Here is a 136131-nt window from a genome sequence, read left to right as displayed (position 1 = left end):
ATATCAGTGAACAGAATGCTAAGGAACTAGAAAACTTATTCCAATAAATAGGAAGCATATGCTCTGCCTAAAGCAAAGTCAGCTTTTGCTATATACAAATTTCATGAAGGAAAATGATGTAGGAAATTGTGGCAATATCTGACCATAAGTAGGCTACTACCACTGGCTGCAGGAGACCTGGAAGCCTGTGCAAATGGACTGGGGAAAGCAACCAGTGCGCCAAGGTGTGTGGGGCCCTTGGCCATCTTGTTATGTGGGTCTGGGATCGACCAGACTCTCAAGAGTCCTGGATGCACAGACTCCAGATGGACACCCGCCGCTACACAACCCTACTGTGCAAGGTTAGGGTGCAGGGCACTGACAATCGGAACCTCCCCTTCCATGCCTGGAAGATGTCAGTCTCAGTGGCAGAGATTCTGGGCTTTGGGATTTATGCCACAGGTTCTTCCTCTTGCAACTAGGAAAAGCAGTTTGTATTCATCTCTTTAGTGAGATGCTAGTAATTGGGGATATTAATTTTATTGCTAAACCTGACAAATATTTTACTGTCTCCTCTAGGGCGTAATCGCATTCCCAACAGCCTATCCTTCTGTGCTGCCAGATGGAAAAGATGTGTGTTTTCCATTTTCATTAATACAACCAGTACTTAGCATCTCGCCTGCTCGCTCCCTGGCTACAGGCTCCCTGGGACAGGGAAGAGAAGGGGAGACGAAGGTGGAGGCCTGCCCTGGGCTAGGCGCTGGGGCGCCCTTGCGGAGGGGCGGGCGGGAGAGCTGTTGGGAACCACAGCCGCCAGCCCGGAGCGCAGCGTGGGGAGGAGGCGCTGCCAGGAGCTAAGCCACAAAGACAGTGCCGCCGCTGACAACTGTGTGGTTAGGAAGTAATAACTCGTTAAGCTGCCTTAAACTCCCCCTGCTTCATCTCCGTCCCAGAGCAGCTCCCCACATAAAGGGCACCGCACACTTGTGGGCGCAGCTGAGACCCTCCCTCGCCGCAGCCCGACTTCGAACTCGCTGCTGCGGCCACTCCAACCCTCGCCGTCCCCATCCTGGGTTCCCATCGCCTCAAGCTCAGCCACTCCGGTGGGAGGTGCTGGAAGGCCCAAGGGATAGCAGCCTTTTCCCTTTCACTGAGGAATAGGAGCAAAAGTCCTGCTCCGGCTGCAGGGGCCTGCCTGCACGTTGATCTCTGGATCACTCCCTTCTCCATTCCCGCTCCGAAGGCTGCTAACTTTGCCAACTATTTGCTATGCTCTTCGCCCAGGCTCCTCAGTCATCACAGGACTGTGACCGGCAGACGCTCACTTCGGATCTCCCTCTCGGAGAGACGCAGGCAATGGCAGAAGTGGTGTGGTGGATGGACTTCACCTCTGTTTCCATTCCTTCCTGATGGTTCCACAGAGGAGAATTTGAGTAGAAGTGGGTCCTAATCCTGGTGGGAAACTCTGAGCTTCCTATGAACTCTCTCATTTAGGAATACTTCCTGCGTTTGGGGTTTTTGAAACAAGGGCTGCATGGCAATACGCCAGCTGATTAGCTGTTTTCCCTGGCTGGACCCGACTCGCCCTTCCTTTCCAGCATGTGACCCCACACCTTTACTATTCCAGAGAAGCTTTCCCTGAACATAGCTATGCAAGATAATCCTTCTAGGGAATGCACTACTGCTGCGTTCACTAACCAGTTGGTCAGTGCTATCCTGTGTGACTCAAAGCGAAAGGATACCTTGTCGGGACCTGTTGCAAAGCCGTTTTTTGTTTTGGATCCCACTCAAAACAGACAGTCTTATTACCTTATTATGAGTTTCCTGATAAATAGGTAGAAGGAATATATTCATAGCTGGTATCTGTTGATTCTAGAATCCAAAGAGGCTGCCCAAGCAGTATGCCTTTTTTTTTGGGGGGGGGGTATATGCAACCCGTTATTTTTTAACTTTAATTTTTTTTTTTTTTTTTGAGACAGAGTCTCGCTCTGTCACTCAGGCTGGAGTGCAGTGGTGCAATGTCAGCTCACTGCAACCTCCACCTCCCAGGTTCAAGCAATTCTCCTGCTTCAGCCTCGGGAGTACCTGGGATTACAGGTACCTGTCATCATTCCTGGCTAATTTTTGCATTTTTAGTAGAGAGGGGGTTTCACTGTGTTGGTCAGGCTGGTCTCGAACTCCAGACCTCAAGTGATCTGCCCACCTTGGCCTCCCAAAGTGCTGGGATTACAGGGATGAGCCATGGCCCCCGGCTGTTTTTTACTTTCAAAAGTATATCTTGATATGAACTAGACCTGTAGACCCTCATGAACTTCACTGATGTGGCAAGGCTTTGAACATTCTATCATGTTACCAATGTAATGGACAAGTGTGATCTTCTATAAAATATTAAGATCACCAAGGTTCTCCAGACTATACGAGGACAAAGAGCAGGGGCACTACCATAGCCCCAGGTAAGAGAGTGCTTCTGATTTCCTTTGGTGGTAGGAATGGGATGGGAGGAGGAATTTGTTAGGCTAATATCTACATACCAGCTTCTAAGGGCTGCATTGTGGCACCGCCGATTAAGTCTGTAATAATCCATAGTCATTCTCCAAAACCATCTGCCTTTTGTAAGAGCCAGGAAGGAAGCTAAGTGGAGATGAGGTTAGAATCCCACCTCTGCCTCTGTCATATCTTTGAAGGGTGGCACTAACTCTGTGGTTCCTCTGGGGTGGCAGGCTTACTTTGGGTTACGAGCTTGGCATGGGGGAATGGGTTGGGGTAGGGCAGTTCTAGGGTCTTATACTTGCTACTTGGTGCTCCCTTATGGCCACAGACCTCACTCCGTGAGTTAGGAAACAGATATGAGGATCTTGGCAGTTTTTTGGGTTTTTTTTTTTTTTTGAGACGGAGTTTCGCTCTTGTTACCCAGGCTGGAGTGCAATGGCGTGATCTCGGCTCACCGCAACCTCCGCCTCCTGGGTTCCAGCAATTCTCCTGCCTCAGCCTCCTGAGTAGCTGGGATTACAGGCATGTGCCACCATGCCCAGCTAATTTTTTGTATTTTTAGTAGAGACGGGGTTTCACCATGTTGACCAGGATGGTCTCGATCTCTTGACCTCGTGATCCACCCGCCTCAGCCTCCCAAAGTGCTGGGATTACAGGCTTGAGCCACTGTGCCCGGCTGTTTTTTGGGTTTTTTAATGTCTTTTTTTTTTTTTCTTTGAGACAGTCTCACTGTGGCCCAGGCTGGAGTGCACTGGTGTGATCTTGGCTCACTGCAGCTCAAATATGAGGGTCTTTTACTAAATATATCTATTTCAAATATACCTCCTGAGACTGGGAACCACAAAATGAATTCATGATCCCACTCGACTTAGACCAAAACTCTTTCTTTTACCTGACATCCATAAGCACATTCTGATTAGTGAAGCAAGGCTGCGTTTCAGGTTTTAGAATTAGTCAGTTTAATTTATTTCTTACTGCCTTACTGAAAGGAGTAGCCTCCAGGACCTCCTGGGGGGATATGGCTAGGGAGGGGTTAATCAAGTTGCATATAATAGATCCATTTTAGCTTTCTCATGCCTGTTCACATTTACACTTCTTCCTCTGTCTATAGTATGCCAAGAAGTTCTGGCATTTCAGCTTTACCGACTGTGGCTTGCTGTTGAGATTGACCAATCTAGCCGACTATAAACGCCACTTCCCAAGCGCTCAAACCATGACATTAAATACTGATTCCCAGTTGTGCACCCATTTCAATAAATTCAGCTTAATCAAGTCTTAAGTTACATTCTTCTTGGCCTAACAACCTTACAATCCACTTAAATAAATGTTCCCCATACTCCTGCTGATAAAAGTTAATGAAGTTCTGCAACTTTTGAGGGGGCGGGGGCTGGAAGTTGATTCTTAACGATAAAGTACAATGGAGGGAGGGCAGAGGGGCTGAGCCAAGCTGTCTGGGGTGCTGCGGTGGTGGTGGTGGGCTGGCTACACAAACTGCTGCTGCTGCTGCTTGGTGGCCGCCTTGCTGGTGAGGTCCTTGGCATTCCTGCAGCTGCCAGTGTCGTCTCCTTTGCCTTCTCCTTGGCTTCCTTGGCTGTCTCAACAAGTGTTTTGGAAGGGGCCTCGCCTTGCAGCTTCGCCAAGATATATTCAAAACCTTTCATAGTCTTGGTCAGGTTGCTTTTGAACCGGGCAAGACCAAATTCCTGGACAGCTCTGGAGACACCAGATAAGCTAGAAGAGACCCAGGCTTCACGGCGGATTTCGGTCCAGCCACTGTTGTCAGCGTTCACACAGTAAACACGTCATTCGTCCACCACCATCAGCCAGGTGTGGTTGATGTTCCAGGTGAAGGTGGTCATGGTCTCATTCTTTGGGTCGACAGTAGAGTCCTCCAGGATGTACCTCGAGTGAGCAACATTGGCAGGAAACAGTCGCTCGGCCCAGCGGGGCATCCTGTTGGTCTTGGTCAGGAGTCGCCGGGACAGCAGTTTCTGGTCAGGGGTCACCTCCTGGTGTACTGTGTCTTCCGTCAAGACATGTTTGCCTTAGGGATTCGGGAACCGCTGCCAGAAGGCGGCGAACACTTGGTCCCAGAACTCCGGAGCACACTCTGGCCCAGGAAATACTTCACCATCGACCAGGCCGGAGCACGCTAAGCACCCACGCAGCATCAGGGGTGCGGAGCCTGGGAGGCGCGCGGGGGCCGGGGCTCGGTGCACACCCGCCCCCAGGCTCCTAGCTCAGTCACCACCGCACCGAGCCCAAGCTGCTGCTGCCATGAGTTGTCCCGAAGTTCTGCAACTCTTTTGGCATGACGTCTATCTCCTCTAGGCCTAACCTCTGTACTTTGCAATCCGGACCATCCCGGCATTTTACTTTCCCTGTGGATCTAGAAGCAATGAGGGATAGTAGCAGTGGATCTTGAGGAAAGTCACTTTTGTGTGTGTGTGTGTAAGGGAACTGCCTGAGAAATAGTCGTTGAAAGGATTTTATTCAATGGAATTGGGGTTGTAGGGTATACATTTCCTCGGAGAGGTTTAGGGGGATTTTAGCATTCAGATTCTTAGTCTCATCCATGTCTGCACAAAGGTCTATATTGCATCTCTCAGGGTTCCATCTCTTTCCCGCTAGTACGCTTTGCTTATTGTAAGAAACTGAAACTGGAGGATTTGAGTATTTATTTGGTTTTGCATCTCTGCAACTATCAACGTCATTTTCTAGATGTGGTCATCTTCCATATCAGTCCATTGACTACAGGAGAAGGACTCCATCAGAGCTATCTTAGAGACTTTCTGATTTCCCATCATGTTTTCAGTTGGATAGCCAGAGCTTTCAATATCTTTTTTTCCCTGTTTACTGTTTAGAGCCATCAGAGACAGTCAGTTAACTCTACCGTCTTTATAATCACTATTGTCACCATGGTGACTAGCTACCACAGTCACTTTAGTTCTATTGCCATCCTCCTTGAATTTATTCCTTGCTACCAACAGAGTGAGTCTAGTCACTGTTATGCCACTGAAAGCCGTGGATTACCAGTATCCACTGTTCTCCTGGTAAGGAGGTTAGTTTTGTGCTTCTCAAATACAAAAGCAATAGACTATTAGAATCCTATTGCGGGGTTCTGTTTTCTCGGACCCTTCCTGGTATCTATTCTTACATTTCTCTGGACCCCAGAAGGCAACATGAGGCATCAACTAAGCTACACGCAAATGTGGCTAAGCTCTAGGTGCTAAGGTACACTCAAACAGGGATAATTGATGTGGGTTAAATAAAGGGAATATTCATAAAAAAGAAGGGAGGGTGGCAGATTAAATAATTGACTTCAATTCTTCATCCCTATCTGTATCTGTATCCTTTCATACCTTCTTGATGGGCAGACCGTGCTTCCCTGCCTTGTGTCTTTGGGCTTGGCCCTGTGATTTGTTTTAGTCAATGACATGCGGGTGGGAATGACAGCATGCCAGTTCCAAGCTTAGGCCTTCATAGGTATCACATATTCTTGTTTGTTCTTATGTGCCTCTGCCACCACCATAAGAAACATGTTTGCTAAAGAAGATGAGATACATGGAGAACAGAGTTGCTCCAACCACCCCATAGATCTACAGTGGGAAGCATAGCTGCTCTAGCTAGCAAAGCATGAAGTAAAATGCTCAACTGAGCCCAGCCTAAGTCATCTAGCTGACCTGCAGATGTATGAGGAAAAAAATAGTATTTTAAAAGACACTGGATTTTGCGGTAGCAGTTACGCAGCATTAATGTTGCAATAGGTAACTGATGCTCTGGAGTAAATAAAAACCAACAAGAGATGGGACAGAACCTCAGAGATGTTGATGGTAAGGCAAAGGATCAAGGGGAGGAAGCAGTTAGCTAGAGGAGAGGACTGTTTGATAAGAGCTGTGGGCTTTGGTTGAGGAATACAGGCAATCCATGGGAACCAAGGAGGGAGGCAGGCATGGCGAATGAATATCATCACCTCGCTCTCCTTCTACCCTATGATCTCCTTCCGGTGCCTGCCATTGTCCAACCTAGAAGGCCGGGGAGCTCACTGATGAAGGTTATTTTAAAAATCCTCCTAGTGCATAAACACAGTGAAGAATAGGTCTAGAAGGGAAAATAGAAAATATCTCAGCCACTGCATGTCTGAAAATACCTTTGTTTTACCTCATACTTGTAGGACAGTTTGGTGACATACAGAATTCTAGGTTTGAAATAATTTCCTTGGGAAGTTTGAAGACAATCCCACTACTGTGTATGTATCCAAAGGAAATAAAATCAGTACGTTGAAGAGCTATCTGCACTCCCACATTTATTATAGCATTACTCAAAATAACCAAGATATGGAATCAACCTAAGTGTCTGTCAACAGATGAATAGATAAAGAAAATGTGGTACATATACATAATGGAACACTGCTTGACCGTGAAAAAGAATGGAATCCTGTCATTCATACGAACATGAATGAACCTGGAGGACATTATGTTAAGTGAAATAAGCCAGGTACAGAAAGATGAATACGGAATGATTTCACTCATATATGGAATCGAAAACAGTTAACTTTATAGAAGTAGAAAGTAGAATGGTGATTACCAGAGGCTTGAGTAGTTGATGGGGGGATAGGGAGGTGTTGGTCAAAGGATGTACAGTCATGTGTCACATAACTACATTTTGGTCAATGGCAGACCACAGATACAATGGTGGTCTCGTGAGATTATGAGGGAGTTAGTTCGTTGAAGAAATTCCTGTAATCTAGAGATGTTGTAGCCATCCTGACCTTGTAGCACACTTATTATTATTATTTTTACAAGTTTAGTGTAGCCTAAGTGTACAGTGTTTACAGTGATGATAACGTCTACGATAGTGTATGGTAATGTCCTAGGCCTTCACATTCATGCACCACTCAACTCACTGACTCACCCAGAGCAACTTCCAGTCCTGCAAGCTCCATTTATGGTGAGTGCCCTATACAGATGTATCATTATTAATCTTTTATATTGTATTTTTACTGTACCTTTTCTATGTTTAGGTATGTTTAGATACACAAATACTAGCCATTGTGTCACAATTGCCTATAGTATTCAGTACAATAACATGCTGTACAGGTTTGTAATAGGAGCAATAGACTATCATATAGCCTAGGTGTGTAGTGGGCTGTATCATGTAAGGTTTGTGCAAGTACACTCGGATGTTTGCACAATGTTAAAATGGTCTAAAGGCAGAGTTCTCAGTATGTATCACCATCATTAAGAGATGCATAACTGCATAATTACAGGTAGGATAAATAGGTTCAAGAGATCTATTGTATAGCACAATGACTATAGTTAATGATGATATATTGTGTGCTTGAAAAATGTGGCCTGGCACAGTGGCTCATGACTGTAATCCTAGCACTTTGGGAGGCCGAGGCAGGTGGATCACTTAAATCTGGGAGTTCAAAAACAGCCTAGGCAACATGGCAAAAACCCATCCCTACTAAAATAAAAAAACTAGCCAGGCATGGTGGTGTGCACCTGTAATCCCAGCTACTTGGGAAGCTGATGTGGAAAAATCACTTAAGCCTGGGAGGCAGAGGTTGCACTGAGCCAAGATCACACCACTGTACTCCACCCTGGGTTACAGAGAAAGACTCCATCTTAAATATAAAATAATAATAAAAGAAAAGAAAAATGCAAAGGGAGTGAAACTGAGTGTTCTTATCACAAAAACAATAACCATGTGAGGCAATGCATTTGATTTAACTGTTCAGAAATGGATATATACTTCAGAACATCATATGGTACATGATGAATGCATACAATTTTATTTGTCAATTTAAAAATGTCCAGAATAGGCAAATATAGAGAGATAGAAAGTTCACAAGTGATTGCCTGGGCCTGAGGGATGCAGGGAGAGGATGGGGTCAGATAGAAACAGGGAGTGACTACTAATAATTATGGAGCTTTTTTGGGGTATTAAAAATGTTCTAAAATTGATTTTGGTGATGGCTGCACAACTGTGAACATACTAAAAACCATTTGACTGTACAATTGATTTTATTTTATTTATTTTTTGAGACAGAATTTTGCTCTTGTCACCTAGGCTGGAATGCAATGGTGCGATCTTGGCTCACTAAAACCTCTGCCTCCTGGATTCAAGCAATGCTCCCACCTCAGCCTAATGAGTAGCTGAGACTACAGGCACCCACCACCATGCCCAGCTATTTTTTGTATTTTCAGTAGAGATGGAGTTTCACCATGTTGGCCAGGGTGGTCTTGAACTCCTAATCTCAGGTGATCTACCCTGGCCTCCCAAAGTGCTGGGATTACAGCCAGGAGCCACTGTGCCTGGCCAGATTGTACACTTTAAATTGGTGCATTGTATGACATATGAATTATATCTCAATAGTTTTATTTTTTTAAAAAAGTTTGAAGGAATTTCCAGTGGACTCTACTGAGATGTTTGAAATTCTTTGGAGTTCTCACTCTTCGTGTGTGAACTGTTTTGTCTTTCTCTGTCTGTCTCTATCTGGAAACTAGTAGAAGCTTGTTTTTGCCCCAGTCAATTTTTCACAAATTTTTACCATGTGCCTTGCACTGGATTTGCTTTTATTCATTGTTCTAGACAATTATAAGTTTCTTTCCATCTGGAAACTATGCTCTTTTTCTGGAAATGTTTCTTGAATTTTCATCCATAAGTCACTCTATTTTGTTTCACTGCTCTCTTTCCCCAAATTTCTATTTTTCTCTCATCTATTCTCTCTGTCTTTTTATTCTTCTTTCTGAGACATTTCCTTAACTTTTTTTCTTCAATCCTTCTATCGAGTATTATTTTTGATAGCTATTTTTTTTTTTTTTTTTTTGAGACAGAGTCTAGGTCTGTCACCCAGGTTGGAGGGCAGTGGTGTGATCTCGGCTCACTGCAACCTCTGCCTCCTGGGTTCAAGCCATTTTCCTGCCTCAGCCACCAAAGTCGCTGGGACTACAGGCATGTACCAACGCACCTGGCTGATTTTCGTATCTTTTGGTAGAGACAGGATTTCACCATATTTGCCAGGCTGGTCTCGAACTCCAAACCTCAAGTTGATCTGCTTGCCTTGGCCTCCTAAAAATGCTGGGATTATAGGCATGAGCCACCGTACCTGGCTGAGTTTTACTTTAAAAGCATTTTAAAATTGAAATATGCTTCACATAACATAAAACTCACCATTTGAAAGTGTATGCTTCAGTGGTTTCTATTATAATTACATTGTATTTTTATTATAATTACTACTTGCATAATTGCACAAATTACATCATCCCCAAAATACTTCTATCACCCTGTACCCTATCGGCAGTTAGTCCCAATTCCCTTCTACTTCCAGCACTGAAAAACTGAAAATCACTAATTTTTTTTTTTTTTTTTTTTTTTTTTTGAGACAGAGGTTTGCTCTTGTTTCCCAGGCTGGAGTGCAATGGTGCAACCTGGGCTCACCACACCTCTGCCCACCGAGTTCAAGCATTTCTTCTGTCCCAGCCTCCCGAGTAGCTGGGATTACAGGCAGATGCCACCATGCCCAGATAATTTTGTATTTTTAGTAGAGACAGTGTTTCTTCAGGTTGGTTAGACTAGTCTTGAACTCCCAACCTCAGGTGATCCACCCACCTTGGCCTCCCAAATTGCTGGGATTACAGGCATGAGCTGCTGTGCCTGGCCTTTATTTCCTATTTCTGTATTTACCTATTCTGGACATTTTATACAAATATAATCATAAAATGTGTGGCCTTTTGTGTCTGGCTTCTTTCTTAACATAGTGTTTTGAGGTTCATCCATGTTCTAGCATGTAATAATACATATGCCATTTTTTATGGTTGAATAATATTTCGTTGTATAGATATGCTACATTTTGTTTATCTATTCATCAGTTGATGAATGTTCAAGTTGTATCTACTTTTTGGCTATTGTGAATAATGCTACCATGAACACATGTTCACTAGTTTTAGTGTAAGCATGTTCTCAATTCTCTTGGGCTATACCTAGAAGTGGAATAGCTGGGTCATATGGTAATTCCATGTCTGACTTTTTGAGGAACTGACAAATTCTATTTGGGTTTTAAAATTCTACTAATAAACTTTACATTTCTAAAAGCTCTTTTTATTCATTTCTGAATGTTTCTTTTAAAAAATTGAATGTAATATCTCTCCTTCCTCTGATATTAATAATATCAAAGTTAATTTATTTTTTTTTAAAAAAGTATTTGTTTTCCCAAATACCTCACAATTCTTGGCCAATCCAGAGTGATTGTATTCAAGAGTGGGGAACCAGAAAGTTGATTGGATCATGGTCTTGAACATGTGATATGTGTAGTCTCAACTTGGAGTTTCAAAGTTATTTGATCGGACATTTATTGAGAACTCCTAATGTCAGTAATCTTTAGGCCAGATGTTTTCAGAGAAGGACCCTCCAATCTCACATCTGGAAGGTTAAGATCTTTCTACCAGTGCTCTGGGAAGTGTATGGGAAAGACAATTGGAAGTCTCTGTACTTATGATTCAGTACACCCATGCTCACTGAATCCTCTTCCTTGGGCATGGTATTTCCATTCTCAAAAGGGCCTGGTACCTCCCAGTCTAGAGACCATTCTATTTCCTCTGAACTCTACACCTCCAAATTTCTGCCAGTATGAAGGAGGGGCAGGCTCCCAGTGGCATGGAATCTAAGGATCGAATACTTTTCAAATGGCTTTTAATCATCGTTTTTGATATTTAGCTCTCTCAACTTTTACTTCTTTTTTTTTTTTTTTTTTATAGATGGCTATCTTGCTCTGTTGCCCAGGCTGGAGTGCAATGGCACAATCTCTACTCACTGCAACCTCCATCTCCTGGGTTCAAGTGATTCTCCTGCCTCAGTCTCCCAAATAGCTTGGATTAAAGGCACGCACCACCACACACACCTTTTTTTTTTTTTTTTTTTTTTGTATTTTTAGTAGAGACAGGGTTTCTCCATGTTGGCCAGGTTGGTCTGGAACTCCTGATCTCAAGTGATCCACTCACCTCGGCTTCCCAAAGTACTGGGATCCTACTTTTACTTCTAGTTCTGGAGGTACCTGGTACTTGCTAATCCTCTGCTATTTTTGAATTTTGTGATGCAAATTGTGCTGATTCTCAGCCTTCCTCACTGTGGGTTTGGGATTTGGCTCTCACAGTCCTGCTGGATGAATTTGGTTTCCAGCTTTCAAAATGTGTTGATATTGACTCATTTCTTGTTGCCCTACCCATGTGTTAGTTAAAATCATTTGCTATTGTTTTAATGGAGTTTTTGGAAAATGCAGAATTAGCTGTATGTTTTTAGTCATCCATGTTAATCTAGAAGCCTCCAATCCACCTTTCTAAGTAAAAAAAGTCAGACCATCCAAATAAGTCATGGTCTAATCAGGAGACAGAAACCACTATACTTATTTTAACAGAATTTGATATAAAGAACTGTTAGTCAGGTATAAAGAATTGTTAACATACTGACTGAGAAAGCTCAAAGAGAAGACACAGATATTATGAAGATAGAAACTTCAAGAAGGAGCTATCACCCCTAGGCCAGAAGCTGGAATTACTAAAACTCAGAAACCTGGAGAAAGAGCCTCACAGAGCTGAAACAGTTCTCTGAGGAGGACCCTGATGGGCTGGGGCTAGTGTCTCTGGGAGAGCATGATGAGGCCGAATGCGAGTGCTGGGACACTGGATTTCACTGTGCCTGGACTGAATTGCTGCTGGGGAGTGAGGAAGAAGCAACGTGATATTGACAGGCATGGGAAGATTGTGCCACTCTCCACTTCCAGCCTTGAAGTCTCCTCTAAGGACCCCTATTGTCCAAGCCTAAGAGGGATCCACCTGGCTGGGGAGAAATGTGATTTGCAAAGCTTAACTCCAGCATCACAAAGTAACTCAAAGTGGGACTGGAAGCTGAGCAGCCACGGCTTAGTAATTGGTATGGTCTTCTTTGGCTACTTGCAATTCATATGCACCCAGCTAAACACACTTAAGTTTCCATACAACCACAAAATTGGCTGTTTCCACCTTCATACAAACAAAGGCATTTTCACTTTCCCCAATATGAGGAGACACAAAGTCCAGGCAGCAATGGTATTCATATGGGGGAGAGTCTCCTGATCTATTCTGGGCTATATATTAACTACTGGTCAAACTCAGTCATAGTCCCATCTGATATTCTGTTTCTAAACACTACCTTGGTTTTTTTTTTTTTTTTCTATAGAGATGGGGTCTTGCTCTGATGCCCGGGCTGGTCTCAAACTTCTAGCCTCAAGCCATCCTCCCACCTCAGCCTCCCAAAGTGCTGGGAATACAGGTGTGAGCCACTGGGCCTGGCCTTAACACTACCCTTTTTATTCCTGCTTTCCTCCTTAGTTTCCCTCAGTTGGTTCGGAATTTGAGTTGGGAAGAGGGGTATTATATATTGACCCTCTTAAACTCCAAGTGTACTTATCATTGTGTTGATTAGCTATTGTGCCAATTTACATTTGTAAGAGCAGAATAAGTGAGTTTCAGTCCTTCCACGTCATCCACTTAGTATTGTCAGGCTTTTGCATTTTGCCAATCTATGAATGGGAAATTACATCTCACTATTGCTTAATTTGCATTTCCCTTGTGGAGGAGGCTGAGGATCATTTTGCCATATGTTTATTGGACTTGAGTTTCTCTTCTGCTCATGTGTTTTTTTTTTGGTTTGTTTTTTTGTTTTGAGACAGGGTATGGCTCTGTTGCCCAGGCCGGAGTGTAGTGGTTCCATTATGGCTTACTGAAGCCTTGGCCTCCTGGGCTCAAGTAATACTCCCACCTCAGCCTTTCAAGTAGCTGGGACTACAGGTATGTGCTACCATGCCAGGCTATTTGTTTTTACTTTTTATTTTTAGTAGAGATGAGTCCTTGCTATGTTGCCCAGGCTGGTGTTGAATTCCTGATCTTGTGATCTTTTGCCTCAGCCTCCTAAAAGAGTTGGGATTACAGATGTGAGACACTTCTCCTGGCTGCTCATATTTTTTGTTTAATTTAAAAAATTTTGGGCATGGCGCGGTGGCTCAAGCCTGTAATCCCAGCACTTTGGGAGGCCGAGGCGGGTGGATCACGAGGTCAAGAGATCGAGACCATCCTGGTCAACATGGTGAAACCCCGTCTTTACTAAAAATACAAAAAATTAGCTGGGCATGGTGGCACGTGCCTGTAATCCCAGCTACTCAGGAGGCTGAGGCAGGAGAATTGCCTGAACCCAGGAGGCAGAGGTTGTGGTGAGCTGAGATCACACCATTGCACTCCAGTCTGGGTAACAAGAGCGAAACTCTGTCTCAAAAAAAAAAAAATTTCTTGCTGATTTGCAGGAATTCTTAAAAAATTTTTTTGGTGAAATATATTTGAAACATATAGATAAGAATAGAAGATAATTTAAGAGACATTCATATTCCCACCATCCAGCTTCATAAAATCTTAACATTGTCTTCTTTTAAAGAAATAAAACATATGTATATTTGCTGTCCTTTGGGCCTTCTTCAATCCTATTCTCCTACTGTTCCTCCCCTATGATAATCACTACCATGAATTTAGTGTTTACCATTCCTAAGCAAAGCTTTTATACTGAGTAGGAGTTTATATTCTGGATACTAATCATTTGTTAATTTTATGCATTTTGAATTGCAAATATCTCCTCGCATTCTGTGCTGTGTTTTTCACTTTGCTTATGGTGTTTTTTTGATATATGAAAGTTTTAAATTTTAATATGATCATATTTATCAGATGTTTCTTTTATGGTTTGTGCTTTTTGTGGTAAAACTTTTATGTGGATGTATGTCTTATCTCCTTGGTGAATGTCTATTTTTCCTTGAGGAAAGGACCACGATTATACTTTTTTCATCCTCTACAGTCTTAATTTTTTTTTGGAGACAGAATCTCACTCTGTCACCCAGGCTGGAGTGCAGTGGCGCAATTTCTGCTTACTTCCCAGGCTCAGGTAATCCTCCCAACTCGGCCTCTTATGTAGCCTGGAACCACAGGCACGTGGTACCATACCCGGCTAATTTTTGATATTTTTGGTAAAGATGGGGCTTCACCATGTTTTCCAGGCTGGTCTCAAACATATTTGAGGCATTTGGGCTAGATAATACTGTGTTGTGGGAGGATATGTCCTGAGGATTATAGGATGTTGGGCGTCATCCCTGGTGTCTGCCCATTAGATGCCAGCAACACTCCCCTTCTCCACTTGGAGTCATGATGATAACCAAAAATGTCTCCAGACATTGCCAATTGTCTCCTGGTGGGGAGGGGTGGTCGTGGTGGTGAAATCACCCCTGGTTGTGAAATACTATCCTAATTAAATGGTCCTAAATTATGGATTCAGAAATAATGACAGGCTGCTGAGTGATGGAAGGTGCTGACTGGCTTAAGCTAATCTAGATTTATCTCCAGTTTTGGTTCAACATTTGTTCTGGGTTGATGAATGTTCTAGAAACCAAAAAGAAAAGTTAGGTACTAGTAGAAAGGGAGAAGGTGGAAGTGGAAGTGACGCTACATAATCAAGAAATGGTTGCCCCCAGAAAATTCTGATATGAGGCTCAACGTGGCAGCTAACTGATCACTGCCACCCTTCTCCTATTTTAATATCCAATAATTAATCCTGAACCCTCACTATCGGCTTGTCCGTTCCAATTTTCTCTTCCCTTTGTCACTCCGGTATGTGCAATATAGCAAAATTAGAAAGGAATTACTATGTCAGTGGTTCAGAAAAGATGGTGAACACTGACACGGTATTAAGTTTTGTGCATATCAGGTGCTCAGTTGTTACTTATCTTGGTCTTTTTAGGATGCCATAACAAATGCCATAAGCTGGGTGACTTAACAACAGAAATTTATTTTTTCCCAGTTCTGGGGGCTGAAAGTCTGAGATCACGGTGCCAGTATGGTTGAGTTCTGGTGAGGGCTGACGTCCTGGCTTGCAGATGGCCACCTTCTCGATGTGTCCTCGCATGACCTTTCTCCTTGGTGCCTGTGTGAGTGGAGGCTGGGTGGGAGGTAAGCTGTCTGGTGTCTCTTCTTATAAAGGCACACCCTTATAAGGGACCCCACCCTGGATTAAACCTCATCTAACCCTAATTATCTCTCATAGTCCACCTCCAAATACCATCACATTAGGGGTTATAGGACTTCAACATATGAATTTTGAGAGGAACACAACTGAGCCATGGCATTACTAGTTGGGGTTTTGGTAACTGTAACTCATTTAGAGAAGAAATGTGTATTTTTTTCTGTTATAGATTAGCCCCTGACAGGCAGATATGCCCATCATTGAATTTTTATACAGGTCACATTAGAGGAAGCAAAGCGTTTTTTGTTGTTGTTGTTATTATTTAGCCTTTATTTCATAATCATAAACTTAACTCTGCAATCCAGCTAGGCATGGAAGGGAACAAGGAAAACATGGAACCCAAAGGGAACTGCAGCGAGAGCACAGATTCTAGGACACTGTGAGCAAGTGGGGTGGAGGGGAGCTCTCCTGAGCTACAGAAGGAATGGTCTGGTGGTTAAGATAAAACACAAGTCAAACTTACTAGAGTTGTCCACAGTCAGCAGTGGTTACCTTCTTGCTGGTCTTGCCATTCCTGGACCTACAGCACTCCGTGGCCTCCGCAATACTCATGCCTCTTTCACCTTGCCAACCAACCACTCAGTCTCGGCAGTGCAGATGAAAAACTGGGAACCGTTTGTGTTGGGTCCAGCATTTGCCATGGGCAAGATGCCAGGACCCGTATGCTTTAGGATGAAGTTCTCATCATCAAATTTCTCCTCGTGGATGGACTTGCCACCAGTGCCATTATGGCGTGTGAAGTCACCACCTGACATATAAACCCTGGGATAATTCTGTGAAAGCAGGAACTCTTATAACCAAATCTTTTCTCTCCAGTGCTCAGAGCACGAAAGTTTTCTGTTGTCTTTGGAAACTTGTCTGCAAAGAACTTGAAGGAGACGTGGCCCAAGGGCTTGCCGTCGACAGCAATGTTGAAGAACACGGTGGGGTTGACCACGGCTGATACTACAAGGCTCCAGGTGGTGGCTTCTGCAAAGCTGCAAAGGGTTTTAAAATGCACAAGTATGCCAGAGATTTGCAACTTAATTAGTCATAGGTCAGGTTTCTGGGGCATAGTTTTGGAGACAGACTTTGAGTATAGGTGGTTTGCTAAAGAGTACATTCAGGGTCTAAAGGCCGGGCAGCCCCGTCGCTAGGATGCCGCGTGGAAGCCGAAGCCGTACCTCCCGCATGGCCCCTCCGGCCAGCCGGGCCCCTCAGATGAGAGCTGCGCCCAGGCCAGCACCACCCGCTCAGCCACCAGCAGCGGCACCCCCCTCTGCAGTTGGCTCTCCTGCTGCTGCGCCCCGACAGCCAGGTCTGCTGTCCCAGATGGCAACCACTGCAGCTGGCGTGGCTGTGGGCTCTGCTGTGGGGCACACACTGGGCCACGCCATTACTGGGGGCTTCAGTGGAGGAAGTGGTCCTGAGCCTGCGAGGCCTGACATCACTTATCAGGAGCCTCAGGGAAGCCAGCCGGCACAGCAGCAGCAGCCTTGCTTCTATGAGATCAAACAGTTCTTGGAGTGTGCCCAGAACCAGGGTGACCTCAAGCTCTGTGAGGGTTTCAGTGAGGTGCTGAAACAGTGCCGACTTGCAAACGGATTGGCCTAATCAAGAAGTTCAAACTAGAGAAACGGAAAACCAGCTCTCATAACCAACCTAATATAAAAATTTAATTAATAGTGAAGGTGTAAAGTGTAGCCATCAGTTAAACCTCTCCTGCCATTCCTAGCTTCCTTGCTTCAGAATTGAAATGGAAGTGGGTGTTGCTACTCTGTAGAATTTGGAGCTGGTCAGATGTTTGTGTGGCCTCCTTAAACTAGCTGTTATGATTTTATTCTTTGTGAGTTAATTAGAATAAAGTGATTTTCTTCCAAGAAAAAAAAAAAAGAGTACATTCAGAAACAACACCTGGATGACAGAGATGCAAGACTGGATAGATGAGGTTAAACTGCAATAAGGTTGTGATAAAGGTTTAGTCAGTCCCTTGGGTGACAGCTGGGATGGCGCTGCAAAAGTGTCTAAATTTGAGGTGAGGGATCAGCCCTGGTATCAGATCACTGACTAGGCATTTAATGGGGGCTGCCCCCAGGGAAGGCACAACTTTAATGCTGAGGGCAATTCTTAGAAAAGAGGCAGCTTTAAGTCTTGAAAGAGTGGGGAGGAGAGGAGCAGTTCTGGGTAGCACATTACAGCATTGACTACATTACCCAAGCAATCTAAAGGCAAGTGACTCTAATCTCATTATTGGGACAACTGTACTGTAGTAATCATACTTTCCTACCAACTGCTTATTAAGGGTCCAGATGAGCATATGTTCTGTCATTTCAAGGAATTAAAAAACAAGTTTTTCTGATAGCTTCCAAAATTGGGTTTAGTACTTGGTTTATTAAACTGGACCCTACTTCTTAGTAATATAGTTTCAGTGGTGTAAGATACTACTTTTTTTTTTTTTTTTTTGAGACAGAGTTTCACTCTTGTTACCCAGGCTGGAGTGCAGTGGCGCGAATTCGGCTCACCGCAACCTTCGCCTCCTGGGTTCAGGCAATTCTCCTGCCTCAGCCTCCTGAGTAGCTGAGATTACAGGTACGCGCCACCATGCCCAACTGATTTTTTGTATTTTTAGTAGAGATGGGGTTTCACCATGTTGATCAGGATGGTCTTGATCTCTCGACCTCGTGATCCACCCGCCTCGGCCTCCCAAAGTGCTGGGATTACAGGCTTGAGCCACCGCGCCCGGCCAAGATACTACATTTTTCTTCATGAAGTCTTTGCCCATGCCTGTGTCCTGAATAATATTGCCCAGGTTTTCTTCTAGGGTTTTTATAGTTTTGGGTTTTACATTTAAGTATTTAATCCATCTTAGTTATTTTTGTATAAGATGCCATACTTTTTGTTCAGAAGCTTTCTGAGATAAGGTGTGTCTTCAGGGGTAGAAGAGTGGCAGATTCTCATACCTTCACCATTATATCTCACCCCCTTAAGGTAGTAGTTCATACAGTTTCTGTGGTGATCTGATGGTCTTGCAGTGTTGATAGTCTTTTGTCAAAGTGTGCGGTGATGAGTGTGGTGGCTCCTGAGATTTTAGTTATAATAACATTACTCCCCAGCAGGCTTTAATTTGTTGGCTCTACACAACAGAGGCTGCTTACTTTGAAGCATATTTCATTCATGAAGATAATTTCACATTCTGAAGTATTGTATTCTGCATGTACACTCTCTTCTGAGAGCATCACAGGCATAAATAATTGTCAATTCGAGTAGCTATATTTGTAAAAAGCACTTCAGATTGGAAAAATGAGTTTATCAACATCATAAATTGATACAAAATGGATTATATGTTCATTACAGATAACAAGAAAAAGAAAATAGGAATAAAAGTAGAGTCCTAGTCCTGTTTATAATGCACTCTAGAAATATCCTCAAGCAAAGAAATCTACAGGTAGGAAATTAGTACCTGGTTTCTGGATTCTCAACCCCATCCCCCTGCTGCCCACCCAATAAAACAAGAACATTGGAATAATTTTACAGGGGAAAATCCAAATTTGAAGATAATATGTTATCTGCTGAAATATATTCAAATGTTAGAAAGCTCAAGTGGAATACCTACGAATTCATCTAACTAAGGAGGTCAGAGGTCTCTAGAACTACAAAACATTGGTGAAAGAAATCAGAGATGAGGCCAGGTGCAGTGGCTCATGGCTGTAGTCCCCGCACTTTGGAAGGCTGAGGCAGGAGGATTGCTTGAGCCCAGTAGTTTGAGACCAGCCTAGGCAACATAGGAAGATCCTGTCTCTACAAAAATAAAAATAAAAAAAATTAGCCAGATGTGGTGGCATGAGCCTGTGGTCCCAGGTACTTGGGAGGCTGAGGTGGGAGTATGGCTGCAGTGAGCTGTGATAGTGCCATTGTACTCTAACTGGGGCAACAGACTAAGACGCTGTCTCAAAAAAAAGAAGAAGAAGAAGAAGAAAAAGAAGACCCCAAACAAACAAACCAAAAACAAATCAAGCAAAAATAAGCCACTTAAAAATGGGCAAAGGATATGAACAGACACTTCTCAAAAGATGATGTACAAGCAGCCAATAAACATATGAAAAAGATTTTCAACAACACTAATCATCAGAAAAATGCAAATCAAAACCACAGTGAGACAGATCTCTCACCAGCTAGAATAGCAATGATTAAAAAGTAAAAAAAGAACAGATGCTGGTGAGGCTGAGAAGAAAAGAAAATGCTTATACACTCTTGGTAGGAATGCAAACTAGTTCATCACTGTGGAAAGCACTGGAGATTTCTCAAAGAACTTAAAACAGAACTACCATTCACCCAGCAATTCCACTACTGGATACATACCAAAAGGAAAATTATTCATTCTATCAAAAAGACATGCACTCATATATCCATTGCAGTGCTGTTCCCAATAGCAAAGACATGAATCAACCTAGGTGTCCTTCAACAGTGGGTTAGATAAAGAAAATGTGGTACATATATACCATGGAATACTACATAGCCACAAAAAGGAATGCAATAATGTCCTTTGTAGCAAAATGGATGAAGCTGGAGGCCATTTTCCTAAGCAAATTAACTTAAGAACAGAAAACCAAATATTGCATGTTTTCACTTATAAGTAAGAGCTAACCACTGAATACACATAGAAATAAAAATGGGGAACAATAGACACTGGGGGCTACTAGATCAGGAGGAAAAGAGTGGAGAGTGAGCTGAAAAATCAACTATTGGGTACTATGCTCACTACTTGGGTGACAGGATCAAACCTCAGTGTCACGCAATATACCCATGTAACAAACCTGCATATGTACTCCTTAATCTGTAATAAAAGTCGGAAGTATATAAAAAGGGAAAGCTCAAGTTGTTTTGAGGTATAGAAACTGTTGAGTTAATTTTATTGAGGAATTGGGGAAATTACTGTTTAGTTTGCTTTAGAACAAAGAAAGTGAATGATGTAATAGCTTAGATAGAATGACAGCGACAATTCGAGACCTTATCCTGGGTTCATCTCGGATCACAGAGACATTGTTTGACTGAGCTTCATGTCACCATGGAACAGAGAAAAACTCCCTCCAAATTATGCTGGGTTTGTGTCTATTAAAAAGAACTGCTTGATTATCTCGACAGAAGACTCCTTCTCCATAGGTACAGTGTTCATAAGAATGTTTTATGAAAAATTCATGTTGACAAACTCTCACACTTAGCTTCCCACAGAGAAAAATTTTGCATATATTTCTAAAACAGTTCAAGTTCTCCCTCTCTTTCTCTCATGATTTTTCATATTATCCTAGACCCAAAATTCTTTCTATATAGTATATAGTCCTCTGCTCTACCAGTTGAGCTATTGAAGGGTGCACCCAAAGCTCTTTCTTTTGCTCCTTTTTGCATTGCATAGTTCCAGGAAGCACCATTAGCATTGCAATTTATGTGGCAGGCTACCCAAATTTCTACATTCCCATGTCTTGTTAACCCCTCACATGCTGTTTCATTTTTCTTCCTCTTAGTCTTGATACTTCTCTCATCTTTGGTTTTGATGAATAATTCACAAGTGCAGTGTAGTGAGAAGCCATGTGGTGATCAAAGCATTGTGGTGGATATTTGTTGGTTGACAACATTCCTCTATTTCTCTATTTCCTATAGGAGACTTCAAATTTCCTCTACTTTCAGCCAAATATTTTTGGGCAGAACTGACCTACTTCAGGGACAGGTTCTGTTAGTCACATGCATAAACTTATGAGCACATTCTTTTCCCTTGGCCTCAATAATTGATTCAAGGAGAGATGTATTACCCAATCAAAGCTAATTAGATGGAAGGAGATTTGCTAGGGCTCCTTCAACTTCTGTATGAGCCACTAGAAGTGATTCACTCCTTCCCACTGCATGTAAAAAAGGCACTAGGCGGTGAACAGAATAACAAATCTCTATCTTCATGGCATAGATTTTACTGAGGGAAGCAGGCTGTGAACAAGATATATTAGATGGTGTCCAGAACTAAGGAGATAAATAAAAAGGAGAAAGAGGAGTGCTTTTAAAAAAAGCTGTTTTAGATAGGGGGAGTGGTTCATGGAAGGTCTCACTGACTTGCTCATTGACTAAAGACGTGAAGGAATGGGGCAATGCTTGGGGAAAAGCATTCCAGGCAGAGGGAACAACATATGCAAAATCCCTGAGGCAGGAGCATGCCTGGAATATCTGATGAAGAGCTTTGAGGCCAGAGTGGCTGGAGCCAAGTGAACAAGCAATATGGAGGTCAGAGGTAACAGGAAGAAAGATCTGCAGAGGGCTTTGTAGACCATAAGGAAGACTTTTACTCTGAGTGAAATGAGGAGCCATTGAGGGTTTTAAGCAGAGGAGTGACATGATGTGACTTAAATAATAATAGGATACTCTGGCTGATGTATTGAAAAGGGGAAAAGGCATGTGAAGGTTCATTTTTTGTGACGACTGAATAAGGGATGCTCAGATAGCTGATAAAATGTTTCTGGAAGAGATTAGCATTTGAATTGGTAGACTAAGAAGGTCTGCCCTCATCAATGTGGGCACACTGACATTGAGGACCTGGGTAGAACAAAAAGGCAGAGGAAGGGTAACTTCCCTTGGGAAGGGTGCACCACACCTTTTGGCATATGGAGTTGACTATAGTCAAATTCATAGGATGTCCACAAAGTTTAAAAAAGAACTTTATTGGCAAAAGTACCAGTACCTACTAAAAGGCAGCAGAAGGGCAAATTCTCTTTTGGAGGTAGGACATCCATGTTTCTCTGCCCATGGACACCAGAGGTGCTGGTTCTTGGGCCTTGAGACTTCAAGACTCACACCAGCAGCCCCTCCCTGGTTATCAGGGCTTTTGCCTTGGACTGAGAGCTACGCCATTGGCTTCCACAGTTCTCAGGCCTTCAGATTCAGATGGAATCACACCACTGGTTTCTCTGGTTCTCTGCATGCACATAGCATATTGTTGGCCTTCTGAGCTTCCATAAGTGCACGAGCCAATTCCCATAATAAATTCCTAGTCATATATCTATATATATCCTATTGGCTCTGTTTCTCTGGAGACCCTGAGTAATATAAGGTGGAAGCTGGGAGAAGAATGGATAGTGAATGCTCAGCAGTTATGATAGAAGTCTTTATATATTGAAATATTGGTTCCAATTTTTCATTCTTAATAGTATTGGAGGGAGACACACACACACACACACACACACACACACACACACACACACAGAGAGAGAGAGAGAGAGAGAGAGAGAGAGAGAGAGAGAGACAAAGGGAGGTATGTCTTGAAAGAAATTGTGAGTGCACCACATCTTTTGGCACATGGAGTTGACTACAGTCAAATTTAAGGAAATCCATGAAGTTTAAAAAACAACTTTATTGGCAAAAGTACCAGTACCAGCTACAAGAGATTGATACTCTAGAGGATATAAACAGATTATTGGGCTCAAATTTTCTATAGGCAAAAAGCAGGTTGAAGAACCCATTTATCCACCAAAAAGGGCATATTCTCTAATGTCCTTTGCAAGTGACTAAGGAAGATGAGGGTAAAAGAATGATTCCCTAGAGTGTAGAAACAAGAACTATGGAGGATAGACTGGAAAATCATTCTTAGGGAGCAGAACCAGTGCCTAATCATGAAATGTAATTCCCTCCAATAGAGGAACCTGACAACCATTGTCCAGTGAGATTTCCTAATTGTTATGGACCAGTGGCTATGATCTGCCTCCATTTTTCTCCTTTGTGAATAAGGGTATTTTATTGTGGTTATTATCATTGCTAATCCATCATTTGTTGTATGTTTGGTATGTGAGAAAGAGATACTTGCTCTTTTAATTCATAGGTCTCTATGTCAAGAAGAGCTATGTGTGGACCTGATGTAGATGATGAGATCCTGGACTTCAAAGATGTGATGGAACTTTCAGGGGTTTTGGAATAGAAGTAGGTCTAGTTTGCATGTGGGAAAGCTATAATTATAATCAAGAAAGCAGATTAAATTACTGGTCCCAATTCTTCACTACTCTGTAGTATTAGTATGCATACACGTATTTCTTCATCCTCTTTGGGCTTCATTTGATGACTTTTTTTTTTTTTTAAATATGGGATGTCATAGTGTATTTCTTCATCCTCTTTGGGCTTCATTCGATGACTTTTTTTTTTTTTAAATATGGGATGTCAGTGGAAGTGATATTATTAGCAAAAGCTTGAAGTACTCTTGAATGCTGGGTTTTCCTGTTTGTCTTCTGTGACCAGCATGAGAAGAGCTTGTCCTGGATAACATCTTTCAGCATGCGCTCAGAATAGGACACGTGAATCAGAGGTGCTGTGCTGCAGTTGACCCATGGGCCCACAGCCTGAAGCAGACCTTCCTCTTGTCAGCCCACAAACCCAAAGTGAGTCTTGAGGTTGTAGTCCAGCCTAGCTCAGCTACATTACCACTGACCCACAGACCCAGGAGAAAAGATAACCATCTTAAAGCACTGACTTTGGAATGAGTTGTGCAGCAGTAGTGAGACAATCACTGACCAGTATAGGTTATCGCAATAAGTCACAAGGACATCATAGGAACTAGGACCAAGGTGCTAACAATGGAAGTGGTGAGAAGTAGGCAGATTTTGAATTTATTTTCTAGGTAGAGCCCACAGGTTTTGCTGATAGATTGTATACGGGGTGTGAAAGAAAGTGAAGCATTAAAGTTGAATTCAAGGTTTTTGGCCCAAGGAAATGGAAGAATGGAGCAGCCATTTTTGAATGGAAAAACTTGGGTGTGGGGAAGTTTCAGATTTGGGGACAACACCAGGAGTCATTTTTCCTATGTTACTTTTCAGATGCCTATAGACATCCAAATGGGGATGTTATATAGGCAGTTGAATATAGATATGGAAGTTCTCAGGCAGAGGAGAGAAAGGTCTGGGAGTAATCATTAAGAACAAGGATTTTAAAGCTATGAGACTGCAGGAAATCAAGTGAGTATAGAAATGGGGTCAAAAGACTGAGCCTAAGGGCACTTAGTATTTAGTGGTTGGGGAGTTGAAGAGTTACCAGGAAAGGAAATTGAGAAGGAACAGCCAGAGAGATAAGAGGAAAACCAGGTAAGTTCTAATAAAGTGTGATTCATATGTGTTGTTGTCATAATATCACATCCATTGCTCAAATTTTCCTTTTTCTCCTTCACTACAAATATCACCACCACTAGATGTATGTGTGTGTGTGTGTGTATGTGTACGGAATGCAGAGGGTTAGTTACCTTATGTGTATAACAAGAGAATTACTGAAAAAGCTAACTCATTTCTTTTTTTTTTTTTCCTGCTATATATTCACTATGGAAAAAAAATCTCTTTTTCTCTCTGGTCTCCTCTCCAGGTCAGGGAATCTAAATCTTTGCATAAATTCTGGGTCCCCCTTGATAATCCTCTAAGCAGGATGGCTTTGTTCGGGAGGGGAAGGTGTTGGAAGCTGGCGCTTTCAGTGGAATGGGAGGGATGAGCAGCTGGAATCCTGGAGGATTGATTTCTTTTCCTCTCTAAGCCAGGAGGAGAGGGTTTAAGGAGGGGAGGAAGTGGGATATTACAGACTTGTATTTAGCTAGCATGAAATTCTCTATAGTGGCAGCAAGACTTTAGAAGGAGAAAGGCCACCTGTATGAGTGGACATTAGAGAATGAATGCCATAACCTTAAAAGGGTTGGTGTGAATCAACTGTGTTTGAGTGGAGATCACTTGGGTGAACCTCTGTTGCAGTGCCTGATAAAGGCTCAGTGCCAGGAATGGGCAGTGAGGCATCTGAAATAAAACTGCTTTGGAGAAAGAGTATGTCTAAGCCTATGAAAAGGATCAAAGTGTTTGTAGAAGAGTATTTGTTATGACATAACATATACCTGGTTTTAGAAACTCCTCAGGACTGGGCCATCCCGCCTTGTTTTTGAGCTTTGGGAACAATGGCTGTGGAACTATGAATGAAGAGAGATGTAATCCTGGAACTAAATCATGGACCATCTACTATGGTGCAGGCAGGAATTGGAACCAGCCAGAGAATCACCTCAGTCTGCTGGACTATGTTACAACATTATGGTAGAAGGCAACAACATTAACTAAATGGTAAGACTGTACTTTCTACCTTTCGTATTGGGAAGAGAACTGCACGCTTTGGTCTGAGACATGAACCCTCAGTTTCCTGGACAATCAAAGGTGGAGGGGTCTCAAAAAGGAGAGACTGAACTTTCTAAAAATAAGGCGCTGGGGATTTGAATGGTTCAGTGAACCATTCAAATAAGATATAAAGCCTCTGAGTTTGTAAAATAGGCATTACCATTTGTATATTTTTTAAATATACCATTGTATATTAAAAAAAACTTGGAAAGTTTTAACTGAAGAAGACAGCATGATATGATAGCTTTTGCTTTTTCCAATGTGATGTTCTGGAGAGCAAAACAATAAAAAATTGTGTAAGTTGCATGAGTGTAAGAACAGTATTCACTACTAATTCCCAGCACATAAATAGTGCTCAATACATTTTCAATAAATAATCGAATGCATGTATGATAAATGAAAACAAGTGGGTTAAATTTAAAAGGGGGGCAGATTTTTTTTTTTTTTTTTTTTTTTTTTTTTTTTTTTTTGAGACAGAGTCTTGCTCTATCGCCCAGGCTGGAGTACAGTGGCACAATCTCAGCTCACTGCAATCTCCGCCTCCTGGGTTCAAGCAATTCTTCTGCCTCAGCCTCCTGAGTAGCTGGGATTACAGGCGCATGTCAACACATCTGGCTAATTTTTGTATTTTTAGCAGAGATGAAGTTTCACCATGTTGGCCAGGCTGAAAGAGGCAGAGTTTTGACCCAGCTTATCTTTCTAAAAATTCTAAATTTAAATGGACTATCCTTAAAAAGCAGTGAAATTCTTTATCACTAGGAGTGAAACAGGAGCTAAAGAACATCTTTAGGGGATGTGATAGCGAGGATTTATTTATTTGATAATGGTTAGACCACAGAACCTCTGAGATCTCTGTAATCTCAGATACTTCAGTTCTATAACTCTAAATCCAAGGGTCTCTATAGATAGACTTGAGACAAGTGTAAACAAACTCATGATCTCAGAGAAGTCTTCAAGTGGCATGTTTCAATGGTATGCTTATGCAACAAATGCTCATGACAGATTTTCACAATAGCAACAAATGTTATTTCACAACATCTAATCTTCCTTACTCAGGAAAAAATGACAATAACAAGAAGATTAATGGAGTTGAATTATTTTTCATGTTTCCTGGAGGTAAAAACAGTGTCCTCACTTGTTTTCCTCTTTTTCCTCATTTTCCTCATTTTCCTCATTTTGAAGACTATCTGTTTTCATTTTCTTTACCTCCTCTCTGGCTACGTGTCCCCGGAAGGCAGCTTGGATTTTGACAGCAGCAACCTCTTCTTTTTCTTTATCTTCCTCAGAAGAGTCCTTCATTGAAAGGAGAAAATGTAACAGACTCTTTAAACATGGCGTATTTTTGATGCCATAAAAATAAATGCATAAAATTTAATCAATTTAGGGAGGCAACTATCTGAGATCTGTTGCTTCCTGAGGGAGTTTCATATATTGTCACATTGTATATGCACCGAATGGCAAATGCCAAAATAGCAGGCATTTTGTTTTGTCACTCTTTAATATGTCTCAGCAACAAAAGATCATTGCCAACTTTCCTTCCCCCAGAACAGTGCCTATTTCAGTTTCCTTAAATAGGTACTATTTTGAGGGGTTGGAGGGAACAAAAAAAGAATCCTTGAGGCATGGTAAAAATGTTAAGAATAATAATAAATGTTATGTCTAAAAATAATCATAACTACATACAATAAATTAGAATAACTTCTCAATTTCTAAATGATTAGCTAATCAAAGTCATACATTTAAAGTGAAGTGCCAAAGAGAAATCCGTTTAGTCCAGTAAAGTCAGTTTTAACATGGTTTGTTGAACTTTGGCACATTATCATCTTTTTTAAAAAAATGGGTATAAATTTTTAGGTATAAATTTACAGATAGTAAAATGCATGAATCATTAGTGTACAACTGAATATATAGCTTTCAATATATCTTTAAATATGATAGAAATGATATGTATACACTTTAAAAACTCAAATGTCATTGGCAGTGAAAGCTTTCTCCCCCTATTCAAATCCTGCTCCTGGGAGATACCCATTATTATGAGTTGAGTATCTATATCCTTCCAAAATTTCTGTATATGCAAATATATTCATATGGGTATATACATGCCTTTTTATTTTAAAAATGAGATCATGCTAATCACAGAGTTCTGCAGCTACTTTTTCCATGTAACAATATATCTTGGTTCTCTTTTTCTGTGTTACTAGTCAGTGTATAACTCTGCCCCTTCTTCTTTTTTATGACATCATTGTATTATATTATACTGATATACTTTTATTTAATATTTACTCAATCTCATATTAATGGGCTATTGGGTTGCTCAAGCTCCCAGCCCCCCATTATAAACAATGAGACAAATCTGGCTCAAACTTTAAATGCAAACAGAATGGTACTAAATTCTTTGAGATGACATCCTAATACAGGCAAATGAAAATACTCAAGTTGGAAATCAATGAGATCCCTATTCAAACTCATGAAAACCTGTGTAAGAGCACCTATGAAAGATGTTAAGAAAATAAAATTCCCTTCTTCTTTAACTTTCTGTTACATCTTAATGTTAGGCTTATTGGGTTGTATTGATATAATTCTGGAATAACCTGTACATCTCATAGGGAAAAGTCACGCATTACTAGGTAGGAAGTAGGGTATTCCTTGAGGGGATATCCATTCTGGGTGCCAGTTACTGGGCAACTACCTAGGACCTGAGACATAAAAAGGAACTCAGAAGTTTGAACTTTGACATTGTAGAGAGTGAGTTCTTCTTTCTTATGAGGCCTAGTCCACAAGAGTCTGGACTATGAAGAATAGAAACATTCATGTACTGATAAGTGTTTTAACAACTGGCTCTCCAGAAAAAAACAAAGCCCAGATTTGCAGTGTTTGCCATGGTCTTAAAATTCTCATTGCAGATGATTCAAGTTATTAAAGTGACATTATTGAACACGAGCCTGGGTAGAAATGTCTCTTGTCTCTTGGGAGCTGGCTCTAGCACACCACTGAATATAGGTATCTTTGAAGGTGGACTTCTCTATGTCTTGACTGCTTGGATGTAGTACGTCAGGCACAGAGGCATTTTGTAGAGGGTTATGCATGGAAGATGAATAAGCCATATTGTTGTAAAGTCATTATTTTGGCTGTATGTAATCCCCTGTGACTTTTCTTTTGTTATCTCTGAATGTTTGCTATTGTATAGTGGTGACAGCATCAATTAGTGAGAAATTCCCAAAGTGGAAGATGAATCTGAAAGATCACAGCTGGGGCTGTGAGTTCTGTCTGCCCTTCCCCATAGGGAGATTTTCCATCCATTAACAATCTTGAAAAATAAGATTTTATTTTTAAGGGAAAAATGAGTTTTTGATCATAAGAGGCATGGCTGAAAATGATCTACCAGTTATTTTATCTGGATATTATCTTGATGTTAATCTTTATCTGGAGTTTATCTTGATGTTAATTATCTGGAAGGTAAAATCATAATTTTGACAATAAAGATAACAGACATTCATTGGAGTTCAATTTTAAATTGGGCAATATCATTCTTTGTATATGAAAATATCATTCTTCAATAGTACATGAAAAATATTACATACTAAGATGGTGACTGGTGTTTCTTCCTCCTTCCCAGATACCTGAGACTTTTCTTCTTTAGGATCACATTTCTCAGATGGTTCTTGCTTCTGGACAGATAGGAGAGAGCCAAATTAGCAATGTTTCCAAAATAGCAAAGTCTTATATAAAAATGGTTAGAAGTAATTAAATATTACTTTAAATTACTGAGAAATAGAGGGAATTAAACACTACATATTTATCTTTAATAAGAAAAATACATTAAAAACAAGAATAAATAATTAAAGCTCTTAAGGGAATATGTGTAAACAAATATTAAAGGCCAAATAATCAGCAAAGCAATTGATCTGTTGCTTTTGGAATGTGTATACCACTGTTTTATGTTAAAAGTAAACCACTGTCCTATACTAAAAGTTGATAAGATGCTATAATGAATCCTGAACAAAGTATAAAAGAGAGATTCGAACAGTTTCTAAAATAGGAATAAAATAAATGGCACTGTGTTCTATAGTGTGACGTCAAGTTGACTTTTGAGTGAGGTTTATGAATTAAAACTAGTAAAAGAAGCAAGTTTTGCTGTGGAGTTTTGCTTTATGATTTAAACATAAAAGGAGAATCCACCTCTGCCTATTTTGACATGGTTATTTAAGTCTTCCTCCCCAAACTAAAGGCATTGCTAATTCACAACTACTGAAAGAGCTTATTTAACCTATGAAACTAAAATGTAAGAAGATGTAATCTACTCAAATGAAACCTTTAGCATTAAAAAAAAGAAATACCCCAGAATTGCTATGTGACATAAGGATTTAAAATTTTCAACATTATTACTTTATTTCGATAAAACATGAATACAAATAAAACATGAACACAGAGAATCTAGTGAAATAGAAATAAGCAGAACACACCCATATCTGCAGGCACAAATGGATGGAACTTCACTTTCAAACTCATGTAATAAATGACAGCTACTTCTTTAGGAAATCCCTCAAATCTACTGGAGAACACCACCAAAACCTGAACTTTGTTAATTCTTTTCAATTCTAATATCTGCTGGTGCTTTGTGGCTAACAGTATTAACTCAGTTGTCTAGAGCAGTGTTCTTAAATTTTAATGTACCTATGAATTATTCCGGTGATCTTTTAAAAATGTAACTTCTGATTTGTAGACCTGGGGAAGACAATACTTTGAATTTCTTCTTTTTTTAAATATTTGTACAAATTTATAGAGTACATGTACAAATTTGTTATAGGCATGGATTGGTGATCAAGTCAGGGTTTTTAAGATGTCCATTATCCAAATAATGTACATTTTACCCATTAACCAATTTCTCATTATTCTGCCCCCTCCCACCTCTCCTCACTTTTTTGAGTCTCCATTATCTATTATTTCATTCTCTATGTCCATTTGAACACATTTTTTTTTTAGCACCCACTTATGAGTGTAAATATCTACTACATGTCTTTCTGTGCCTGGCTTGTTTTACTTAAGATAATGGCATCCTGTCTTATCCATGTTGCTGAAAAAGACATAACTTCTTTCTTTATTATGGCTGAATTATACTTCATTGTGTATATATCCATATTTTCTTTATTCATTCATCCATTGGACTGATATGTAGGTTGATTCCATAATTTCGCTGTTGTGAATGGTGCTGCAAACAACATAAAAATGAAGGTGTCTTTTGATGTATTAATTTATTTTCCTTTGGGTAGATACCTAATAGTGAGAATGTTGGACTGAGTAGTAGTTCTATTTTTAGTTATTTGTGAAATCTCCATACTGTTTTCCTTAAAGGCTGTACTAATTTACGTTCCTGCCGACAGTGTATAAGAGTTCTCCTTTCTCTATATCCTTGCCAATATGTTATTATTATTTTTTGTCTTTTTCAAAATAGCCATTCTGAGTGGGGTAAGATGATACTTATTGTAGTTTTGATTTGAACTTCTCTGATGATTAGTGATATTGAGCATTTAAAAATATACCTGTTGGACTTGCATGTCTTCTTCTAAAATATCTCTATTCATGTCTTTTTCCAAGTTCTTTTTTTTTTTTTTTTTTTTTGAGACGGGGTTTCGCTCTTGTTACCCAGGCTGGAGTGCAATGGCGCGATCTCGGCTCACCGCAACCTCCGCCTCCTGGGTTCAGGCAATTCTCCTGCCTCAGCCTCCTGAGTAGCTGGGATTACAGGCACGTGCCACCATGCCCAGCTAATTTTTTGTATTTTTAGTAGAGACGGGGTTTCACCATGTTGACCAGGATGGTCTCGATCTCTTGACCTTGTGATCCACCCACCTCGGCCTCCCAAAGTGCTGGGATTACAGGCTTGAGCCACCACGCCCAGCCTCCAAGTTCTTTTTACTTTTTCCTTTTCTTTTTTTTTTTTTTGAGACAGGGTCTCACTCTGTTGCCCAGGCTGGAGTGTAATGGCATGATTATGGCTCACTACAGCCTTGACTTGTGGGCTCAAGTGTTCCTTTCACCTTAGCCTCCCAAGTAGCTGGGGACTACAGGTGCACACCACCATGTATGGCCAATTTTTTGTAGAGATGGGTTTCACCATGTTGCCCATGCTAATGTCAAACTCCTGGGCTCAAACAATCTTCCTGCTTTGCCTCTCAAAGTGCTGGGATTACATGCATGAGCCACCATGCCCTGCCCTTTGCCCATTTTTAATGAGATTATTTATTTGTTGTTGTTGTTGAATTGTTTGACTCCCTTGTGTATTTTGGGTATTAGTCCCCTGGTGGATGAATAGTTTGCAAATATTTTCTCCCATTTAACAACTTGTCTTTTCACTCTGTTGATTATTTCTTTCACTGTATAGAAGCTTTTTAGCTTAATTAAGTCCTATTTGTCTATTTTTGGTTTCGTTGCCTGTGCTTTTGTTGTCATAGTCATATGTTCTTTGCCTAGGCCAATATCCAGAAAAGTTTCCCCTAGGTTTTCTTCTAGCATTTTTATACTTTTAGGTCTTATGTTTAAATCTTTAATTGATGATGAGTTGATTTTTGTATATGATGGGAGATAGGGATCCAGTTTCAGTTTTCTATATATGCGTGTCCAATTTTGCCAGCACTATTTATTGAAGAGGATGTCCTTTCCACAATGTATGTTCTTATCAGCTTTGCTAAAGATCAGTTGGTTATATGTATATGGGTTTATTTCTGACTCTTCTCTATTCCATTGATTTGTGTCTGTTTTTAATAGCAGTTCTATGCTGTTTTGGTTACTATAGCCTTGTATTCATTTGGTGCAAAAGTAATTGCAGTATTTTTCTACTGAAATAGCAAAAACCGCAATTACTTTTGCACCAACCTATAATATCATTTGAATATCATTTAATAATGTGACATCTCCAGCTTTGTTTTTCGTGCTCAGGATTGCTTTGGCTATTTGGACATTTTTTTGGTTCCATATGAATTTTAGGATTGTTTTTCCCAATTCTGTGAAAAGTGAGCTGGTATTCTGATAGGGATAGCATTGACTCTGTAGATTGTTTTGAGAAAAAGTATGGTCATTTTAAAGATATTAATTCTTCTGGTCCATGAGCCTGGGATGTTTTTCCACTTGTTTGTATCATCTTCAATTGCTTTCATCAGTATTTTATCATTTTTCTTGTACAGATTTTTCACCACCTTGCTTGCATTTACTCCTTGTTTTTTAAAGCTATTATAAATGGGATTGTCTTCTTGATTCCTTTCTCAGTCACCTTGTTATTAGTGAATAGAAATACTACTGACTTTTGTGCATTGATTTTGTATCCTGCAACTTTAATGAATTCATTTAACAAATCTAAGAGTTTTCTAGTGGAGTCTTTAGATTTTTCTAGATATAAGATTATATTGGGAGTCAGGCACGGTGGTTCATGCCTGAAATCCCAGCACTTTAGGAGGCCAAGGCAGGATGATCACTTGAGGCCAGTAGCTGGAGACCTGTCTGGACAACATGGCAAAACCCCATCTTTACAAAAGACAAAAACATTATTCAGTGTGGTGGCACACGTTTGTAGTCCTAGCAACTTGGGAGGCTAAGATGGGAGGATCCCTTGATTCCAAGAGGCCAAGGCTACAATGAACTATAATCACACCATGGCACTCCAGCCTGGATGACAGAATGAGACCTCATTTCTGAATATATATTCATCTATATATAATATAATATATCTATATCTATCTATATCAGCAATATGGATGCTTTTTATTTCTTTCCCTTGCCTCATTGTTCTGGCTAGGACTTCCAGTACTATGTTGAATAGGAGTGGTGAAAATCCTTGTCTTTTTCCTGTTCTTTGGTGAACTGCTCTTAATTTTTTCCTATTAGGTATAGTATTAGCTGTGGAATTTTTGTATATGGCATTTATTTTTGAAGTATGTTCCTTCTATGCCTACCTTGTTGAGATTTTTTATCATGAAGTGATGTTGAATTTTATCAAATGCTTTTTCTGCATATGGTTTTTGTCTTTCATTTTGTTGATGTATCACATTTATTGATTTAGAGATGTTGAACCATCCTTGTATTCCTGGTTTAAAACTGATTTTATCACAGTGTGTTACCTTTTTGATGTGCTGTTGGATTCTGTTTGCTAGTATTCTGTTGAAGATTTTTGCATCTATTCATCAGGAATATTGGTCTGCAGTTTTCTGTTTTTGTTGGGTTCTTGTCTGGTTTTGGTATCAGGGTGATATTGGCCTCATAGAATGAGTTTAGGGAGAATCCATTCTTCTCAATTTTTTGGAATAGTTTCAGGATGTGTGGTATTAGTTCTTCTTTGTATGCAGAACTGGGTAGAATTTGGCTGTGAATCCATTAAGCCTGGCCTTTTATTTTGGTGGTGATGGTGGGGGCAGATTTTTATTACTGAATCAATCTTACTACTTGTTATTGGTCTGTTTAAGTTTTCTATTTCTTCCTGATTCAATCTTGGTAGGTTGTATGTTTCCAGGAATTTATCTATTTCTTCTATGTCTTCTAGTTTGTGAGTGTATAATTGTTCATCATAGTCTCTGATGACTGTTTATGTTTCTATACCATCAGTTGTAATATCTTCTTTTTCATTTCTAATTTTGTTTATTTGGGTCTTCTCTCTTCTTGGTTAGTCTAGCTAGCCATTTATCAATTTTATTTATCTTTTCAAAGAACCAATTTTTTTGTTTTGTTAATCTTTTGTATTGTTATTTTAGTCTCCATTTAGTTTTGTTCTGATCTTTGTTCTCTCTTTTTTTCTGCCACTGTTTGGTTTGTTCTTGCTTTTCAAGTTGCTTGAGGTTCATCTTTCAATTGTTAATTTGTAATCTTTCTACATTTTTGATGTAGGCATTAATTGCTATCAACTTCTTTTAGCACTAGTTTTTCTGTATACCATAGGTATGTTGTTTCCAGTTTTAATTTGTTTCAAACTTTTAAAAAACTTTCTTCAAACTTTAAATTTATTTCAAACTTTTAAAAAATTTGTCTTGATCCAGTAGACATTCAGAAATATGTTAATTTCCATGTATTTGTACTATTTCCAAAATCTCTCTCAGTATTGATTTTTAGTTTTATTCCACTGTGGTCTGACAAGATACTTTAAACTGACTTTTAAAAATTTGTTGAGACTTGTTTTGTGCCCTAACATAATTTGGTTTATTTTTGAGAATGTTCCATGTGCTGATGAAAAGAATATATATTCTGCAGTTGCTGAATAGAATGTTCTGTAAATGCTGTTAGGTCCGTTTGTTTAAAGTCAAATTTAAGTTCAATGTTATGGCATTAGTCCGTTCTCAAACTGCTATGAAAAAATACCTGAGACTGGGTAATTTACAAAGAAAAGAAATTTAAATAACTCACAGCTCTGCATGGCTGGGGAGGCGTCAGGAAACTTACAATCATGGTGGAAAGCACCTCTTCACAGGATGGTAGGAGAGAGAATGAGAGCAGGCAAAAGGGGGAAAAGCCCCTTATAAAACCATCACACCCATGATTCAATTACCTCCATGTGGTCCCTCCCATGATATGTGGGAATTAGGAGAACAACAATTCAAGATGAGATTTGGGTGAGGACACAGCCAAAGCATATCATTTGGCCCCAGCCCCTCCAAAATCTCATGATCTCACATTTCAAACACAATCATGCCTTTCCAACAGTCCCCCAAAGTCTTAACTGATTCCAGCATTAACCCAAAAGTCCCAAGTTCAAAGTCTTATCTGAGACAAAGCAAGTTCCTTCTGCTTATAAGCCTGTAAAATCAAAAGCAAGCTAGTTACTTCCTAGATACAATGTGGGTACAGGCATTGGGTAAATATACCTGGTCCAAATGAGAGAAATTGGCCAAAACAAAGGTGGTACAGACCCTATGCAAGTCTGAAATCCAAGAGAGCCGTCATTAAACCTTAAAGTTTAAAAATGATCTCCTTAGACTCCATGTCTCATATCCACGGTGTGCTGATGCAAGAGGTGGGCTCCCATGACCTTGTCAGCTCCACCCCTGTGACTTTGCAGGGTATAGTTCCCCTCCTGGCTGCTTTCATAGGCTGGCATTGAATGTCTGCAGCTTTTCCATGTGCACAGTGCAAACTATTGGTGGGTCCACCATTGTGAGGTCTGGTGGCTAGTCACCCTCTTCTCACAGCTCCACCAGGCAGTGCCCCAGTGGGGACTCTTGTGTGGCTGCTCCGACCTCACATTTCCCTTCTACACTGCTCTAGCAGGGGTTCTCCCTGGGGGCTCTACACTTGTAGCAAACTTCTGCCTGGACATACAGGTGTTTCCATACATCCTCTGAAATCTAGGTGCAGGTTCCCAAACCTCAATTCTTGGCTTCTGTGGACCCACAGGCTCAACACCACATATAACCTGCCAATGTTTGGGGCTTGCACCCTCTTAAGCAATGACCTGAACTGTACATTGGCCCCGTTTAACCACGGCTGGAGCTGAAGCAGCTGGGACACAGGATACCATGTCCCAAGGCTGCAGAGAGCAAGACAGCCCTGGGTCTGGTCCAGGAAACCATTTTTTCTCTCCCAGGCCTCCAGGCTTGTGATGGGAGGTTCCTGTGAAGGTCTCTCACATACCCTGGAGACATTTTGCCATTGTTTTGGTGATTAACATTTGGCTCCTCATTACTTATGCAAATTTCTGCAGCCAGCTTGAATTTCTCACCAGAAAATGGAGTTTTCTTTTCTATTGTGTCATCAGGCTGCAAAATGTCTGAACTTTTATATTCTGCTTCCTCTTGAATGCTCTGCTGCTTAGAAATTTCCACCAGATACCATAAATAATCTCTCTCAAGTTCAAAGTTCCACAGATTTTTAGGGAAGGGGCAACATGCTGCCAGTCTCTTTGCATAGTAAGAGTGACCTTTACTCCAGTTCTCAACAAGTTCCTCATCTCCATCTTAGACCACCTCAGCCTGGACTTCATTGTCCATATCACTATCAGTATTTTGGTCAAACCCATTCAACAAGTCTCTAGGAAGTTCCAAACTTTCCAACATCTTCTTGCCTTCTGAATCCTCCAAATGGTTCCAACTCCTGCCTGTTACACAGTTCCAAAGTTGCTTCCATATTTTTGGGTATCTTTACAGTAGTGCCTCACTCTCTGCAGTACCAATTTTCTGTATTAGCTAGGCCACATTGGCTCATACCTGTAATCCCAGTAATTTGGGAAGGAGAGGTGGATGGATCACTTGAGGTCAGGAGTTTGAGTCCAGCCTGGCCAACGTGGTGAAAATACAAAATATAAAAATCAGCTGGGTGTGGTGGTATGTACCTATAATTCCTGCTACTTGGGAGGCTGAGGCAGGAGAATCGCTTGAACCTGGGAGGTGGAAGATGCAGTGAGCTGAGATTATGCCACTGCACTCCAGCCTGGGTGAGAGAACGAGACTCTGCCTCAAAAAAAAAAAAAATACTGTATTAGCCTGTTCTTACACTGTTATGAAGAAATCCCGAGACTGGGTAATTTATAAAGAAAAGAGGTTTAATTGATTCATACTTCTGCATGGCTGAGGAAGCCTCAGCAAACTTACGATCATGGTGGAGGGCATCTCTTTACAGAGTGGCAGGAGAGAGAATGAGAGATGAGCAAAGAAGGAAAAGCCCCTTATAAAACCATCACCCCCACAATTAAATTACCTCCCACTGCATCCCTCCCACAACATGCGGGGATTATGAGAACTACAATTCAAGATGAGATCTGGGTAGGCACACAGCCAAACTATATCAGTTACTTTGTTGATTTTCTGTCTAGATAATCTGTCTAATGTTATGAGTGGGGTGTTGAAGTCTCCCACTATTATTGTATTGCAATCTACCTCTGTCTTTACACATATTAATTTTTTAAAATGAACTGGTTGCTCCAGTGCTGAGTGTGTACATATTTACAATTGTTACAGTCTCTTGCTGAACTGATCCCTTTTTCATTATAAAGTGAACTTGTTTGTTGTTGTTTTTTACTGTTTTTGACTTAAACTGTTTTACTGAATATCACTATAGCTACTTCTGCTTGCTTTTGGTTTCTGTTGGCCTGGAATATCTTTTTCCACCTCTTTACTTGCAGTCTATATGTTTTTTTTTTTTTTTTTTTTTTTTTTTTTTTTTGAGACGGAGTTTCGCTCTTGTTACCCAGGCTGGAGTGCAATGGCGCGATCTTGGCTCACCGCAACCTCCGCCTCCTGGGTTCAGGCAATTCTCCTGCCTCAGCCTCCTGAGTAGCTGGGATTATAGGCACGCGCCACCATGCCCAGCTAATTTTTTGTATTTTTGGTAGAGACGGGGTTTCACCATGTTGACCAGGTTGGTCTCGATCTCTCGACCTTGTGATCCACCCGCCTCGGCCTCCCAAAGTGCTGGGATTACAGGCTTGAGCCACCGCGCCCGGCCCAGTCTATATGTTTTTACAGGTTAAGGTAAGTTTCTTATTAGGAGCATATAGTTGGATCATGTTTTTTTTTTTGTTGTTGTTTTTTTTTAAAGAAATCCATTCAGCCCATCTATAGCTTTTATGTTGAACATTTCATCCATATATGTTTAAAGTTATTATTGATATGTGACGTTTTGTTCCTTTTGTCATATTGTTAATTGTTTTCTGGTTATTTTATATATTATCTGTTTCTTTTTCTCTTACTATTTGTCATTGTGGATTGGTGGAATTCTGTTGTGGTGCCATTTGGTTCATTTCTCTTCCTCCTTTGTGTGATTGCTTTAACAGTGAGTTTTATACTTTCATGTGTTTTCATGATGCTAAATGCCATCTTTTGGCTTCCAAGTTGAGGATTTGTTTGAACATTTCTTGCAGGACAAGGCTAGTTTGCTTGTTTGGGAAAGACTATTTAACCTTAATTTTGAAGGTTAATTTTGCTGGATATAGAATTCTTGGCTGATAGTGTTTTCTTCCAGCACTTTGAATCATCATCCCATTCTTCCTGGCCTGTCAGGTTTCTGCTGAGAAATACAATTACCAGTCTGATGGGTTTTCCCTCAAAGTTGATGTTTTTCTCTTGCTGTTTTTAGAATTCACTCTTTGACTTTGGATAGTGCTGTAGTGAAACCTTTTTTTTTTGTTTTTGTTGTTGTTGTTGTTGTTGTTGTTTGCATTGTATTTGTTTGGGGAATCACTGTGCCTTTTATATCTGGATGTTTAAATCTCTTGCTAGACTTGCAAAGTTTTCATCTATTGTTGCATTAAATAGGTTTTCTAAACCTTCTGATCTTTATGTCCTTGGGGATACCAATAATTCAAATATTCAGTTGCTTTATGTTATCCCAAATGTCTTAAAGGCTTTGTTTATTCTTTTTTATTTTTGTCTAACTGGACTGTTTCAGACCTGTATTCAAGTTCTAAAATTTTTTTGTTCTACTTAGTCTAGTCTATTGTTAAACCTTTGAATATATTTTGCATTTCCTTCAATAAATTCTTCAATTTCAGAATTTAAGTTAGAGTTCTTTAAAAATAAAAATCTATCTCCTTGAATAATTTTTCATTTATATCCTCAATTGTTTCACTGAGTTCTTTGCATTGGTTTTCAGATTTCTCTTGCACTTCACTGACCATATTTAAAAACCAATATTTTAAATTCCTCACCTGAGACCTCAAGAATTTCATTTTGGTTATGATCTATTGCTGAAGAATTGTTGTGTTCATTCTGGGGTGTCATATTTCCTTGTTTTTTGTGTTTCCTGTGAGACTCTGAATTTCTATCAAGTTTCCAGTTGATGCCAATATTGCTGATACCACACAGCCTTTTCAACCAGGATTCATTATCTAAGTCACAGAACACAGAGAATGTTTTGAGGGCCTCTTTTCTCAATTTTCCCAAAGATGGTACACAACCAGAACCATTCTAGATACAAAGCAGGACACTGATTCCTTATATGCAATTAGTGCCTTTGATTTAGGGCTTAATCTTTTTTTGAGGAAACTTGGTTGAGAAAGCTGTCTTTGTAAAGCTGCTAAAGAGAAATATAGGCTCAGACTCTGAAAAAACTAGCTTTATAGAGAAAACTATACCATTACTATCTTTAATTATAATTAGTCTTTTGTAATATATCACTGATAATGAAATAATTGGACTAACAGTGTTTTAGTCTATGATATAGACTATTAATATAGACTATTCATAATATAGACGATGAAATAGACTGTTCACCTATTAATTCAGTAATTATTTGTTAAGTACCTGCTTCTGTTAAGCACTGTGATGCTGAAAACATTTGAAGAATAAATAATGAAATAATTATTCATAACTTTCAAGCACTTTCTTCCTGTTGATCATTGTTAAACTTAAGTGAAATATCTGTACATGACTCAGATACTTTAGAAAAAAATTCTCATAAAAAATCCCAGACCACTTAAAAAGATTTAATAAGTTATTTGTGATGTCTCCTCACATAATTCTCACAATTCTGGGGATAGCCTAATAATTGCTAGCTGTTGACAGAGGTAAGAAATAGCCAAATCCAATAGCTTCAAAAGACCATACCTCAAATGCATGATTGTTATAGAAGCGGTCGTCTACCTTACTCCCCCATTCTGCTGGATCAAAGTTGGTTTCTAAATAATAAAAATATAATAACTTCAGATTTATTTGAATGCATTAAGGTAAATAGTAGAATAGTAACACAAATATAAGTTTCTTATTTCAAATTACAGGTTCTTTACTGACAGCCCAAATGTTGACATTGTACATAGCCTAGCACTGCAGACATTACTAGTGATTATTAAATATACAATTACCAATTGAACATTGGATGAGCCTTTGGGGATATTTAGAAAAGCACTAAAAACATAATTTCTGCCTTAATAGAATTTATAATAAAATGGGAGAAAGAAAAAATGCCAGTACTTAAATATAAATGTTGACACTTAGAACATGCATTAGTAAACACAGAAAAATGTATAAAACTAAATGCTAACTTGTCAGAAAGTTTGGAAAAGTGAAGGATGAAAGAAACTTTAAAAAATAATATGTAGACAGTTGACATAGACAAAGACAGGTATTTATTTTTAAACAATTTTTTTCTTTAACTTTATAGTATGAAAAATTTCAAACTTAGAAAGTATATAGGATAATAAGCTCCCATGTGCATATTGTCTAGATTCAATGATCAACCCATGATTTACTTTGTTTCATCTATAACCCTTTCTTCTGATTATTTCTAAACCAACCCCTTGCATCCTGTTATTTTATCTGCAATTACTTATTTCAGAATGTATCTCAATATATACTTTTAAAATATAACCACACCATTATCATACTTCAAAATACTAATAATATTAATAATTCCTCAATATTATCAATTAGTTAGTCAACTATCCAAATTTCTTCCATTGTCTTATTTGTTGGTTCAAATCAGGATCCGCAAAATGGGGATGCACAGCCCTTTGTTACGTCTTTTAAATTTCTTTTAAAGATCCCTCTGTCCGATTCTTTCCTTGCAATTTATTTGTTGATGAAATTAGGTGATTTTCCCTTTGGAGTTTTTCATAGTTCAGATGTTTCTGACTATCCCCACGGTGGCCTTTAAAAAATTCTTCTGCCTTTCAATTTCCTGTAGACTGGTAGGTAGATGTATAGGTTTGATCTGATTTGGGTTTGATGGTTTGATTTTTTTCAGCCAGTATACTTGATTGGTAGTGCTGTGTAATTCTGTCATAAAATTTATAATACGTAGTTACTCTTTTATAATTTTCATGGGCCCCATGATGATCCTTGCTTAGATCATTTTTTTAGGGGTTGTGAAATGGTAATGCTCTAATTTGATCAATACTTATTTATTTTCTGGAGTACTCATTAAGGAGAACTTTTCCTCATCAACTGTTTGGTTACTCTGAAGAACAGTTCTTACAGGAAAGAAAGGTTAAAGGTTTAGTTCTTTCCTTTTATTTACCAGTTTTCAGAATAATCTGTCGAATTCCTAGAATCCTTTCAAGATGACAAATGAATGTTTTTTTTTTTTTTTAACAACCACAAATTCACAAATGTTTAAGAAAATGGATGCATTTCAATCCAATGCACATATTATTCTTATTATTGATGCTCTATTTGTTAAACATTTGTCCAGTGGTAGCTTACTCAGGTGCTCAAATGTTCCTGAGTCCCTTGGAAACACCTCTAGTAATCTTTGATAGCATCCTTCTTTTCTGGTATGGCAAGATGTTCAGCCTAATCTTGTATATTTCTTGCCAAGTTCATGAAATTAGTTTGTTCTCCAAGAAGCTTTCATTCCTGGGAATGGTATTTAGAGATGACAGCCTAGAAGCTAGGTGCTCACTGGTACTGGGTTGGTCATTGTTTTGAGGCCTTTAAGTACAAAGCCAGAAAATATTTCTTTCATTTTTCAAAGAGAGAAAACATGAGGTCACACTGATATTTTTCAACTCAAATTTAGGATTCCAGGATTTTATTAACCTCTTTCATTTTCTTACTTGAATGTCATTTTTCCTGTACTAAAAATCTTATTCCTAATAACACTAGTTTAGTTGCTAACTTGCTTTGTTCTACAATATATAATTTCATTTTGCTTTTAGAATAAAGGCACTAGGCATGCACAGTCAAATTACTGCATTTTAATATCACTTGAAATAATTCCTTTTGGTGTGTGTATGTCAGTCAATACTAGTTAGGCTCATGTTTCACTTTGCTTTTACAGTTTAGAAATTGCTTAACAATTTTTAGATTTAAAATTATAACTATGCTAAACTTTTATGACTCCAAATTAAAGATATTTTATATCATGTTCCCTCTACCGTGCTCATTTTCTCCTAAAGGTAAATGTTAAGTTTTTAAAGACTTACTTATCCATTTAAAAATATAATTGAAGCCAGGTGTGGTGGCTCACTCCTGTAATCCCAGCACTTTAGGAGGCCAAGGCTGGCTGATTGCTTGAGTTCAGGAGTTCGAGACCAGCCTGGGCAACATGGTGAAACCCTATCTCTACAAACAAAACAAAACAAAAATTAGCCCAGTGTGGTTGTGTATGCCTATAGTTGCAGCTACTTGGGAGGCTGAGGTGGGAGGACTGCTTGAGCCTGGGAGTTTGCAGTGGAGCCACAATTGTACAACTGCACGCCAGGAATTTGAGAACAGTCTGGATAATATAGTGAGATCCCCGTCTCTATTAAAAAAAAAATAGTAGCACATTAAGCACACTTTTTCTCATCTTGCTGTTTTCACTGAATATATCCTGAAAGTTACTTCATAGTATCACCTATAGTATCATCAAGCGATCTTTCTTATTTTTGAAAACAGTAATATATATTATTCAGTTGTGCAGATGTACTATAGTTTGTTCACTTAATCTCTTATTATGGATATCTGGGTTGTTTCTACAAAGAATAATGCACTGAAAAATGTAGAAGTGGAACTTCTGGGTCAAAGGTTAAATACATACATAATTTTGGTAGGTATTGCTAAGTTTCCCTCCTTGAAATTATGGCATTTTGCTTATCCAACGGCAATGTATATAAATGCTTATTATCCCACAGCATTGCCTAGAGAGTATGTTGAGTTTTTGCCAATATAATGGAGGGATTGCTATTGGTAGCTCAGTGCAGTTTTGATTTGGACTTCTATTATTATGAATTATGAATTGGTTTGAATATATTTTTGTAAGTGCCATTTGCATTCATTTTTGTGTGAATTGTTTGCTCATATCTCTTGCCAACTTTTCCTATTGGGCTCTATAAGCCTATAACACACTGTTTTGTTTTTCTTTCAAACTATTTATTAGGGATATTAACCCACTGGGATATAAACTGCAAATATTTTTTCTGTTTGTCTTTTGCAGTTTTGTTTTCCTCACAGTGCTTTTTCTCATGTAAAAGTTTGCTTCTATGTTGTCAAATTATAACAATATTTTCCCTAATTGCTTCCGAATTTTTGAAGCAACTAAAGCAATTTAGCTAGCAAAACTTTTTCTTCTCTTATAGAGAGATTCATCCATATTTATCCGTACAGTTTCTTTTAAAAAATATTTATATACTCGACTAATTTGGAATTTGTCCTTGTGTATAATATAAGAAATTGATCCAATTTTATCTTTTTCCTTTTTTATCTCAAAATAATTTAATAAGTCCATCTTTTTTTCTAGTGACCTGAAATACCACTTAAATCATATACTAACATGTTTCCTGTCACAAAAATAAAAATGAAGACTAGTAACCACCTATGATGAATGCTGGCAAGAGAATTCTTGCACTGTGTGGGAGACTGAGCTAGTGGTCTATAACGATTTTTTTTTTTTCATTTCTGAAGAGACTGAATTCTGAAACTTATATCATATAGATAATTTGCCCTTGGTTGACATGGGTGTAATTGGGTGTGGTACAATTTTTTCAAATGGTTTTACCCATTGTTTATTAGAGAGCTAATGTCCTGAGACCATTAATCTGAATCATTTGCTTTAATTACTGTGATCTGATAATAATGATGCAAATGTTTTTATGATGGGATGTTTCTGAGTTCTAAAATTAAATAAATGACTAAAGACTTTTTACTGCATGAATTTGTAGTTAATCTTGTAATAAAACTAATGTTCATTAAAATTCACCTCTTTTTCCAAAGAATTTTATTTTTTTTCCCCCTTCCAACTTTTATTTTAGTTCAAGGGATGCACATGCAGATTTGTTACACGGGTAAACTCTATGTCGAGGGGCTTTGGTGTGGAGACAATTTTTGTCACCATGGTAATCAGCATAATGATTGACAGGTAGTTTTTCAATCTTCACCCGCCTCCTACCTCTACCCTCAATAGGCCCCAGAATCTATTGCCACACAATTTCTCTTAATAACATTCCTTTTCTATATATAGTTTATCAAATGTTTTCAGTGGAAAATATTTAAAGTGTCAGATTGTGCAACAAATATTCACACTGACCGGATATGGAAAAGACCAGCAACATTCAGGAAATTGGCAGAGATTCTGAGCTCTTCCAGGGCAGGGCAAAAAAAGCAAGCGGGTGGAGCTATGAAGTGTGTATGGGAGTTGCTTTAATTCTACCCGTGTGCTAGGTTTTCTTCCACTATAAAATGATTACAATAGAATGTTTGTTTGCTTGTGCCTATTTCTAGTCACCTTTACCACTCCATTGGAATACTGTAATAAAAAGTAACGATGACAAGAGTTTACACAAAATGGATGTTCTAATCAAGAATGGCTCTCCGGGGGTTGGGGCGGGGGTCGTGGGAGTGGGGAAAGGGATTCACTTTGTTGCCCAGGATGGAGTGCAGTGGCTATTCGCAGGTGTAATCATAGCTTACTACTGTTCTGCACCCCTGGGCTCAAGTGATCCTCCTGCTTCAGCCCCTGAGTAGCTGGTACTAAAGGTGTGCACCACCATGCCTGGCTAAGGATAGGTTTTTAGAACAAAACTGGTCAAGTCCTGACAGTCATAAACCTTCATGGTTAGGGATTTAGAAATTTTATTTATGGGAGTGAAGGGACTTTGCTTTGGCTTTCAACCAAAGAGTTATTGTTAGTGGGGATCTTGGCATCTGTGCAGGATGGGACTTAGCATAAAGAATAGAAATTACCTTTCCAGGCTGGTAGTCCAGCTTTCAAAGCAGTTTGTCTGTGCCTTTGCTGCAGAACAGTTTCATATACCCCAGTGAATATCAGTTTATTTAAGGACTGCAGAATTCTTTTTGCAGCACTTATAATACTTTCAAATTAAAGGAATCAAAATGGAAAGGAAACCACAGACAACCATCTCAGGAATAATAGTCAACTGCCAGGGAGACACGGGAACAGTGTGCTGGAATGTGGTGAGGGTAGACTGATGATCTTGTGTCCCCCCCCGCCCCCCCAGATTTCGCCAGAGAAATGTATGCTCTTTTGAAGTTACCTTCCACACTGTATGTCTGTGAGAAATACAATGAAGGTCTGAATAATGAACTGGTAATCTTCCATAATGTGAAACTAATTTAAGGGAACACATCACAGAGGTACATACTGTTTCAAAGAGCAAGAACTGTTATCTGAAACTCCTTGCCTCATAAACGCTTTCTGCAGAATGGAGATGGTCTTAAGCTAGTTTTACCATAAACAAAGGCTTAGTCTCCTATTTTAAAAAGTGACTACTTTTAGAAAGCTTACTCTCTCTTTTCTCTAGAAGGCTCTCAAAATATGCTGCTGCAAAAGCTGGTATATTGTCCGGTTGTTCTCTCAGAATCTCGCGTGTCAGCCCTTCAAGAAGATTCCCAAATCCTTGCGGAATTCGATAGTGGGTGTTGGAGAATGGAATCGACATCTTCTTGGTAAGAACTGCCTATGGAACCTAAAGATTCATTAAAGAGTATTGCCTTTAAATTTGTCTGATTTTACTTATATAACCACAGCTATGCCAACGAATTATTTCTGAGACCCACATTTTTTGGACTTGAATTCTTTTTTTCCCCAACACAATCCAAGTCCATTCATTTCTTCCAAAGAGTTCTGAATTCTGCATTATGAATTAGAATAATACAAACACAGGCCCATTCACTAGGGCAAATCGTTTTTTTAAACACTACAAAAAAATCACAATTTCAATATGACTTTTTCTCTCTTTACTGTTTTGGTAATCTCAAAAGATAGGGGTAAATTTTTACTATCACACAGGAAGTTAGAATGATTGTTAAAAAGTTAAATTGAATTCATTATCAATTTCTGAGAATACCCTCTTTGAAGTGTATATATATATTTTAATTAAAGAGTAGAAATTAGTCCTGGTTCTAGAAATCAATTTGTTGAATGAAGAAGTTGCACAATCTTTCCCTTTGCTGCCACTTCTGAAGCATGACCCCATAATGCTTTGAACACCTTTGTGCTGTGGAATGGGGTTGTGTGTGCCTAGGTGTGAGGGAGGACGGGATGGGATGGGGATGTGTCATTATTTTGAAATCCCAGCCTCTAAAGTTTTGGGATTCTTATACTTTCCAGTTTCTTCTTGACCAGACTATCTCTTCCTGTCTTGGAATACAAGGGCTAGATTAAGGGTAGCTGCTAAGTAGAGGGTTGAGCTACTGAGTATGAAAAGAATCCTCAGGGACTCGGCCTGTTAATGTGAAGAATAGGGACAGAGGCCATGGTAGGGGTCCAGGTTAGGGGAACTGGACGGTTTAATGAGGCTCAGTCTATGGAGGGTTCTCGTTTCATCGTTTTTTTTTTTTTCTTTGAGACAGCGTCTCTGGCCTCGAACTCCTGGGCTCCAGCGGTGTTCCCGCCTCAGCCTCCCGAGCAACTGGGATTACAAACGCGCGCGACAACGCCGGGCTCCTCTCTTTTGCTTTTTCTGAGATAGCAGGAGATGGGGGTATTGAATCATTCTAGGGCGGTGAAAAGGGCTGGCGAGACTGTGAACCAATGTGGGCAGAGGAGGGAGGGCGGAGGGGGCAGACCCGTCTAGTCGAGGGCAAGACGTTGAGGACCCGGGATTTCAGACTCGCGCAGAATGGGCTGCCTCTAGGCTGTGTCTGGGATGCCGAGCGACTACGAGAGACCAAGGGAAAAGGCGAAGTTTTGGTGTCGGAGAGGAAGTAGGGAAGCGGCCTCACCTTTCTCTCCAAGCTGGTGCCGCTAGTTCCGGTTGTTTTTCTCGTTGCTAGGTAACCGTTTTTCCTTAAAAAAACACAAACACAAAAACTACGGCGGCCGGGAAGGGGCGAGCACGGCCCCGCCCTGCGGTCGCTGGAGGGTCGGAGGACTGCAGGGCCTAAAGAGGGTGGAGCCGGCCTCGCCTCCGCCCAGGCCCCGCCCTTCCCAGGCCCCGCCCCCGCCCCCGCCCCCGCCCCAGCCAGGAGTACGCCTTCCCAGACCCTGGCGGCGGGCAGATCCTCGCAAGTATGGTCACGCCGGGGCTTGTAGTCGGGCTGGTGCTGCAGTCAATCCTGTGGGCCGACAAAAGTGCAGGTGAGGCGGCCCGGCTCGGCCGGACCCCTGCCCCTCAGCCTGTGCGGGCTCCGAGACTCCGCGTCCCTTCCGGGACACGGAGCAGAGCCCCTTTCTCAAAGGTAGACGAAGGAACCTAGCTTGGCTAGGGACTCTCATTTCCGACCTAGGCCTGGTCTGCAGGGATCCGCTGGGTTGGACCCCGGCCTCTCCGCTTTCTCCACTCCCACTCACCATCCCTAACATACGGCCTGTGAGCAAGGAGAAAGTGCTGTGGGAGGCCCAAATGTGCCCAGAAAGAGACCTTCGGGGTCCTGGAGTAACTGCAGAGGAGCTCAGGGAAGGGGGCGAAGCTAGTTAGATAATATTTGGAAACAGGTGACTGAATCATCCAAAACATTTCAGCGCTGCCCACTCAGTGGTGCCCTTGGGGAGAGTTTGCTTCAGGCGGGGTTCCGTGGGGGAATTAAATTTTACTAGTTTAAGTGGTTATTAGGGCTGAGAAGCACAACCTCCTCACTAGCTCAGACTATTTAAGGCTCAGTTTTGATTTCTGATGCAACTTACAGATATTGGTGGTGGGATAATATGAGTGGCATAGAGGAGGAGGGTGGCTCGATTTGGCCATTGTGCAGGTTAGATCTTGCCATTGGAATACCCTAGGCTGGACACTGGGTCACAGTATGGAGGAAGCAGAAGATGGAATCTATCTGCTAATGCAAACTAAAGTGATAATGTTGGTTTTCTTCCTTTCTTTTTCAAAACACTCAAAGAGTGGACCCTGGAGATATTAAGAAATGAAAATTGGGGCAGGAGAACAGCTTGCAGAAAAATGTCTGCTGCTCTACCTGAGAGCCAGAAAAATACCTAGATTCTGACAAACTGCAGCCCATAAAAGATTGTTCAGAGTTTAACAAAAGTGCAAACTGCTGGCACTCTGTATCCCATTTGCTGACTCTTACCTCCTCTCAGTGACCTTTGAGATCCATCAAATGAGGTGGGGAGGTTTTTAGTTAAAAGCTATTTATTTTAGTGTCAGTATTTTATCTCCTCCTTTGGGTCTTACTGTTGTATCACCTTCATTAATTACATTTTTCATTCATTAGTACTCTACCTTGTTGCATATCCTGACATCTTTCCTTTAAGGCATTCCTCCTGTGCCCATGTTTATTTACCATGTAATACTTGAGGTGCATGAACTTATATGTAACAATGACACAATAAAATAAACACCCATGAGAGCAGCACCCAACTTAAGAACTAGAACATTGTCAGTCTATTCAGCCTGCCATTGTGCCCCTTGCCAGTGCATCCACAGTTCCTCACCAGAGGTAACTACTGTCCTAATTGTGTTATTCCACTTTTAATGATGGGCTCTTCTCCAAAATACTAATTCCTGTTTTTCTACTCCAGCCCTAAATGAAGGAAAAAACTGAAGACCTGAAAAATCCAAATGTTGGCTCGTGCCTGTAATCCCAGCACTTTGGGAGGCTGAGGTGGGCAGATCACTTGAGGTCAGGCGTTCAAGACCAGCCTGGCCAACATGGCGAAACTTTGTCTCTACTAAAAAAAAAAAAAAAAAAAAATTAGCCAGGTGTGGTGGTGGGTGCCTATAATCCCAGCTACTCAGGAGGCTGAGGCAGGAGAATCACTTGAACCCAGGAGGTGGAAGTTGCGGTGACCTGAGATTGGGCCACTGCATTCCAGTCTGGGCAACAGAGCAAGACTGTCTCAAACAAACAAACAAAATCAAATGTTAAATGTATGTGTCTTGTGTTTGACACAAAGAATGATCAGCCTTGCTCTCTTTCTCATTCTCTCTCTCTCTCTGTTTTTTGTCCATTGCTCAGTTCCTTGATATTCCACTGTCTACTCTAATGAGCTTAACATTTAAGCTTTTCAGGGACAAGAAATATGACTTTTCTTTGATTTGCCACGAATATCTAATTTTGGTAAAGTGGGAATTTCAAGTTTGAAATCAAGTGACTTGTTTTCTAACTTTGTCATAAGCTATGTGATTTGAGACCAAAGAACATTAATGTTTGTGGTGAGTTTAGTACCATGCCTGCCACAGGTAAAGTCTCCAGTAGAATGGAAGCTCCCTGTGGGCAAGGATTTTTGTCTGTTACTATTATTATTTTTTCATTGTTATATCCCCAGTGCTTAAAATAGTAGGCATCAATAAATATTTGTTAAATTAACTGATGAACATGCAAGCTATTTTAAAAAATCTGCTTTGGTCTCAGTTTCTTGATGAGTAATATGATACTACTACTTGATCAGTAAATAACATGTTTATACCACAACTATGAAGATCCTTTCTACCTCTAAAACTCTTTAGCCCCCACATCATCCACAAAGATGTTCACTAAGTGTATGTTGGTGAAAACGGACTGACTTGGAAAGGTATTTCCCCTAGCCTATGTGCTACTGACTGCATGCAAATATGCAAGCTGCAACCGGTTTTCTTCACTCCATTCCCCTACCCCCACCCTCACTCTGCTCAGCTCTTATTTATGTCTGTGGTTTTCCTTTTTTTGGTTCCATATGAAGCACCTACCCAAGACAAGGCCCTCCCACACATGTGCCTCCCCCTTCCCCCCAGCAGGCTGCCAACCTGCTTATGCAATTCTGGGGCGTTGTATTCTTTTCTTAGAGCATTTTGCTCATGGTAACTGTGCAACTCCAGCCCAGTAGGCCTTCTGGGTGATCTTTCATTGTCATGTAGGTTTCATGATCATACTAACTCATGAGAGAGAGCTGAGAATTTTTAGGGACTGGGCTGTTATTCCAAGAGCAGGAGAAATAGGCCACAGAGCTGTGTAGGCGACTGCATTAGCTGTGCTGCCCTGTTAAGTATAGCCGAAGGGGCCCTCATCATTTGTAGCTTCCAGTGAGGAAAATGGCAGCCTTGTGAATTCTGATTCTCTTTTCTGCCTATCATTTTTTTAAAATGCTTAAAAAATCTTAATTTAATTAATTAATTTTCTTTTAGGTATTTTGGGGTCTGTTTAGACAAATTGGGATGTAACTTGTTTTTTTCCTTGTTAAGTTTTGATGAGGAATGCACTGAGATAATTTGGATGGGTGTTTGTTATTAATAAAATACTTCTATATAGGCTGGATGTTAAAAATAGGAATGATCTCGTTAAAGTAAGTTCTTATTCAGACTTGTTAGTGACTCTCTAGAATAGAATCCAGTTTCTAGTGTGCTTTCTCTTGTCCTTTTTGTATAATTTAGGTTGCGGAATGGGTAAAATTGTGACAAAAGACCTTTGTTCAGACACATTGACCTTCTGTCTCTCACTGACCTTATTTTTATGTCTCGATTTATCTGAATTTACCTGAGAAGGAAGCTGACTTATCATGAATATTTATAAAGGCTTATTGAGAATTTTCGGTGCAGTACAGTGGGTTGTCAGAAAACCGTGATAAGGGACATTATTTGAAGGAAATTGGCATTAGTGGCATGGAAAAGGGGAGATAGAGAAGGGGGCAAAGATTAGGGAAGGCTGTTTGGAGAGGGGCATGTTGCTTTACTCCCAGCCATTAGGAGTGGGTGTGGTAATGGAAAATAGGGAAAGGCAGTAGTTTATTTTTTTCATAAACATCATCTGTAGGGTGCATGAAAGAAGCATTTTAGTGGTTTAGCGGGAGAGAGCTCAACGTTAGGGCCAAGCCTGAGAGCAAAGAAAGATCAAGAGCTCTGAAAGGGAAAGAAGACTGACGTTGGTTGCCTTGAGCTCTGAGAGTTTTCCTTAGTGGTCATTGTGTACTGTGATGCATACTGCTGGAAAGTGTTCTTGTTATGTTGCTTGCCTAATTAGGAGGAAGAAGATCTAGTTTTAGACGATCAAAAGGACTTAGCATGTTAAAATTCTCTTGCATAAAGACCGTATGTTCTTTGCTGTTTCACTCGATCTAGTTGGTGCTGAATCAGATGATGCTCCCCTCAGTGTTTGCTAAATTTTTTAGGTACTGGTTTTCGCTTTGCTTCATACATCAGTAATAACGTGGTACTGCAGAAGGAGCCTGCTGGGGCAGTGATATGGGGCTTCGGTACTCCTGGAGCCACAGTGACCGTGACCCTGTGCCAAGGTCAGGAAACCATCATGAAGAAAGTGACCAGTGTGAAAGGTAAGGCAGCCCATTTCTCTTCAGCTGTTGCCTTCTTCTGCCACCTGCTGGATTATTTGAAAATGAATGCTAATACTCCAGCTCATGTTATCCATCCCTCTGTCTGTACATCCGTCTGTCCGTTCATCCGTAAAAGTTATTTGAATATTTGCCATGTGCTGGGCACGGAGGTTACAAAGAAAAATAAGATGTATTCAAAGTTCCTGTTCTCAAGAAACTTATTGAGTAATGGATATAGATACCAAGTTATATAGGACAGTATGATGAATGCTGAGATGAAGGTACATGTGGGATGTCCTGGGGTACAGAGGAGAAACATTGAACTCAGACTGGGTGGTAAGGGAAGGTTTCCACAGAAGGTGATATTTGAGCTGAATTGTATATAAAGAAGAGACAGTGTGGAGGAAAGGGTAAGAGCCTAGGCGATGGAAGTGACTATATTCAGGTCCTGATTCTGTCATTTATATGGCTGTGTCATCTTGGATGTCTAATGTAACGTCTCCATGTCACAGTTTATATGCAAAGTGGAGGTCCTCACAATACCTACAGGATTGCTGTGAGAATGAAGTGAACTAACAGGTATAAAGTACTTGTAACAGTGCCTGGCACACAAGTGCAGAGTAGGTTTATAGCAGTCATGATTGTTACCGATACTATTATTAGTCAGTCATTCAAATATCTATTGAGAGCCTACTATGTGCTCCATACCGTACTAGGTACTGGTGATACAGTGATGAGTAAAACAGATATGGCCTCTCCCTTAATGAGGTGTGCAGGTTAGAAGGGAAGACAATAAGCAGTTACAGTTAAGTGTGGTAAGTGCCATAGTGAGGAAGAACAAGGTGCGATGGGAGTACTTCATAGAGAGTAGTCTGAGGCTCATCTCAAGAGGTGAGCAGGGCACACCGGCTAGTGAGAATAGCCTGGCAAAGGTGTGGAGGCCTGACTATGCCTGGGTCATGAGAGAGATGCCAGGCAGGTTGGTTGGTCTGGAACACTGTGGGTGTGTGGCTGGGCAGATGAGAGGAGATAGGTTGGAAAGGCTCGTTTGTCATTGTTAAGGAGCGTATGTTTTATTCTAAACTGACTGATTTTTAAACAGCAAAATAATAGGATCAGATATTTTAGAAAGCTTACTCTGGCAACCTGTGGAAGATGGATTGGAGATCAGTAAGATAGAGGTGGTGGGCCCTGTGGGCAGGCTGCTATGATATCCAAGCAGGAGATGATGAGGGCTTGACCTCATAGAGTGGTGTGAGGATGTTCAGGAAGGTGAGAATTAGCAGTTTTCATGAGCAGGGAGATCTTACAAAGGAGTATTCTTTGTCTAGAAGAGATGAAGATGTAGAAGACAGTGTGGAGGAGGTGAAGCTAGACGTTACGGGATGCAGGAAGGCATGCTCAGGGCTGGTTGTTGCAGAGAGCTCTACTACTGTGTGCACTGGAGGTGAGAATGAGACAGATGAGGAGGCTGCTCAGAGGTGGAGGTGGAGTTCAGGTACACATTGGTGGTTTGAGCAATGGCTAGCATATATATGTGACAGGGCTGCCTGTGGGAATTGTACTGGCCCCCGAAAGCAAGGATTGCCTGGTTAGTTTTATCAGTATATAGAACTGATGATTCAATCCAGAGTGATCCATACCCTGATGCAATCTGTTCAAAATTCATTTCCATTCAGCAAGCATTTAAAAATACTATGTGCCAGGCATAGATGTAAGGTAAGTGCTTCTCATTCTTGGGTTTTAAGACTTTTTAAGATAAGAATGTTGTTGGGTAAACTAAGAGACCTGAAAGTGAAGCTTCAGCCGATTGAGATGTGCTTCTCTGTTGAACTAAATGCTGTTGGTGACTTGCAGGATATCCTGAAAGTGAAGGATTCAAGGGACTCTCAGTGCTTTCTGTTTGCGCTGGGCCACCTTGGAAATGGAGCATTGTGTACAAATAATGGCACTCTCAGTAAATGATGCTGACTTAGAAATCCAAAGAACTGCTGTGATTTAAAAATAAGAAATGGGATTTACATGTTACTAACAATTAAGTTACCAATAAATATTTAGGCAACAGAGACAACATAGTGTTATAGAGATACATACAGAAAACACACAGTATTACATAGGGTTTCAGTTTTAAAAGTCCTTGTACGTTATTTTTTGAGTTTTTCTCCCTTCATGCCTGTTTCAGACCTAATATTTGAGGTGGGCAGAGATGAAGCAGGAGGCTAGGTGGAATGAAAGGTAATAAGTAGGAGAGGAGCCTCCCTTTTCCTTTACAGTGATTGTGAAACTGGTCATTTGTCTTGAGTTCAATTTGATAAGCACCGAGTGAGGGCTTGCTATGCCTAAAACACTGAACCAGAAACCCTAGGAAAGTAGAAAGAAGAATACCTATCTTTCAAATGTGCCCATCTTTCAAGAATTCACTCCCCGATTCCATCCTTTCACATTTAGTAATTTAGGCTCAGGTAATGCTCCAGCAACTTCACTGCAAAGGGATGTATTATTTGTAGTTAAAATAACCAGCAGCAACTTAACATAATTGAGTGATTCATGGATACTGATGATGATTTCACAAGAAAAGGGGTTGATGTTATTGGTGGTGGTGGTCGGGGGGACCTATTTACTAGACTTTCCTCATTTACTTGGTAGAAGAGGGCAAGGTATTTGAGTTTAGAGAGATCTGTAAAATTGCTTCAATGGGTATCCTACTTTGTTCTGCCCATGAAGCAAAACAGATGAAGTGTTAATTGGAATAAAGGAAGTAGACATGTAAGAAATTTCATAGGCAGAAAATATCTCTCAAAAGAGATACCACAGAGAATACTGGAGGGTGCATTTTTGGTTTAGATTTTAATGAGGACTCTGAGATTTTCAGCCACATTACCTCAATTTGCTGCTTTTTCTACCTCTGGTAATATTTAACTTATTACCCATAGTCCCCCAGGTACCTAGAACAAAGTAAGATATAACAGTATAAAGGCTTTTGTCTAGCAGACTGACACTTAGACATTGGGAAAATTAACGCTTGGGGGACGATTGGGGCCACGGTCAGGTGCTGGGTTGGTTCACATTTGTCAAATGATGCAAGATGATTCTTTCAGACACAAGGAATCCAATCAGGGAAAATAGGGCATATCCTCTCACTTTGACATAGGTGATAAAATGACAGTGTGTCTGTCTATATTTATCATCATGATTGAGGTAAATAGATATCTTTTCTCTAACTTAAAATAACGCAAAAGCCTAAAGCTCTCCCTGCCCCTGGTTGTCATGCATACCAATATTTTTTCTTTTCCTTTTTTTTTTTTTTTTTTTTTTTTTTAAGGATAAAGTCTTGCTCTGTCACCCAGGCTGGAGTGCAGAGGTGTGATCTCGGCTCACTGCAACCTCCACCTCCCAGGTTCAAGTGATCCTTGTGCCTCAGCCTCCTGAGTAGCTGGGGTTACAGGCACCTGCCACCATGCCTGGCTAATTTGCATACTAGTTTTCTATGCTACGTAATAAATTGCCACAAACTTAGGTGCTTGAAACAACACGCTTTTGCACTCTTACAATTTCTGCAGGTCTGAAGTCTGGTCATGGTTTAGCCGGATTCTCTATTCAGGGTCTCACAAGGTTGAAATCAAGGTGTAGGCCAGGCTGTGTTCCCATCTGGGGGAGTGAGTAGCGAGTTACCTGCTTCCAAGCTCCCTTGTGTTGCTGGCAGAATTCAGTTAGGTGTCGAGTTCATGGCAGCATCTCTGCTGTTTCAGATCTCTGACCTCTAGATCCTCTTTGAACGAGCTCACCCGATGATGTATGCCAACTCAGGAAAATCTCGATTTTTATTAAAGTCAAATGATTAGGGACTTCAATCACATCTGCAAAATCCCTTCGCCTTTTTCATAGAACAGTATCTAATCACAAGAGTGACATCTCATTCCCTTTGCCATTTTCTGTTGATTAGAAGCCAGTCACAGATTCTGCCAGCCACACAACTGTGTGACTTTGGGGTGTCACCTTAGGATGTGTCTGCTACCACAGGCTGTAGTGTAAGCAACTTGTATGAGCAGTTTTATTGATACAAAAGCATTTAAACCTTTTCCCTTTGCATTCATATTTTGTGGTGGAGATGAACTTCAGGTTACAGCAGAATAAATGTAGATTGGTAGGAGCAGTGTAGGCAGTAAGGCCTTCTTGACTTCCAAGTCAGTTCTACAAAACACTGAGCCACTTTGCAGCTAGTGAGGAACTAGAGTTCTGTTGGGTGGTTTTGTTGGAGGTGGGGAGTGAATAGGTCTGCTTTTTCCGTTTCTAGGTTATTCTTCTCAGGAAGGGAAAGGTCATGGATAATTTTCCTTTTTCTCTTCTTAGCATCTGAGATTTTGGCATAATAATAGAACAAAATAATTAACATCTGATATGAATGGTGAAAAGAAAAAGCAAGATAGCACTTTTTGACTGTGTCTCTAGACAAATTATTTTCGTTGTTTCTTTTGTTTGCTTGTTCTTCCCATTTGGAGGTGGGAGTTAACTGGGAGGTGGAGAGAAGGTGGAGGCAGAGAGTTCTTCACTGCCTTTGGCTGGAATATGAGAAGAAGAGCAACAATAAGAAATAGGCCGCCAGAGGCCAGGCACATGGTTCACACCTGTAGTCCCAGCACTTTGGGTGGCCAAGGCTGGCAGATTGACTGAGCTCAGGAGTTTGCAACCAGCTTGGTCAACACAGTGAAACCCTGTCTCTACTAAAAATGCAAAAATTTGTTGGACATGGTGGTGTGCACCTGTAATCCCAGCTACTTGGGAGGCTGAGATAGAATTGCTTGAACTTGGCAGGTGGAGGTTGCAGTGAGTTGAGATCATGCCACTGCACTCCAGCCTGGGAAACAGAGCAAGACTCTGTCTCAAAAAAAAAAAAAAGAAAGAAAGAAATAGGCTACCAGAACTGCTACCCTTTAGATATGAAAACATAAAGCCCTAGTCAATTTGCATGGCTGTCTTTTCAGTGTAACCCAGGGATGGGGTTTACTTCCTACTGTTTACTTGATGGAGTGCCTGGCACACTAAGCACTCTAAGTAGCTGTATAATGAAAAAAGGAAATTAATCTTCCTAGGTGGTACAAGAAAAAATGCAAGGTAGCAGAGACTTGAATGCACTGAAAATGAAAATTTACGGAAACCTGGGCCTGGCCTGGAATAGCTGATAGCAAGTGATTAGGGCCCAGAAGAAGGATGCTGAGCCACTTGTTCAGAAAGCTGATCTGGATCAGCAGAAGGCCAGCTGGATGGCAAACTCTTTGTGGTTAGTTGGTCGCTTATTATTTGGACTCAAGCTTATGGACTTCATGGGTCAGTACCGTTTCTAATACCTCTTAAGTGGACTTCATTTGCCTGTGGTGAGCTCCATTTCAACCAACCAGTCCTAAACTGATAAGAAACATGGTGGGTTTTCCCTTTTTAATCTCACCCTTGCTTTTGGTCTAAGAAACAGTCTTCACAGGTGCTGCCGTTCTTTGTATGTACCTACATAGGAGTAAATCCTTATTGTTTTAAATGAACTGTCTCTGAATTGGTTTAACCATTAGTAACCTCTCTGGAGTGCATCAAGTTTGCCCTGCTTTGTCTGGAAGTTAACTGTTCTTAACACTTGTTATTGTCAGAGTTTACTTTTTCTTTTCTTTTTTTTCTTTCTTTCTTTCTTTCTTTTTTTTTTTTGAGATGGAGTTTTGCTCTTGTTGCCCAGGCTGGACTGTAATGGTGTGATCTCAGCTCACTGCAACCTCTGCCTTCTGGGTTCAAGTGATTCTCCTGCCTCAGCCTCCCAAGTAGATGGGATTACAGGTGCCCACCACCATGCCCAGCTAATTTTTGTATTTTTAATAGAGATGGGGTTTCACCATGTTGTCCAGGCTAGTCTCAAACTCTTGACCTCAGGTGATACACCCAGCTTGGCCTCCCAAAGTGCTGGGATTACAGGCATGAGCCACAACGCCTGGCCAGAAGTTACTTTTCTTTTATCAAGTAGGAAAGGAAAAAAAAGCTTGAAAGTAACATCTTGAGGACTAGCACAGAAGGAAGTTTTCCAAGGTCTTTGAGGAAGTTGGAAGGAGGTTTCTCTGGGAGGGCAATCTTGGGAATAAGGCTCAGGTCTTGATGCCTAGTTTTTTCACTCCTTAGGCCCTAGAGGGAGTGCATCCTATGACTTTAGTAGGATGGTATTGCCATGTTTTGCCCAAATAGTTTGGGCATTGTCTTTTTATTACTGGGTAGCAAAAATTTTCAGAACCTCTGGTGAAGGTAGTTTTCTTCACTAGCTATGTTGCTGGATTGAGGCTAAGGGTAAATACCTAATTAATAGCAGTGAATAGGAATAAATAGTATAGCCATAGAAGGCTAAGAAATAGTCCTTGGTTTTCTGGGGGTCCTCACCATCATAAGTGAGTAACGTTGGTGGCAAAAGGACAGAGCGCCAGTAAGATGTGTCAGTGCAGGAAGCCTGGAAAGACCTTGGCAAGCCTGGAGTTGGGACAGATTGGAGTGTCTGCCTGCTCAGAAGTGTGAGCCATATGGAACACATCACACCTGTGCGACACAATCTGTCCTAGCTGCCCACTGTTTCCAAAACAGTGATTTTTCTGGTTTAGGTGAATTATACATTTAATATGTTGACTTGTAGCTATTGATGGTATAAAAACAATACCGAACATTTGGTCCAGGGTTTAATTAACCTCTTAGGCATGGGAGTAGCAAGCTTAATTGCTTATGCTTTTAAGAGGAGCAAACATGCACCCTTTCCCTGATGACTCGGGGCTTTTGGACATTTTCCCCAGAACTCTGAGCAACATTTTATGAATTGAGTTTTTGCTAGTCACCTGTTGTGCATCGGGACATCACATGCTTCTGCTTAGCTCTTGCTGATTGGAAAGAACTTTGCAGTGTCTAGCACATAGGAGGCACTTGGATGGTATATTTAGAATTATTGTTTCTCATATTGGATGTAATAATTTTAGGATGCTTCATTTCCAGTTCTTATCATTCTTTCCCTTTGAATTTAGATTGATCTGATGGGTACAAATTATAAATCAGTTCATCTTCTTTGGCAAAATGCCAAGAATATTTATTTTAAAATGTTAATATCTCATTTTTTCCCCCTATTTTCACACTCTTGTTTCATCAATGTTGTTCATGTTGCTTGGTTATCCTTGGCATAATTTTTGCCATTTTGAAGATATTTTCCTGAAGCTTCTAAGTTTGTTGATGGCAGAGGTGGTCTGGTGAGTGATGAGAGGGAGCAGGGTGGTAGGGGTGGTTCTAGGGAATATGCTTTGAATTTATGAAATTGGGTCTTGGATAGCTTTTCATCTCCCTAATTGAGTCCCAAAGACTTAGTCTTGTAGACAACTCTGTAAAAATAATTAATTGGGCATATTGGAATGTCTTTTTCACAGAGAGATTAAATTATATGCCTCCCACTACTTTTTGATGTGTCAGTTTCTCCACTCAACAGTTTGCTGTTAGGAGAACCCGGACCACTGGTAGTGTTAATCCTTGTTAGCAACGCAGGAGGAGGTGGGGAGTGAAGACAAGGCTGATACTGTTAAGCCAGGGGAAGTTCTAGATTATCAGTGATTTCCTCTACGCTGTGGTCACATTTGATTGAGTAATTGTAAGTTAGTTTGGGACATTATACTAATCTGAAAGATAAAATTATGTTAATTTTGACAGCTGGATAGTATAATAAAATTTCTTTTTTCTGTTTTCTATTAAATCTTGAATTTTAATCTGTGCATATTTTTGTCTATCCTCATTTAGGATTATAACTGGGTAACTTACTTTTTTTGTAAATGCTTCAGTTAAAAGTAAAGAGGGATTGGCACAGATTAAGGGTAAAAATGTTGCTGCTCTTGTTAGTTTTATCCTCTTGTCTGAAATTTGACCAATCTTCATAGCTTTGAATTCAGTTTATTACAGAGGCTGGGAATAGCCACAAAAGAGTATAATTGGGCTTTAATTTCATTTTAATTAATTGATTAATTCCTTGGAGTCCTGTTACTACTTCAGCTCCCTCTAATATCTGGATGGTGGTACTGGATCCTATGAAGCCTGGAGGACCTTTTGAAGTGATGGCACAACAGACTTTGGAGAGAATAAACTTCACCATGAGAGTTCATGATGTCCTGTTTGGAGATGTCTGGCTCTGTAGTGGGCAGAGTAACATGCAGATGACTGTTTTACAGGTAATTTGCAGAGTCTCAGCAATAGTACAGTGTTGGTGATGAAGGAAAAGGAGGAGGAATAAAGGGGCAACGAGGAGAAGCAGAGCTGTTTCTATTTACTGAATACCATGAGCCGAGGTCTATTCTAAGTGCTTTGAATGAATTCATTAATTTGACTTAACAATCTTAAGAGATAAGTTATTGATTAAATTGGTAGTTATTGACTGGTACTAATATATTCTACATAGGTTAAGAACTTAGAAGGTTAGGAACCTAGAAGGAGTATTGTTTTCTCTAGCACTTTTTTAAAAACTGAGAGTTTCTTCTCAAGTTGATTTTTATTTTCTTGCCCCCACCACTTTTTTTTTTTTTTTTTTTTTTTTTTTTTGGAGATGGAGTTTCTCTCTTGTTTCCCAGGCTGGAGTTCAATGGCACAGTCTCAGCTCACTGCAACCTCCGCCTCCTGGGTTCAAGTGATTCTCCTGCCTCAGCCTCCCGAGTAGCTGGGATTACAAACATGTGCCACCATACCTGGCTAATTTTTGTGTTTTTAGTAGAGATGGGGTTTCGCTGTGTTGGTCAGGCTGGTCTCGAACTCTTGACCTCAGGTGATCCACCTGCCTCGGCCTCCCAAAGTGCTTGGGATTACAGGTGTGAGCTACCATGCTGGGCCTATTTTCTTGCCTTTTAATCATTCCTTTGAGAAATATTAAATTTGAGATGTAAACCGCTGTACAACTGGACCATGATTTCAATTCATCTCTTTTTGAAAAATTTATGAAATTCCATACATTCATGTACTCTATGATTTGTTGTTTTGCTTCTATTTCTTAGGTTTTTTTCTGTAGCCTACTGCTAAATAATGATACTAAAATGATCTTACTCTGAACATATCTACTTCATTTCATCATTAGTTTTCTGATTTAGAATTTAAATTCTTACATCGAAGTCTTCTTTATCAACATTTTATTTATGCTTACTTTCTGTCTTATTTATATATACGGAAGCCCCCCTACTTTTTTTTTTTTTTAAAGAGATAAGGTCCTTCTCTGTTACCCAGGCTGGAGTGCAGTGGTGTGATCATAGCTCACTGCAGCCTAGAACTCCTGGGCTCAAGGGATCCTTTTGTCATAGCCTCCTGAGTAGCTGGGATTATAGGTGTGAGCCACCATGCTCAGCTAATTTTTTATTTTTTATAGAGATAGGGTCTTGCCATGTTGAACAAGCTGGGCTTTTTGAATTGAAATGTTTATTACACTGAACTTTGACTGGACTATCTTTTAGCATAAGAGAGTGGAGGCAAAATTGAAATTTTATTTCTTGATAGAAAAGATGGTTTTGTATAGAGCAGAATTGCTGTTAACTCATTAAGGGAAACAGTACTTTTCTTAATGCTATAATTGCAGTTCCCTGTTTGCACAGAAAGGCGTGGACCAGATATGTTTGTATCTACATAGTCATTTTCTCAACAGCAGTCTATGCCAGGGGATCCCATCCCGTTTTCTGTCAAGTTAAATCAGATTTTGATTGTTAAGAGTAAACATATTTTTCCTGCCTAGAATTTACCCCTAAGCATCTTCTGTATAAAGCTAGGGCTCCAAGCTCTGAGATATAGGGGAATAGGAAAAAAATTCCATCTGAAACATCCAAGTGTTAATTTTTATTTTTGTTTAAATCATATGCTTAGTTTGCAAGATAACATTTTAGGTGCTGACAGTACCAAAAGCCAAGTGTTCTAGTCTCTTAACAGCCTATGCAACCTTATATTTTGACTAAAATGATGTTCTACATGGCTTCCCCTTTATTCCTTTTGCTCCTTTCCTCCTACAAACCCCAACACACACCTCTCTCTCTCTCTCTCTCTCTGTCTCTCTCTCTGTCTCTCTCTCTCTCTCTCTCTCTCTCTCTCTCTCACACACACACACACACACACATATCTTTTTCCTTCCCTCCTTCCATGTGACTTTTCTGAGGAGGTAAGATTTCCACTATAACCTACCACTCTTCACATTCAAATCAAGGGAATGGCAGATTGCGTGCCCATCTTGTTGTTAGGGTAAAGTGGAATTTTAAAATTGAGTGTTATTTATAACGCTGAGTGAGATGTTTATAAATGGAGAGAAGTCTAAATGTTCATCTGTCGCCTCCTAAGTCAGGGTAGGTCTTAAGACTTGGATATTTCTAGTTATGCTCAGAAAAAGATGGCCAATATCCATCAGGAAACCCATTTTCCAATATCTCAGGACTCCCCACCTTCCTTCTTTACAAATAGAGAAATTAAGATCCAGAAGAGAAGGGCTGGTACCACATTCCAACAGAAGATTCACAGGACTTAGGAGGGTGGCTTTTTTTTTTTTATAGTTATCTCCTCAATTTTAGAAGTGTGCCATAGTAGAAGGTAAAATAACATACAGAATTTCCAAATTCTTTTAAGAAAATTTTCTGTCCTTCACTGTGTGTGTATGCACACACAGACTCACACACATGCTTTGCTTCCACAGGCAGACCCCATGCTAAGATCCTCTGAGGAAATAGATTCTTGACGTGTCTTCATTAATTCAAGAATTTGGTATAAAGGTTACAAAACGAACACCAGTGAGCAGCTGCTTTGATGGTGAACGGTCCAGTCCCTAGAGAGGCAGAGGTTCTCTCTCCCAGCCTCTGAGGCGTTAATGACTTCAAATACCTTGGTATTCATTTACATCCTCATTTAAATACTTGGTAGAAAAATAATTACACTGAGGTGTTTGATGAGATGAAATCTGATCTCAGCAGATGGAGTAAGGCTTCCCCTTTCATCAGCAGGGAAACGAAGTGTCATTTAAATGAAAATCTTCCTGCAATCTCTTTATTCCTAACTTTGCTGCCCATATCCCTGAGGAAATGCTTTCATCAAAAAGGCCTAGTTATTGGGAAAGGATACCAATTTCTGAAGTAATTGTCATGACGTTGTCAGGTACAGAAGGAATGGTCCCCACCCCCATTTTTGCTGACACTCTCTGTGGCTTTCAAGTTTTGGCTTGAAATTACACGCAAATGTGTCTGAAAATGGAAGTTTTCCAGCTAATGTTTTGGATCCAGTTCTGTGTGCTGGTATCAATATAGGAGAATGCCAACCGCTCTGACTCTATTGGCCTCACAGCACTCTACAGTGTTAGCAACGGGTCTAAAAGACACGTAGCATGTTCTCCCATACTGCCTCCCAAGCTGGCGTCTCACTGCGATGAGGCACTTGAGTTCCCAGTCAGTGCGGAAGCTAGTGTGGGTGGAGAGAATGAAAGCAGTTTCATCCACTGTTTCCATGGAAGCAACATACAATCCCGAGTGCTTAGTGCAGAACTGAATTCCAAAGGAGGAGGCTTTTTACAGGTACTTGCTGCTGAAAAATAATTTCCCTGCCAGATACACTGTGAGTGCATTAGCCTGTTCTTACTCCTTCGTGTTTACTTTACATTAAACCTGCCAGGTATAGATTTCCTGCAGAATTTTCCTGAGACCGTGTGTAATCTGTCTGGAAAATGGGAAGACCAGTAGCCCTGACACGCTAGAGCTGCCATTTCCAAGGGAGCATTTCAGGTGGTGGCTCCCACTGTGACCAAAAGAGCCATCTCATTTCCATCTGGTCATCTTACTGGGTGCTGCAGGCTCCTTGGCAAGTCCAAAGCGATTCAAGGGGCAGCATCTTTCAGTGAAATGCACCATGGGGGCACCTGGCTGCTTGAGAGTTTCTCTTACGCTGTGGCTGGAGGGCCAGCTGTGTTCTCTGTGGTGGGTGGGGGCAGAAAGCGAGCCAGCTGCACACTCTGTGACCAGCAGCCAATGACACGTATCCGGCCTCCTGTGCCTCTGGCCGCTGTGGCGGCCCCGACTCAGATGGAGCGCCTGTTCCCTGAGGCAAGTGGTAACTGGGCTTCCTGAAGCTCCTGTTAGTCCTTTGTCTTGGGAGAAGCTGGGCCAGTCCAGGGGGATAGAAAGGACTCAAGAGGAAACACACAAATTAAAAAGCAGAATAAAATATTTCTGATATATTTGTTTTAGAATAAAATAACTAAAATGTCAGGATGAAAGGAAATAGCACTTATGCATAAGCTCATAGAGGAAGGATGCTTCACTGCACTAACAAAGAAGGTACTAGGTGTAGCACCCACATTCTCGTCCAGAAAAACTCTCAGTCACTCCTTTCATACTCCTGACAATTGATGAGGTGTAATAAAGTGATTTGGGAAAACATGATTTGTCTCTGGATGGACCCTTTTCTTTGTTTAATTCCTTGGGACTGTTCCGAGCTGTTACCCTGAACACCATCTTTCCAGTCTCCATGCCTCCCTTGCTCTTCTTTGGTGATTTACCAAGACCAAGATGAGGGTACCGTCAGCCTCAAGTATCCACCAGTGCCACATGTGCAGACCCGACCTCAATATTTTCAGATGGAAAATATTTGAAGAATAAAAATTAAAAGTGACGATACAACAATAAATACTACACATTGAAAAAACAATACATACAGGTCGAGTATCCCTTATCTGAAGTTACTTGAGATGAGAAGTGTTTCAGATTTTGGATTTTTTTGGATTTTGCAATATTTGCATAGAAATAATGAGATACCTTAAGGACAGGACCCGAGTCTAAACATGAAATTCATTTATGTTTCCTATATACCTTATGCACTTAGCCTGAAGGTAATTTTGTACCATATTTAAAAATAACTTTGTGCATGAAACAAAATTTGTGTTAAGTATTTATGTGTGGAATTTTCCACTTGTTGACATCATGTTGGCACACAAAAAATTTTGGATTTTGGGGCATTTTGGATTTTGGATTTTCAGATTAGGGTCGCTCAACGTATAACAATTAAATAGCATTTACATTACATTAGGTGTAAGTAATCTAGAGATGACTGAAAGTATAGGAGGATGTTTATAGGCTATAAACAAATATGCCATTTTACATAAGGGACATGAATCCTCAGATTTTGGCATGCTGAGTTTTGGTGGGTGTGGGTGGTGGGGGTGGGGTCTTGGAACCAACACCCTGTAGATCTGAAGGATAACTGAGACTTACTTCAGTATGTTTCAGTAGTTTAACAGTCATTTCTTAGGTGCTGAGCACGCTTCTCTTGTGTGATATGGATTAGACAAATCTACCTTCCCATGGCCTTTTTGGTTCCACAGAGCATCCTATTTTAAAAAGAAGTTAATTGGCATGGTTTTGTGTTATGAAATACTTTTTCAGAGTAGAAATAGCTTCAAGGTATCAGAGTGTGCTGAGTGCGGGGCAATATTCTTTTTAGCCTAAGCTACTTCACAGCTCCTCATGTCTAACATAGACCTGCTCCTTAAGATCACAGATTTCATTATATTCCTATCCTTTTTGGGTACATGATTCATTATGGTCTCTTTTGGTAAAAGTGGATCAAGGTGATTCAGTCCACCCATTGGTTTTGGCTATGAATTTGATCTCAGTGTATTGAAGGCTCAGGAGCTCAGAGGATTGATGTTTACTAAGAGATGTCAGGCTAGTTTGCCACCCACTAGGTTAAATGATGTTTCAATTTCTTTTCCAGGTATTAAATGCTACAAGGGAGTTGTCGAACACGGCTGCCTACCAGTCTGTCCGCATCTTCTCCGTCTCCCCCATTCAAGCAGAGCAGGAGCTGGAGGACCTCGTTGCCGTTGACTTGCAGTGGTCTAAGCCCACTGAAGGTATGTGACGGCTTGAACGCGCTGCCTCTTATATAATGGATTAGTGTCCTAAGTGGAATTTATAAGACTGAATTTGGTTCTTATCTGTGTTTATTATTACTGATGTGTTTTATTCCTTCCTTAATGATTCTTCATCCTTCCTGATGGTGATTATTTCAGATTTCTTCCCAAGACTACCAACAAATCTTCCCTCTTGCTGTGGGAAATGACTCTTCCATCAACACCTGCAGTGAAAATATCGAGGCCCCTCGGCATGGTCTCTGCCAGCATCTCTCACCAGTGCCTTCACTCCAAATTCTCTTCTCTTTCTTCCCTTGTTTCTTTGTCTCTAGACAACTGACTGGTCTCTTTTCAGGGCTAACTCTGATTTGGGTTCTGCTTTCTTCAGAGCCTTCTTTAATCCCGTAGGCGGTGTGGTTTTCCCCCTCAGTCCATTCAGCATTTCGTGACTGCTCAGTGTCAGAATCTGTGCCAGGCCCCAGGGACAAAGCAGTGACCAAACAGACACACAGTCCCTGCTCTCTGAGCTTAGCCTTTCTTTTATTCGCATGAAACAAAACAATAGTAAACATCACAAACACCCTTCTCAGATGCTTCATCTTTCTCTTTTGCTTTATTAAACCTTTCTAGAACATCTCCTGTTTTCATGCTTTTCACTGCCTTTCCTTGTGTTCACTCTTCAGCCCTTTGTTACCTGGCTTCTGCTTCCACCTCAACAATTTGTTCACCTGGAAGTTCCTCTTTTTTTTTTTTTTTTTTTTTTCTGTTCTTCTTCTTTTTTTTTTTTCCCCTGTTCTTCTTTTTCTATTTTTATTTTTAAAAAGCCTACAGCACCCGGTATTCCCAGGCAGTCTCCCATCCAAGTACTAACCAGGCCTGGCCCTGCATAGCTTCCAAGATCAGACAAGATTGGGTGGGTTCAGGGTGATATGGCCGTAGACCCTACTGTTCTTCTAATGATAAACCTAGAGACCTCTGCTGCATTTGGCACTGTGGACCACCCCTTTTAGAAACCACATGTTCCTCCTTGCTTGCCTGGTGCTTTCCTTTCCTAGTTCTCCTCCTCTGGCTTCTCTGTCCCTTTTTCTTTGCTTCTTCATTCCCTTCTTTCAGATGTGGTCGCTGTTTCTCCCTGGACTTTTTCTTTTTTTCCTATGCATGCTTTCCTTGGTGCTTAGATGTTCCAACATTTTAAAGTATTAATTCACCTAACAAATATTTGAGTGCCTGTTGTGTGCTCAGCACTATTCCAAGTGTGCGGGATATAGTAGTGAATAAAACAGGCAAGAATGCCTGACCTCATGGAGCTTACAGTCTAGTGTGAGGAAAATACTGAAAGTGAATCATAAAATTAGTAAATTATGGCAATGTATCTGATGCTATCCAGTCTCACACTATCTAAACTCTCCCTATAAAAGAGCTCAGGAACTGAATGGATTCAGGTAAATTTTTGGACGAATCCTTTGCTCTATGAATTCTTACTGCATGGTATCCAAAACTCAGGACTTAATCAAATTTGGATAATGCATTATGCCTTGCTATCTGAATTTGTTTTCACTTTGTGAAATCAGAAATGGAATGAATAAATATGGATATCACAGGATAGGTTAATGGGTGATATGTACTAATGAAACAAAAATAAATAAATCAAATATATCAGGGAAGGGGGGCAATAGGGAATGTTGATGCTGGGATGGGAGAGTGGTTTGCAAGTTAGAGTAGCCAGGGAAGCCTCAACTGAGAAAGGCAACATTTCAGTAGCAGCTTGAAAGAGGCGAGGCAAGGCAGATACCTAGGAAGGGCACAGAGGATCCATCTCTCCCACACTGAGATTCTCTCCTGCCTCTTCTTCCTTTTTTTTTTTGAGACGGGATCTCACTCTGTCACCCCAGGCTAGAGTGCAGTGGCATGATCTTGGTTCACTGCAACCTCCACCTCCTGGGTTCAAGTGATTCTTCTGCCTCAGCCTCCCAAGTAGCTGGGATTATAGGTGCGTGCCATTGCACCCAGCTAATATTTGTATTTTTAGTAGAGACAGGGTTTCACCATGTTGGCCAGGATGGTCTCGAACTCCTGGCCTCAAGTGATCTGCCTGCCTAAGACTCCCAAAGTGCTGGGATTACAGGTATGAGCCACTGTGCCAGGCCTCCCACCTCTTCTATCATCACATCACTGCTGCTGGGAAAGGTTTTCTGATTTTAAGGGCTCTTGTAATTAGATTGGATCCACCTGGATAATCCAGGCCACTCTCCACCTCTCAGGTTTTTAACCTTTATCACATCTACACAGTGTCTTTAGCCACTGAGATAACACATCCATAGGTTGCAGGGATGAGTGTGCGGATGTCTTTTGGGTCTGTTATTTCGCCTACCCTCCACATTCTCGTTCTCAAGCATTTCCAAGTGGCTTTCCATTTTCTTAACTCCAAGATGTGGCTCCAACCTCCCCTCCAGTCTTATCTTCCACTGTTCTCTTTTGTAATGTCTGCTCCAGCCAAATACTTTTAGAATATTTCCTATTCTGTGTGCCTTTTTATATATTTTTTCTTCAGCCTAAAGTGCCAGCTCTGTTTATTAAACTCCTGTTGGTGGTTTAAGACTTCCCCAGCTCTTCTCTTCCATCCTGTTTACCACTCCCCTCTATCTACTGCCAGTGAAACCACCTTTATACCAGATAGGCACAGCCACCCTCCACCAGTCAGCAAACAGTGACTCTCCATTGTGTCCTGGACACTGGGGATGCAGATGTGAATCAGGTGAAGTCCCTGCTAACAGTGGGCTAAGGGAAACACTAAGCAGAGGGTTATTGCAAAGTCTAGTAATGGAGCAATGCTCAGACAATTGTGGAAGCACAGTGTGGGGTGGGGAGGTCAGTCTTTAGCAGACCTTTTAGGATCTGCCTCTCATTTGATATTCTTTCTTGGAGTTAAAACTTTTTAATACTTGTTGTACCTCTTGAGGCACTTACCATCTTTTGCCATATATTTTATTCAGCTAAATACTTGTCTTATTCTATCAAGTGTTGGAGTGCCAGTGACTTAGCCATAGTCCGTCTTTATTAGTAAACCTTGGGCTGAACTGATCCCGTCCTTGTGTATATATGCATGTTCCCCTCTTCACCAGCTTTCCTCTCACATGAAATTACTCACTCTTGCCTCTGTTGGTTACTGGGCAGTGTAACTGGACGAATGAGTTAGACTGTGCTGAGAATTTAAACACTAGTTTTGGCTTCTTTTGCCTTTCCTTTTGGGCCAAATTTTCCATTACTTATCATCTGTTCATGTTTTCTTTACCATAGCTATTTATTTTTGTTTTTTGATTTTGGTTTTATTATTTATTTATTTATTTATTGAGACCGAGTTTTACTTTTCTTGCCCAGGCTGGAGTACAGTGGCACCATCTTGGCTCACTGAAACTTCCACCTCCTGGGTTCAAGCAACTCTCCAGCTGGGATTACAGGTGCCTACCACCACGCCTAGCTAATTTTTGTATTTTTAGTAGAGACGGTGTTTCATCATGTTGGCCAGGCTGGTCTCGAACTCCTGACTCCTGATGATCTACCCGCCTCATCCTCCCAAAGTGCTGGGATTACAGGTGTGAGCCACCCTGCCCACCCTCTTTACCATAGCTATAAAATTGGGTATAAAGCCACTGAGAAAAAAAAATACACATTTCTTCTTAAGTTGCCCCCTGCTTGCTTTTTCCCTGCCACAGAGCTAAGTGGGAATGAGTGGCTGAGTAAGAGGGGAGACATAGAAGAGAGTGAGTAGCATGGGGACGTGATGGCCTTCCCACCTCTCACCTATTTGAGGGAGATAATTTATTATCCAAGAGTCTGCAGAATCTGTAAGTGATGGGAAGCATGGGGAAGCCTATTGCCTAGCCAGAGAGCTTTAACTTCCGTGTTATGTAACTGAATTATTTATACTCAGGCTGAGAGCAAAATCGCTATCATATCTGCCTCTCTCCCAGGCAGAGAGCGCTCTTTCCTTGTTATGAGAACAAGCATTTTGAGCAACTGAAAAAACATGAAGACAGATAAAAGGGAACTGTCACTAAGATTACGGTTTTCTCCCTTGGAAAAGATTCTCCTTAGGAAAGGTTTGGAAGAGATGATAGTGTCCAGACCGGCATATTGGTCTTGATGCTGTATCTTCTCTGTGCCTCTCAATCTTATCCTACTTTTAAAAGTCTTAGAAAAGAACAGAAGAATGACCTCGGCTCACCCTTCTCACCTAGACCCACCTAGCAGCTGCAGTTTATATCCATCCACCTTTTTTTTTTTTTTTGAGATGGAGTCTTGCTCTTTTCTCCAGGCCAGAGTGCAGTGGCACAATCTCAGCTCACTGCAACCTCCACTTCCTGAGTTGAAGCGATTCTCCCGCCTCAACCTCCTGACTAGCTTGGATTACAGGCATGTGCCCACCACGCTGACTCTTTTTTTTTTTTTTTTTTTTAACCGTTTCTCTGAACAGAAAACTTAGGCCATGGAAATTTCACATATATGTCAGCAGTGTGCTGGCTCTTTGGGCGTTACCTGTATGACACTCTGCAGTATCCCATCGGGCTGATCTCCTCTAGCTGGGGCGGGACATCCATTGAAGCCTGGTCATCTGGACGGTCACTGAAAGCCTGTGGAGTCCCTAAACAAGGGTAAGACAGCATTCTCCAGTCTGAGAAAGAGCCTACCAGGGAATTATGTAAGAGAGAGGTTCATGTTTCTCTGTGGGGAGTTAAGTATATGTTGAATGTCCCAGTATGTGTTGAATGTATGCGATTTATTCAAGCACAGGGAAAGCATTGTTTTCCTGTCACGCCACCACAATCATTTGAGAACATGTAAAAAAATTTATCTTTTTCCCTAATAATAGTAATAGCTAGTAGTTATTGAAAGCTTTTTATGTGGCAGACACTGTGCTAAGCACTTTATCTATATTAAGCATTAATATAATGAATATATTATATATTGATATTTTGAAGTATAGATACTATTAAAGACTGTGGATGAAGACACTAAGTTTCAGAGAGATTGAGTAACTTGTTCATGGGCATGACTAGTAAGTGGCAAGTCTGGCTTCAATGTCTGTGCACCTCAGCATTGTGCTGTATTGCCTAGAAAAATAAACAGGCCAACAGGAAGAACAAATGCTATAAACACGTACTCAGAGAAATGTATCAGCATACCGACTATGAACGCCCACTTAGGAAAGGCTGGATCAGGAAGAATACGTGGGAGAGAAAGGGCTAGTTAATATAAATCCCGATACTAACATCAATGTAGAGATGAGCAGTATGTGACCTGCTTTCACGGACCATGTCTCATTCACACTGGGAAGACCTGTGGGAAGAGGATGGGCTTGAGCTCTTGCTATAGTTTGGGTACAAACTTGCCTGTGGGGGAGTGAAGATGTTCAACTTTGGAACAGGAAGAATGGCCTGCAGAAGAGTAGGAGGGAGCGTTAGACCAGATCTCTCGGGATGGAAGGGATAACACTGAGGGTGTGGGGAAGTGGGCTTCTCACACGCAGCAGCTACAGGATACATTCATATAAGTAATCTACAGAGAAATTTGAGAACGTGTTCAGAGCCTTAAAAAAGATGCCCTTTGACACAGCAGTTTCATTTCTGGGAATTTATCTTATGGATATAGTTTAGCATGTATGCAGTGACTTAGCTGTGAGGAAGATAATCCTGGCATTGCTTATAAAAGCAAAAAGTTTAAAACAACCTAAATGTCTGTCCATTAAATAAAGGTTTATTTAATAAAAGTTAAATAAATGTATTGCCCATGTGAGATACTCAACATTAAAGCACTCCTTCCCTGTGACTTTAATCACCTTATCTGGAAACTGGGATGACCCACTCTGGACTCAGGAAAAGCTGACGGATACACTTATTTTGGGAATAACCTGGAGGTAAAATTCAGAGACTATTCATATGTTTTCAAGTGAAAGAGTTTCAGTTCAATTTTTTTTTTTTTTTTTTTTTTTTTGAGACTGAGATTCACTCTTTTCCCCAGGCCGGAGTGCAGTGGCATGATCTCGGCTCACTGCAACCTCCACCTCCCTGGTTCAAGAGATTCTCCTGCCTCAGCTTCCTGAGTAGGTTGGATTACAGGTGTGCACCACCACACCTGGCTAAATTTTTTGTGTTTTTAATAGAGACAGGGTTTCACTATATTGGTCAGGCTGGTCTTGAACTCCTGACCTCATGATCCACCCACTGCCTCAGCCTCCCAAAGTGCTGGGGTTACAGGCATGAGTCACCATGCCCAGCCTCAATTCAATTTTAATTCTGTGTCGCTTTTGTCAGAAGTTTGCCACAAGTGAAAGTGGATAGATGCCCAATTAGGGACCCTTCTGTGATCAATTACTGGCTCTCTGGTAACACTTGTGCATGGTATGATTTCAGATCAGTTCCATCTGATATGGTAACTGGTCCCAGGAAGCACTCTGTTCTCTGGAATGCCATGATCTATCCACTCTGCAAAATGACTCTGAAAGGGGTGGTATGGTACCAGGGTAAGTGTTCATTGTACTCTTTCTCCATTGTATCAAATAGTGTTTGCTGTATAACAGCACCCTAGAACTTAGTGGCTTAAAGCAACAATAACTTTATAATTTTATTCAGCTCACTGTTCTGTGGGTTAGCAGGGTAGTTTTCCTGTCTGGGCTGCTTCAGCTAATTCCTGCTGGGACCTCTTTTGTGTCTTTGGCCACCTGGCAGGTTGTCTGGTGGCTGGATGACCTAGGATGGCCTCTCCCTCCCATGTGTTATCTGGGGACTGTTGTAACATGGTTCTGAGGTGGCCTCTTATCCTTCAGCAAGCCAGTGTAGACTCATTTATTATTTATATAATAGTCTCAGGGTTCCAGGGTCATCAGGAGAGGGCAGAGTCCAAACCTGAAGTGCTTTTCAAGCCTCTGCTTGTACCACATTTGCCGATGCCCCATTGGTCAGAACAAGTCACAAGGCCAGTCTAGTGAGACCGTGGGAAGAACCACTAATTCAGGGCATGGATAGAGGGAGGAGAGTAATGTGTGGCCATTTGCAGTCCACTCCAAACTCCACTTACAATTTGGACTGTTTTTAGGGGAATCCAATATGAATTATAACACGGATCTGTACAACTGCACATTCCCTGCACTCATTGAAGACTGGCGCCAGACCTTTCACCATGGTTCCCAGGGGCAGACGGAGCAGCTTTTTCCATTTGGATTTGTCCAGGTACGATGTGGGCAAAGGTTTCTCTGACCATATCAGTACGTGTTCCTGTGCGGAGAGGAAGAGGTTTATGGGCGTTGGTATGAGGATGTGCTATTTAGATGTTTTTCCTGAGTTCATATTCTGTTTTTTTTTTGTCCTCATAACATACTGATCAGGAACTGAATGTAAGACTTACTTCATCTTAGTTCACTGATAGGAGAATTAAATCTTGAAAAAATGTTGATAAGTAACTAATATTATTAAAAAAGCATTACAGTTTCATTGAGGAAATATTAAAAAGATAAGCAAAAAAGAAGCTAAAAGCATTGATAATTTTACAACCCAGAAATAAGCTCATTCATTTTTGAAATAGATCTTTACTATATCTTGCATTTTCTCTTAAAGTAGTATCTCAATTAGAGATAAGTAGTAAACATTTTTTTCTTGTCGATAAATATTAATTTTCAATGCAGTTTGTAATGATTGCAGAGTCTGAAATATGGTTATATTGTAGTTTATTTGACTAGGTCTCTATAGATGGGCATTTATGTTGTTTTAAAAGTTTGCTTTAATAAGCTTTGCCATGTTTATTTTCCTTGTTGCTAAATCATTGCATATATGCTTGATTATTTCCCTAAGGTAAATTCCCAGAAATGAAATTGCTAGGTCAAAAGGTACACCTTTATAAGGCTTTGAACATGTCCCCAGATTTCTCTGTAGAAATTCCTGAATTTGTATAAACTTATACTCTTAGCAAGTGTCTGTAAGAATGTCCACTTTCCCACCCCCTTCCCAACTTGGTGTCCACTCCCCGGAATGCACCATGCTTTCTCACTCCCAGGCCATTGCACATACTTTCCTAGTTAACTCTAATCATCTTTAAGTTTCAGCCTACGTATTATTTAGGAAGCCTTCTGTGACTATCCAGAGTCTGGATTAGATGCTTCCTTTCTCTCTGCTTCCCCTTTTTATTTGCATGAGGTTTCCTATGTGACTATATTTTCCCGGGTCACACTTAGATCCCTGGTACGTATGTAGCTGGTTGGCACTCATTAAATAGCAGCTTAACACGTGAATGAAAGAAGATAGCAAGAGAAACCATACATTTATTTCATTTTATTTACTATTATTATTATTATACTTCGGGGTACATGTGCAGAGCATGCAGGTTTGTTACATAGGTATTACACATGCCATGGTGGTTTGCTGCATCCATCACCTCATCATCTACATTAGGTATTTCTCCTAATGCTATCCCTGCCCTATCCCCCAACCCCCTGCTATCCCTCCCCTAGCCCCCCACCCTCCGACAGGCCCTGCTGTGTGATGTTCTCCTCCCTGTGTCCATCTGAAACCATACATTTAATTAGAGATAACTAGTCAGAAAGATTCCGCTTTCAGCCTTGCATAAAAAGAATAAACATTTGACCAAGTTCATAATTGCCTAGCCTCCATCTGTTCACATGGCCTACACTTTTTAGCAGGGTGGTAGTTCTGGTTTTTCTAGAACATAGGAAATCTAACAAGTAAGGTGATCTAAAAACAATGCCTATCTTACAACATGACGAGAGAGGATTTACTGTGTAAATAGGACATACATAGTTGCAGAGACCTGCCTCCGCGTGCCCGACAGATGCCTTCTTCTTACCATCCTCCCATCTCCTCTGCCTTGTCCTATTTTACTATACCTTTAAAAAAAAAATTTGTATAGACCTTCTTTTTACCTAAAATGTCCTTATGATTATTTTCTTCTTTCCTGCATTTGTTTTGACTTTGAAATAAGACGATTCTTCTCATTATTTTCAAAGTAACAGCTCCTGTCACCAGTTCTGCATCACTGTTGGTGGAAACTACACGTGGGCTCTGGAAGTACTTTTTTTCTCTCTTGGCCTGTGCACATGGTGATTTGAGTATGACTTTAGTCAACTCAAATCAAAAGTATGTGTTGAATGCTTATTATATGCTGTGAATCTTGTGAGGTGCTAGAAATATAGCAACAGAGAGACCTGGTCCTTGTACTTACCCCTTACAGTTTAGTGGAAGTCCCTTAAGCTCCAGGCTTTAACTTTCTTATCACCAGCGCAAACATTCTGGTTACTTGTGGAAGCCTGGAAATACAACCATATCCCTCCAAAGGGAAATACCCAACATGACAACATAATGGTTCAGACTGAGTCGGAGCTAGACTAACTGCATTCAAATGCTAGCTCTGACACTTCTTGAGCTGTGTGATTTTGAACACGATATTGGACCTCTTTGTTATTTTAAATATTGAATGAGTTAATTCATGTAAAGCCCAGAACATGCCAGATAATGTTAGTGTTGAATATTATTGATGAGAGAAATCAGAAAATCTGGAGGGATAGTTGGTCTGCAAGGAAAGAGGAACTGGCTTCATAGAAGTGCTGAGTTTGAAATGATGGTCACAGTGACTAGAGTACAGCTGGAGATGGAGGACATGAGCTCCGTGGAGAGACCAGGGCTAGACACGTGTATCTGAGTTATTATTAGAGAGGCCACCTGGAGCCTGGGAGAGAAAGAGCAGGAGGCTAGGGGCTGGAGTCCCAAGGAGTGTGCTTTTTAAAAAGGGATTTGGAGGAACGGTTGAACAGACCACAAACTGCAGCATGTTATTTGTGAAATCCTCCGAGTGTGGCCAGCTTTATATTCTTTGGCTGGTCTATGCCTTTATTAGCTGCAGTATTTCTACCAGCCACTGTGAGAGAGGGATTAGTGCCCCACTGTACCTCAGATTAGGAAAACAGGAATTTCATTTGGGTGTGGAGTACGCCGATGCCTCCATGTGGCGAGTATATAGCAGTGCAGTTAATGAAATAGAGTGAATTGCTGCAAGAATTCTCAGCAAACTGCCATTTTGAGAAAATTCCTTTGGCTTGAGAGGCTGTTATTATAGCTTGCTCCCTGTTGAGCTTCAGGCTGGTTTTTACCACAGGTTCTTTTCCGTGGCTTTGTTGCTGTGATCTTCATTATGACCCTGGCTGGTGCACATGGTTCTATTTTGTCTTCTGGGTGTTGTGTGGAAGAAGTAGGGTGGCTTACTAGATCTTTTTATTTCCGTCTTCTAGTCTTCATGAGATTCCACTGTAAAGATCCAGAAGCATCTTTTTGCATTTCCTATGTTAAAGCTGATTTGCCTAAGAGAATTTTAATAAGATAATTGGAAATGTCCTATTAGTTCCATATCGTATCCAAGGCTTCTTTCTGTTACTATTGCAGCCTCTCTGTGTTCTCCTGATGATTTTCTCATCTTTCTGGAGCAACTCGGAGAGCAGAAAATATCCTCGATTCAAAGTTGCATTTGGCCACATTTGTAGGGATGATGTCAGGTATTTTCTGGGCTGTGTGAGTAATAGGCTGGTGGAACAGTCTGTGTAAAATGCAGTACTCTGATGGGGTCAGACATTCTGAAATGGAGTCAAAAAGCTGTTGTTGTTGGCCCAGACTGCTTCCCAGTTTGTGGTTTGACTTACAGTAAGATCATCGCTTGTAAAAGAGAGATAACAGGTTGATGCCTCTCATTGGCTGGAACTGGGGCTAAGAATAAAATGCTATCTAAATCAAAGGACAGGGTGATGTAAACATCAGAAAAGGAAGGAAGGAAGAAATAGCTGGACTGCATGTATCATAGTAATAGTAAAGAATTTTTTCTGGGAGCCTCTGTGTTTTGCAGGAGTAGGAGTATATCAACTTTCCGTTTATATGAAAACAAATCCTGTTAACTCACTCTGCATTCAGAATCTGACCACTTCTCACTACCTTTACTCCTCCTACGCTAGTCTATGCCACCATCATCTCTCCCTTGAATTATTGCCTCCTAACTGGTCTTCATCCTGCTTCTACCTTATATTCTCCCACTTTAGGATATTCTCAGTATATCAAAGTGATCCTTTGAAGTGTAAGTCACATCGGAAGGCTCCAGTGGGTCCTCATGTGCTGAGGTCAACAAGGCCATACATGATGTACCCCCTGCCTGCCTTACCTGCCGACCTCACCTCCTGATTCTCTCTGCCTTGCATACGCTGCTCCAGCCACACTGGCTGCCTTACTTTTCTTTAAGCACGCTAGGCATACTCCCCTCCTGGGGCCTGCTATTTTCTTTTCCATTCTGCCTGGGAAGTTCTTTTTCTGCTGTTTTAGTTTTCTATTGCTGAGTAAGAAATGAATGCATAGTTAGCAACTTAAAACAATACAACACACATTTATTATCTCAGTTTCTATGGGTGAGATGTCTGAGCCTTCTGCTCAGTGTGGAAGTGAAGGTGTCAGACAGAGCTGGGGTCTCATCTGAGGCTTGGAGTTCTTCTCCAAGCTCATGTGGTTGCTGGCAGAATTCACTTCCTTGAAGCTGTAGAACTCATGGCAGCTTACTTCTTGAAGGCCAGCAAGGGAGAGGGTCTGGCTTCTAGATCATCTTTGAAAGGACTCACCTGACTAGGTCAGGCTCACCATGGTACTATCCCTTTTGATGAATGTGAAGTCAGCTGACTGAGGACTTTACTTGTAACATGTGCAAAAGCCCTTCACTTTTGCCATATACAGCATAATTACAGGATGATATCCCATTACCTTTGCCATAGCCAACTGGTTAGAAACGAATATGAGTCCCCCAACCACCACAAAGAGGAGAGTATTGTATAAGAATGTGGGTCACTGTGGGTCATCTGCCTCACATACCCAGATATCCTCATAGCTTCTTCGTACATCTCCTAGTCTTTATTCAACTCTGACACTCATTCCTCTTCCCCCATTATATTTTCCTCCAGCACACTTATCACTTTCTCATAGGATATGTAGTTTACAGATCTATTTTGTTATTGGCTATCTCTCCCTAGAGTTATTCTCTTACTAGAATAAGAATGGGAAGGGATTCTTGTGTTTTGTTCACTCTCTCCTAGGCCAACATTAGTGCATGACACAGAGTCGGTGTTCAGTAAATATTTGTTAAAAGCATGAATAAATAAATGAGCTGACTGATACTATATGAGCTGTGGATCCTTCACAGGTCCTTTCTGGAACAATATTATTCCCCAAATATTCTGGTGCCTGAGACGCCATACAGTTAATTCAGACGCCGTGGCTTCCGAGTGATAGATTTTAGCCTTGCTCTTCTGGTCTCATATCCAGCTGGTTGCTCGGTTCTGTCGGTTTGTCTTAAGTCTCATCATCTCATTCCACTACTATCTTTGTAGATTAGACCCTTGTTGTTTTGTGTCTAGAATATTATAATAGCTACTTAACTAATCAGTCTCTGTGTGTTAAGTCCTTTATTAATTTTTTTTTTTGCCACAGCCATTTGTATGATTGTTAGAACAATCTTTTGAGATGGTCCTTTGATCATGTCAATAATTTCAGTGGATCTGTTAATTACTTCATTGAGATGAAATTCATGTAACGTACAATTGACCACTTAAAAGTGCTCAGTTCAGTTGAGTGCAGTAGCATTTTAGCATATTCACAATGTCGTGCAGCTATCACCTCTACAGTTCTCTATTGCTTAATAAAAAAGTATCAACTATACAAACACTTACCTTGCTGTCTTTCCAAGTTTGCCTTTCCTCCACAAATCCAGCTGGATTGCCAGTCCAGCTGGATTGCCCTTCTCTCAGAACGACCATTCTCTTCCCCACCTTTGTATCTTACATGGGTCTGACATGTGAAGTGTGTGCAGTACTGACGGTAGTGATTTCTCATATTTTTGGTGCCCATTTAATTTTTTTTATGAATTCTAAGGCCATGTTTTCCTATAATAATATTTGCCTGTTCTAAATGTTTAGTACTTGCCATCTGTGCCACTGATTTAGCATTTAATCCATACTATTTTATAGGTTTATGAACTATAAACCCATTAAACCCTTATGTTTATTTCTTATGTGTAGGTCTGTTTGCAATAAAGTTGTAAAGTACTTGTACCAGTTAGCTATTGCTACGTAACAAACTACCTCAAAACCCCCTGGCCTAAAATAGCCTTTCTTATATAGGTAGCTCTTGTCTAGGGAGCTGGGGTTTGGGGAATTTGGCTAAGCTGCAGATCTTTGGGTTCTTTCAGACCTCTGTGGGTCAGTGGGGAAGCTCTGCTCCAGTCTGGGCTGCTGGAGTGGATTAGATGCAGCAGCTCTATTCCATATCTCTTGTCCTTCTCCAGGGAGTATCAGGCTAGCCCAGGCTAGCTTCGTCCTTCTTGTGGTGATAGCAGCAGTGCAAATGAGCAAGTGAAGCCATGTGGGGTGTCTTGAGGCCTAGGCTAGGAAGTGACATATCATTTCTGCTTCCGTCTATTGGTCAAAGCAAACCACATGGCTGAGCTTAGAATCAAGGGGTTGGGAAACATACTTGTCTTGATAGCATGAGGAACTGCAAAGCCACATGGCAAGAGGGTGTGGATATAGGAAGGAGTGAAGAATTGGGGTCTTCGATGCAATTTGCCACATGCTCAAGGGCAAATTCTTCTCTGCTTCCCCACAGTGCCTAGCGTGTTGTATACAGATGTATCAGTTATCTATTGCTTTATAACAAGCTACCCCAAAACTTAGTGGCTTAAACCATCAGCCATAGTTTTTGCTCACGATTCCTTGGGTTGGTCATGTAGAGCTCACCTGGGATAGCTCATCTCTGCCTTATGTGATGCCAGCTGGGCTTGCTTATGTGGCTACAATTTGAACTGGAGGATCTAGAAATCCACATGACTGGTCTCTTATCTGGGATTCCTGGAACACTAGAGCCTCTCTTTCTATGATCTTTCAATTTCCAAGGATCCTCTCTCTGCATAATCTCCCAGCAGTAGCTGGGCAGCATGACCAGCTCAGGGTTTAAAGAGAATGAAATCAGAAGGCAAGGCCTCATAAGGCCAAGACTCAGTAGCTGTATAGCATCATTTATCCTGTATTCTGTGGGTCGGAGCAAATCCCAAATTCAAAGAGAAGAGAAACAGACCCCGCTGCTTGATGAGACGTGTGGCAGAGTTGCATTCCAAGAGGGCACATAGGATTAGAGGGACTGCTGCAGCTGTCTTTGGAAAGACACTGCCACAGCCATAAGAAGCTCAGTAAATACTTGTTGAATGAGCATTTGAACGCTATGAGAGAAGCTGAAGCAGAGTCCACCAGTGAAAAAACTTCAGTGTGGGAATCAGATGCAATAAAATTAACAATGTCTCTGCTTTCTAGTTATCTTCATATTTGTCTAAGATACGCTCAGATGGTTTTCCCCAGATCCGTTGGCATCAAACAGCAGACTTCGGCTACGTCCCCAACCCAAAGATGCCCAATACTTTCATGGCCGTAGCTATGGATCTCTGTGATAGAGACTCGCCTTTTGGCAGGTATGTTCGCTTCTTGGGCTTTGCATGAACAGTGTATGTTCATTGTAGCCTTTCACTCTGATGTTCACCTGTGAGGGGCAAATTAGACTGAGGATTGGCACTTAGCATCACGTCTGCTGGGGTGTGCTGCATTAACAACAACAAACACCCTCAACATCTCAGTTCTTTGATGCAACAAAAATTTATTTCTTGCTCACACTCTATGTTAAAAGAAGGTCAACAGAAACTTTGCTCATTGTAATCATTCACAGACCCAGAGCAATTGAGGCCGCAAGTTGACCTGTGCTTCCACAGTCATCTTAAAGTCTCATCCTGGCAATTCAGTGCTTCCACGCAAGTCATTTCTGCTCACATTGCACTGGCCAATCCAAGTCACAGGGCCGCGGTTAACTTCAGTGACCAAGTTACTGAAGAAATGGGATTCCAGCATTCCTCCAGCCTCAGAGGAGGAATACTGGAATATCTGTCATCAGCCCCAGTGAATACCACACACTAACTGTAGGATGTGAGAGGAGTCCAACATGCGACGTCTGGATTGTAGGAGGAACTTGACCGATTTATTGAATAAATGAATAAAAGCTCCAGGGGACCAAATAATGAACAGTCGATTCAGAAGAAACCTTTTAGTGGTTAGGAACAGTCTTATGAGTTAGCTCTCCTAGGTTAGCTCCAGTATCTTTCCTTCCTCCATGTCTCCTTCCCTCCTCCCATCCCTCCTTTTATTCCTTCCTTCCAAGCCATCTATTGTTTCAAGGTTTCCAACCCATAGAAGACCCAGAGCCCCATCTATGGTTACCATTCACCATTTCTCTTAAGCTGACTAGCCACTGATCAGGGAGGTCAGTCAACTTCATTCTTACTTTCATAAAGGGTGCTTTGTATAATCCCCCTTTAAAAAAATAATGTGGTTATTGTTGGGCTTAAACTCTAAGTTCTCTACTTTTTCCTTATCCTGTAGCATCCACCCTCGAGATAAACAGACTGTGGCCTATCGGCTGCACCTGGGAGCCCGTGCTCTGGCTTATGGTGAGAAGAATTTGAACTTTCAAGGACCACTGCCTGAGAAGACAGAACTCTTGGCTCACAAAGGGCTGCTCAACGTCACATATTACCAGGAAATCCAGGTGCAGAAAAGGGACAACAAGATATTTGAGGTGAGAACAACAGAAAAAACAGAGGTTCATCTTGTGGTGGAGTCAGGATTTCCTCCATGCTGAGGCCATCTCTTTCATTATAACATTATGATGTGGTGGGTCTTGGTTGGTTGGGTGCTGACCTCATCTCAGAGCCACACATAAACAGCTGTTAATTAATTAGATTAGAGGCAGTTTTGATAGAACAATCAAGGAAGGGAAGACAAGTCCATATTAAAATAGACTTTAAAAATTTGAAATTTCCTTTCAAATTTTTTCTCCCAGAGCAACTATCGTTGCTCAGGGCTGGACCCACAGCTTTATTTGTAGGTTAGCTATTGAAAGATCCTTGCTCCAGAATATTTACCTCATCCTCAGGTGTATTTTTTTGTTACACTATCCTAAATTCTGACATTCTCTGAGTTTAGGTTCTCCTTTGAGAGGCTTATTCTTAGTGATTTGTAACTTCGTGTGATTTAATATAATGAGACTCCTTTTAATACCGAGCAGGGGTCATTCTGCTGTGGAACTGGGGCCACTGATGAAGGGGGTTATTCAGGAGTCTTCTATAGTTGAGGGTGGGGGGTGGAGGCATTCCTACATGGAACATTTAAATGAGCGACTTTGGGAATCATGAGGTCTTAGGCTGGAAAGGGGTGTGTGAAAAGAATGCACTGGAGGAGAGAAAAGAATATTAAAGGCAAACTTTAACTACCCAGGAGTTTAGGGCTGCTGTTTCTGGAATTCTAACTACAGTATCCACCTGCCTCCGATGCTTGGTTGGCATTTATCCCACTTAGCTTCTTTCCACACTGGGTTCTAGGTGAATTTAGAGAAGTCTGCATTCTGAGCTCTCCTCTTTAAGTCAGTTGCTGGTGGTCTGCCTATCATCTGGTCCAGGACAGAATTTAACCTTTGGGTTCTAGATAATTTGTATTCCCTCTTCCAGATTGCCTTCTGGCTTGAGAAAGGCTTTGTATCTAGAGTTCCTTTGTGCCCCTTCTTCATCCTGCAGCTCCTTGGGAGTACCAGAAACAGCAGCAGCTGAGACACGCTGTTCACTTAAATTCCCACCTGCCTTGCTGTTTAGCAGGAGGGATCACCCAAAGAATGTTCAGGGGAGCCCTTCCCTAAAAGCCTCATGTGATCATGCTTCCTTGTCTCCCTCAGCAAATGTTTTATTTATTATTTATTTAACCACATGGAAATCTATTATCAACCTGTGACTGCTGACTAGATCCAAAGTGGGCTCAGGTTTGTTCTGGTTACTGTAGGAATAGGTCCTTGGTGAACAATGGCTCCTTCCTCCCATCTATTGTCTGAAAGAGCAGCGCCTGGTTTCTTCAAACACCCTTCTGAGCATTCCTTAGATCACCCTTCTAATCATTCCTATTTTATGGCTCTCTTGTTAGATCTCCTGCTGCAGTGACCATCAATGCAAGTGGCTTCCAGCTTCCATGAACACCTTCTCCACCCAGAGCCTGACCCTGACAATCAATTCTTGTCATGGCATTGTGGTTGCTCTCCGCTATGCCTGGACCACATGGCCTTGTGAATATAAGCAGTGTCCCCTGTATCACCCCAGCAATGCCCTGCCAGCCCCTCCCTTCATTGCTTTCATTACAGACTAGGTTCCCAGTCCTCAGAGCAATGTTGCCAAATGACCGTTTCAATATGATCAGAACTTAGCTATAAGGATGGGCTCTTTAGATTTTAGCATTTAGGAGTTTCAATAATAACCGATGCTTTTAAAGGAAATTAATAGAAAGCCTCATTGAATGGCTTCCAGCTAGCACATGGCTGTTTCTATATTCTGATGAGCCCAAGCTGGTAGGTAACTTGAAATTCTTGCTTTTTGTCCCTTAGTCAAAGGTCTGTATTGGACAAATTCTGAACTACAGACAAATTGGACCTCAGTGTCATTCACTTCCCTCATATTAATAGGAGTGAAATGTCTAATTCTTTTGCCCCCTTTTATCCAGGGTTGTGGGATCTTAGGATTGGAAGAGATTTTAAAGGCCGCATAGGCCAGCTAGTGTTCACATGTTCTTTACAAAATTTCTGACAGGTGGTTACTGAGTCTCTGTATGAACTTTCCATTCAAAACTTTCCAAGTTTTTCCTTTTCTGCTCCAGTCTGGGCTGCTGGAGTGGATTAGTTGTGTGGAACTAAGCAGTGTGGAACTGAAGTCTTTCTCCTGTGAAACTTTATTACTATTGGGGTCTTTCAGATAATTTAAGACAGATCTATTTGTATTCTCTTCAAGCCAAAACCAGTTCTCTTCCTTCAATCTAAATAATGATAATATGAATGTTTAAGAAATAAGAAAAACATGCAGGCACTTTGGGAGGTGCTAAGGGACTGCCCTAAGGAACGAAAAGCAAGGGCCAGGTGGTAGTAACCCAGGGAAGGCACTTGGGCTGCCATAAACAGGAGAGCCGAGAAACTCTGGTTTATGAAAACATGAACACAGGGGCAACAGAGGCAAATGTGTCATTCAAGTTAAATATAAATCTCAGACTCTTTAAAGGTAAAAGGTTTAAGGATAATCCATTTGGGAGAAAAGAGTGAGGCTGAAAGTAAAGCCACATAACAAGCATGTAGAGAAATAATGCAGATGATACAAATGTGAAAGAGGCCTTTTGTGTTTATTAAGAATCTTAATGCAGTTTATTGATGGATTAAAAACAGCTAACGGTACTTGAAAATTATATTACCTATTAGAAGTTAGAAATAAAAGAATAATCACTAGTGATGTGTAAATATTTACGTCCAGTCAAAACTTGCAAATTGTCCTTGAAGCATGTGAAAAGAAATAAGAATGCTATCTGTGGGTAGCTTTCCTCCCCTTAATGTGAAAAATGAGAACTAAAGCAAAAAGTATCATTCACTCTACATATATAATGTATTTTACACAGTGTAAAAAATATGGTTTAAGTAGTGAATGTATTAATGAAGTCATATGTAAATTTATTTTTAGTGGCTGAATAATTTAAAACTTCATGTAGGAATTCACTAAATTTCCCCCAATTTAGGAACTTTTTACTGTTTGAAAAGGAAATTTATAATCATTTTGTAGAGTGAGTGATGGTTTTTGCTTTAGTTCTACCCCTTCGTAGATTTCCAAGGGGTTCTGGTATAGCTCCAAACAGCAGGCATAGCTTTTGTCAGTGCCAAGATTTTATTTAGTTAAGAAACAAAAAATCTATACTCTACAAGGAACTTTAGCTCCCCTGAGGACTTCCTAGCATTCAATTCATTCAATTAAAACTCCTATTGCCCATCCTTTGACCTCTCATGCATCTAGTCCCATATAAACCATGAACCTCATAACAAACAGATTGATGCCTATGAAAACGTCGATATGCCTGTCCACTCCTCCACCCCCAATACACATACCCCCATGGGCTGTTCTAATTCAGAGGCAGCTAGGGGTAGCCAAGAACTCCAGGTTTCTTTCACCTCCAGGAACTTAGAATACATACTGTGAAAAACTTGGTTTAGGTATTGAATATGTTAATGAAGTCATGTACATTTATTTTTAGTGGCTGAATAATTTAAAACATTATGTGGGAAATAACTGTATTTCCCCAAATATAAGAACTTTTTAGTTTTAAAATGGAATTTATAATCACTGTAGAAAATTTGGACATTAAAGTATAAGCAAGTAAAAATCACCCCCAAATTCATCATTCAGAGAAACACTATTTTGCTGAACCATTCGAGTTATATAATTTTATATACTACATATTACTTTGTAATATGTGTTTTTGACTTACTTTACCAAAATAATTTTCTTATGTAAACAATATAGATTTAGAGTGTTTCAATTTGGGGAAGTCTCATACTTTAACCAATTTCCTATTAATGGACATATAGATTTTTAACAATTTCTACTATTAAAATAATACTATAATGAATATCACATGCAAACATCATACCACACTTGTCCAATTATTTCTTAGGGTCCTTAATGTTGAGTGGAATAAATATGTATTTAAAATTTTGATATCTACAGTTTGACACTCCCAAAGGATTAAACAATTTACATTCTCACCAAGATAGTCCTTTTTTCCTTCACCATCGACACTGGATGTTGCCAAATTAAAAAAAATCATTGGCTGGGCACGGTGGCTCATGCCTGTATTCCCAGCACTTTGGGAGGCCAAGGTGGCTGGATCATGAGGTCAGGAGATCAAGACCATCCTGGCCAACATGGTAAAACCCCATCTCTACTAAAAATACAAAAATTAGCTGGGCATGGTAGTATGTGCCTGTAATCCCAGTTACTTGAGAGGCTGAGGCAGAGAATAGCTTGAACCAGGGAGTCAGAGTTTGCAGTGAGCCGAGATAGCACCACTGCACTCCCGCCTGGTGACAGAATGAGACTGTCTCAAAATAAATAAATAAATAAATAAATAAATAAATAAATAAATAAATAAGATGAAATAATCTGATAGATGAAAAGGTAGTTTAAGTATATTATGGTAGTGTTTTTCAGGTTTCTCAAATCAATCTATAGTAAAAACATTCTACACATATATCCATACAGGTATATGTGGCATACATATACATTATAGTTGTATATGCACTGTAGTTGAAAAAAAAGTTTCAACGTTTCTTTATGTGATACGTTCCAAAAAATCTGAATGTCTTTCTAAAATGAGGCTCTTTTAGTATGGGTATTACTCAGGCCGTAATAGTGGGAAAATATTTGTTATATGAAAAAAGCATCTATCACTTCTGTGTAAGTGCCAGTATTCTCAATTTATGCAGAGAAAAAAAAGAAAAACACTACATTAATATTTTAAGCAATCCCCTTCCCACCCGATTTGCGATTATACAAAATTCATTAGATTGTTTCTTTTACATTGTAAAATGTATACAACTTATAAAAAGACTATACTCAAAATCATAAAATACCAGTTAATTTAGCTTCTGAGTTTACAGTGGCCAGTGTGGTGTGCTCTAAATGCTGCTGTCTGATCCCTCCCTCCGCTGGTCAGATTTATTACTATAAAATACCAGTCCCATTTGTGTTTTCCTCTATTGGCAATTATAAACAGTAGTGTATTAACCATTCAGTTCTCACCCCTCCTTCCCTATTCTTCTACCTCTGGGTCCTTTTGTTCCTCCCTTTCCAGATAGCCCTTGGTAACCTGGTGATGAGTAGCTAAGGCATCCCACAAGTAGTGATGCGTTGTTAGGTGACACAGGGAACCTCTACCTTGATACTATTAACAGGGTCCAAAAATCCAGCTGCATGGAACATGGAATTATATTATTACATGGCTAATGAAAAGACAGGACTAAGTCTGTTAGAGAGGATGGGACCAACCCCTAATTATGTTATATGTGAATTTGTGTTATTATATGGTTTCAATGTATTGAGCTAAAAAGCATTCTCTGAGGTGTGAAACAAAGGCTTAAAGCTCCCCTTGAAGGATGTGCAAAATGTGAAGAAAAAGATGATCAGTGTACCTTGGACTAGACTTTCCATCTTGAGTTAAAGCAGATTTGACTTTGATGATACATGAAAATAAAGCAGCAGCCTGGGTTACAGAGGCTGAGACTTGATATTCCTTGAATTAGGATCAGAATCAAGAGTAGACGTTTATCAGAATCTCCCCATCTCCCTCATTAGTCAGCTGCTGCTACAGACTTAGTGCTCTTATCTCCCCACAATTCATAAGTTAAATTCTAACCCCTAGTGTGATGGTATTGGGAGGTGGGGCCTTTGGAAGGGCAGATATCTCATGAATGGGCTTAGTTCTCTTATGAAAGGGACCCTGTGGCTGGGCGCGGTGGCGCCTGTAATCCCAGCACTTTGGGAGGCCAAGGTGGGCAGATCACAAGGTCAGATCAAGACCAGCCTGGCCAACATGGTGAATCCCCGTCTCTACTAAAAATACAAAAAAATTAGCCAGGTGTGGTGGCACATGCCTGTAATCCCAGCTACTTGGGAAGCTGAGGCAGGAGAATTGCTTGAACCTGGGAGGTAGAGGTTGCAGTAAGCCAAGATCACGCCATTGCACTCCAGCCTGGGAGACAGAGCAAGACCCTGTCTCAAAAAAAAAGTGACCCCGGAGAGCTACCTTCCCCTTCTGGCATGTGAGGACACTTCCTAAGAGCTAGGAAGTTCTAAGACTAAGAACTAGTCTAAGAACTAGGAAGTGGGCTCTCACCAGACACTGAATTTGCTGGCACCTTGACCTTGGACTTCCCAGCATCCAGAACTGTGAGAAATAAATTCATGTTATTTATAAACCACCCAGTCTGTGGTATTTGTTGTAGCAGTCTGAATAGACTAAGATAGCAGCTCTATTACTCTTGTTTATAAGGGGTTGAAGTTTACCTCAGGCAGAGCTAAGCAAAAAAGATTATATCCTGATTACAACAAGATGAAAATAAACAGAATTGACAAGAGAAATTTATTACTAAAAATAAAGCAGCTGAAGTTTTTCTCAGGGAGAACTATTACCACAGGATCCATGATGAAATATGTTAATATCTTCTTTGCTTCTGAATTGCTGCTTTCTTCCATATATCTGAAATCTTAAATTAATCATGATGAAAATGATGTGGCATCTGATCCCTTTCTGTTCAGTCTGAAGACTGAATTGGGTTACACTGTGATGGAGACTTCAAGTGCTGCAGGTGAGTATCTACCAAGGGTTCATGTGTCAGGAACACAGGCCGGTAAGAAGACACAAAGGCTGCAGGCTGAAGCTCCGGGAGGTCCAAGGATCCTGGATAAAACAATTCCTTAAGTTTCACTGCTGCTTGGGAGTCTGAGGAGACTGTTTTGGTCAGACATATACATGTCCTTTCTATCAATTCCTCAACACCCTTGCATCTGTCAGCTCAATTTTGCCTTTGTTAGGATAGGAAAGATACTCTAACAATGAAAACTGAAACACATTAAGTGGATTATATAATATAGTAGGCAAAGAGTGAGGATTTCAATTCCATTTTTTAACCCAGAGTTTTCCCTATATGACCCCAAAGCCTGAACCCCTGATCACTCATTTGTGGGAGGAATTCATGGAACACAGGCAGGGCCAAGGCTCTGACTTTACTTGAATGTTATTCCCTGAACAGTAAACCTTCCCCTGTTCTGCTCTGGTCTTGCTTAGGTTACAGAATGAGATAACCTTAGTTTCTGGGGCACCCTGCCTTAATATGATCGCAGGTGCTCCCTGTGACATCTGTGAGTAACCTAGGAAGCTATGCAGGCCACAGGTTCCCATCTGACTCAGCACTCTGCAAGGCTGATTCAGTGAAAGCTTTTATCACTCAATGCCTAGATATTTAGGGTAACTCAGCTATGTGTGAAGATGGGAAGGTAGCCTAAACACAGTCAATTCTCAAACAAGAGGGGTAAAGTTAAAGATACCTGGCAGAAGGGGATCATTCTGATCTTCATTAAAGGTGTGTCTCTGAAAGGCTTCAAAGCTCATAGCTGCATCATTCTCTGGCAGCCCCTCGGGTAGCTGCCCATCTCCAGGTTTGCACACATCAAATTTCACCCACTGGTAACTGTGGAGTCAAAGGAAATCACTCTTGGGAGTTATCTGCTAGCCATAAATACCCATTCCTACCTCCAAAGGGATCAGGTATTTTTTCTTTATATTCCTCCCATATATATCTAAAACATTATTAGCTAACAAAAATCTAAAAGCAGGCCTCTGTAGTGACAAATTATTCTGCTAGATTTCCCACCTCTTTTGCTGTCATGGTATACACAGAAAATAGTAATAAACAAGAGAAACAGTGGGGTGTCCTGGCTCTTGCTCACCTGACCAGAGGGCTAAGAGGGCCAATACTGAGCCATACTGGTCAAGAAGCAAGCAGGCTCTGGACAAAGAAGCTCAGTGAACAAAGTAGTAACTGTCAGTCCCTGCCTGGCTGATCACGGAGCTTTTCTCAAGGGAATGAATTTGACCACACTTACTTCATGCATTTTCGAGCTCCTGGGCAACTCTGGATCAGGTTGTGGATGGCTGGATGAGAAAACCCAAAAAAGTCAGCTCCAGCTGGAAGCAGGTTAGGCATCAGTTTCCCCCTAAACAGGAGAGGCATAATTTTAGTTTGAGAGCTTAGAGGGAGATGAAGATGGGTTTAAGAACAGAATAGTGGTATGAACACATAGGAGAAGGCTCTAGTTAGTACGATGTCAGGAGAATCCAGGATAAGTTTCTATAAAATAAGGGATCTCCACTCATTAAAAGCAAGAGTAAGGGTTTCACTGTACCAGCAGTGATCTTTTAGCCTGTTTTCAAGCTTTTGGTCAACTTACATAGTAGCACTTAAAGTCTTGAGCAATTCTGCATGGCAAGCATCTGCAGAAGAGCCGACGATGGGATTCTGGGGGTCATCTTCGGGAACAATTTCAAACTGAGAAAGATAAACGAACAATGAGATCAATCCTCAAGAAGGAAGGAGAGAGCAGCATACTACTCCTGTACATATTTCTTTACTCTGGAGCTTGAAGCTGATGTATAGGATCCTCAAAAGGGACACAAATACTTTCCTATAGGGCTGCTAAAAATTGAAAAAAATCCAAGTCCATAGAGAAAGTCCTTTGACTGTTTCAGTTCTACCCTTCCTGGTTGACAGCTTTCCAAAGGTGAGCATTTAATTTGTTACATACCTTTCCAATCCACTTATATCCTTAAGTACAAATACAAATGATATTTTAAAAACAAATGAGATTACTCTCCATGTAATCTTGTCAGTTTTATGAGATCTAGAAAAACAGGCTGACTGCAAACTGCCATTTCATTGTATTTGCTTTGAGTGTTAAAAGATCTTGAATGTGTTTATGTGGCCAGTTTTCTATAAAGTTCAATGATATTTTTGCCAGGAAAATATTTCTGTAACAAGTTCTACCTAGCCAATTAAATTCCTTGACTAGTTATAAAGTTCAGTTAAACAGTTTCTAATTCTTCAAAGTTTACTTCATTCAAATTATCCTGAACGATATTAATTTATTTTCTGTATAATTTTTTAGAATATTGAACATTACTGATTTCTAAAAAAATTAAGCAAATTTTACTAAGTATAGATTCTATTAGTTAGTTTTCTTCTGTGGTTACTATTTCACTGGATTAAATTTACTGTGTCAAATTTTAGAGATCTGTCAATTGTATAAGTAATAAATTCTCCTGTGAGTAGGTTTAGTCAATGGTGGTTTTCTTATTTCAACCAATGGAGTATCTTGCCAGGTTAAGATTCTAATGTTTTATATTTCTCAGCTAATTAATGAAAACACTGCAAGCAATTAATTTCAAGTAGTCCAGGACTGCTCTACTATTTAGTATCCATCATGTCCATTCCTATTACTGTTTTGTATTGAAATTTTTACCCTACTTGGGTAAGGAGCATTAAGGGTAGAAATGTTACACTTTAGTCTTAAAGGTAATTCCTTGTTAGTACTAATGTGTAAATCTACCTTATTCTTTCAATTGCTATACATACAAGGATGGATATATTTTACTTAACCATTTTCTGGTTGATGGGTATTTAGGCTATTTCTGATTTCCTGCTATTGCAAATACTGCTACAATGCACACTGTTACGTTACTTTGTTCACATTTGCACATTTCTCTAGGTGCAAATGTGTACCTAGTGCAGTCTAGGTACCAGACTATCTAGACATATTCTGGGTCAAATGATATACATATTAAACTTGTTGATACTGCCAACCTGCCCTCCCAAAAGACTACCAATTTTCACTCCTACTAACATGTACTTGTTTTCCTCCACCCCAGCCAGCACTGGATATTATTAATCCCTCTGATCGGTGCCTATGAGCAAAAGAAGATCAAATAAGATTATCATTTTTGTTTTATTTGCATTTTCTCACTTACTGATGAGGCAGGCCCACTCTTTACCATCTGTACTACTTCTGTGAAATGCCCTGTGGGTTTTTTTGTTGTTGTTGTTTTGTTTTTTAAATATTGCTTTTTCTTACTCTACGGGAGCACTTTATCTAGTAGTAATCCTTTGACATATGTTTTCTTCCTGTTTATTGCTTGTGTTTTAACTCTGATCATGGTGCCTTTTGCCATTCAAAAGTGTTTATATTTTTAATAGTTAAGTATGTTATTATTTTCCATTATGGCTTCTAAATTTCATGTCTTGCTAAAGAAAGCCTTTCATCTCACCCTAAGAGTATAAGAAATTCTTTTACATTTTCCTTTAACATATTTGTAGAATAAAATATTCAACAAAGCTAAAGTAATAAAAAGTCATATTGCCACTTATAGACAAATATATCAATAAAATGGAATCATCTGTAAACAGATACAAGCATTACATATATTTACACACATACATATATATATATGTATATATACACACACATATATATATATACATACACATACACACACACACACACACACACACACACACACACACACATTCAGCCGCCTGACGTTAGTTGGAACAAAATTTCAAGCTAGATTCCTAGCTCACAAACCTAAAAATAATGTCCAGTTAGGTTAATGAGCTAAAAAACTAAAAACACAACAGATTCTTCTTTTTCAAAAATGTTTTAGCATTTTGTTTTTCATTGGAAATTAAGAATTGACTCATCAATTTTGATTAGGATTTTCATTAAATTTGCATTGCATTTATAGATCTATTATAAATATGGTATACCATTAAAATAATGAGTCTTTCTAAAGACACTGTTGCATAATTAAGGCCATATGAGCTTTCAACTATGCCTAACAGTGCTCTGATACGCGTGATGCAGTATTATCTACAAGAGTCAAGCAGTCTCAGGGTTCTCCCAGCTTCTGCTGAATGATTCCTTGCCTTGCCTCTACTTCCTTCCACCTTACTCTCTAGTGATCTGTAACTTCCTCAGTGAAGTTTAGAACTCTGAAAATGGATGATGGTTGGGGAAAATGAACTGTCTCAAATCTTAGCACTGAGAATGATGAAAAAAGTACTTAGTAAGACTAGGATTTAAGACTCTCAGGTCTTTAAGAGTATGTATGGCCAGAAACTAATACGCAGTTTCTTTGCCAACTCCATTTTGGTCCAACTTGAAATGGCAGTGTATCAAACCATACCTTCCCTGTATTTTGGCCTGTACTTCACATAAGTAGGCTTGATCAAGGCTTACCTAGTCACAAAGTCAGCAGTTGAAGTAGCATGGTTCAAGAGAAAAGACCCTCGGTTTGAGAATTAAGACAGATAACAGACTCACATCCAGGCTCAACCACTTATTAGCAGAGGTGTGACTTAGGGCCACTCACTTTTCTGCATCTTGGGATTACCTAAATGGTGATTATATGTATCTACCTTGTAAGGTATAAGAACAGGTAACACATATTAAGTGCCTAGCACAAAGAAGGTTCTAAAGACAAACAGTGGTTATTAGAGGGGGTACCTGAGGCTGCACACCACCATCCTTTATCTGACAGGTATATAGACACTTCTGGTCTGGGCACTTCATGCTGGCATATATTCGAGTACTGCAGTAGCCCACGGGGTAGATGGCACTCTCATCATGAAAGCCAGGTCGGTCGGTGATGATCTATAAAAAACATTCCCCCAACCTAGGATTGAGGTCACTGAAGAATTTAGAAGTCCAGTTTCTGTGGTAGCCTTTAGAACCACTTTGGGGCTGCAAAGAGTGACAAATCACAGAGACAGAGAGTAGGCTATGTAGCAGACAACACTGACCTGGTTTTGCAAGGACTGGAGATATTCTGGGGTTGGTATAAATCAGCAAGGGGCTGCTGCTAATGGGAACAGGGAGGGAAGGCTCAACCCCATTCCCACATTTCTCTGATTCTCCTCTCTATATATCGCTGGTCTCACTCACCTCCCCCAGGCTATATACTGTTAGACCCCCTAGTCCGATGGGGAACACAGGCCGTCCTGAGGGATCCAGGGCAATGGGCTGAACCAGCTTGCGAGCACCTCCCTCCATTTTCTTTTTCTTGCATGTTTTCTTCAGAACTGAAACGCAAATCTGGGGTCACCCACTTTAGGCCCATCCCAATGTTGAAGGGAAGGGAAAAATTTGCATGTGAATAGTAAGGGCAATAAGCCAATCCTGATTTTACATACTTAGGGAATGGGCATGTGGGGCATTCCCCCAAAGCGCTGAGTAGCTTTCTAACCTGCCCATATTAGTGTTTAGGAGCTAAAAGCCTTATACATTTTAAGGCCTCTTATTTTATTTGTAAGATCAGAAATTTCCCAAACCAGCAGTGTGCTCAAAAGGCCACCTAGCCCATTTCCCTGCCTCCAGGAAAGACTAAATGGAATGCAACCCAGAGAGCTGGGGAAAGGAGGAAGTCCATCTGCTCCCTTTGCATTTAAGGAAGTCTAGCCAGAATTTCTCCACCCAAAGTGGCTCTAATACATTTGTTTTTTAAGGGCTATTAGGGTTCCTTAACTGGATGAGACTCTTAAGTATATCTGTATCCGTATGTGTCTGTCAGTTAGTACCAGGTCTGTCATTAGTAGGTGAGTCACTGGGGCAACTGGTATCATCTCCCCAAAGTACCTTCCAGTTTGTTGTTCTCTTTGCCTTTTTCCTTTTTCTCCTTCTTGGATTTCTTCCCAAATGGTTCCTCAGCCCCAGTGCTGGGCCCGGAAATAGGCCCAGCTCCCTGTATAGTTCCCACAGAGCTGGCCACACTGTAAGTCAGGGGCAAACTGGAGCTGTGGGAGGGAGCTGCAGTCTGCACTTCCCCTTCAGTTAGAGCCTGAAGCTGGAGGAGCTTCTTTAGCAAGTACCTGAGGTCAGAAAGGAAAAGGAGCAGAGGAATGAACTTCTGTATCATCTAAATTCAGTATTTTACTCAGGTACTGGGAAAAGCCAGTATTGTATATAAGATTACTACACTCATAAAAATAAGGTTCTTAATTGGACCCTGTGAATCAACCATAAAGCCCTAGAGGATAATGAATACTTCAAGAAGCCACAGATAGAATAAGAACTGTAGCTTATTTCTTGCATCTGGATGGTTTCTCTACCTTGATGTTGGACGGTGTTAGAAGCCTAAAAAGGCACATGATTTACAGATGTATACATACCCATTTTGCTTTGCACAGAATAGTATGTACAGAATAACTATTTGTAGAATGAGAGGCAGTTGCTTTTATCATTTAGATTTTATAATTGGGGGGTTTAAATAAGATTATTTACTAGTTGTGGCAAGATGGCTTTTTCAGAAAGATGAGTAGAGGAGCTGTCGCATCACCATGGCCCAACATAACTTGGGTGTGCAGGAGCCAATGCCACACGTTGTAAGTTTCTCTGTATTTGATCAAGTGGCCAAGGGGCTATGCGGTGCATATAAATCCCAGTGGGAAGAAAAATCTCCAGAGCAGTAACATCATTATCAAGCTCCAAAAATGTGATGCTGAACACAAAATGAAGCCAGCTCACCTTCTTTCTTCTTTTGCTTTAAGAAATTTTTCCTCAAGACGAGCAATTTCATCACAAATAGCAGCATTTTCCTTTAAGTAAAATTTTGAATACAATCATATAAAATGAATAAACAATCATATTAATATGCTGGGAAGAGAATCTATATTTCAAATAAAAAACCTTGTATTGCTGAGTGAGAAGGAAGAGCTATTCTAACTTGTGACAAGCTATAAATAGATCCACAGATAAAGGTAGTCAGGTTCTACTATGGGCAGGGTAACTATTTAATTTATTATCCAATCTGGGACACCTCTGAGTGAAAAGGGGGTGCTATTAATGCTTATGCCAGAACAATATGGTAAACCAAGGCTGTCATGGGCAAGCCAAGATTAATGGTCACCCTAATTAGTATAGCGTTTGGTAGACAAAAAGGCATACTGCTTAAATCCATAGATGTTTAAATTCAATACTATAAAAATGAAGACTATTTCCAAGTGCCTCAACTCCTGAGAAACTTAGAAAGTCTATCTAACCCAAATAGAGAAATACTTATATGGATTCAAGTATCTTTTTTTCTTTTTTCTTTTTTTAACTGATGACTCAATCTATCTCCCAAGCACCAATCCTGAAGGGAATGCTGAATCTGAATGCTCCATAGGTGGAACCTCAAACTCCCAAGGTTCAAAACAACATCCCTTTTTTTCACATAATCTTCTTCATGTATTTGATGGAACCAACATCCTGGAAATAACATAAATTCCAAGCTTTAGCTACCTTTGACGTATAGGGGATAAAAGAAAGGGAACAGTCAATCAGAAGCCAAGTCCTCTTAGTTCTACTTTTCTTGTTCCTCTCCAGTGCAAATAGCAAGCAATGCACATAGCAAGTGCTGAATAAGTGTTTTTGGAACATATGTTCTAATTTCTGAACCTTTCCTGATGCTTCCAAAAATGCTGAGAGACGTTTGAGCTTTTGGTAAAGAGAAGAGATAAACTGTTGACTTGGATGTGGGAGGACATTTGAGGACTCCACCTCTATTTCCAAGCACTGAGGCAAGCCAAAATATTCTAATATAAAGTTATGGCTGGCAAGATATATTAAGTTTACTCATTCAATAAAACCAGTGCTTCTACAATAAAAGGAAGAAACACTTGGAACACTCAAAGCTTAGAGGGGGGGAAATTATTGAAAGTTTCATGTATGTGTTTGGGCAAGGGGTCAGTTATGGGCAAGTGAGGTGCTCAGAAAATAGGTTGTGTAATGGAAATTATTAAAATAGAATCACGGCATCTAAGTCGGAGTCAGGGCTCTGACACACTACCCTTGGGCAAATCATCTCTTTGGGCTTCAGTGTTCTCATTTTAAAAATAATGCCTAATTCTAAGGGCTGTATATCTCGAGAATCAAACACATTTCCTAGAGTTTTGCAGTAATGACGATGACTAAAATTTATTGGCATATCTTCTAGGCACCAAGCACTTTTCTGTGCTCATTTAATCTTCAATATTCTGCAAGGTAGTTATTACCTCATTTACAGATTAGGACACAGAGAAATTACGTAATTTGTCGAAGGACACAAGGCTAACAAGTAGTAATGTATACAGAAAAGCCAACACTATATTAATACTGTCACCCTGGGAAGAGGGGGAACGCTTGGAGAAAGACTTCGTGAGGGGGTCTCCAGGCGGAGACCGGCTGGACGCGGGTCAGACTCACAAACACCGTGGCCTTGGCCGCTTTGCGCAGCCGCAGGTATTTCAGCCGGTACTTCTCGTTCTGGCTCTTCTTCGGAAGCTTTTTCATCCTGGCCTTGCTGGACTGCAGCTGGGCCCGCGGCGAAGAGGCGAGGCCGTCCAGCAGGCTCATGGTCCAGCCCCGCTACGGGGGCCCCAGGACGCGGCCGGCATCGGATCCTAGGTCAGGGAGCAGGCAGGAGCGCTGGCTTCGTTTGTTCGGAGCTACTGAAATCGGGTCTCTAGGAATCCAGCTCTCCGAGATGTTCCCAGGGCTGACCGCAGAGCCAGAGACCCTAGCAACCTACCCGGCTCCCGGATCCTCTCAGCACTTCCGTGTCTGTCTCGGAAGTAAGCCGTTCCCGGAAGTTACGTCACGGTGCCGGCGGCGTGTAACTTCCGGGGCAGGGAGAGTAGGTGGTCTGGGCGGTGCAATCCCTGGCCAACTCGGAAGAAAGAGAGGGCTGGGGGCGAGTGCGGGATGCGGAGAGGAGGGATGGCGCATGGCCGGAATCGGAATCCGGGCATAGGGCGTCTTTGTGCTTAGCTGAAGGATACTACTGTTGAACTAACTCGCGGACAAACAAAAAGCTTACCGACGCGAGCTTTCCTTCACGCACCCCCGCAGTGCCACCGCATTTCAACACGTTTTTCGTGCGTCGTGCAGACAGGCTTTCCCAGACTATAGAACAAAGGGAACGCAAGTGCTGGGACGCTGCTTCCTTCCCTGCCTCCCTCCTTTATGCAGCTCACAGAAATGTGTTTGCAGGGCCTTCTAATGCTATGATCTTCCTAGGAGCTGGGAACACGGTAGTGAATAGGAAGAAAGGCCCTGGCTCTTTCTAGTAGGGAAGATGAAAGATTTAATATGCAGTTTTAATGCTAGCACTAAGTAGGCACTCAGTAAATGTTTGCCTACTGAAGCTAGAAGTGTATTTCTGTACATAATATGTACATTTATGTGGTTCTAACTTTATAACCAAGGTCTATTTAAAATTAAGGAGGACAGACAAATCTTTATGGTGCGATATTGGTAAATGACCCAGGCCAGACGGCAGAAGGCTTGCATCTTCTTCCAGCGATGGCAATACCTAGTTTAGTAACGTTTTTTCTCTCTAAACTGGATATAGTCTTTGGATTCTGAAGTTTGTAATAGTGGAGGTGAATGGGATTTCTACATTGTAAAGTACTCTGTTGATACATAATGACTTACATTTTCAAAATGTAGACTTCTTGGTTTTTTTTTTTTTTTTTTTTTTTTTTTTCAGACAGTCTGGCTCTGCCACCCAGGCTGGAGTGCAATGGCGCGATCTCGGCTCACTTCAGCCTCTGCCTCGTGGATTCAAGCGATTCTCCTGCCTCAGTCTCCCGAGTAGCTGGGGTTACAGACGCCCGCTTCCATGCCTCGCTACTTTTTGTATCTTTAGGAGAAATGTGGTTTTACCATGTTGGCCAGGCTGGTCTCCAACTCCTGACCTCACATAATCTACCTGCCTTGTATTACAGGGTGAGCCACCGTAACCAGCTCAAAGTGTAGACTTTTAGAAGTGTAGAAATTCAGGAAATATGTTACATAGTTAATAAGTTCACTACTGGAGAAAAATCTAACACTATAATACGTATAGTCAGAATAAAAAACAGGTTTAGAAGTGATGACCCAGGTACTTAATTTCTGAAAATAGTAAAAGCAGTGACAGGGTCTTGGCAAAATCGGTTTAATACAGAGGAAAGCTTATGCAATTCTTTATATGATCATCCCTATTGTAAACTGCTCTTGTTGGACCTGAGTGAGTTTTTAATAAAGCAGTTCTTCAAGGTGCCAGTGTTTCGCAAACATACTTAAGGCAGCCATCTCTATTCAGTTTTGGAAAATACCAGGATTATTTTTAGCTCATAAAATACCCACATTAAGGCCTTTGATAACATAGACTGGTGCTTTACCTTGGAACCTGAAAATCATCCCAGTAATAGGAAGAGACTTTTCTTTCTTTTCCTTTAAAAAAAAATTCTTGTTTGTTAATTGCATGATTTATTTGCTGTCATGCTGTATTTTGTCCTTGCAGGCTTTGGGGTCTGACTTTATTTGTATTATTTATGTTCATATACGTGTATCACATCTAGTGGGAAGAAAAGTGCTATCCTTTGTCCTAGTTTGCAGGCTGTTCTGGCCAATGGACTTCAGTGGAATTTGTATGAAAATATTTTTTGTTTCTTCTTCATTGGAAGGATTTCCTAACACTTACAAAGCGTTTCATTCGAACTTTAGAAATTTAGAAAATATAGTACAAGAAAGGTTTAAAAAATCCATAATATTACCATTTGAAATGAACTACTTTTAACATTTTAGTATGTGTCTAATATTATATACATTTTTATATAGATTAGAGAATACTGAAAATAAAGTTTCCTTTTTGTTCATTGACCATTATGTCATTTCAATTTTACAAGTGTTACTATAGCTTCTTTTTAAGCATAATTTAAAGTAGCTGGTTAATATTCCAGTTATGGCTGTATTATATTTTGCATAATTACTTCCATGTTCTTTGGCTTTTTGGTCAATTCCATTAAAAACACATCTTTGCGTATAAAGCTTTTTCCATGTAGGACTGTTTAGAGGCTGGATCCCTGTGCTCCAAAAAGGTGATGCCACTGAGCAACTCATTCCTTGTATGTGTAGAAGAATATTTACTTAGTGCCAATTATGATACCAACTTATTTTATTTTATTTTTTTTTTTGAGACGGAGTTTTGCTCTTGTTACCCAGGCTGGAGTGCAATGGTGTGATCTCAGCTCACCGCAACCTCCACCTCCTGGGTTCAGGCAATTTTCCTGCCTCAGCCTCCTGAGTAGCTGGGATTACAGGCACATGCCACCATGCCCAGCTAATGTTTTGTTTTTTTTTAGTAGAGACGGGGTTTCACTATGTTGGCCAGGATGGTCTCGATCTCTTGACCTTGTGATCCACCCACCTTTAAGAACCTTAGTTTAAGAGGGAAAGACAGAGAAGTAAATTGGCTATGTTAATATGGTATAATAAGTTTATTTCATAGGTTTTATTTGATTTGGCAGCACCCAGTCAGGGAAGGACGGAGGAGATAGGAAAGGTTTCTTAAAGGAGATATATCTGGGCAGACTCTGAAGGAATGGTAATAGTTGGCTGGCCCAGTGAAGAACAAAGGAGGGCATGCTGGGTGGTAGAGACAGCATATTCAAAGGCTCAGCATTGTGAGAAGCATGGGAAGTGCAAGTAGTTGATCAGTGTGGAAGATGTGTGTAGAGAGAAGCAAGAGGGGAGACTGAAGCAGTAAGTAGGGTTTGGGTCATGGAAAGTCTTGTGTACCAACTGAAGAGTTGGACTTGAACCCAGTGACAATAGGAAACCATTGATAAATGTCTTTGCTTGTTTTAGGTAAACTTACCTGAATTTGTCAGAAGCAACGTAACTTTAACTTTTCTACTTAACTTTATGAAGAAGGGTGTAAATGGCCTATGCAAAAATTCTCTAATGAAATACATAATATGCAGCCCTAAAAAGAAATATAAAATGGCAGACAGCATGATAATTGTGTCTGAGTGTCATCTTTGAAGTCAGATCAAAGTTCCATTAACTACAGGTTTAGGAATAGGAGTTAGAAGCTAAAATGGGGTGATAAATCAGGAAAGAAGTTCAATAGCACTTTACTGTCTACCCATTTCTAAGTGCTTGCTATGCAGTGATTGGCTATAAGGGAAGGCATAGCATCCTCTGGAGTATTAAAAGCATCCCTGGCCCCATTAACAGCTGTGAAGGAGTCCATAGCCCATAATCACAGCCCCTGGTGAAATGAGTTCCTGGTTTAGATGGTGAAAGTGTATGGATATCTGAAGGTTCCACTCATGGCTGAGACATGGCCCTGGCCTTTTTCTACTATGTCCTAACATCCCAAGAGCAGATTACAAATTGAAGCCATCATCTCCCAGTGCACTTTGGAGGCTACAGAGGACTTGGGCAAGGTTGATAACTTCCATGGAGTAAGCTGGGTAAATTTCTAGGATTTCAGGCCACACCAGAGGGTTTCCAGGGGTTTACATCTTTATTAATGTCTTGACAGCTTGCCTCACTTGCTCTCTGGGATAAGCGGAATGTACATCGTAGCAGGATTATGGAATTGCCTCCATAAATGGCCTTTAGAATCTTCTTTCCTTGCAGCATGTCTAGACTTTATTTCTTTTTATTTATACTATTGTCATAGAATGTTCTAGATTTAATTTTTTTTATCTCTTTGACTCTTCGGCTCCAGCTTTCACATTTATTTCCGTGTCTTGATTATGTCTTCTTACTTTTAGGATAACATGATAAAAGATATTCAGTTAGATCCAAACTTAGCAATTCTAAAGTGCATTGTGTGTGTGTGTGTGTGTGTGTGTGTGTGTATTAGTATGCATGTATTATGAAGAAGGAGAGAGAATTTCCACAAAATTTCTTGCTCCAAGGAGAGAGAATTTCCACAAAATTTCTTGCTTAAAAATTTCTGGCTTTTTAACTATGAGTGTTCATCACATGCCGGGTGGGTGAGGTGTTTGGGTTTTGAGGGTTCTAAGCCAGCCAATAAAGTCATAAAATCAACAACTGTGTCAATATTGTGCTTCTGAGTGGTTGTTTCCTTTAACACACATAAGACACTCAGCCAGCTAAAAGAGATGAGCTCAGAGATGTTAGCTCGGAGGAAAAGAAGGATCACATTGAGGTCATTGATGGGACATCCTAGCATCTTTCTGCTGAGGAGATCAAAAGCTGGGAGCATCTCATAGACAGATAAGAGTCGTTTGTCCCACCGGCATAGGCGTGTGAGGTTGTATATTATCACTGGAACCAATATGGTGTAGATTGCTATGCTGGAGAGGCTAACAATCTGGAAAACGGACAGCAATGTCAGCCTGCACGTGATTAAATTGGGGGCATGGGTCTCATCACTTAGCAGCCCTGTCTTGATGGAGCAGCTGAATTCTTCCTGGAAGAAGATATCCAGATGGAAATGACCAAGGTATAGGTAAGTGGCAGCAGTGAAGAGGAGAAATAGGGAGTTCCTCAGAAGGTAGGTAGCCACTAGTGAATGTGAACGCTGCTTACATGCCAGGTACCGCTCTAGCAAAGGGAATTCAAAGTATCGTTCTTTCCGAGCCCTGGGCAGTGGAAGAAAGGAGGCAAGGTTAGTAGTGACCATTTAGAACCATACTCCAAGAGAGCCATGTGACAAAGCAACAGATCTGTGTTTTCAACATGGCATTCTTGGCTCCCATGAAAATCTGCCTTCCCGGAGCATAACCATACTTTTCCCCAAAACGGAGGCATGTGAGTATATCCTGATTCTCCAAGTTCTAACTGCAATGTGATAAACCCAGTGAATGATCAGTGAGTAATGATTTGTTACACTGGATTTTTGCCTAGCAAGGCAGACGGAATCTCTAAGCTGAAGTAGGAGCTTTAGAATACGCTTATGAAATTAGCACCGGACTGGGAGTCTAGCTAAGTGTATTCTGGACCAGGCACGGTGGCTCATGCCTATAATCCCAGCACTTTGGGAGGCCAAGGTAGAAGGGTCCCTTAAACCCAGGAGTTTGAGAACACCCTGGGAAACATAGTGAGACCCCATCTCCATGAAAAAATACAAAAATTAGCTGGATGTAGTAGTACACACCTATTGTCCCAGCTACTTGGGAGGCTGAGGAGGGAGGATTGCTTGTGCCCCGGAGACTGAGGCTGTAATGAGCCAACGTGCCACTGCATTCCAGCCTAGGCAACAGAGCGAGCCCTTGTCTCCAAAAAAAAAAAAAAAAAAAAAAAGTTCATTCTGGTTCTTGGCTTGTGTACTATGTGTATGATTTTTGGGCCAATTCATTCATTTTACATAAATAATTTGGCTCACAAATGTTTATTGAGAGCTATGGTGTTCAGGTACATGTAAGCCAGTCTGTGCTTTGAAAAACCTTAGAGCCTGGCTTGTGGGGAAGGGGCAGATAAGACATGCAAATATGGAATAAAAATGACACTTGGTTTGTTGCTAAAATCATGGACAAAAACCATAGTAGCTGCAAAATTTAGGAGACCAAGGTAGCATTGTGGCCTTCAGTGTTCAGAAACCCTTATGGAAAATATTGACTGAAATCTGGGCTTCAAAAGATAGATATGAATATTTTTCAGAGGATAGAGTATGTGCATAAATATGGGACAACATGATTCAAATGTTAACGCAACTGTCCCCTTGCGCGGTCTAGCCTGGCCACTCTGTATAAAACTACGGCACTCTCTATCCCTCCAGCTTCCTCCTGCCCCTACTTTACTTTTTCTTTTCTTCATTCCACTTATTATCTCAGAACATATATTTCACTCCTGCATTCTGTTTATTTGTCTGGTTTTCCTTAATAGAATGTAAGCCCCACATGAGTAGGTACAGCTTTGTCTCTCCTGCCCTCACCCCCAACACATACACACAAATGTATCAGAAGCACCTTGGATAGTGCCTGTATGCAGGTGGAGGAATGATTAAATAGATAAATGGTTTGTTCAGGGGAAAAGGAGGAGGCTGCCTAGGCACAGTGGAAAGTTTTTGTCACCTGATAGTTAGAATTTTGAAAAGGTAGTTGGTGACAGTGTGCTGAGGGTCTTGAACATATATTTGGGAAAGTTTGGGTATTTTTGGTGGGCATGAAGGGAGCTATTTAAGGTTTCTGAAGGGGGTAGTGTATGAAAGTGGAATTCCAGAGAGATGAATTCCTTTGTGGGCTCAGTGTGGTCACCTGTACACTAGAGAGAGTCCTTTCCTTTACAGAAACACTAGAAAGTTAATGAGATGATGTGTTAAGCACTTAGCTTTCTTAAGAAGGATGGCATGGAAGATCATTTAAAGATGACAATGCAAAGATACCATTTTAATGCTTGAGTGAATTTTTCAGAAAAAGACGGAAGAGACAACTCACTTCTCCAGCTCATCCCAGAACACATAGGGATCGGAGCTCTTCTGCCGGATCTTCAGCATGTGCTGCACCAGGCGGATAGAGCGATTATAGGATTTGTCCAGTTCGCTGATGATGAACAGCAGATCGGAGCTGAGGGCTGGCACAGCTGCATACTGCCACAGCAGCACTGGCAGGTACATGAGCAAGGCCAGGGCCAGCAGGGAGTAGGGGAGGGCCTGCAGGGTGAGAACAGCTGAAAGGCTGGGGCTGCTGAGACCCCCCGAGTGACAGCATTGAGTGAAGGGCTCTCCTTTCCTCAGTTCCCGCCTCAGCAGAGGAAAGCTGTGTGGGGAATGGGTTTGCCCAGGCCAAGGCCCCGAGGCTACCCACTGACCTGGCTGAGTATAGGGAGGGCTGCTTGAGAAGGGATGTGCAACTTCATGCTCCCCTGGTTCACTTTTCTGATCCAGGGTCTGTGTGGGGTGCCAGGAAGAAGAGAGAGAGAGGAGGGGAGGGAAAGGGGAAGAGAAAAGAGAAGGGGAAGAAGAAGGTGAATGAGGAGATACATAGAGAGAGAGAGAGAGAGGGAGAGAGAGAGCTATCTCCCTACCTCCCTCAAAGTAGTCTGGGCAGCTAGCTAGCTAGGGATCCTGGCCAGCAGAGGCCATGTTGTCTTAAGGGAGAGAAAATCCCATTTCTTCCCTGTCCCCTTCCTGGACTTGTCTGATGCACAGTGGTCTTTTCCGATTTTTGGATTCTTGGTAAAGCCAAACTACACCATCAGACACTGTCTTGGGACTCTTTGGGGGCTCTTTCAGGTATGTAAATCTATAAGCATACTTTTAGGAATTGTCTCCTCAATGACTGTATCATTATCTACCTGCAATAAGGGACTGATATGGGTTGAATGGTGTCCATGGCCACCTCCCTCCATTCATACACTGAAGTCCTAATTCTTAGTACATCAGAAAGAAACCTTATTTGGAAATGGGTTTGTTGTGGATACAATTAGTTAATTTTAAATGAGGTCATACTGGAATAGGGCGGGCCCCTAATTCATTATGACAGATATGCTTTAAAAAAAAAAAACGCCAGTAAAGAAGCAGACAGGCACGCAGGGAGACTTCCCAGGGCACTGCATCTACAAGCCGAGGAGTGGGACCTGGCAGACCTTTCCCTCACAGCCCTCAGAGGAGCCAATACTGATGACACTTTGATCTTGGACTTCGGTCTCCAGAACCATGAGATGATAATTTTCCTTGTTGAAGCCATCCAGCTGGTGGTGCTTTGTCTCGGCAGCCCTAGCAAATTCACATAGGGACTTTTCCTTACGTTTCCTCCTCATACTTACCACAGCTAGCAGGGCTGGCCAACTATGTTGGCTACAGTAAAAAAAAAAAAAAAAAAAAAAGATTTTTTTTTCTTTTTCTTTTTTTTTTTTTTGAGATGGAGTCTCATTTCTGTCAGCCAGGCTGGAGTGCAGTGGCATGATTTTGGCTCACTGCAACCTCCACCTCTTGGGTTCAAGCAATTCTCCTGCCTCAGCCTCCTGAGTGGCTGGGATTACAGGCACTTGCTACCACACCTGGCTAATTTTTGTGTTTTTAGTAGAGACTGGGTTTCACCATGTTGGCCAGGCTGGTCTTCATTTCTCAAGTAATCCACCTGCCTTGGCCTCCTAAAGTGCTGGATTACAGGCGTGAGCTACCACATCCAGCCTGCAAAGATTTTTTAAAGCTACATTTTTGCTAGGTGCTAAACTGGATTATTTTATTTGATTTTCACAAGGATGTCATCAGGTAGATATAGTTGGCATCTCTGTTTTACAGATAAAGAAACCAAAGCATAGAAAGATTAAGTAACCCGTGCAGAGTTGTACATCAAGTAGGTAGGAGAGCCAGGATTTGGAACTATACGCTGTCTGATTTTGGAGCGTGTTCCCTCAATGACTACCTCACTTATAGCTTCTCCTGAACCAGGGATGTTTTTCAGAAGAGAGTTTGAAGAAAAAGGGAGATACATAATTGATTGCATCTGGGTAGAAAAGAAAGATGTGTGTGTGTGTTTTCTGAATTAAATGAGAAAGACATGTTAAGAAAGGCACACCAGGCTCTAGAGAAAATTAGGACATTTTTGCTCCTAATAAAGGACATTTCTTGAAAATAAACCCTTCACACTTAGGGATTCTGTTGTACTAGGCTGAAGTGGGGCCTGAGAATTTGGGTTTAAAGAGCTTCCTGGTGGCGGGGCACAGTGGCTCACGCCTGTAATCCCAGCACTTTGCAATGCTGAGGCAAGTAGATCACCTGAGGTAAGGAGTTCAAGTCCAGTCTGGTCAACATAGTAAAACCCTATCTCTACTAAAAATACAAAAATTAGCCAGCCATGGTGGCATGCGCCTGTAATCCCAGCTACTCGGGAGGCTGAGACAGGAGAATTGCTTGAACCCTAGAGGTACAGGTTGCAGTGAGCCAAGACTGTGCCACTGACCTCCAGCCTGGGCAGCAAGAGGGAACCAACTCTGTCTCAAAAAAAAAAAAAAAAAAAAAAGAGCTTCTGGTGATCTTGATTATCAGGCAATTTGACCCTTTTCTGGTATGTCAATTCCTCTACCATAGAACTTAAATTTTTTTTTTTTTAACTATCTAGATCCTTCCTGAACTTCTAGTGACAGAAATCTCATGAATTCTTTCCATTAAGTATCTGGTTCTGTCTCAGTCCTAGAACTGTGGCAATTTGAGCCCCCGTAAACTGTCACGCCTAGAAAATGCTACAAGTGTCTTCTGACTAAACATCATGAATCAAACACATGTTACCACTGCTGCCTCCTAAAACCCCACTAGGATGTCAATGAGGCATAAAAGAAGACATATTTTTATAAGAACAAAGAGAACAGGAGAAGAGACAAAGGAACCCAATATTGAAAACTGGAAAGTTGCAGGATAGAAGACACCAGCCATGGGGAGGATGGGGAGAGCAGCAGGGACAGGCAGCTGTTTTCGCCACAGAACCAGGAATTGGACACACCAGGTACTTCTGAAAACAAGCGTGCAGGAGGGGCTCAAAACAGGGAACTGTTTGGAAAAATTTGTGTAAGAAATAGCCTGCGTATCTTTTCTGTAATGTGAGGCAGACAAGCAGCTGCTCTTTCCCTCCCCTCACAGAGGCTTGATGTTTACTCACTGGAGAGATTAAACCAGATTAAACTCTGCTGTTGGGTCCATTGAGGCAGGGAAACCATGCTGAGGGCAGGGTGAGCAGCTGAGTGAACTTTGAATGGTGAGACCCACAGCCAAGTTCCCAGAGGAATTAAGCAGCCGGGCTTAATTTCAATTGCACCCTGCCCCTTCCCACCAATTAAGGATTGAATGACTCTTCTAGGAGGAAACTGACAAGCCCAGGAGAGAGGACTACAGAGTCAATATTTCAGATACTAATGAAATAGACCAAAGGGATCACCTTAAACCGAAGTCTGCCCGTTTATATGCCTCACCCTTAGACACAAAGCTTCCAATTAGATAAAAGTCGGCAACCAAAGATCACCAGATTCAGAGAATGCCTGAAATGTGAAAGTAAGTGATGAAAATAAATGGGTTGGGGATGGAGGAGATAGAGGCAAGAAGGAGTAGAATGAAGCGGTTCTGCCCTACTCCACTCAGCTGTGAAGCCGACCTTACAGAGGGTTTGCTTTACCTTGTGGGGCCAGAGAGATTTCATCTTGTTCTGGCCAGGCCCGTCCTGCTCATGGTGAACCAGCGAGTCCCAACAGGAGCTGTCCACGTAGGCCGCCTGCCGGACGCTGAAGTTACTGGGAGAGAAGCAGCTGATCGGAGACCCTGCAACAGGAATGCAACTTTGAGGCCGCTGGGAATGGAGGAGTGGGGACTCAGGGGCAATCATGTAACTCTTCCCCAGTTTCTGCTTCTGGCAGGGACTGTTTTCTTCCCACACCTTAGTTTTCTGGGTTGAGCACTGCCATGTCACCGTAGGACAGGGCACTCCTGGACACATCTCACTATATGGCCTGGGCCTGCCAGTGCTGACTCATCCTTTTGGGTCTGGCAGTTCTTTGCTCTCAGTGCACCCCCTGGGCTCCTTGTGCTCCTGTAGTCTGGTACCAGAAGGCTTGCAGTTTGATAGTGATGTCTCTTTCCTTAAATAACTGACATGCTTTAGGCTCTAAAATGTTGAGGATTGATTGCCTGGGCTTCTGAGCCTAAATGAAGAAAAAGAGTGGGCAAATTATGCCGGAAGGAAAGTGGGCTCGGAGGAGAGTTCCTGCCTTTTGTTTTCACATCATTCTCCAGAAAGAGGCAGAAGTGGGAGCCATTTCTTCTCCCCTGGTGTGGATGAATGAAGAGGTAGTGGGAGGCTGGCATATCTTTTTGGAAACTGTAGTAAGCATTGCCAGAAAGGAAAGTCAGAAGTCTCAGTTCTCAGGAAGTCCACATTCTCTTTAAAAAAGGCAGTGGATTTACTGAGTGAATCCAGCACCTGAGACCCTAGATGTATGTGTATGTTCTTGTCTGTGTGTGCGGCTGGGGTTTGTAGACAGGAAGCAGTGGGTTCATCCAGCATCTCCGATGTGTCTGGGTCTCAGGCACTTAACACACGTTCTCAAATGAGTAACTTTGGAGCTGAGGGGCTAGGGGCGGGAAGAGAGCCCAGAGCAAATAAGAGACTCGGCGACAGCCCAGATAAGATGAAGAGGTCTAAGGTCTTAAAAACATTGCCAAGGGCATCAACTTCTTTAATCCATACTGAAAACCAAAATAAATGTTTAATTACTTGAAATGAAGTAACATATATGAATACTAAAATTGCAACTAATTTTTTTTTTACTGTAATATTTTGGAGATGACTTTCAAACTTTTTGGTGTGTCTTCTTTGCTGGTGCCCTGAGCTCATGTGTCATCTGCCTTTTGGGTAAGCCAGCCCAGCCCGAAATCATGGAATCCAGTCACTGTGCACACCATCTCACTTCAGAGCTCATGCAGAGAGTGACGTGAAGAGGTGTCTCTCTTGTGTACTGGGTCTTGGAAACGACTTACCGGAGGAGAACTCCTGGGCGAATGCCAGGGACATCAGCAACAAGGGGGAGCCGACAGCTACGAACTTGACTATCCGGTCCAGGGGCAGTTCCAGGCGCAGTCCTTTGAGGCGGGGGCCTCTGCGGTCAGGCAGCAGGGCATCTGAGAGCATGTACTCTGCAGCTGTGTGTGCAAGTGACATGATGCTGCTGAGCTGGGGGGTGCAGAGGTGGCAGGAGGGGACCTGGGATGGTGGAATGAGGAGATGGCAGCTTCCGGCAGCTGGCTTTGAGCAGAAAGTGCCTGCCGCCCCAGCCTTATGGATATCTATGCTGGGAGCAGGCGATGGTTCCCTAAATAACTACCCAGGCCCTGAGCCAGGCCATGCTAATTAGAGGGAGGTATAGCCTTAGCGGGTCCTTGCTGGAGGAGGGTCAGGCCTCACCTGGGGCTGGTGCCAGGCTGCTGTCTGGATCGTCCTAGAGCAGATGGAGTTCTGTGGCTTTATGCCGCCTTGTCATTAATAAAGTATTTTCAGCGGGGTGGTGGAGAGAAGGAGGGCTGTGGAGCCAGGTCCCCCGTGTAATTGGTGTGGAATTTGAGTCAGGATTGCTTAGATGTGTTGAAGGCACTCGTTTTGTGGTTTGGGGTGGGAATGGAGCCCCCACAACCCAGCTGGGATTGCTACCCTACATAGTAGTCTTTGTCCCAGTGATGATTTTTGCTCCGGGCTCAGACTCTTTCCCAGAAACTGCTCTGTATTTGGTGTTAGGTTTCCTTCCCTGACTCCGGTCTTTTTTCCAAAATGTTTCAACTGCGTATTTACATTTTCCAGTTCTACTTTTCAGCCCATCAATTTTTTAGAAAGCTGGAGGATGCAAGGCAGTGTTGAGTTGTGGAAAGAGCAAAGCCTTTGAAATTTGGAGGGAAAACTCTCACTGGCGACCCAGGAGTACTCAGGTTTTAACTGCATGACTTCAGGCAAATCACTTTTAGCTCAGTTTCACCATCTCTCAAATAGTGGTATGTAGTAAACTTACAAGATTGTGGGGATTGATTAAGAGTATTGTTTGTGAAGGCGCTTTGTAGACTGTAAAGTGTAGCACAAGGGTCGGCTCTTACTTTGATTTGGTGTGGTCGGGTGAGTAGAGAATAAGGCACTCTTGTCTTTAGCGCTGCCCTTAAACTTGGCAACAGAGGCTCTTAACCTTATCCTCTTTGGTTGTGTTCTCTCTTGAGGCAAAGAGGATGTGGGGCCAGGGGAATATGACTATTCAGAGTCTGTGTACCCAGCTAGAAACAACTCTGTAAGGCTCTGTCCAAATGGCCCCAGCTTGCTTCCTAGAACTGTGTGGGCCTTTTTTTCAGGAGTAACCTCCCAAGGAAAGATTGTGCTGCTGGTATGCCCTTCTAGGTCCAGGGAATGGCTGGTTGTTGGGGTTTGGATGCAATTTATAAGACTTGGGGTGTCCACATGTGCAATTGTGAGGTTTTTTGCAATGTGGGCGTTAGCTGGGTTGGGAAGAGAAGATTGAGCCAGGGGCCTGGGAGAGTCTGAGGATTCTAAATTCGAACCTGGCATTCCTGATCATTATGAAGCTGGGTGTGTGTGTTTATGTATGTCAAAGGGAGCAAGGATAACATTTTATTCAACAGTTTGTTAACTGGCTTTATAACTTTTAATATTTTAGATATCTGGTGTTTGGACCACTATTTGAACTTTTTTTTTTCCTAGGCCACAGACATCTGGGTTGGGCTTACCTCTCTCCCCATCCCACAGGCTAGAGGCCAACTTGGATTCCGAGCTGCCCTGTGTGTGCAAACTGGAGTGTATCAGGCATGGGGCAGCAGAGGGATCCTTTATTTCTATTCCCCATTACCCTCCCCCACACCTAATCTCTGTATCTTTTAATTAGGTATGTTTTTGCCAAATGTTTACTGTTGGTTTGTATGTATGTATATCCTTTTGCTTTTTAAAAATACATTTTTATTGAGGAATAATATACACACCTTAATATTGTGTATAGTGTACACTATGTGAGTAACTGAAATCTCAGACTTCTCCACTGTACACTTTATCCACGTAACCAAAAACTATTTATACCCCAAAGGCGATTTAAATAAAAAATTTAAAAAACAAAAACTAGAGAAACATTCACATACCATGGGGATACAGTTTAATAAATATTCATCTGATCAATAAACAGAACGTTACGAACACCCTGGAAACCAGCTCTATGCTTCTTTCTTCTAGCTTTTCCAAATGGTAATCATTATATAAATTTCGAATAGATTAGTTTTGCCTTTTTATACATTATGAAAATGGAATCATCTGTATATACGTACTCTTTTGTGTCTGGCTTCTTTTGGTCCACATTGTATTTATGAGAATCTTCCATTTTACTGCCTATTTTTGTACTTCATGTAAATGGAATCATATGCGTGTGTTTTGTTTTTTTTTTTGAGACGGAGTTTTGCTCTTGTTACCCAGGCTGGAGTGCAATGGCGCGATCTTGGCTCACCGCAACCTCCGCCTCCTGGGTTCAGGCAATTTTCCTGCCTCAACCTCCTGAGTAGCTGGGATTACAGGCACGCACCACCATGCCCAGCTAATTTTTTGTATTTTTAGTAGAGACGGGGTTTCACCATGTTGACCAGGATGGTCTCGATCGCTTGACCTCGTGATCCACCCGCCTCGGCCTCCCAAAGTTCTGGGATTACAGGCTTGAGCCACCATGCCCGGCCCCCATATGCATGTGTTTTTGTGTCTGGATTCTCTGCTCAACGTATTTTTGAGATTCACCCATGTTGTTGTATGTATGAGAAATTAATTTCCTCTGTGTAGATATATAACAATTTGTTTATCCATTTATAAGCTGACACATATTTGTGTTTTCAGGTCTGGATGTTATAAGATACTGTTGCTGTGAACATTCTAATATGTGTCTCCTGGTGAACAGATGTATGCATTTAGGTGAGTACATACTGAGGGGGGTATTGCTAGGTCATAATGGTATGCATATGTTTATCTCTGTTGTGTTTCAAGAGTTTTACACTTTCACCAACAGCTTATGGAAATCCTAGTTGCTCCACATCCTTGCCATTACACTTTTGGAATTACATTTTTTTTTTTTTTTTGAGTTGGAGGCTCACTCTGTCGCCACGCTGGAGTGGCTCGATCTGAGCTCACTGGAATCTTTGCCTCCTGGGTTCAAGGGATTCCCGTCTCAGCCTCTCGAGTCGCTGGGACTAGAGGCACACACCACCATGCCCAGCTAATTTTTTTTTGTTTTTTGTATTTTAGTAGAGATGGGGTTTCACCATGTTGGCCAGGATGGTCTTGATCTCCTGACCTCATGATCTGCCCGCCTTGGCCTCCCAAAGTGCTGGGATTACAGGTGTGAGCCACTACACCTGGCTCTGGAATTAGAAACTTTTAAAAGCCATTTTGGAAGGTGTGTGGTAGTAATGCATTGTGGTTTTAACTTGAATATCTCTGTTGACTAATGAAGTTGGCTACTTTGGCCATTTGGATATCTTCTTTTGTGAGCATATGAGTCTTTTGCCTGTTTTTCTGTTGGGTTGTCTACCTTTTGCTTACTGATTTGTAGTACCCTTTCAAATATTCTGGATCTGAGACCATTGCCAGCAATATGTTTTATTTATATCTTCTCTCACTCCACTAGTTGCCTTTTCATTCTCTTAATGGTGTCTTTTGATGACCAGAAATTCTAATTTTAATATAGTCAATGTGCTATGTGTATTCTGTTTAAGAAACCATTGGTTATTAATTACAATGCCATGACAAATTTCTCCTATGTGTTCTCCAATATATATATATATTTTGTTTTATCTTTCTCACTTGGGTCTGCAGTTCATTTATTATTATTTTTTTAATATATGATATGAGATGGGGTCAAGAAATACTATTTTCCATATGGCTATCCAGCTGACTCAGCACAATTTATTGTTAGATCATTCATTTCTCATTGCAGTGCAGTGTTGCCATGGTCATAAATCAGATGACTCTGTTTAAGCTGATAATTTATCTATTTTTTTTTGGCCAACACTACACTATCTTAACTAGTATAGCTTTATAATAGGTCTTGGTACCTGTAGTGTAAGTCTTCCAGCTGTATTGTTCTTCAGAATTTCTCTGGCTATTTTTTATTGTTGCTATTTTTGATCTATATGAATTTTACAATCAGTTTGTAAATTTCAGCAGGAAAAACCCTGCTACAATTTTTGCTTGTGACTTTAAATTTACAGCTTAATTTGGAAAAAATTGCCATCTTTACAGCATTTCGTTTTCAAATCTACAAACATGGCATGTCCCTCCATTTGTTTAAGACTTATTTCTTTCTATAGTAACTTTTGGTTTTAAGTGTGGATGTCTTACACATCTATTGTTGGATTTATTCCTAGGTATTTCATATTTCTTGATGCTATTGTTAATCATATTTTTTAAAAAATTGTTGCTTATATATGAAAATACAACTGCTTTTTGTACATTGATCTTGTATACATCAATCTTATTAAATTCATTTATTGATTCTAATAATTTGTAGATTCACAGATTTTAAAAATCTATACAACCATATCGTTTATGAAAAATCACAGTTTCATTTGTTTTATCTTTATGGCTTTTATTATTATTTTTTCTTGCCCTATTACACTGGTTAGGCCATCCAGTATACTATTGAATATAAGTAGTGATAATGGGTTTCCCTGTCTTGTTCCTTCTCTCAGGGGGAAAGTTTTCAGTGTTATTATCGAGCAGGATGTTCATGGTAGTTTTTTCTTTTCTTTTCTTGATTGGTAGGCATTCTTTTTCACATTAAAGAAGTTCTCCTTTAATCCTAGCTTGCTAAGTGTGCTGGATATGAATAAATATTTAATTTTTAAAATATATTTTCTGTATACTTTGAGATGCTCATATAATTTTCATCTTTATATGTGTTATTGTGATGAAATATATTGATCAATTTTTGAACGTTAAATTACTCTTGCATCTGTGAAATAAATCTCACTTGGTTCAGATATATTACCTTTCAAATTTTTTGTTGGTTTCAGTTTGCTAATATTTTGTTAAGGATTTTTACATTTCTATTTAAAAAGGAGAGGTAATTTGATTTAATTTTCCTTTTTTATAAGGTCATTGGCAGGTTATGCATGGCCAACAGAGTTAGGAAGTATTTCTTCTTGATTTGCCTTCTCTTGTAAAAGTTTGTGCAATATTGGTATTATTTTTCACTAAATATTTGAAAGAATTTACAGGTAAAACCATCTAGTCTTGGGATTTTCTTAGTGTGGAATTTTAGTAATGGATTAAATTTCCTTAGTCAATATTTTCATATTTTCAATAGTTTCATATTTCCTCTTTTTTCTTTTTTTTTGTGTTTTTTTTTTTTTTTTCCTTTTTGGTTATGGAGTCTCACTCAGTTGCCCAGGCTGGAGTGCAGTGACATAATCTTGGCTCACTGTAACCTCTGCCTCCCAAGTTCAAGTGATTCTCCTACCTCAGCTTCCTGAGTAGCTGGGATTACGAATATGCACCACCATGCCTAGCTAATTAATTGTATTTTTAGTAGAAACAGGGTTTCACCATGTTGGCCAGGCTGGTCTTGAACTCCCAACCTCAGGTGATCCACCCATCTCAGCCTCCCAAAGTGCTGGGATTACGGGCATTAGCCATCATGCCCAGCCTGACTAATCAGATTTTCTAGTTTCTCTTTATTATAGCTTAAATGCACTAGTTTTCTCTTGTTGCATAAAAAATTACCCCCAAATGTATGCCTTAAAACAAAAAAAAATTTATTATCTCAAATATACTATAGATCAGAATTTGGGAGGGGCTTAACTAGGTTGCTGTGGCTCAGGGTCTAGTGAAGGTGTTGATCGGGGTTGCAGACATCTAAGGGCTTGACTAGCTGCAGGATCCACTTCCATACTCACTAAGCAGTTACTGGCTGCGAGTCTCCGTTTCTTGTCGAGTGTTGGCGGTAGGCCTCAGTTCCTTACTGCATAGGCTTCTCCTTAGGGTGACATGGGTGCTGGTTTTCCCAGAGCAGATGATCCAATTCAGAAAGCAAGCAGGAAGCGACAGTCCCTTGCATGACCTAATCTCTGAAGTTGCAACTGCTGTTTCTGCTTTTTGCTATTCACTAGGAGGAAGTCATTAAGTCCCCATATGCACAGGGAAGGGAGTTAGGCTACACAGTTTGAAGGAGTGTCGAAGAATTTGCAAACTATTTTAAACTATTACATTAGTAAGTTAAAAATTTGAGAATATTGTCCATTTTCCGTTCAAACTGTCAAATTTGTTGGCGTGCTATTAATCATATCCTCTTATTATATCAAATTGTGTTATGTAATTTTAAATATATAGCAAAGTTGAAATAATTTTATAGTGAATGCATGCAATCCTTAATTCTATCATTAGCACTTCACATGGTTTGATCTGTTATTCATCTATCCAGCCCTCTGTGCATCCATTAACTCATCTTTTTTTGGATGCATTTCAAAGTAACTTGCAGACATTGATATTCTCTTCCCTAAACATTTCAGCATGCACATCAACTATACCTCAATGTTAATTTAGTTTTTATTATTTTTTCTTTTTTTGAGATGGAATTTCACTCTTGTTGCCCAGGCTGGAGTGCAATGGCACAATCTCGGCTCACTGCAACTTCCACTTCCTGGGTTCAAGCCATTCTTCTGCCTCAGCCTCCCGAGTAGCTGGGACTATAGGCATGCACCACCACACCCAGCTAATTTTTGTATTTTAGTAGAGACGGGTTTCACCATGTTGGTCAGGGTGGTCTTGAATTCCTAACCTCAGGTAATTCACTTGCCTTGGCTTCCCAAAATGCTGGGATTACAGGTGTGAGCCACTGTGTCTGGCCTTTTTTTTTTTTTTTTTTTAAAGATGGAATCTTTCCCTGCAGCTCGTGCTGGAGTGCAGTAATGTGGTATTAGCTCGCTAAGACCTCTGCCTCCTGGGTCAAGCAATTCTACTGCCTCAGCCTCCCAAGTAGCTGGGATTACAGGTGCCTGCCACCACACTCAGCTAATTTTTTGTATTTTTAGTAGAGACGGGGGTTTCACTATGTTGGCCAGGCTGGTCTCAAACTCCTGACCTCATGATCTGCCGGCTTTGGCCTCCCAAAGTGTTGGGATTACAGGTGTAAGCCACTGTGCCTGGCCTATTTACAGTTTTTTTAGAGGTAAAATTTACATACAATTAAACGAACAAAGTTGAGGTGTGCATACAGGGGGTCTGACAAATGAATACGCCTGTGTAATCCACGCCCCATTACAATTAGAATATTATCATCACTCCGGAAAATTCTGCTTGATTATTTTTTAAAGATCCTAGTTTTCTGGCAGAAATATCCACAGCTTTCATCTAATTCACCCATCTTATATTTTCTTGATCTTGCTAATCAGACTTATTTAAAAATTCTTATTCCTAACTTTAGAATCTAAGTCTATGGATCTGGTTTTACTGTCTACTTTTTAATCTTTTTTATTGGTCATATGGTCTTATCTCATTGTAGATCTAGTAGTTTCACCTTGTATGCTGAAGATTGTGTATACAAAACCGTAAGAACCATAGACGTTCTAGATGATGTTATCATTCACCAAAGATGGCTCGCCCTTCTATTAGGTAAATAGGATGAGAAGCTGATTACAATTCTACTAGGAACTGAGCATGGTTAGACCTGTGTTGGAATTTTAGTCAGGCTCTGTCTACATTTAGTTTTCCCCATTCCTAAGCTTAACCTTTCCAGGTTTTTGATTGAGAACCTGTTGGGTCTTTTCTCTTAAGCTATGCAAGATTGAGAGATTCTATTATCTATATTCTATTAGATTATATAGATTCTAGTATCTATATAGATTCTATTACCTATATTCTATTAGACTCCTACTACTTCAAAATCTGGCAAATGTTTTTAAGAAGACACTGGTTCAGTGAGTTTGGATCAGTGAGTTCAGTGCAGACCCCATCCTTCTGAAGGGTCTTTGTTTATTAAGCATCACAGAGTGTAGGAGTTTGCACTTTGTATTTTAGAAACTTCTATTCTAGTCTTAGTCCACATGACTTCAGTGTACAGTCCATGTCCTCTGGGGAAAACTGGCCATGTGTGTGAAGTCTCTCAAGTTTCTAATTGTCACTCCATCTGGTAACAATTATTAAAAGCTTTGAAGTTTCATTTTTTTTTCTCCGCTGAGGCCCTTTGCTTGGACCAAGTCTCCTAGAAACAGAAAAAACTTGTTATCTTACTGCAAAATGGTTCTGTCTCCTCTAGAATTTCAATTCATCTCATTCTCATTTATTTGATAGCTTCCAGATACCCATAAAACATACTTTTTATTATTGATATAGCTTTTTCTATTTGTTGCTGTAGGAACATTCACCTGCCATAACATATTGCACCTTTCCTGAAAGTCTGTGCTTTATAATTTTAATATATGTAAGTAATATTCCATATTATATTTCATTCTGTTTCTTATTTTTAAAAACACTCGGCACTGTGCCTCTAAAGTCAATCCATATTGTTATGTCCACAGTGAATCTGTTTCTACTGCTGCAAAACACTTCACCTATACACTTGCCTGTTGCTGGAGACTCATTTTGCTTCCACAAATAACATACATTTCCCCTTATGGTCCTAAAAGAAAATTCAGTTGAGATACATGTCCAGGACTAGAATTTCTAGGTACTCTAGGGCTACTGGTGTAAAATGATATCTTATTACTTTAATTGGCTTTTCTCCTGATTACTAATGACTTTGAGCTTTTCATATGTGCATTATTTCTGAGTAATAAATTACCTTAAAAATTAACATCTTAAAGCAACAAGCATTTATTATTTCCCATGTTCTGCAGGTCAGGCATTTGGTAGCATCTTAGTTAGGTTGCTTTGGTAGCATCTTAGCTGGGTTGCTGTGGCTCAGAGTCGCTCAAAGGTTACAGTCAAGAGATTGGCTTTGGTCATCTTATGTCTCGGTTGGGGTTGGAAGATTCATATCCTGGATGGCTGTCTCATGTGGCTTTTGGCAGAAGACCTCAGTGTGGCAGGAGGCCTCAGTGCCTCACAATATGGCCCTTTCCATAGAGCTGATTGAATGTTCTCACTACATGGCACCCGCCTTTCTCTGGAGCAAGCAACCCAAGAGAGGACAAGGCAACAACATGAATGCATCAGACCCATGGAAAAATCCCAGAATTTGCTCTTTATAAAGCTGATGTGAAGAATGCTGGAGAGAAATGGATTAAAAACAAAAACTGTTAATCTAGTGACTACAATGTTGAATCAAGTAAAAAATTATCCTATCAATATACATGCTAACGCATGAGAGAAGTATGACTGACAATAACTCACACTACTACTGTTTTAATACAAGGCACAATGTCTGTTGTTGTACTAGTCAACTCCATATAAATACTACAACTACCAACAGTGAGCTGACTTGATGAAATGTGATGACTGTAGTTGCTGGGCCACATGTTACCTTTGGCCATGACAATGTAAGCAAGAAGTATTACAAAGCTGTGACATGCTGTCCTCATAGGAGATGATGGTCTTCTGAAACACAAACTTTATCAGTATTTTAAGGGTACTAGTAGAGCAATTGCAGTGATCCACAATGATAAATTTCTGATGAAGTTGTGCATGGGAGGGTGAAGCTGAGAGTTAAGGAAAACTAGAGTGATCAAGATGAAGGCCTCCATTATGGAGCTAAAACAGAGCCCTAGGACAAGGGGAGCTGGAGCCCTCGCTGGCTTTTTCCTGAGAATTAACTCTGTCACTGTAGAGTGATTTCCTGCCGCCATTCTCCTGATGGAGCTAGGAATGAGAATCTCCACCGGCTGAGCTGTTTCCTGCATTTCACTCATGCCATTACTGCTAATGTTCTCTACGAGTCAGACCAGCCACAGAATGTTTCAGAGATTAAATTGGTTAGAATAAATGGGTTAGACCTGGTGTTTTCACTGCCTATACATTTTTCACATATTTAAAGATAAAAATTTTTATGTTTTACTTCTTGGGTTTGGACGCTTACTTTGCTTCTGCAATGCAATCTCCCTTTTTGTATAGGCAATCCCAAAATATTCACTAGATTTTGACAATATAAAACTGACATTATTCCAAATCTAGAGAGTACAGTGTAGTGTGGTTAAACTACTTACTGAGTGACAAGTCATTTCCTCATCTGTGGAATGAAGAGTAACAATGTCAACTCCCAACGCACGTTGTAAGCATAAAGGGGGACGATGTGTATGAAAATATTTTTCAAATGCTCAGTTACTATAGAAACATAAGTTGCTTTCAGGCATTTGTAAATCATCCTTAGTTTTCCCCTGGACTTGAAGCTCTATGATCTAACATAGTGGGTGTCTCTTCACTTTGGGGAGGTCAGTTAGCAGTGAAATTAGAGGGAAGTTAATGGCGTGAAAATGTCATATGGTGTGATTCCTGAGAAATCATTTCAAAAAGAAGTACAATCTGCACCATGACAGGCCATGCATATCAGTATTAATGGAGCTCAATGAATTGAATTTTAATGCACACAGATGTGAAAGTTAGAAGACCATGAAGAAACATTGCTATAGGTGTCTGCATGTGCCATGTCTGTGGTATTGGCACAATGTTACCAAAGAAGAAAGAAAAGAACAAAGAATCGTACATACCCACAAAAGCATACAGGCTATCACAATTATGTATTTGTGAAAAATTATATATATGTTTGTGGGGATATGTATTGAAAATGAAAGGAAATATGAAAAGAAATAGGATATGCCACTTTGTATATTTATTCCAGTAAGTAGGTTTGCTTCGCATGTGAAATTGAATCCAATAAACTTGTAGTTGGTCTTAAGCCATGTGGTTGTGGAAAAGCCAGCATCTATGACTCTAGACAGGAGGTTGTGTTCTGCCACAGAAGGACTAATTAATATCAACTGAGAATTTTGTTGTTTAGTTGGACAAACTAGACTTAGAATGTAGTTTATCCTGAGTAAAATAAAGGAACTAAGAAAAATAGGTGAGGTCTATTGCCTTCTATGCTCAGAGGAGCTCAGGAAAATTCAGGTTAGGTCAAGGTTAGAAGTAGGTGGAACTAGAAATAGAATATAACATGCTCACACATCAAAAGCAAAATAATTTGAACTGGATTATCTTCCTCTGTGTGCCCTTTACATTGAAGTCCCAAAAAGTTTTCATGTCCTTGACTACTTCCCATTTCATATTTTACCCCTGCAAAATCTCAACTGCTCTCATTGCTTCACCATTTTTCTAGTTTTTAGCTTTGATTCCCAAATCACTGTTTATTGGTTTTCCATTTTTAGGATCAATCCATGGTTAGGGCATAAAGGCTTGTAGCTGATGATAATTGTATATTGCTGGCCAAGAGGATTGCTAGAGGAATCTTGGGATATTTAAGACAAAAATGCAGGTTAAAGTTTGGTCTTTAAAAAGCAATTGCTTTTAAAACTATGCAACTCTTAGAAGAAAACACAGGAATAAGTTTTTCTGACCTTGGAATTTGGCAGTGGATTCTTAGATACAACACGCAAAGCAGGAGCAACAAAGCTCAAAATAGATAAATTATACTTTATCAAAATTGAGTTCTTTTTTGTGCTTTCAAAGGACACTATCAAGAAAGTGAAAAAGCAATCTACAAAATGGGAGAATGTATTTGGAAGTTATATATCTGATAAGAGTCTAGGATCCAGAATATAGAAATAATTCTTAAAATTCAACAATAAAAGACAATTTAATTAAATGGGGAAAGGGCTTGACCAAATATTTCTCCAAAGTAAATATATAAATGGCTAACAAGCACATGGAAATGTGCTCAACATCATTAGCCATCAAGGAGCACAAATTAAATCTACAATGAGATGTCACTTTACATCAGTAGGATAACTGTAATAAAAAGGTGGACAATTGTTGCTGAGAACATGGAGAAATTGGAAAGCATTATACAATAGTACAGCTACTGTGGAAAATTTTGGCTGTCACTCAACAAGTTAAACATGTGACCCAGTGAGTCCATTTCTAAGTATATACCCAAGGGTATTAAAATATAAGCTTACACAAGAACATAAATATTCCTGGTAGCATTATTCATAACAGCCGCAGAGTGCAAACAGCCCAAATGTCCATTAACTGATGAATGGTTCAACAAAATGTGATATTTCCATGCAAAGGAATGTTATTCAACCATAAAAAGTAATGAAGTACTGATACATATTACAACACAGAAAACATTACGTTAAGTGAAAGAAGCCAGTTGCAAAAGGCTGTGTATTTATATCCATATCTATCTATCTACCTACCTATCTATGATTCCACTTACATGAACTGATCCAAATAGGAAAATCTATAGAGATAGAAAATAGATTAGTTTGTCAGAAGCTGGGGGAAGAGAGGAAGTGGGAGTGATTGCTAATGTGTGCAGGGTTTCTTTTTGGGACGGTGAAAGCATTCTGAGTTAGATGGTGGTAAAAGTCACAAAACCTTATGAATATACTAAAAAGTACTGAATTGTACGTGTTAAAACGATGAGTTTCACAGTATGTGAATTATGTCTCAGTTTTTAAAAAAGCAATTGCTATCACTGTATCACTGGATTTTACACCCTCTTCTGACACATACATACAAACACATACACATGTTTATATTTTTATTTATTTTTGCTATTCAGAAAAAAAGCTACAGAGGAAATGCATAACTTGTAAGAGCAAATAGGACCTTTCTTTTGAGAAATTTGTTTTCTGTGATTGGATTATTCTTACAGAGAAGTGATTCTCAAAAGGGGGTGATTTTGCCCCAAAGGAACTCTTGGCAGTGTCTGGAGACATTTTTTACCTGGGGTTGCAGCATACTACTGGCATCTAGGGGCCAGACATGCTGCTAAGTATCTTACAATGCACAAGACAGCCCTTCAAAACAAAGAATTCTTGGCTTTCAAATGGTAATAGTGCCAAGGTTGAGATTTTAAGGTAGTCCCCGTGATCCCTGCCTTCTGGTAGTCATACCTTAGTGTCATCTGCTCATCCTGAGTGTGGGTGGGCTTGTGACTTGAGGTTCATGACAGTAGAATGCAAAGGCGATGGTATGGATGTGATTCTGTGTGTATGATTGTGTAAGAGTTAGTTCCCATTTTTCTGGAGTCTGTCTCTGTTGCTGGCTTTGAAGAAGCAAGCTTCTGTGATTGTTACAGCCACAAGAAACAGAATGCTGCCAACATGAGTGGGCTTGGAAGCAGATCTTTCCCTAGTCAAGCCTCTAGATGAGAACCCAGCCTTGGCAATCCCTTGACTGCAGCCTGGTGAAACCCTAAACAGAAGACCCAGCTAAGCTGGGCTGGGATTCCTGACCCATAGGAGCTGTGAGGTAATGAACGTCTGTTGTTTCAAGCTCCTAAATTTGTGTAATTGTTACCCCAATTCAGATAACTCATAAAGAATCCTAGACAAGATAGGTGGTTGGGTGATTGGACAAAATGACTCTATATCTCGCCAATCCTCTGATTTTGTGATTTTAAGATATGGATGAGAAAAGAAAAGTTCAATGCAGGTGAAAAAGCTATTTTCTCTCAAGTCTGAAGGATTATATAATACAACAATTCAGAGTAGTTAAAGATAGTGAGTGAAGTAACCTAGTTACAAGGTATTAGTATTTCTGGGAATCTTTATTTAATATTTATTGTTGAAAAGTGTCCTTTGTTATGAGCACATAATAGGAACATAATGATATGAAAAATAAACAGTCTATATAAAGAGACTTTTTTTTTGAAAATAAAAATATGACAGGCAAAGTTCTAATTCCAATAGAAAGCCTGCAAACTGAAGCTGATAAAAGTCTCCTAGGGAAATGAACAAAAATTTTAAACAATGGAACCTGGGAGGGGAGGTTCAATCTGTCAATAACATGGATTCCAGAAAGAAAAAGAAACAGAAATAGTGAACGGGAAGAAAATAATAATTAAGAAAATTTCCTAGGACTGAAAGTTTTCCCCCCTAGATTAAGAACTCACTGAATGTACTGTATTCATAAGCATTCAATAAGTAAGAAAAAGAGATCATACATCATTGAGAAATTTTAGAACACTCTGGAGAAGAGAATATATTGAAAGCTTCCAGGGAGAGAGAAAAATATGACATACAAATAGAGCTTCCAGATCAAATACAGGGTATCCAATTAAATTTGTTTTTTAAATAAACACGAATAAATTTTTGGTATATCCCAAATATTGCCTGGGACATATTTATACTAATAATATTTTGTTACCTGAAAGCCAAATTTAACTGCGCATTATGTATTTTTATTTGTTAGATTTGACAGTTCTGCACATAAGAGAAATGAGAATGGAATTCAAAATCTGAATGGCAATCGTGATTACTATAATAAAAGACAACAGAGGAATCCTTTCAATATTCCATGGCAAAAATTATTCTTAATGTTTTTAAGTATAAGGGTTAGAACTAAACATATGTTCAAAAATAAGAACTCAAAAAATTATCTCCCACCTTCCTTCTCTGCATTCTCCTCCTCCTCCTCCTTTTTTTTCTTTAAGGGAGCTTTTGAATAAAGTGTTCTAGCAAAACAAAGGTCTGATTCTAAACCAAGGCATGGAATCCAGAAAAGAGAAGATCCAACCCAAGAGTGCAGCAAAAGGGAGTTGCAGGATGACAGCTATGCTTCGAGCCTGGAGAGCAATCCAGGTGGGCATAGGAAAAGGGAGTCCTCCAGGAGAAAATGAAATTGACATATTGCCACATGTGTTTGTGCTTTTGGGAAATAATATTGATGGGTACTTGACAGTTATAATGGAGTGTGTGGAAATATTAAGAAGCAGCACATAGAAAGCTATGAGGACAATATTTACTCTGGGAAAAAGAAAACAGAACAAGTAAAAAATAATCTCCACGTACAGTAGACATTTAGTGTTGATAAATGAACATTGTGATTTATCTATATTGGGAAGATAGGAAAGAAAGTTTAGGGATGGGGGACATAAGAGGACTAAATTCCAATCACATCTAATTGGTAGCAATTCTTTTAGCAAAAAATTATTGAAGGCCAGGTGCGGTGGCTCATGCCTGTAATCCCAGCACCTTGAGAGGCTGAGGCCAGTAGATCACTTGAGGTCAGGAGTTCAAGACCAGTCTGGGCAACGTGGTGAAGCCTCATGTCTACTAAAAATGCAAAATTAGCTGGGCATGGTGGCAGAAGCCTATAATCCCAGTTACTTGGGAGGCTGAGGCAGGAGGATTGCTGGAACCTGGGAGGTGAAGGTTGCAGTGAGCCAAGATTGCACAACTGCACTCCAGTCTGGGTGACAGAGTGAGACTCCATCTTAATAAAATAAAATAAAATAAAATAACATTACATACAATAAATAATTGAATAATTATTATGAGTTAGCTACTATTCTGGACCATAAATCAATCATGTCTAAATTAAATGAATCAGCAAATGCTACTGTAAGCATACTATTTAGAAATCTTGCTTCTGATCTTTTCTGTGTGAGCCTCAGAAATGTACTTGACCATTTGAAGCCTAAGCTTTCTTAAGCTACAAATTTTATATTATTACAAGTGGCTTCCTCATAGGATTGTGAGGTTTAAATTAGTGCAGTGCCTAGTAAATAGGAAACATTCAATATATTTTAACTACTGTGATTATCATTATTACTCACGTGTTCGCATCATGTGTCTAACCAAGACACTATTATCTTCCTAGTAACAAAGTGTTCACATTTCAGACATGTATTCCAGAAGCATGGATCCTCACTGTTCGGTTCCTAATATGGAAATAATGTAAATTCTAGCTATGATAGTTGCTTAACTTATATAATTAATGATACTTCATAATTCAGTAGAGTTTGGGCATTCCTTTCACACATTTAAATCATTTAATTCTCATATGTCTCTTGGGGACAGGTGATATTTATTAGCTAGAATTATGCTTTTTGTTGGTGAAGAAGTTGAATTGCAGAATAAGAGATTTGCCCACGGTCACAGAGGTAATGGAGATGACTTGGAACTTGAGCCTGAAGAGCCTGAGCTTGTTGTGTTGCCTAGCCTCTAGTTCAGTGGTTCTCAGCCTGTGGTCATCAGACTAGCATCATCAGCACTGCCTGGGAAACTGTCACATACATTCTTGGGCTCCACCCACAGACCTACTGAATCAAAAACTCTGCAGATGGGGCCAAGAAGTCTGAGTTTTAACAACTTTTCTAGGCACCTCTAATGCATATTAACATTTGAGAACTAATCCTCTAGTTTGCAGCCTCATATCTGTGCACCTGTGTCTCTGAGGCATGGTGATTGTACGAGCTTTTAGTCTTTTAAAAATATTATTATTATTTTCTTCTTTTTAGTACACTTGTAAGAGGGCCCACCTGGTGACCTGAAAGACAAGTGCTTCTACTCTTGTTACTCTTGATTGTCTAGCATAGGGAAAAAGAAGAATCCTGTCTGTCTGTCTGTCTGTCTGTCTTTCTTTCTTTCTTTCTTTTTCTTTCGTTCTTTCTTTCTTTCTTTCTTCTTCCTTTTTTTTTTTTTTTTGCATTTTCTAGGGCCTGAGGTGGGAGAATCCCTTGAATCTGGGAGATTGAGGCTACAGTGAGCCAAGATCGCACCACTATACCACTCCAGTGTGGGTGGCAGATTGAGACCTTGTGTAAAAAAAAAAAAAAAGGAAAAGGAAAGAAAAGAAAATAAATAAAACACATAGTTTTATTTTATTTCACTTATCCTCCCTACTCCCACACCCAATAACGATACCTATCCTATGTTCCTTCTTAGGTATGGGAAAAGGTCTTTAAGCTTTATGTTGCAGTAGCGAAGACAGAGAAAGCACATTATATCATACTGGTGCCAGAAATAGCAACATTAATTTATCACTTTAATTTTCTGAGTTTAGGCATTATTATCTTCATTTTAAGTTAAGGGAGTTGAAGTCCAGAGAGAAGTTAAACAAATTTATCACTGCGTTCAGCTAGGATGCAGCAGAGCCAGCATTTTTACTGAGATCAGTCTGATTCCAGTTTATTGTCTGAATACTTAGTAGTACTATATAATTTGTCATCCAAGTGGGATACCAAGGGGGTTGATTTTAGAGTGATGTCAGCAAAAATGGCATAGTAGGGAAATCCAAAACTCTTTTTTGCACCCACAAAAGCAACAAATAAACTGCTAAAAACTTTCAGAATCAACTTGCTTAGAATTATGAAAACTTGCATCAACCAAGGGAACACTTAAGGAAAAAAAGCTGAAGTTCATAAAAGAGCTTGGTGGCATTTTAACTTATCCTGAGGACTTCTCCAGCTCTTACCCAGTTGGCAACAGTCTTGAAGACAGGAGTCCATATTCCTGGCACAAGTACCTTGTACCTGAGGTAGTATAACAGACCATATTCTCAAAAACTTGAGATTTAAAAAAAAATTGTAGAAACTTACGGTTTCTACACGCAACATGATTTTTGACATACATATCATACTGAAATAATTACTATCATAACTAATTTAACATATCCATGATCTCACAAAGTTACCTTTGTGTGGGTGGGTGTGTGGTAAGAGCACCAAAAATCCTTTTTTGGAAAATTTTCCAGTATACAATATTATTAACTGTAGTTCTCATGCTACACAGAACTAGATTTATTAGATCTCTAGATTATTCATGTACATAACTGTAACTTTGTACCTTTTGACACAAATTTTTCTACTGTTCCCCACCTGCTGCTGGTAACTACTGTTCTTTTTTGCTTCTATATGTTTGACATTTTTTTTAGATTCTACATATAAGAGAGATTGTGTGCAATATTTTTCCTTCTGCATCTAGCTTATTTCACTTAGCATAACATCCTCCAGATTTGTGTTCATTCATGTTTCCTCAAAGGGCAGAATCTCCTTTTTTAAAGCTAAATAATACTCATTTGTGTGTGTGTGTGTGTGTATGTGTGTGTGTGTGTCTGTGTGTGTGTGTATTACAGCTTCTTTATCCACTCATCCATCCATGGATGATTAAAAAAAAACAAACAAACTGATGTTTGTCTTGGCTTCCCCGGTGGCTCTTTGAAAGATCAGCTCAAGGGATTTGCCTGTATCCTGCCTAACCTGGGACTCTCCCAGGGCTAAGGTGGCTTTGTAGGGTGCCAAATGGGAGTACAGAAGTGGGGCTTCTTCTAAGTATTCAAAGGCAAATGTAATAGACACAGTCAAAAGCAAGAGATAACAACTGGGACAAAAAATAGACCAACCAAAAGCCTGGCATAGTAGACTGAGAGTGAGACGCTTTAGGAAATATAAACTCTGAAAAGCCCCCAGGTATTCCTGGGAACCTAGAAGGTCACATGCATGATGAGGGCTGAACACTACTCAGAAAAGATCTGAGAAGGCGTTAGCTCTAAGATCTCACCTTTGGCTGACCCTCAGGTAGTATTATTTATAATTGCCAAAAAGTGGAAATAATCCAAATGACCGTAAACTGATGAAAAGATAAATAAAATGTATATACATAGAATATAATATTACTCAGTCATACCAATGGGGTGACATACTGATATATGCTACAACGTGGGTGTATCTTGGAAACGTTATGCTAAGTGAAAGAAGCCAGACACAAAAGGATGCATATAGTATAAATTTATTTATATGAAATGTCTTGAATAGCCACATCAGTACAGATGGAAAGCCAATTAGTGGTTTCCAGGGGCTGGAAGTAGGAAGGAATAGGGGTGTTTGCTAGGTATGAGGTTTCTATTTGGGGGTTATAAAATATTCTGGTATGAAAATGTGTTGATAGTTGCAGAGCATTGTGAATGTACTAAACGCCACTGTACGTATACTTTAAAAGGCTTAAAATGGTGAATTTTATCTCAACAAAATCACAAATAAAAATAAATAAAAAGGCAATACACTAATATTTGAGACGCATTTGAAATGAAGCCTCCATGGCAACAGTCTCTGAAGTGACATCAACTCAGAGGAACTTGCACTAGCGTTGCATTATCCAGACAAGAATCCTCAAAGGTTCTTAGAGAAAAGTCAACTCTTAATGAATCCCTGAGGTCTTACTTGCTTTTGAGTCTCAAGGAGATTCTGCCTTATGGGGCTTATTTGATGTTCATAATGAATTGTTTTCTCTAGCTATAAATTGCGTGTAGTGGGATTGAGAACAAGGAATGGGATTTATTAATAACACTGAAGGATGTGGCAACATTCTTATTGAAAATTGACACATGAGGCATTGTTACTGCCGAGCCTTGGTTGAATATGGGCCGCAGAGGAAGATAAGCAATCATAATTTTGTGCATATACTCATAACCATAATTAGGCCTTGCTAGGAAGAACATGGGCTTTGGCCTTTGTGTTATTATTTTATAACTTCTCCATGAGGGCTCTATCCCTTAACTCTGACCGGAAACATCTATAACGCATCTGCTAACTGAGATTTCAATTTCTCCAAATAGAAATTTATTGCTTTGGGTAAAATGCCTGTCCTCATTAAAATGTGAATTATTTAAAATAAAAATATAATATTAATATACTATACATTCCTAATACAAAAAAATAAGAAATGTGGACTACAGGTGGTCGTATACCAAGTTTATTAGTCCATGAAAGACCAAGTGTTGTGGGATCCCTTTCTGAAGCTTGGATGGAAGTACCCAAGGAGAATTGGGCGTTCACAGTTACCTTCATTATATTACTTGTGATTTCTTGAAATGCTCAGATATTTTGCCAATCTAAACTCTCAGTATGTCCAAATTTTTTTCTCTTTAGAGTCGGTGGTTTGGATTTAGACATAGTTACTAAGATGTCTGATAAAATTTATTACCTGAGACAGATGTTTCATTTAGCCATGATTACTCAATAGTACATTAGGGTAGCTAATATTATTGTGAAACACTCTGATCATCTTGTTCAAGTCTTTGAACAAATATCACCTTCACAATGAGGCCTCACCTCACTACTTGATTGAAAACTGCAACCTATATCCCTGCTCTATCATTTTTCCTTGATTTATTTTTAAGGATATTAAAAATTGGGAAAAATATTTTTTATATTTACCCATACACTTATGAATTCAAGTACTCTTTGAGTTTACATTTAGTTCATATCTCTAAGGTTACTTTTTGCGATTTCAGAAACTCTCCCTGCTTCCAACTAGTACTGCCTCCAACTAGTATCTGTTTTCTTTTGCCTAGATGGCTTCTCGTAACATCTCTTGCAGTGCAGTTGTTACTGAGCAAAAGGAGCTCGTTGCCCAATATGCTAGAAGCCAATACTATGACACCAGATTTTTGAGAAAAGAAAAGTTTTATATTGCAAGTTGACTCACAAGGAAACAGGCGTGTCAAGCTCAAATCTGTCTCCCCACGCTGACTTAAAGGTAGCATTTTTATTAGAAAAGGTACAGGGGGTGGATTTTGTGATTAGTAGGTGATGGGTGGAAGTAAAGGGGAGGTCTGGAAAGCCCTTGGGTATGTGGGATTGTTTCTTCTTGTTATCTCATGGATCACATGTGCAAATTTGTGAGGCGTTAGTATGAAACGTGGTAGAAATCCAGGTTGTGATGTCAGCAAACTCATTCTGCACAAACTCCAGTCGGCCATATTGGTTGCAATCAATTTCAGCCAGTTTTTTCATCCCAGAGGTAGATAAAAGAAGGTTTTCAGTGTTTTCAGCAGAGGGAGTTTAAGTGTTTCAGCAAGTTTTTTCTTTTCTTAACTGCTGTCTGCTAAACTCTAGAATTTCTGTTAGAGGCGTCTTTAACTCTTTGGGGCATGGTTTTACTTTCACTTATATTAAGAAGTCTTTATTTCCCCTTTAATTTTGAAAGATATTCCACTGAATGTACAATTATAGATTGACAATTTTTTTCTTTTTGCCCTTAAAAAGTTTCAAAAGAATGAAATCCTGTCATTTACAACAACATGGATGGAACCGGAGGACATTATGTTATGTGAAATAAACCAGGTACAAGAAGATAAATAGCACATGTTCTCACTCATATGCGGGAGCTAAAAAAATTTAATCTCATGGAAATAAAGAATAAATTGATGGTTATCAGAGTCTAGAAAGGGGAGTTGGGGATAAAGAGGGGTTGCTTAATAGGTAGAAAATCACAATTAGATGGAAGGAATAAGATCTAGTGTTTGGTAGCACCATAGGGAGACTATAATTTGTAATAACTTAACGCATATTTCAAAATAACTAGAAGAGTGGAATTGAATGTCCCAAACACAAAGAAACATTAAATGTTTGAGATGGTAGGTACTCCAGTTACCTTGATCATTTCACATTGTATGCTTGTATCAAAATATCACATGTACTCCATAAATATGTACAACTATTATGTATCTATAAAAATAAAAAATAATATTAAAAAAGATTTTTCATTATCTTCTTGTCTGCATCACTTCTGGTGACAAAGCTGCAATAATTCTTACCTTTTTTTCCCTTGGTATATAATGTGCTCTCCTCCTCCATCTCATTTCCCAGGTTGCTTTTAAAATTCTTTCTAATTGATATTCAGAAATTTAATAATGATGCACCTTTGCATGGTTTTATTTGTGCTTATTTTGCTCACAGATTCATTGACTTTCTTGGATCTGTGGGCATATAGTTTTCAGCTAACTTGAGAAATTTCAGCCACTACTTATTTATATATTTTTTCTTTCCCCTTTTCTCCTACAGGAACTCCAATTACAACTATGTTAAACTGCTTGATATTGATGCTGTTCCATAGGTCACTGAGGCTCTGTTCAATTTTTGTGTCAGCCTTTTTTTCTCTCTGTGTTTCAATTTGGATAATTTCTATCACTGTATATTCAAGTGCATTGATATTTTCTTCTGCAGCATCTGATGTTAATAAAACCAAGTCATTATTTTTCTTTACATATATTATATATGTTTTAATCTCTAGATGTTCCATTTGGTTATTTTTTGGTATCTTCTGTTTCTCTCAGCATCATGTTTACTTTTTAAAAATTATTGATCACATTGAACATATAATAGCTAGTTATAAAGCTCTAATTTGCCCGTTCCATCATCTCTGTCATTTCTGGGATGTTATGTTGAGAAATTTCTTCTGGTTACAGGTCACATTTTTATGTTTCTTCCATATACAGTAATGTTCAATCAGACATGGACATAATAGATTTTATGTTGTTGAGTGTTGAGTTTTGTTATATTCCTTTAAAGTGTGTTGGAAATTCTTTGGGAAGACTTTTAAGCATCTTGAGGGGCAATCTGATATTTTTGAAGTTTATTTTTAAGCTTAACTTAGGTATCAAGCCAAAGTCTCAAGTAGACCTCTACGCAGATATGTGGGGTTCTTTTCTGTATTGCTCCCTCTTCTCATTTTCTGCTCCACAGATTCTTGCTACTCTGATCTCCCTAAACACATCTTTATCTTCAGTTCAGTGAGACTACCAAGCCCTTTTTGCTTCCCAGTCTCTGCATTCCTAAGCAGAAATTCTCATTTGTTTTCCCTTTCCTTCCCCTGGAATAACAATCTTCTGCTACCTTTTGTCAATGTCTGAAGACATTTGTTCTGCATATTTTCTTTTCTGGTTTTCTAATGATTTCGGGTAGGGGACAAGTCTGGACTCTGTTACTCCATAATGATTAGAAAAGAAAGTCTCAACCCTCCTTTTCCTTGAAGTATCTTTCCTATAATTTTAACCTGCATTTCTTGTATGAGAAAGGTTGAATATATTTTTATAGATTCAAGAGCCATTAATATATCTATTTTCTCTGAAATCTCCTATATGTCTTTTGCTCATTTTTGGGTTGCAGGTGTTTTTATTTTCAAATACTAGAAGCTGATTGTATTAAATATATTAGCTCTTTGTCAGAGATATAAATTCCATATATATTTTTTTCATTTTTTTCTTTTGACTTTTCTTACAATTTTTTTTCCAGGCAAAAAGTGTTTTCTAGAATGTAGTCACATTTATTAAAATTTTATTTATAGGCTCAGGTTTTGAATAATTGTCTGCCAAGTATTCTCTACTTTCAGGTTATAAATAACTTCATCTATGTTTCATTTTCCTTTCCAGAACTGTATGAATTTAATTTTTACATTTGGATGTATTTGCAATTTATGCTGTTTATGGTGTGATAAATAGATCTAATTTTATTATTTTTCATACAGCTATCCAGTTATACCCTCACCATTAAAAAAATGATAACCTATCCTTTCCCTATTGATTCTAGTCGCTACCTTGGTCAAATATTAAACTTAATTTCTGTTTGTTTTATATTCTGTTCCAGTGGGTTACCATCCTATTCATGTGCTAATATTTTGTTTTAATCATAGAAGCTTTATATTGTTTTCATGTCTGTCAGAGTTAGCATCTACCAGTCATGACCCCTCATGCCCCCATGATTTTCCATGGTATTCTTGCCTGTTTATTCCTTCAGACAAACTTAATTATCAGTTGTTTTCCTTCAGACCAAAAAACAAACAAACGAACAAACAAAAACAAAACAAAACCCTCCTGCTGTATTTATGGAGATCATGTTACATTTACAAACAAACTTAAAACTAACTGATACATTTTGGTGTTGAGTCTGACAATGGGAGACCATGCTATACTGTTGTTTGTGTGTCCTTTAGATGTGCGTATACTTTTAGTCATACAGGTTTTGTACATTTTTTGTTAAATTTTTTGCTTAGAAATTTTATTTTCTATTGTAATGAGATCTATTGTGAAATGTTCTACCAGGTTATTTTTTGTATATGAGGTACAGTGATTTCTAATTTTATTCCTGCAATTTAACTGGTATTGTTTTTAGTATTTTTCATGGATTCTTTGTAATTTCCAAATCAATAATAATAGAATCTGCTTATACAGATAGTTTTCCCTCTTCCTTTCTGATTCTTTTGCCTTTAATTTTTTTCTCTTGTCTAATTGCATTGGTTCCCTATATTTACAATATTAAGTAATAGAAGAGAGTATTCATATTGGTCTAGTTCAGGTTTTAATGAAAGTGTATCTAATATTTTTACCATAAGAATGTTTTCCTATTTATCTTTAGAGTATGTCTATTAATTTCTATTTAACTGAATATTTAAAAATAATGAATGAACTACTGAAGGTATTGGCCAAATGCCCTTTCATGTGCTCTTAGTCCCACCCCCTCCCATCCTAAGTATTTCAAATCCTTAAATTTCTTTCTTTCTTTCTTTTTTTTTTTTTTTGAGACGGAGTTTCGCTCTTGTTACCCAGGCTGGAGTGCAATGGCGCGATCTCGGCTCACCGCAACCTCCGCCTCCTGGGTTCAGGCAATTCTCCTGCCTCAGCCTCCTGAGTAGCTGGGATTACAGGCACGCACCACCATGCCCAGCTAATTTTTTTTTTTTTTGTATTTTTAGTAGAGACGGGGTTTCACCATGTTGACCAGGTTGGTCTCGATCTCTTGACCTCATGATCCACCCTCCTCGGCCTCCCAAAGTGCTGGGATTACAGGCTTGAGCCACCCCGCCCGGCTTCTTTAAAACAAACAAACAAACAAAAAAAACCACTTTTTATTTCCGTTGGTTTTTGGGGAAAAGTGGTATTCAGTTATATGAGTAAGTTCTTTAATAATGATTTGTGAGGTTTTGGGGCACCCATCACTCAAGCAGTACACACTGAACCCAATTTGTAGTCTCTTATCCCACCCTCCTCTTTCCCTTTCCCTCTAGTCCCGAAGGTCTTTGCATCCTAATGGCTTAACTCCCACTTATTAGTGAGAACATGTGATGTTTGGTTTTCCATTCCTGAGTTATTTCACTTCAAGTAATGGTCTCCAATTGCATCCAGGCTGTTGCAAATGTCATTATTTCATTTCCCTTTATGGCTGAGTCATATTCCATGGCGCATATATATATATATATATATATATATATATATATATGTCACAATTTGTTTATCTACACATTGATTGATGGACATTTGGGATAGTTCCATATTTTTGCAATTGCAGATGGTGCTCCTTTAACCATGCATGTGCAAGTATCTTTTTACATATGACTTATTTTCCTCTGTAGATACCCAATAGTGGGATTGCTGGATCAAATGGTAGTTCTTTATTGCTTTAAGGAATCTCTGCATTATTTTCCATAATGGTTTACTAGTTTACATTCCCATCAGCACTACAGAAGTGTTCCCTTTTCACTGCATTCATACCAACATCTTAAAAAAATTTTTTTTTTTATTATGACCATTCTTTCGGGAGTAAGGTGTTATCACATTGTGGTTTTGCTTTGCATTTCCCTGATCATTAGTAGTGTTGAACATTTTTTCACGTTTGTGGGCCATTTGTGTATTTTCTTTTGAGAATTGTCTATTCATGTCCTTAGCCCACTTTTTGATAGGCTTGTTTGTTTTTTTCTTGCTAATTTGAGTTCCTTGTAGATTCTGGATATTTGTCTTTATTGTGAGGATTTTCTCCCACTCTGTGAGTGGTCTGTTTACTCTGCTGATTGTTCCTTTTGCTGTGCAGAAGCTTTTTAGTTTAATTAAGTCCCACCTATTTATCTTATCTTTGTTTTTGTTGCATGTGCTTTTGGGTTCTTGGTCATGAAGTCTTTGCCTAAGTCAATGTATAGAAAGGTTTTTCCAATGTTATCTTCTAGAATTTTCATAGTTTCAAATAGTTTTAGGTCTTAGATTTAAGTCCTTGATCCATCTTAGATGAGGATCCAGTTTCATCCTCCTACATGTGGCTTGCCAATTATCCCAGCACCATTTGTTGAATAGGGTGTCCTTCCCCACTTTATGTTTTTGTTTGCTTCGTTGAAGATCAGTTGGCTGTAAATATTTGGCTTTATTTCTGGGTTCTCTGTTCTGTTCCATTGGTCTATGTGCCTCTTTTTATACCAGTACCATACTGGTTTGGTGACTATGGCCTTAAAGTATAGTTTGAAGTCAGCTAATGTGATGGCTCCAAATTTGTTCTTTTTGCTTAGCCTTGCTTTGGTTATGCAGGCTCTTTTTGGTTCCATATGAATTTTAGGTCAAATCCTCACATTTTCATTTTTTTTCTTGTACCGTGAATGTTGTCTTTTTACTAATTTTTTAAGAAATTAAAAAAGTTCTTTTTAATTTTTTAAAAAAGAAATTAAAAAATTAATAAGAACTTTTTTCTTCAACAAAAACATGAATATACCTTTATTATCCCCCAATTTTCCCCCTCAATTATCTCTCACACTCTTTTTCCTTTTTCAATTTTATTTTTATATTTTGTAGAGATGGGGTCTCTGGCACTATGTTGTCCAGCCTGGTCTTGAACTCCTGGGCTCAAGCAATTTTCCTGCCTTGGCCTCCCAAAGTACTGGAATTCCAGATGTGAGCCACTATACCTGGCCTATCTCTCTCTCTTATGCTATTGTAAAAAATTTTTAAATGTTTTGTATATTTCTCTTCCTGTCAACATTCAAGTGCTGGTGCTAAATTTTCACTGTTATACCATTTTTTCTCTCTTCATATGCAGCGCAACTTCCCTGTAAAGATGTACTTGGATGTCAAATCTAGGTTTCCTACGGTTTAGAACTTGCATAATTGTCAGGTTTTCCCTGGGCCAGAGAGCTACAGAGAATGTTACTCTGCTTGAGTTTTAGGCATGCTGCCACCAGGTGGCAGCAGCAGAAAAAGTCATCCTGTCTGAACTGACGTTAAATGCATTTAGGCCTGTGCTGATTTTTAAATAACATCTTCTCTTTTTATGGGAAGAAAAAAAAAAATATATATATATATATATATATTTTTTTTTTTCTTCCCATAAAAAACCATATATATATATGTGTGTGTATATATATATATAATATATTTGTTACTTTTGAGAGAGAGATACATATTTAAATATTCCCAAAAGTAATTAAGACACAGCTTCTTACAAAGACTTTTTTTACTTAATAAGGGGAATATATCTACACATATATACGTAGTATACAAATATATTTATATATGATGTATATATTTAAGAAGTAAATTCTAGCAAGCACTAAGGCATTATTCAATAAATTTATTCTAAAGAAAACAAAAAATAACTGGGCATTATTCTTTATTTTCTATTTTACTTAGAATTGCTGAAAGTACAAGAGCATTAAATGCTTTTTGACTAAAAGGATGATGCATTCGTGTAGAGGGCTTCTGCTTTTCTGAAAATAACAGCGAGTGTATGCCCAATTTGAACCTCTAAAAAGAAGAAAAACATCACATGCTTATGGTGTGACTCTTCCCTGCTGACTTCAAGGGCACAATATTATCCCCAGAACCAATAGAAAAATGAGCAGTTTTTCCTCTCTACTCCATATAAACTGATTTTAAGCTCTCTCAAGGGCACTACCTGTCATTACTGAAGAAAACAGAGATCTTAGTAGCGTTGGATAATTTTATATAATTTAATTGAAGATGGTGATATGAAAAAGGCTTTATCATGTATAGAATATAAAAACCCTACCCAATTGTCAGCTCCACAAATTGCGTTACTGAATTTTGGCCATTTTTGTGGAGAGCTAGCCTAAGAATTTCCACTTAACATCAACCCTGGGCCCCAGAACCAAATGTGGGAGGGAGACCGAGTAGCTACCTCCTTTCCTTGCTTTCATTGCTGAAGCAAAATCGAACATGAAGGCTGTTAAACTTGCTACCTGTGTAAACTCAAAGGACATAATTTCTTGTTTTCTGTAATAAC

General features: G+C 40.1%; 5 protein-coding genes and 3 pseudogenes across 8 annotated transcripts; 2 read left to right on the top strand and 6 right to left on the bottom strand.

Annotated features, from left to right (window-relative positions):
• Positions 1–3951: 3951 nt before the first annotated feature.
• LOC101050928 (PRELI domain-containing protein 1, mitochondrial pseudogene) lies at positions 3952–4603 on the bottom strand (annotated as a pseudogene).
• An 11228-nt stretch (positions 4604–15831) lies between these two features.
• Positions 15832–16666, bottom strand: LOC141584943 (peptidyl-prolyl cis-trans isomerase A pseudogene; annotated as a pseudogene).
• An 11-nt stretch (positions 16667–16677) lies between these two features.
• Positions 16678–17436, top strand: LOC101051245 (coiled-coil-helix-coiled-coil-helix domain-containing protein 2). The gene has a single exon (XM_039470477.2). It carries the CDS (start codon positions 16702–16704, stop codon positions 17155–17157), a length of 456 nt encoding a protein of 151 aa, XP_039326411.1. The 5' UTR covers positions 16678–16701; the 3' UTR covers positions 17158–17436.
• Positions 17437–26703: 9267 nt separating this feature from the next.
• Positions 26704–47417, bottom strand: SPA17 (sperm autoantigenic protein 17). Its single transcript, XM_010334405.3, has 5 exons — positions 47270–47417; positions 45831–46011; positions 40217–40287; positions 29282–29368; positions 26704–26993 (listed from the first exon to the last, which is right to left on the bottom strand). The coding sequence occupies exons 2-5, from the start codon at positions 45982–45984 to the stop codon at positions 26832–26834; spliced, it is 474 nt and encodes a 157-aa protein (XP_010332707.1). The 5' UTR covers positions 45985–46011; positions 47270–47417; the 3' UTR covers positions 26704–26831.
• Positions 47418–47498: 81 nt separating this feature from the next.
• On the top strand, positions 47499–84985 carry SIAE (sialic acid acetylesterase). 2 transcript variants are annotated; one of them, XM_010334406.3, is made up of 10 exons: positions 47499–47624; positions 51579–51740; positions 59778–59953; positions 65496–65634; positions 70109–70286; positions 72045–72154; positions 72727–72860; positions 80069–80178; positions 81137–81332; positions 82724–84985. In XM_010334406.3, the coding sequence occupies exons 1-10, from the start codon at positions 47558–47560 to the stop codon at positions 82940–82942; spliced, it is 1491 nt and encodes a 496-aa protein (XP_010332708.2). In that variant the 5' UTR covers positions 47499–47557; the 3' UTR covers positions 82943–84985. The 2 variants fall into 2 exon arrangements, with proteins under 2 accessions (XP_010332708.2, XP_003923607.3); XM_003923558.4 differs by having other exon boundaries at positions 80024–80178.
• LOC120364875 (5S ribosomal RNA) lies at positions 66457–66575 on the bottom strand (annotated as a pseudogene).
• A 2728-nt stretch (positions 84986–87713) lies between the features above and the next one.
• TBRG1 (transforming growth factor beta regulator 1) lies at positions 87714–96806 on the bottom strand. Of its 3 annotated transcripts, none has more exons than XM_003923560.4 (9): positions 96433–96806; positions 94735–94805; positions 93847–94079; positions 93157–93293; positions 92719–92865; positions 89611–89708; positions 89266–89376; positions 88708–88850; positions 87714–88060 (listed from the first exon to the last, which is right to left on the bottom strand). In XM_003923560.4, exons 1-9 carry the CDS (start codon positions 96580–96582, stop codon positions 87915–87917), a joined length of 1236 nt encoding a protein of 411 aa, XP_003923609.1. In that variant the 5' UTR covers positions 96583–96806; the 3' UTR covers positions 87714–87914. The 3 variants fall into 3 exon arrangements, with proteins under 3 accessions (XP_003923609.1, XP_074256875.1, XP_074256874.1); XM_074400774.1 differs by having other exon boundaries at positions 96758–96776; XM_074400773.1 differs by having other exon boundaries at positions 93847–94805; positions 96758–96775.
• Positions 96807–100972: 4166 nt separating this feature from the next.
• Positions 100973–108617, bottom strand: PANX3 (pannexin 3). The gene is made up of 4 exons (XM_003923869.3): positions 108437–108617; positions 107079–107221; positions 103407–103621; positions 100973–101612 (listed from the first exon to the last, which is right to left on the bottom strand). Exons 1-4 carry the CDS (start codon positions 108615–108617, stop codon positions 100973–100975), a joined length of 1179 nt encoding a protein of 392 aa, XP_003923918.1.
• Between the last annotated feature and the right edge of the window lie 27514 nt (positions 108618–136131).

Source organism: Saimiri boliviensis, chromosome 6, assembly GCF_048565385.1.
Source record: "Saimiri boliviensis isolate mSaiBol1 chromosome 6, mSaiBol1.pri, whole genome shotgun sequence".
Lineage (NCBI taxonomy): Eukaryota > Metazoa > Chordata > Mammalia > Primates > Cebidae > Saimiri > Saimiri boliviensis.
This window is presented reverse-complemented; position numbering and strand designations above follow the sequence as displayed.

Coding starts and splice junctions, on each gene's coding strand:
- TBRG1 (XM_003923560.4), bottom strand. CDS start 96,582: ATGAGCCTGCTGGACGGCCTCGCCTCTTCGCCGCGGGCCCAGCTGCAG. Junction 89,709..92,718: donor ATGGTGGTGTGCAGCCTCAG/GTACCCCCTCTA, acceptor TATCTTTCTCAG/TTTGAAATTGTTCCCGAAGA. Junction 88,851..89,265: donor GGAGCTCGAAAATGCATGAA/GTAAGTGTGGTC, acceptor TTGACTCCACAG/TTACCAGTGGGTGAAATTTG.
- SIAE (XM_003923558.4), top strand. CDS start 47,558: ATGGTCACGCCGGGGCTTGTAGTCGGGCTGGTGCTGCAGTCAATCCTG. Junction 47,625..51,578: donor GTGGGCCGACAAAAGTGCAG/GTGAGGCGGCCC, acceptor TAAATTTTTTAG/GTACTGGTTTTCGCTTTGCT. Junction 59,954..65,495: donor TGCAGATGACTGTTTTACAG/GTAATTTGCAGA, acceptor TTTCTTTTCCAG/GTATTAAATGCTACAAGGGA.
- SPA17 (XM_010334405.3), bottom strand. CDS start 45,984: ATGTCGATTCCATTCTCCAACACCCACTATCGAATTCCGCAAGGATTT. Junction 40,288..45,830: donor CCTTCTAGAGAAAAGAGAGA/GTAAGCTTTCTA, acceptor TTTATTATTTAG/AAACCAACTTTGATCCAGCA. Junction 29,369..40,216: donor ATAACAATCATGCATTTGAG/GTATGGTCTTTT, acceptor CTATCTGTCCAG/AAGCAAGAACCATCTGAGAA.
- LOC101051245 (XM_039470477.2), top strand. CDS start 16,702: ATGCCGCGTGGAAGCCGAAGCCGTACCTCCCGCATGGCCCCTCCGGCC.
- PANX3 (XM_003923869.3), bottom strand. CDS start 108,617: ATGTCACTTGCACACACAGCTGCAGAGTACATGCTCTCAGATGCCCTG. Junction 107,222..108,436: donor CGCCCAGGAGTTCTCCTCCG/GTAAGTCGTTTC, acceptor TTCCTGTTGCAG/GGTCTCCGATCAGCTGCTTC. Junction 103,622..107,078: donor AATCTCTCTGGCCCCACAAG/GTAAAGCAAACC, acceptor CTCACCCTGCAG/GCCCTCCCCTACTCCCTGCT.